Source organism: Panthera leo, chromosome A1 (genome assembly GCF_018350215.1).
Source record: "Panthera leo isolate Ple1 chromosome A1, P.leo_Ple1_pat1.1, whole genome shotgun sequence".
Classification (NCBI taxonomy): Eukaryota; Metazoa; Chordata; class Mammalia; order Carnivora; family Felidae; genus Panthera; species Panthera leo.
Window position 1 is genome coordinate 73,318,688 of NC_056679.1, and position 144,179 is coordinate 73,462,866.

A 144,179-nucleotide genomic window follows, 5' to 3' on the forward strand; every position below is an offset into this window, starting at 1 on the left:
AGGGAGGCCTCACCCAGTTCTTCTGAGGTGGCTTTGGGCTCCTAATGTCACCTCCAGGATTATAGGCTGGGAAGAAGACAGGCAGGCAGCATGACATAATGAAAAGTTCATGGTTTGGGCTTTAGAAAGGACAGGTTTTAAGACTGGACTCGTGTTTGAGTCTGAGCTCCACTGCTTACCCAAGACATGACCTTGCTAAATTCCTTGAACTCTCTTGCCTCCATTCTTTTCTTTGGTGAAATATGAATATAGAAGCTTAGGTCTCAATGGATTCATCTGTCAGATAAAAGCATTATACTAGATGACCTGTAAACTATCCCTAGTTCTAATGTCCTGAGTTAGAGTTTATAGATCTGTGTCTATATACATATGCATATGTGCACATGTGTGTCTATAGTACATAGATAAGAATACATGACTTAACCAATTTTTTTAGTAATGAAGAAATGATAATGTAATTTCTTTGCTCTGATGAATATAACATTTTCTTCTGCTTATATCTCGGATATATTTTGAATGACTATGATAAAAACACAGACTCTGAGAAAGAAAGGTTACTTTATAAATTCGAGGTAACATCCATTAACACGATTTAATGAAGCAGGAAACTTTTAGGATTTAAATATCTAAATTTTAAGTTTATTCTTTGAAGAACTCATGTGTAGCCCAACGATGACATTCTGAGTTATGATTCCTAAAGTTTCCTGATCAAAAATGCTTAATTTGTAAAGGTTAGTTGCTCTGCTGACCATGAATACTTATTCATAATGGTTGTGTGTCTCAGCATACTAATTTTTATGTTTGTGTGATACTATTTTTGCAGGGCTCCCATTATTCACATATGCTGTCTCACTCATTTACAAATAAACTTATGAGCTTGAGAAGGGACTGTTTGGCTATTCCTATTTTGCTAGATGTGGAAGCAGGGCCATGTAGCAGCAACTTTCTCGGAAACTTTGAAGTTAGAGATAGCACTTGGAATTAAGCCAAACTGAGCATAGTTCTTCCAGCTTCCTAATCTTTGGCCAGCCCATAAGTAAAGACTTAGTGCTCAGTATTAATAATGAAGAAGACAATGATTATCATAATAATGCTCAAGGTTCTTATTTTGAACAATCCAAACTGCTCACTCCAAGCCTCTTATCCATTAAAAAAATATATGAAGACAAGAGCTAAATTTAGGATTCAAGCTGACTCTCCCTCCCTTTATTCCCTGTCACTGGATACTTTTGTGCTTGTCTTAGAAATCACCCATTGGATTCGCTCTCTTCCTCTCAGTGCTAAGTTTAAGATCATTGTTTTTATCACATTATATATGGATTGTAGAAACAGCTTCTCAGCTTGCCTCTCTGCTCTCAGCCTTAATTCCTTTCTATTCCACTCTGCACATGATTACCAAGGTAACAGTCCAAAGACACCGCTTTCATTTTGCCACTCCCCTCAGGAAACTACAGCCAAATCCCTCTGTCTGATTTTTGAGGCTTTCCCTCTTTGGAGCTTGTTTTCATCAGCATGGATTGCCAAAAAAAAATATGATAAACTTGTAAACTCAGCTTAAACAGCAGAGCTTCAGAGTTCTGGCATCCTGAAGTCCAAGATGAAGGTACCAGCAAGGTAGGTTTTATTCTGAGGCTTAGAGGTGGTGCCGTCTCTCTGAGTGCTCACATGAACTCTTTGGGCTCACATGGTGTCTCTTCTTATAAAGGCACTAATCCTTTGAGACCAAGGTCCCACCCTCTTGATCTCATTTGACCGTAACTGCCTCCCAAAGACTCCATCTCCAAATATGATCACATTGGGAGTTAGGGCTTCAATGTATGAATTTTGGGAGGATGCCAACATTCAGCCCTTGGCAGGGCTCCTTCAGCCTCCTCAGCCTTACTTCCATATCTCCTGAGATGTAGCCTTACCTCCAGTTTCCTCCCAGCACCCCTCTTCCAGTCCCAGTGCTTTTACCTGTATGCTCCTGCATCTTGCTGCCCACTAGCCCCCTCTCCCCCAACTCCTTCCTACCTCTCTTCTCCAGAAGACTTTCTTCTTCCCTTGTACTTTCTCAAACTGGACATATCCTTCAAGGTCTACCTCAAATTGCACCTGCTCTAAGAACACTTTCTAATCTTCTATAATCCATACAATATCCTTTTTCTATGAACTCTTATAGCCACACTATAATTTAGCCCTTAATCATTCTTTAATTCTTTTATGATAGTAGTGAAGTATCCTGTTGGGATTTATACTCTACAGAGTACTTTCATATCTATAGTCTTCTGTGATTCCCTCAAAAACCCAGTAAGGTAGAAATTATTATAATTTCCATTTTACATGTATGAAGATTGAAGCTCAGTGAGGTTAAATGGTTTACCATGGGTGAGAAAGCCAGTAAGTCAGGAACGCAATGCTGTTTTGTGACTCTTGAAGCTCGTGGTCTATCAACCCATTCCTTACTCCATCTTATGTATCTTTACATGACTTTTCTTCTCTCTCACCCATTCTAATTTAGGTTATATTGTTGTGTTTTATGTATCTCTATAGGCCAAATTTTATTCTTTTTGGGGGGAAAAAGAAATACAATTAATTTTCATGAAGAATTTCAGAGTGAATTCCAGTTGAGTTTCTTTCCACTAAATTATAAGCTAAGTGATTCTGTGATAAATAGTAGCCTCCCCATTTAATAAATGAAGAAATGGACAGAAACAAGGACTTAATCTCTGCATACCATCTACTGCATTAGGCAATTCCTCATTATTTTTTCCAAGTAAAAAGTGTTAATGAGAAGCTTTTGGCTAAGATAACACATGTATTCAACAGCACAACATATCATTTTTGTTTTGCTGTAATTGCAATGTGTAGATATAACTTCTGCAGTGCGTGATCTCAGAATATTTTGGCCTCCCACGCAGAAGATGAACTCTGAGGTTACAGCCATTAGGTGGGGGTGAGGGAGTGTGAAATAATTTAATAGTGGAAGCTCACCAATCACACCTGACCCCAATCCGTCCAGACATTAGTGCAAAGAAACCACTTACAAATTCCTTTAGAGTGATACCAAATCAGAAACATTTAATGTGCACTGAAAAAGCCAAGTTAAGAATCAAGTTCAGACATGCAGAGGTGTGATATCTACAACCAGAGCCAAGTTAGAAAGGGGTTAGTCCTTCCAATGGCCAAATTAAACAAGACACAATTGAGGGTAACTCATCCCTCTGGGTACTTATAAAACCTGCACGTGGGAACTTTTGAAAATGAAGTTAGCGCTGATTGTGTCTTATTTTGTTTGGCCATTGCATGGGCTAACCCTTTAGGAATTTGGCTCTGACTGGAGATATCACACTTTTATGTGTCTGACCTCCCCCCACCCCAACTCCCTTTTTGTGTGTGCGTGTGTATATATAGAATTAAAAAAATCAGATATGGTGTTAGATTATTAAGTTTAATAAGAGTGAAAGATAAAAGCAAAGCATGGAAAAGAACTGAATGTGCTGAAATAGAAATTAATTAGACTACCAAGGACATACTGCTTTTTTTTTTTTTCCTAGTCTCCTTTATATTTAAGGGCTGAGTAGCGTAGTACTGGTTAAGGCCAACAGTGAAGTTACTTGGGGGAATTTCTGAACCCAACCTCATTGATTCACTGCCACTATTCAGCGAAGCAGACATGCTTAAAGGGGACAGCTGAGGGGCGCCTGGGTGGTTCAGTCGGTTGAGTGACTACTTCGGCTCAGGTCATGATCTCATGGTTTGTGAGTTCAAGCCCCGCGTTGGGCTCTGTGCTGACAGCTCAGAACTTGGAGCCTGCTTCGGATTCTGTGTCTCCCTCTCTCTCTGCCCCTCCCCCACTCATGCTCTGTCTCTCTCTGTCTCAGAAATAAATAAACATTAAAAAAAAAAAGGGGAGAGCTGAGTAAGGGGACACAAGAAGGCACGTGTGGAGAGTCACACAGTAGACAGATAATGCAGTATCTGGACAGTAGAGTCCAAAGATGGCTCTGGTTCAGCCTCTTCAGTGTTTGAAGCTAACAGATTGCACATCATTGCTGAAGAGCTGGAAGTTCCTGGGGCTGTGGGCATAGGTGGGAATGAGGATACTGATAACATGATGAAAAAAAAAATGCTTTCAAGGCTGTTTTTCTACCAAGATGTTCTGTGTCATACCTGTCAGCAAATTCCCCTGCTTTGAAGTTGTAAATTTAAATAGCTACTTGACAATGCAGTGTGAGCTGTGTAGATAATCAAGGAAAAATTTTGTGGCATTTGATTAACTTGTATATTTTTATTGCGATGCAATAAAGGAGGCATCTTTAACTGAAATTCCTTAAGCACCCAATTATGACCCACTATCCCAAGTGACCTCATACTGAGATACATTTTTCTAGAAAACTGTATCTTTGGGCCAATAACCAAGTCATTATACTTTGCCATTGTTTTCACAAGACATCCAGCTGAAAGGAACATAATGTCTCCTAAGTGAAGATATATATTTACCCTTTTGTTTTCTGGAGTTAGGTCTTACCGATTTGTCTTTTCCCTTTTAATATTTGTTTCTCATCATCACTGGACCTATGTGAGAAAAAGTCTCAACTTTTCACGGTCTGATTGAAGGTCTTACCGTGGGGTTGATTATGACACGAAACTGATGAAGTGATATTTTTTTACTCTCAGACATTAGGCAAGATCCAATGCTCAGGAGAGGGCGCTATAAATATGTGCATTTGACTCTGTGCTCAGTCTTCTGACCATTGTGTATTTAAGGGTACTTGTCTTAAAAATTTGTTGGCACTTTTTACTTGGCAGTTTCATGCTGAGGTAAATGTTGGCAAATGAACAAACAGCTTCTGTTCCTGCTTCCCTATGGTTCTGTTCCAGGTCAATCCCAGGATTCTGGCATAATTTGAGAAGTTTCTGCTGGCCTCCACCATTCTTGACCAAGGAGACCTCTGGGAGGCCAGTTAAGAACGGTAACTGCTCTGCTGATCCATGCCTATTGGGTGACTAACTTGGAAAGCTGTATTTCTCTGCACAAATTTCCTGGATCTATCTGTCTACCACTGAAATTCCTAGACAAAAGACACCAATTTATGACTTGACCAGTCATTGTTTTGTATGCATGTGTGAGTGTGTGTGTGTGTGTGTGTTCCATAGGGAAGTTGGGTCTAGTTTTGTCAAGCATCTGTTATATTAGTCTCAGTCTACATTCTCCAGGACTAACTTCTAAAAATCTAAGACCCCTTTGAAGTGGCTCCCACTGTCAAATGACTCAACCTTTACTTTCTCTTTCCACAAAGTTCGCACAATTTTTCTACTGCTAATGGTCTTTATAACTTTGTACAATTGGTTTCTCTCCATAGCAAAGCTGTTGGTGTGCCAAAATGTACACTAATAGAGAATGATAGTGTACTGGAAAGATCTTCATGTAGAGAGATGAAAAATTAAAGGAATTTTTATGCATTCATCAGATATTAATTATACAGCTGCTCTGTGTAAGGTGCGTAGTGAATGCATATTTACATTTATATTTTAGAATCATCTAGCTACTGTTTGAGATTGATTGGAATGTCCTTTATTCAAGTGAACATCATGACGGAAACTATGTATAAAAGGATTTCACAGGAGAAATGAATCTGTTGCTTGAATTTGAGAAAAGCGGTCTCAGTTTGGCAGAGACAGAGTAGAAAGAATGTTTTCTAAGAGTGGGGAGGATGGGAAAACATAGTGAAATAAAAGTTAAAAGGGCAAAACAAAGGGTGCCTTTCTGGTATAGAGGGTATGACTAACTGAGATAAGCTAAGATAATATAGGTGATGTCTTGAATGATGGGAGAGGATTAGAGAATGATGTTGGAGAGGCGCTTTTATAGGACACCTTCAAATACCATGTACAGGAAGTTCATTTGACCGTATCGCATTGTTGTGAGATTGAATATAAACTCTTTTCGTTAAGTTCAGATTGATTTTTGAGAGTGCATTGTGTTCCTCTTTGATTTGTCAATCAGATCATCTTAAGTAAGAATTGCAAATGACAATTTAGAGGACAAGAATTGCAAATGACAATTAAAAGACAATATAGAGGATCCTGAAGCAAAGCAATCGAGGTGCTCCCAATGTCTAGCACACCGCCTGGGATATAGCGTTTGCTCAATAACTAAGTAATGTTTAGATGAATGACAGGTCCGGGCTGAACTCACCTCCTGGGCATGAGCATTTGTCACACACACTGAATAATTACTACGCCTTATATTCTGTAATCCCACTCTTAATCAATTCATAGAGACTCAGAAAGTTTTCTAAATAGAAACACTCCATCTGAGCAGTGGTAAACAAGATGTTAAAGTCTGTATAATGGAAAACAAATTATGCATAGGAACTGTGAGCAATGACTTAGAAAGAGAAAAAAATTTCTCACAATTTTTAGCCCACTCCTTCTTTAATTGTTTTGGCATGTGAGAATCAGAGTCACTCAGGCATGCAAATATTAGCATCCCCGAGGACTGCCACTTGTCTGCCCACATCCCTTTTGGGTATACCTTTATGCTGAAGAAAGACTCCAAAAGCACAAAGCAAGCAATGTTAGGTTTGAAATGACTGAACATGGTTTTGAACCTTTTCACTGAAGTGAGGGTCATGGGTTAAAGACTTTGACCAAGACTGCAGTGAACCATAAAATCATCTCCAGAAGCCGGCATATTGTTCATAACTGAGGTTGGATGCCCATCAATGATTACAAGGTGATATTTGACAGTAAAGACTTTTCCGTATCATTTGTTTGGGTTTTAAAGAATGAACATGTATATTATAAATGTTTCCTTCCTTTTGTTATTATTGCCTTCCCATACTTTCCTTTTGTGAGTTTGGAAGAAAAACTTCAGAAAAATGCAGTGAGGAGACTCTGTGAATTTCTACATAGGGTTTAATGGGACAGCTAAGATTTCTTAAATAAAGAATTGTCTCTCACCACCAACATGCCCGTCCTCTGGTTATGGCTGAAAGGGGGCTGCTGGCGATACCACAACCCTAACAATAGTAAAAACAACACTGAAAATAGCTGCTGACACTGTATGCTACATTTGCGGCAGCTGGGGCCAGTAGAGGGCAAACAAAAGAGCCAAGGTCACACTGCTGCTGCTGGTAAGTAACAAAGTCATAATTTGATTCCAGATCTTTGAACTCTAGACCACTACATTGCCTTTATTAAACAGATGTCTAGAGAGTGGCCCACTATTTCTTGGCATATGTATGATACTGCTCATACTGGTGGTTGAGTCATATAATATAAGGACCTAGCCTTCCTCTTAAGAAGCTTGTTGTATCGTCAGGGGCATGAGAAATGTCTAAGCACAAATTATAACCAAAATGAAAGGCTCTCAACAAGACATGAAGAGTTAACAGGAGGAGGAAAGTGGAGGAGAGACATAAAGGAATAGGTAGGCATTTCTTGAGGAGAGAAGACAGCATTTCCATGAATGCTACAGCTCTGCAGCATTTCTGCAGACTCTAATATGATGGGGGTGGGGACTCCACAGAAGAGGTGGGGCTTGAGTGCGACCCTGAAGGAAGGGTGAAATCTGCATAAGTAGTGAGGCCAGAGGAAGACATTGGAGGTGACAGAAATGGTTCATATTGAAGTGGGGAGTCAAGTACCTATGAGGATCCATTATGAAATATTGAGTGGATTGACCTTTCTGGAGAATAAGTTTTCCCCTGGGAAAGTGGTGGAAGCCAAGAGTAGAAATTTGTAATGACCCACAATGAGCATCTGGCAGGAAGAGGGCAGCAGAATGCCCAGGAAGGAGAAGATATACAATTCATCTCACAGGATGACCTGGGGGTGGCTCTGCTCACATATTAGTATTTTTGTTGGGATCCTTCCTCAAAAATTCTTATTTTATGATTGAGCACCAAAGCCCAATGAATGCTGAAATAATTATCTGAAAAAACAGGGGATAAAGATTGGGAATTACTTCCACAAACAACAGAGTATTTCCTGAGGCCAAAAAAAATGTGAGTTATTTCCTTTATTATTTTTAATACTTTACTAAATGGCCGCTAGACTTTGGAGGGTCAAAAAATAAACTCCATTCTTCAGTCATTCTTCTTATCTTTGAAACTTATCTGATAAGAGCATTTTCAACTTTTGAGTTGTAGGAACAAGCATCCTTAATAAAATTATATGGTGCTTTCTTTGATACTTGATTTCTATCTGTGTTTGTTGTCTTTCTTTTGGCATTACTATTACTGGATGCTTTTAAGAAACAGGTTGCACAGATTTTTTGTTCTTAAGTACATAGAAAACCATTAAATTAAATAAACTTCTCTACATATGTATTATACAAGAACAGGAATAAGTTTATATATATATATATATATATATATATATATATATATATTCTCATTTTAAACTGATTACTCATAAATAGTAAGTCAGTTTTGGGTTTTCAGGAAGTAATAGCAGAAAGGGAAGGTATTCTGTTTCTAATTTTGATTTTTCTTACTTTTCCACTCTATTTCCTGTCTATCAGTGTAAGCATTTAGGAAGCTTTACTTATAAAGTTTCCCTTGGGTTTTATGCTTCATGTTAATCAATTGGTGTAGAACATACAGTGCTCTCTCTTTTCAGGAGCCTGTTATGTGTAGGTTTTGTTCTGCTTTAAAATTTGTTTCCTTTTTATTCTTCATAGGAAGCATATAAGGGCAAAATGAAGTATGTAGAGAGTTAAAGAAATACCTAGTCCTTTAAATCACTGTAGTCAGTCAAGCAAAAAGACCTTAAGACATAGTGTCCAGGATTATGTAAATCTAGCTGAAGGAAAAAGACATATGTGCAAGAAATAGTGCAGTGACAATGCACATTAGAATGCCCAAATTTATTACTATTGTGTAGGGAATGTTATAGGAATTCAGAGAAGATGGACGGCTAATGGGGGACACAAGTCATTCTAGACATCTATTCAGGAGGTAATAGGGCAAACTTTGCATGTGTGAAAAGAGGGAAGAGTGCTTTCAGAGCTAGAGAAGCTTGATTCTGGTGTGCTTAGGGTAAGCTACCGGGGACGGTGAGGAAGTTGGGACATAGTAGACAAAAGTTAGAGTCAGATTATGGACAGATTTGAAGCCTGAGTTGAGACGTATTAAGACAGGGGTGAGTGTTACGAACTAAATATCTAAAGCACATGTTATGATAGAGCACTTATCCATTACCCATCCATCCGTTCATTCATTGAACAAATAATGCTTGGCTCCTAATATTTGTGGACATGCTGTCAAGTGTTGGGTGTACAGGATTTTGAAGGGAAGAGAAGCTGGAGGAAGGAAAACCAAGAGGCTAATGTAGTTGTCTGGATATGAGAAAATGAGGGCAGAGTTGGAGTATGGTGGTGGAACTGAAGAGGAGGGGCTGGGTTTAGGATGCTAGTTGAATTAATATGGAGTTGGTCATTGCAATTAGTTGGCTATAGGGGATAAAGGAAAGGTAGATTTTCAAGCTGGACTGGCTTGGAGAATGCCATTGATGGAAAGAATGGGATTAGGTACATGGGTCAACTTTGGTAGGAAGAGCACAGACATCATTTTACAGTGGTCATTCCCTCCATGCAATTAGAGATACAGGACTAGAGCTCAAATTAGAGCTCAAGGTTGGAAATGTAGGCATTAGAATCGCTAACAGGGTAAAGTTAAAGTTGTTGCATTTAACTTAATGAGACATATTACTTATTTACTGTAGTTGATCATAGGGCCGAGAAACACATATGGAGATGGCTACAGCTGGTATGGGGTGCCACCAAAAGGTGAAGAGAAGACTCATAAGGAGCAGGGTAATTGGAGGAAATGGGAAAAGCAAAAAGTTTCAAGGTCAGTATTTTCAACAATAGATTTTCATAGACTTTTATTTAACAACATCATTGGGTACCTATTATGAGCCAGGCACAACTTTAGGTGTTAAGGTTACGTAGCATTGAGTATGAATGTCCCTGACTTCATGGAGGTTATGTATAGATAGGGGGAAATCAAGGGAAGTTGAATATTCTAGTTTCATGTGATACAACACAGACATTTTAAAGAACCGATATGCAATATGTTATGAGGATTCAAAATATGGGCGTAACCCCCATAGTATAAAAGATATTTTTAAATGGAACATTTTTTTCCCCTTTAGGTTTACGATTCAGTAATCCCAATGACAGTAAAATAGAGTCATAAAAAGGAGATAAGGTGGAGTGAGGAATGAGCAGAACTTTAGGATTATGACTGATGTACATCATCGTCATTAGATATAATACAATTTCTTTACAAGTCCATAAAATGCTCAAGTCCTTGAAAAAGGGAGTTGCAGAAGAGGTGGGGCAGGGAGTAGGTACATAAGGCATATTACCTTGGAAATGAAGCTGCTGACCAGATTTTAACTACCAGACATGGCCTTTTCTGAATTGTCAGAACAGAATGTAATTAACAACGGGAAGTGAGCTTCGGGAGATGACAACACGTACGAAAGTTATAATAAAAGATCTCTCCTTTGCAAATATGTAACTTGCTTTTGCAAAGGTAGTGTTGTTTCTCGTGGAAGACATCTTCCCCATAAATATCAGGATCCCATTTGTACTAATTAGACACATGAAGTGCATAATCATACAGTTTGCCCTTTGGTAACTACTGTCATTACTTGTAGGTCTTTCCAAGGATTTTGTAATTCAGTTAAGTAAGAGATACCAGCTGTAGATAAATGCTTGTTTGCTTAGCCAGGAAACACTGGGGATGAGCGAGAAGGTATAACTGTAAGTGGGCTGCAGATTCTTACGTGTGAAGCTAGTGTATAGTTTGTGAATTATGAAATAACATGCTGTAGGACTAATGGTTTTTGAAACACAGAAATAAGAAATCTTTGGCCAGGTGGTATGAAAAAGGAATAAAAATACTTTGAATTTTTAAAAAAGGTCTATGATACTTTAAAGTATCCATTATTCAATGAATATTCATCAAGCCCTAACTCTTCATGAGGCTTGGAGAAAGAGAGAGAAGACTAATCAAGCAAGTCTTTGGGAAGTGCCACGTGATAGAGCAGATCATAAAACACTGTGAGAGTACAGAGTAATAAGGAGATAACCAAGTCTGAAAATTAAATAATTTTCACCATCTTAGTTAATGTGGTGTGTGTTATGTAAGATAAAAGGATTCCTTTAGAGATGCTGGTTCATGGTGGACAAGTGCTTTTATTTTCACCTCCTCAAGCTCTACATAGATGGAGGATTCTCCCAGAGGGAACCTGGATTTAAGAGCAGCTTCCAGCAGTGGACTTTGCCCCGTGGGCTGTGGAAGGCATCAGTGTTTGGTTTGAGGAAAATTTCTCAGGTTCAACAGGAGAATCTCCAGGTGAAGAAGAAAGAGACCAAGTTTTTAGTGTCAGTGTTGAGGTGGGGGCTGGAAGTTTGGGAAGACAAGGTATGGGGCATTTAGAGACCAAAGGTAGCAAAGCTCTTTATAATACTGGTGAGTCATTCATGGCCCTTTTTATGTCATGAGAATTAACACCTGGGTTATAAAGTTAATCGTATTTTATCACTTCAGCATTTTGGAGAACATCATTTGACACAGAACATTAAAAATTCCCTGACATAATGAATACATGACTTTGGGATTCTAGTGAGGTCTAATGAATAAATGTAACACTTAGACACATTCCTAAGAATCTAGTCTAGATACACTTGATAAACCAGATAGACTCACTCTTAATGGGTTTATTCTGCTTGGAGTTAATAATGAGTGTTTAAAATAGTGCCTAATGTGTATTTACTCAATAGTCAAAGAATAGTCTGAATCATGACTCCATGTGCAGCTGGAAACCCAATCTAATAAATCTGTATCTGAAAGCTTTCAAAACTACTATGCACACAAGAATTATGTAATTTTAATTTTTGTTTTCTATCCTTCCAACCCCACCTGATGCTATATGGTAGGATTTTGTTTTTGTTACAGCAAATAGTGTAATTATCCCTTAAAAATTTGCACAAGCTGGGGAAAATTAATAAAAATTATAATCATGCTGGGTACACAGTGAAATATTACAACTCATAGCTTGGGAGTGACTACTTGGAAATAATTAAAAAAATTTTCCTATTCCCTATATCTGCAACTTCTGTTTATTACTTTCAGATTAAGTTTATGGGGAAGATTCTTTTGGATGAAAAATAAGCAATATTTTTCATAATCTGATTCAGGGCCAGTGTATTCAATTTCATAAGTATGTCTTGAGTTGCTTTTGTGGTAAGAGATATGGAAAATTGGATGTTATAGTCATTGCCTTTATGGAACTTGCCACCTTGTGCCCTGAGCAAAACTTAACATGATGAAACTTTTATCTTTTCAGTGCTCTACAACTATTAGCCTCCTCTTGTCCACCATACTGCTTCCTCAGATGTTTGCATGGGGACCTTTTACCCAAGGCATCTCCCATTATATTAATCACCAGGTGGGTAAGTTAGGAATGCTTATAGTTAATACATATGTTTGTGTTTGTGTTTGCATGTATTTTACCTGCAGAAAGGACAATCATTCCTTAGCTTCCCCTACCATCTTTATAACACTGACCAGACTTTTGTTTTTATTTAACACTTTTTAAATGTTTATTTTTGAGAGACAGAGAGAGAGAGAGAGAGAGAGAGACAGAGAGACAGAGAGAGAGGGAGACACAGAATCTGAAGCAGGCTCCAGGCCCTGAGCTGTCAGCACAGAACCCAATGTGGGGCTCGAACCCACGAACCATGAGATCATGACCTGATCGGACTGCAGTTCAGTTAAGCTGCAGTCGGACGCTTAACTGACTGGGCCACCCAGGCGTCCTTCATTTTAGCTATTTTATTGGGCAAGCAGTAGCACCTCATTGTGCTTTTCATTTATCCAACTATTAATGATGTTGAACATCTTCTCATATATTCATTGGCCATTGCCACGTGCTTATTTGCTTCATTGCCATTCTTTGCTCATTTGTTCAAATTCGTTTGTTCATTAAAAAAATTGACTTACTTTCCTTCTTATTACTGGGTTGTAAGAGTCCCTTGATATTATAGATCAATTATTTTTAAAATATGCTTTTTATCTTGTCATATGTTTTAAATATACTTTTGAAAACCTTGGAGCTGCAGAGTTAGCTCATCTAATTTATGAAAAATGCCCTTCGTATTTCGTAATTAGCAAAGCAGGGGCCCTTCACATGCCAATCTGCCAAATCAGACTTTCTGTCAGAAGGAAAAAACACCTGACTTCATTTTTCTTTTTTAAAGATGTTTATTTATTTATTTAGAGAGAGGGGGTGTGTGAGAGTCGGGAAGGGACGCAGAGAGAGACAGAAAGAGAGTCCCAAGCAGGCTCTAGCACTGTTAGTGCAGAGCCCAATGGGGGGCTCAATCTCATGACCTGAGATCATGACCTGAGCCAAAATCAAGAGGCGGATGCTCAACTGACTGAGCCACCCAGGTGCCCCTCATTTTTCAGTTCTGACAAATGCATAAGTATGGGTTTGGATCACCCTCCAGAGTGATGCTTTTTGGGGTAAAAAGTGGAGGATGGAAGTGCTAGCATGTTCACGGAAATTTGTCTCCGCTCCCACCCTATAGTGTTTCCATATTCGAAATATTCCAACACAGGGAAAAAATGTCGCTTCTAGATTCTTAAATAAATGCGTAATCCATTAAAAAGATAAGAAGCCTTTCACAGACACTAATATTCTGAATTGTTCCTTCAGCTGGTGTTGGAAAGTCTTTCCCCCAGGTCTGTCCACCACAGGTAGATTAGGGATTTCCTGTTCAAGGGGAAGAGCCCTGCCAGGGGATGCAGAACCCAGGGCCAGTGGAGCACTGAGGCATCCCAAGCATGGAAGTTTTGGGAAAGCACACATATGGAAAATGGAGAAATGGAAACGGATTCCCTATCCATGCCTTCACATTCCTTGGACAATTTCCTGAACTCCCAGGGACAATTTCCTGAACTCCCAGGAGTATTCATACCAGAATATGAAGACTCTTGTTCTAAATGAATGTGGTTTTTGAAGAAGGGAATGCTTGACAAGCAATGGGCTGTCAAAAATTCCAAGAAAGATAAATTGTTTCCTGCTGGAGGAGAGTAATAAGGGTTCCTGGAGGGACAACAGGGTGATGTCTTTGAGGCGTCAGATGAGGCTCATGTATGGAATTTCTTCAGTCCTGTTGGTGAAAGATTTTAGTGCACTAAGGCCATCACTGGAGTCTCTCCATGTCTCTCCAAATATATATGAATGTACATATATATTCATAGAGAATATATATATTACTCTGTATTTTTCCTAAAAAGTGATGGTGGTTTTATTTATAAGTACGTGTCATACTTTTATTATTATTTTAAAACAGCTATAATTGTCACACTGTTTTTAAGTCTTTGATTAATGTTTCCCCCTGTATTATTTGCTTGGGGACAAACCTCAGTCTATATCAGTGGGAGACCTAATTACTGGAGGATTCAATTAAGAGTTTCTTTCAGGGACTTTTCAGAGAACAATTTCATAGTAGAGAAACTCCACCTTATTTAGATGTCTCCAACTGAACAGTGAGGAAATTTTGACACTTGTCACAAGGACTCAACTAGACCAAACATTACAAAAATTATTTGCATTTATTCAAGCCTTTAAAATAAAATATTCATTTAATATGATACTCACAGAGGCAATAAAATACATAATTTAATAGGCTTTTCAAGCTCATTTAAAAATAGAGAGCTGTCATTTTACAAAGCTCAGCTATTTTTCTTCCCTCTAGCACAACTCACACAATACCACACCATGTAAGAAAGCCAAGTTTTGTCTCACATATTTGGATCTGCAGGGAGGAAAATCCTGCCTGCTGCAGCTGCTGGCTTCCGGACCCTTGTCTGGCCATGCTGAAGTGCTGATATGAATTCACAGTGGCCTTAACACACCTGCCTGTTTTCTGTTTGATGAGGAAAGCGTAGGAGGCACTGAACAGACAGACTCAAAGTTTTCCTTCTGCGCCATCAGAAGCATATTCTTTGACACTCCTTGATAGAAAATCTATACCACCTCTCCCCTACTGGCCTCTAATAAAAAGCTGTAGTCCCTTTTAATAAATCTAATGATGAAAAAAAATATAGGAACTTTATCCAGTCGTAAATGTGAACCTCATCTAAAAAGGCATACATATTACGGTGTTCAAAGCAGACTCCCTCACCCCCTATTGGAAGCTAAGGGTTGACGTTCATGTTCTTGTGATGCTGAAGAACACCAGCGGGATCTGAACTTGCTTCACCCAAATGCCAAAGGCCGTTTGGAGCCAAAACATTTGAAAGGAAATCTATGAGGCAGGGAGAATTTCCAAATGGAAAATGGAACAAAACCACCATGAACTGAATTAAGAATGTGCCCCCATGTTGCCGCAGAATGAAGGAAAAGAAATTAAATCAGACCCAACACGCGGCCAGTTATTTCCCCCTTGACATTAAACCCCTGGTGACATTGACCAAATTCTCCCTGCTTCCTCTTGTGACACTTACTTACAGCATCCAGAGAACCCATCTGGCAGCGCCCTTCCTACTTCTGGGCCCTGGGCATGTCGTCTTCTTCCTCAAACATTCATGTTTCTTTTTATCGATACTCACTTGTGCACATCTAACTGACTCATGTCCTGCATTTCAAGTGGGTCTTTATTATTTGTGCTTTTCCTTGCGTTCGCCATGATCTCCCATTGAACTAAAATCACCGACTGGAGTAGTGGTGTTTTTTCCCAATGCTTCTGCAACCTGCCTGCTCCATAGCTGTCACGCTAGCCAACGTTGACCTGCCCCCTGCAGGCAGACCTTGAGGAAGCCCCTCTCCAGGGCTTGAAGAGCTCTTTGCCAAATTCAAGCCATTGGAAAGAATTGTTTTTCCTAAAAAAAAGAAATCTAGTGGCATTGTTGGACTCCTGAGGCAGAGCAACCAATGTATAACATCGCTGATGCATTATGGACTCCTAATTTGATGATTGATTTCTGTTTAGTAACTCTTTTCTCTTATTTTTGCCCTTGGACTGTCACTGGAGAAGGCTAATTTTTTTTTTTTTTAAATGCAGGAAGTCAGCTACTTGTCCATGTTACATGATAAAGTTATATAAATAAATAGGTTGCAACATTTTCAAAATAATAATTAACATGTCAGTGGAAGATGTTCATTTCAATCTTCTTACAATCATAAATACTGAAGAAAATCTTGATCACTTTATAATAATAATAATTCGTTGCATCTATCTTAAGATACATAAAGTCAGGTGCTCATCTCTGCGTTTTGAGATTCTGAGTAAGAATCCGGTTTAGGAATTATGAGGTTCTCAGTGTTACCAGTGTCAGGTATAGTCTGTGGTCTGAGGACATTTCTCGGGCATATTTCAAAGACAGTACATATATACATATAAATATTTGTCACATTAAGGATTTGGGCCACCAGTCACTTGGTACCAAAACCAATATATGGATTCAATTGGAATTTAAATTTTCACCTTAACCCTTTCCTGCCAAGTATCCCAACAAAAACAAACAGATACTGTTATCGCAGAACGTGTACTTTAGAATTCTTCTTTTTTGTCCACTTGGTGTCTACTTGTTATCTGGCTGAAATCCTCCGTTCACCTTTGAGAACAATGACCCAGAGACTGTTTCGATGTCTTTGCTCTCTGGAAATTCCATGTCGTTCTTTCCATGACATTTCTTGTATGCCACATAAGCTAGAAGGCAATACACAGGAGGTTAATCAAGGTTCGTATCAATTAGCTGCAAACTTTCTTTGGGCAGTGATCATAATCTATGGCTCAGATATCAGCTTGCACTTCCTGTAGGCTGAGGGCTGCTTAGAGAGAGCAGAAGCCATTCTTAGGTTGCACAGCCAGTCATGGTACTTCTGGAAGACCTGGAGCACAGCCATGGGGAGCACTTGCTCATATGGCTTCTGCAGGCATCAGCCCTGCGGTGGGTGCTCGTCAAGAATGACAGCAGGCACGTATTCTGTGCCCACCACCTCCTAGTTATTACAGTCCTCAGTAAATAGGGTCCATGCTACGGTGCAGGGTCCAACACCTAGGTCTAGTGCTCTGTGTGGGAGGACTTGTGCTGGAATCACACTCTGTCTCTCCCTGACTTGACTCCTTTCTTCCCCCGAAGCGGGAGACTTGGCTGAGCTGGGATCAGCCTTCCTGTCTTCTGGGAAGCTGCTGGTCTCTGGTGGCAGTGCATCTATCAGCATAGTTTTGAGGCCAGCTCACCTGGGCACACTGCCCCGCAAGGGGAGCAGAGCAGTGTATGTGTGTAGACAAGTGCTATGGGCCCATGTATGGGGCAGGGGAGAGGGGTGGTCTTCATAGGCCCCGTTGGTTTTCAAGCCATATTTTCTAATTAAGTTTTATTTGAATGAGTGCTATTTTGTTATCTAAATATATGATTTTTTTTTCTTCTCCTTCTCATTGGTTACAAAGTCAACAGAGCAAGAAAAAGTATTATATCATTGGAACTTCACACTTAAAATCGGTACATAATAATGTCTATCTCATAATGCAGTTGTGAACATTAAGTGAAATAAAATAGTAAGGTACCTAGTATGACCCTGGGAGAATAGTCAGTGCTCAGGAGTGCTTCAAAGGTCTTAGTATGTCAAGATCCAAGTCTCCTTGTTGGTCCCTGCACTTCTATAATACATTAATTTTGAAGGCACTGAGCTATTGAATCTATTGAATTGAGCTTTTGGTTAATTAAAATAGCCCAACAGTTTTATTACAAACTATTTTCAGCCAGGACCCCTTCAACACACGTACACCACTAATTCTATTTAACCAAATTATTTATACTCTTTCTTCTTTCTTCTTTCTTCTTCCCTTCCCTTCCCTTCCCTTCCCTTCCCTTCCCTTCCCTTCCCTTCCCTTCCCTTCCCTTCCTTCCTTCCTTCCTTCCTTCCTTCCTTCCTTCCTTCCTTCCTCTTTCCTTCTTTCTGTCCTTCCTTTCTTTCTCCTTCTCTTTCTCCCTCATTCCCTTCTTTCCTTACTTTCTTTGTTCCAAAAAATTCTTTCACCAAAATATGTTTCCAGGCATTGTATGTATCAACAAATACGGCTTCCTCGTCTTTATTCTTACTTGTAAAAATGTGGGAAAGTATAAGACCAATACCAGTATCTGCCTTCCCATCATTCCTTCCACTTATCTACTAATCCCCTTTGAGTTAGTTATTCAACTAGTAAATTCACTTAATTGTTCCATCAGCCAGTCTGCTTTCTCTGGATTTCTAGTAGACATCACTAGCTAATTATGTGGAAAAACCTCAAGGTACCCAAATTGGCTATATGTCTTTATCATACAAGACAACAGAGTAATTAGGCCATGGACTCCTGTCTCCTGTGTCAGTGATAAATCAGTGGAAAGTTTCAAATGGATCCAGGGAATCTTTTATACTAGAAGGAAAACTCTGCTTTGAGGATAACACCCAAGACAGTAATACAGAGAACGATTAGTACCCACAGGCAAGTTGAATATGAGAGCTTGAGAACTTGAGAGCCAAGTGAAAAATTAAACCAAACCCAAACAACACTGGACAGCCAGGCAGTCTATAACATAACATTCCCATTATTTCTGTCATTCACCTTCACTATATAACCTCCCTTAAATTGCTACGAAGCATAAAATATCAGTCTCGTTTTAAAGAGAAGATAAAATTTAAAAATAGAGGCTAGACATCATGAATCCTTGGAGAACAAAATGTAAGGAAAGCTTCACCTAGGTGAAGGCCAGCAGGTGGCAGGGGCCAAGGATCAGAAGTGTATGCGACAGCAGAGTAAAATTAAACATCAGATTAGGGGCACCTGGGTGGCTCAGTCAGTTGAGTGTCTGACTTCAGTTCAGGTCATGATCTCACAGTTTGTGTTTGAGCCCCACATCAGTCTTTGTGCTGTCAGCACAGATCCCACTTCAGATCCTCTGTCCCCTCTCAATCTGTCCCTCCCCAGCTCGTTCTCTGTCTGTATATCTCTCTCTCAAAATAAATAAATAAACAAACAAATAAATAAATAAACTTCTAAAAAATCAGATTAGCTATCCCTAGTCCCTAAAATAAAGAACAAGTTTGCCTTAACTCTTCTAATTATATGGATGTTACATAATACATGTACACGTGCACATGCTCATGTATCTGTCTTCTAATATAACTTAGCCTGATAAATATCTCTTGAATACCACTTTTGTGAAAAATATCCTATATTTACAAAGCATATGAAGATGATGATTTGGAAAAAACAGCCAGTTTGGGGTTCTTAGAAGCATATAGAAAGACACACAATAAAATGGTCCTAACAGGTTAATATGCCTCCCTAATTACTGGAGAAAGAGAAAAGTTCGTGGAGATGAATGAACCTCTCTTACTTTTCACTTAACAATAATCTTTACGAAAATCTGATAAAATTGCCACCTTTTCATTAGCTGTTGGGAATTCGTGGTAACAGTAGAGATGACTTTTCCCACCCCTTTATTTCTCCACCCACGAAAAGGAACTTAATTTAACTTCTAAGATTCACCGCCAAAAAAAAAAAAGAAAGAAAGAAAAAGAAAAAGGTGATCGAACACAATGCCACATTATCCACTGGAGGGTCTCTCAAAGGGGAGTATCACCGGGGCCATGTGATCAGCATTATTCCTTACTGCCTAGGAAGATTCCCGCAAAGGCGAGCTGGAAAATGCTGTAGATGAGCGGGAAAGTGAACACGACGTTGAGCTCCTCCTGGGTGAAGGAGAGCTGCACGATAGTGGAGCACAGCTGAGTGTTCTGCATCCCCGTTTCCAAAGCAACTGTTCGGCACCTGCAAGACGCGTTGAGAGGATTTATGCTCTTACGGTCATTATTTTGTGCTTTGTTATTGCATGGCACTGAAAGCAGATACAATGAGAACAAGTGCTTATATGTGTATGTGTATGTAGCTCGCTATCTGCTTTTAAGGTATATATTTATTCAACATATTCTTTTACTTATACTACATGGATAGATAATTTCTTAATATATATGATTATATACAGTATGCACAAATATTCTCTCTCTATATACATAGATACAATCTTGGCTTAGTCACCTTTTATGATTGTTATGATCATGAGAAAAGTGATATAAAACATCACAAAAGTTAAAAAAGCATATGCAAACAAAAACCGCTGTTGCTGTTTTCTCCTTTTCACATTAAAGAAAATTTAGAGTTTTTGACATCATTTTGTCCAGAGAAACACAGAACACTGACTAGCTTATTTTGCCCATTGAGCAGTGGAATATATCTATATGTGTATGTGTGTATGATATATATATATATATATATATATATATATATATAATATGTATGTACACATCATATATATGTATATATGTGTATATGTATGTACATAACCTTATATATAAAGATAATATTTATTTATATTATGTTATATAATAATATTTATTAACAAATAATATATTTATTCAGTACAAATAAAATTACATGTTGAATAAATATATACATTTATCTTTTATTTATTTTTTAGGTGAACATATTTTTTAATTTAAATTTTAGTTAGTTAACGTACAGTGTAATATTGCTTAATATATATTCACTTAAAGCAGATATATATGTAAATAAAAACATACATATGAAAAGAGCAGGATCATTTATATTAGTGTTCCATGAATTCAAAGGGGGTTCCTTTCATTCTTTCCAATTATGCCCTTGGTACCAGTGCAGAGCACAGAGCAGGGGCTGAGAAGACACTCAAGATAGAGTATTTGTTATAGTTTCTTCATTGTTAAATTGGCTTTGTTTTTCTGATGAAAGCTGGATAAAAGTCTGCCAGGAAGGTGGTACTGCTCTGTTCTCCAGATGAGAAAAGTCAGAGGAAGAGTGAGTGCCTGCCCTGGGGTTCCCAAGGTCAGTTGGCGGTGGGTCAGAGTGCAAGCCCAGATCAGCCTGACGACGTGTAACACCCCCCACTGCCCAGCCCTGCTCGTCTCTTTCTCAATGTCTGGCATGCTGCAGCTGCGACACCTGCTTTTCTTTCTGCCTATTGGCTCAGATGGTCTGGCAGGGGAGGAAAAGTTTTTACTTGGTGCTAGACTCGTCCATGCTAAACCCAGCTCTGATGTTTGCACCTTGGGGTGATGAGCTCCTCCTGTTGCTGGATGGAGGGCCCCTTGTCACCAGGCCACCCTAAGTGCTTTTGTTGAAGTTATTCTTTCTGGAGAATAAGGACGTGAAACAATGGAAGGACTCAGTCTGCATTGTGTGGGGAATGGTCCCCAAGAATCTGAGCAAAAGAGTCGGTCAGTATTTTATTTCTGGGGGACCTGAGTCTATTTAGAATGATTGGGTGAATGTTATTACAGGTGAAAGATTTTGAAATTCTTATCAGTATTTATAGCTGTTATGGTTGAATTGTGTCTTCCCAAATGCATATGCTGCAGTCTTGACCCCCAGGACCTCAGAATGTGACCTGAGTTGGAAATTGAGTCACTGCAGATATACTTGGTTAAGATAACATGATTAGGGTGAGCCCTAATCCAATATGACTGGTGTCCTTATAGGAAGGGGAAGTTTGGGCACAGAGGCACTTCTAGAAGAAAGACAGTGTGAAGACAGCCATCTTCAAGCCAAGGAGAGAGGCCTGGGACAGATTCCCCCTCACATCCCTCCAAAGGAAGCATCTTGCTGACACGTTGCTTCTTGGACTTTTAACCTCAAAACCGTAAGACCTTAAATTTCTGTTTAAGCCACTCTGGCTGGGGTACTTCTCTATAGCAGCCCTAGCAAATGAATACAACAGCCATTACAGAAGCAGATTCCCAGTCTGATTGATCAAAACACCATACCTGTGCCAGGACTGACCGGCTATTCTAGCCAGTAAAAACCCTAGGGAGTAACCAGCCAAAGGAAATAACATCCCTATGATCCACAGTTTGGGAGCGATGATCCAGGCGCTCTGGTATAGAATTCCTCCAACGACAGCTATGAGCACGATAAGGATTGCACCTGTGATGGACCCGATCTGGAAGGAAGACACAAGCAGACCTGACAGCTGTGATCGAGAACAAAACCCATTCAGGAAGAACTGGAAGACCTGGCTTCCGGATTGAAATCTTCCTGCTCTCCTTCCTTTGGTAAGTCTTACAACGTCTCTTAGTCTTGCTTTCCTCATGTGTACTTGAGGATAAAGTCTTGCCCAAGACGCCTTTTGTGATGATGATAATGAGAAAAGGGATATAAAACTCTACAAGAGTTAAAAAATCATATATAAACAAAAGCCACTGTTGTTACTGTTTTCTTATTTTCACAGCAAGAAAATTTGGAGATTATAACTTTTTTTTTTTGTCCAGAAAAATAAAGAACACCAACTAGCTTATTTTGTCTTCCAATCAGTAGGATATATATATGTCTCCATCTATATCTATCTTTATCTGCATTTATTTCTGTATTTATATCATCTGTGTCTATATCTATACCACTTTATCCATATCCATACCAACTAGCTAGAATATAGTTCCTGATGGGGAATGAATGGTTACTAATGAGTGGTTACTAATTACTAATGGGTACTAATATCTACCAATTGCCAGATGCTGAACTGGCCATATGGATTCAGAGATAAGAAGCATCTCATCTATTTTTGAGAACAGCTGTCTAGATACATTTTATAGTACAAACCCACAGAACAGAGATCAGAGCAAGGTGCCCTGGGAGTAGAGGGTAGAGTAAAAGCAGGAAGTGGCATTTGAGTTGGATAGAATCCTGCCCTGTAGGTGGGACCAGGAAGGGCACTCTGGAAGAGCGCACTGCAATGTCTAACAACTTGAAGTCTCGCTAGATGGAGGTTTATGATATACTGAAAAAAACGGTTTTGTCGCTGGAAAGATCAATTATTGAAACTCACACTGTGGAGCATTTGCAACCTATGGCATGGGGCACTTACCTTAAGAATGATCTTGGCTTTGTGGGGCCATTTGTGGTTAACAAATATTCCAATGGAAACAGGAACAACAAGAGCGACCAAAGACGTACCTGAAAATGACAGGAGAGCAGTTTGATCAACAAAATATGTAGCTCAGGAAAAAGGAAGACAAAACAGTAAGCAGCCTGCAAAAGGCTTAGGTAGTATATCAGTCCCCCTTCTTGAATCCACAAAACAGACTCAAGCAAAACAGTAATAAAACTCTCCTTGATCCACCCCGGCAGAAGATTTAATCTTCCTGGTGAAGCATTGCTAACATGGATGGTACAAATCCCTCTTAGGGTTCTTTACACTGCCAATCTTTCACTTTCAGTTTGTCAAAATCTTGGCTTCTTTGGTCTCTGGATCTTGGTATCCTGGGAAAAATACCTTTCTAAACTTTGTGTGTGTCTTTATGTTCTTGGGGTGTACATGGGTATTTTATGTCTGCCTGTTACATCACGGCAGTGGAAACCAAACAAAAAGTTCAGAATTCTCCAGGCATTCTGTGGGCTGATGACTTCTGGTTAAGACTGAGTTCGGGTCTTCAAATCTACAGCAGAGAGGTGAGAGAGGAGGTTGAAAAAAGCATGCTTTAAATTTTCTGTGAGATAATATATTTGGCGACCTCTCAAGCAATTATAATTCTTTGCAGGAACGTGCTCACCCAGCCAAATAAAAGAGCCATGCTTCAATTTCTCTGTGTTAAATTTACTGCTGTTCCCATCGCATGATGGTTTGTTACCCCATGTTATTTAACTATTTTTTGTCCAATCACTGCTTTTACATAATTGTGTGCCAACAACCTCAACTTCTCATGGTCTGTTTCTTTGTCAAATATCCTTTTAAAGCAGGAGGGGAAAGTGCAATCGAATCATGAAGTTTCGAGGGTGGTTGTTGCTCTGCATTGGAGGAGATTCTATGAGGACCGGAAAATGGATTCTAGATCCCAGGGCTGCAAACATGAATTTAAAATGAACACAACAGTGATGAAAACATAATTTCTTTGCAGCCTTCTGGTCCTCCTTGCAGTATAAAGGTCAGCAGTTACTTTGTCCCAGAAATTACTCAAAGGGATTAAGTAATGGCTGGGAAAACCTAAAACAGGAAAAAAAAAAGATGGTAGGAGAAAATGGTGGAACACAGGATATGGACAAGAGAGGTTGATGGTCATACTGGTAAGAGCTTCCAGAAAAACCTCCTTTGGGTATCCTTACATCCTGCTGCTTTGGGAGGAGACTTCTTCCCTGGGGTGTCCAGACTATTCCCTAAATTGTGGCAAGTTTGTAGGCCTCCAGTTGAAACCGTCTTGATCCGAATTGATTGTATTCTGGTAGCTTACATCCAGGTGCAGATACTGTGCTTGGGATGCCAGTGTGGTTAGGCTATAGTATATTTTTAATGTGTCCCTTCTGTGAAAGGGGCTCCCTTCCCCTGCTGCCTCACCAGGCTGGGGCCCCTCCTGCTGAGAGTCTTTACCTCTCTGGGGAGGCCCAAGGCTACAGGATGAATGTACGGACCACCTGCCCAAATTGTGTTTCCTCTGCCAACCGGGTGAGGCCAGAGACAGTTTTTCTGGGACCAGAAGTTGGCCATTAAAGACACTCTTTGCCCTTCCTCAAATTCAGTGTGTGGTTCCCACCCAGAAAGGTGGGTTGGTGTGATTCTTGACTCCCCGTGGGGTAAAGTTTCTCTCTCCTTCTCCCCCTTCCTCGTGTGCCCGTATAGCACGTGTCTAACGCCCGTCCAGTTCGATGGGAAAGCAGTTGGGCCACTGGAACTGTAATGTGGCCTTTTTGTTTTGAGTTCCCAGAGCAGGTCTGGGAGGAAAGAAAGATGGATAAAAGCAAGAGGAGGACAGTCATGGACTGGAGCCAGAGGGACTGGGGTCCGAACCTGACCAACTGTGGGAAGGCTGCAAACTGTACAGCCTCTCTGTGCCCTGGTGTCCCCCTTTGTGAAGCGGGTAGAATTATAAGTAGCTCACGCAGCTGCCGTGGGAATTAGGTGATGAAGCAGGTATACGGTTCTTAGCGTTGGGCACTTTTAAACAGACAGCAGAGGGGAGCAGGGACAGCACCCCACAGCCGCTGGTCTCCGTGTTCTCAGTGGCACAGGCTGGGGAGACGCCCTCTTCCACCCCAACACCCTATGGGAAGGGCTCAGCTATGGTGCTGCACCTGCACAGTGGGGTGGGCATTGTGTGGAACTCGGGCTGGGCAGCGCTGACCACAGAGAGAATGTGAAGACCAGGGGGCATTTCCAGCTCAGCGCTCATTTGGGGCAAATTAAACCTTTACCCTGGGCCTTAGTTTCCTTGTCTAAAAAGTAACGAGCACAACTTGTGAAGTGATTGGGTTGTTGTCTTAATGGACTAGAAAAACCAATAGCAAGAAGGTTAGGTTGGAAAACAGGCCTGGGTAAAATGGTGAATAAGCAGAGTCAGTATCTTTGTTTTTGCTAACTCATTTAACAGTTTTAAAAATCTTGCCCTTTTCTCTTTTATTTTTGCCCTGACCTCTTTCCTGATGACCGTTACCTCCACGGAGGTGCTAATTACTCTGTCTCATTTTCTGTTCCTTTCAAAATTTATTCACATTAAAGGAAGTGCTGGGCACCTGGGTGGCTCAGTCGTTTAAGTATCCAACTCTTGATTTCAGCTCAGCTCATGATCTCTGGGGTTTGTGAGATTGAACCCCTTGTTACACTGTTCACTTGTGTTGTGAGGCCTGCTTTGGATTCTCTCTCCCTCTCTCTGCCCTCCTCTGCTTGCTGCTCTCTCTCTGTCTCAAAATAAATAAATAAACAAACAAATATTTTTTTTTTAAAAAGGACGTGTTATAAGTCATTCACACTACAGTTAGAATTATTCAATATAGCCATGAAGTATTTTCCAGAAGGGAATGAATATCACGAAGAGAATTTTCTTTTAATGTTTATTTTAGAAACAGAGTGAGAGACAGAGTGCAAGAGGGGGAGGGGGCAGACAGAGGGTGACACAGAATCCGAAGCAGGCTCTAGACTGAGCTGACAGCACAGAGCCTGACTTGGGGCTTGAACTCATGAACCACGAGATCATGACCTGAGCTGGTCAGACACTTAACCGACTGAGCCACTCAGGCGCCCCTCGACGAGAATATTTTGAAGCTTAAATTATTTTGTTAAACAATAAGTAATAATAGAATTAAAAGTCCTCACTCAAGAGACAGGTTCTTTGAGAGGCCTGCAATGCAGGAAGTCTACATTGTTTAACCTGAAGGAAGGTGCTTTCCAAGGGAGCAGACTGAGAGTTAAGGAGCATGAGGCATAGCAGGGGATTCTGTGGAGTCACCCTACAACCTATTTGCAAGAGAACTATCTCACCTATATCTCATCTTTTATGACTACAACTGTGTGGGAAATGCCTGGTTTGAGAAGGCCAGGAGCTGTCTTGTCTTACCCTTGACCCCGTGTTACACAAACGACTTAATTTCTCACCATTATCTGTTGAACCGGAAACTGGAAAAAAAAAGCCCCTTTGGGGTGGGGGTGAACATCTTGGAGCAAAATGAGTGGAAACAGAGTCATGACTGGTAGATTTGACTCCTGGGGCATCACGTACAGACTGTACCAGGCAACGAACTTCTGAGTCAAGATGTGGCTCACAGTCGAATGTTACCTATATTGCGTTTCGTTGGGTAGTTTCCCAGCACCACACCCACGATTGCTCACTAGGTGTCCTAATTTTAAATCATTAGTGGAATGTGTGTATAAATATTTATGTTATATTTCTTCTATCTGCGTGTCTGGGAGCAAACTCATGTTCCTGTGAACTATGGTACTGAGCGTTACGGGAAGGACATAGCCTCTTGCACATCAGCAATTTTGGCTTCCTCAGGTCCAGACGGCCGTGCCTTGAGTCAGCCCTCCCTCTGGTACCTGAAGTGGAGGAAAACCAGGTTCTCCCTTGGGGTCAAAGTTTGGGGTTTGGATTCTGCCAACCCTCATTCAGTCGCAGGCATGACCTGTAACGAAATCCTGATTGGGTAAAGACGGCCACTGGTTCGAGAGGTAGACACTAGCTGGGTCTGGGCCTGGCCCGAGGTTAACAGAGAACAGGAGGGTAATATTCAGAAAGCTTGCAGAGGAATGACTTACCTATGTTATCAAAGGGAATTATGATGGTCCCAGAGTCGACCCACATTTTGGTATAGATAAAGAGGCACAGCGGCATCATTCCCAGGGCAAGCAGCGTGGAGCATGTGGTCATACTGATGCTGGAAGGAAATGGGCAGGTTGATACGTCCGCCTGGGTTTTCTAGGGGGAGACTTAGTTTCATCTTGCAATTCGTGATTAGGAAATCCTGCGGAAGACTCAACCAGCAGCATCCTCTAGGCTGATGGACGGATGTGTGCATGCGCCCATCTTTGTACAGGTCCCAGCTTTGGGGAAAATGCGGAGATCTGGATTTGTTGTTTTTCTACTCTGTCTTGGGCCATTCCTCCCTCTCCACTGGTTCTCGAGGATCAGAGCAGACAGTTAATGACTGTTTAAATTCATTATTAGAAGAGGTACAGGGTTCTTGGACACACCACGCTTTGGACCTCCAATCAGAGAAAAGCAAACACATCTATACCAGCCGAAACTTTAGGGGCTTTGCTGTGTCTGTCCGTGTTGAGATGGGATGGGACTCCCTGGTCCCTCGGAGGAGAGCACATGTCCAAGGGAGGGAGCCTCAGTGTCTTTTTTAAGGCAGACAGATTACTGCCCTAATGCCTGTAGCTTAAAAAGAAAGAGGAAGCTGACTTGAAGAACTAAAGAAAATATGCAAGTGGGGGTGGAGGGATGGTGGGCCTGGATTCTATTTCCGCTGAGAAATTTACCCAGTGTGTGTTCAGAAGGACCAGGGTTTGATACTATTACTCCTGAGAGCATCTGTGTTTTAGTGAGCGGACTGGCTGGGTGAGCAGATTTTGGCTTTGGACCTGGAGGAGTTTACATGGAATGGTGCTATCTTCTGCAATGTGACAATGGATGGAAGACAGGTGTTTGGGTGGCGGGTCTTCCTGGTTCCCCTCAAGGGGCCATGTGCACAGAGGCACATTCTCTTCCTGGGGAACCGAGCTGTTAAATGTCTGAGCTAGACACTAAAGCCAGACACTGCCGGGGTTGGAAGCAGGCGTAGCCACTTACTGCATAAGTACTATGTTCTTTGGGTAATTTGCTTGACTTTTCTTGGCCAGCTTCCTTATCTGTGAAATGAAGATTATAACTATTGCCACCTCATAGGCCGTGAGGACTAATGACCCAGTGAGTCCAGTACTTAGAATAATGCAAGACTCTCATTAAAAGTCAACTACTGTATTAGCTCTCCAGCCATAGTGTGTGTGTGTGTGTGTGTGTGTGTGTGTGTGTGTGTGCGCGCGCGCGCGCGCACATGTGTCGTGTTCCAACAAAATACAGGATCCAGAAACGAGACATTTTTCTGAAAGACCTTTCTCCAAAAGCTGTAGCATTGAGACTATCAGAGTAGTAATTTCTTAAAGGTATTATATGTGGACTTGAAGGAAAATGCAGAATTATTTACATCACCTGTGACCCTGCCTTCTGCTGTGCTCCACAAACACCAAAACCACACTACATAGTGCTAAGGAAAACAGCTGGGGGTGAGGAATTTCATTTTAATGCATCCAACTAAGCACAGTCTTGGAAAAAAATAAATGGTGGTGGCAACGCTTAACAGGGGCTTAACTTGGCTAATAACCATTTTTTTTTTTAAAACTGGGAATGACCTCACTTAAAATGTGTTTAAAGAATTTAGGATAAAAGTATTTGTCTTCATGGAGCTAAAATAGTATAACACCAACAAGTGCTGGAGATGTGTGTAAAACATTTCTAAGAAGTTCCATCTGTTATGGGACAGATTAACTTAATTTAGATACAAAAAAAGGATGCTAAGGCAGCATCCTAAACCAGAATAATAATTTTCAGAAATGGTCTTGCTTATAATTAAAATATTGGAGTTTGTAAACTCTCTCCCTTCCTTTGACATTCTCCCTTTTATCTTTTATTTCAAAAATAAATTAGAATGGATTTAAAATTATCATCATGGGGTGCCAGGGTGGCTCAGTGGGTTGAGCAGTTTACTTAGGCTCAGGTCATGATCTCATAGCCTGTGAGTTCGAGCCCCGCGTCGGGCTCTGTGCTGACAGCTCAGAGCCTGGAACCTGCTTCAGATTCTGTGTCTCCCTCTCTCTGCTCCTCCTCTGCTCGCACTCTGTCTCTCTCTCTCTCAAAAATAAATAATAAAAACATTAAAAAAATTAAATTTATCACCATAATAAAATCATTTTATTCCAGTATGTCCAATGTGCTTTCCAGAGTAGAGGGGATGGGAGGGGTGCACGGAGGGGGCAGTGTTTTCTACCTAGATGATATAGTAAAGAGAAGGGTAAGGATTTTTTATTTTAAACTCTGAGAACAACTGTTTTTCTCTTTGTTTTTTCTTTCAAATTTCCTTGGGAAAGCTTCAATTTTAAATTATTGTTAAGACAGTTTATGAAATTGTGTTATGGTTTTGAGTTTGGCAAGAGTAGTTTCTTGAGGCCCTGAGGTAGGACATGGCAGCAGCTGGAGAAGGGAATGGTCTAGCTTTAGTGGGCCACCTTGACCATGAGGAACTGCAGAGGGGCAAGAGAACAGGTGGCCGGAAGTTGATGCCATTTGAACTAACATGAGAACAATATCAAACCGCTCAAAATGAGATGAAAAACAATTCACAGGTAATAATTTTAGGGAGCAGTGTAGGGGAATAGATCAGCAAAAGAAAAAAAAATCCTTTTATGAATAAAATCTGAAGTTTTATGAGAAGCATAGATGTCAACAATAGAAATACTACCATGAGTTTATGCTGGAATGAGGAAAAAGGTAACAAAAGAAAAAAATCTCTTGTCTTTAATTTTTGGCTTTAGCTCTATTAGCCACCAGGGAAATTTGTTTTCCTTTCTTTTCTTTTCTTTTGAGATAAAGACAATAAATGAGAATTCACTAAATGTTGAGGAATTGGGTGAAGTCACTGATGAGGAAAGTAAAAACTGTTACCATATTAGAAGTAAAACACCAAATTTGACAGATCAAATGAAGTGTATGTAGGTGGTGCTAGAAAGTGGGGACATGGTAAGTGATAGAAAAAATGTTGAACAAAGATTAAGAGTCTGGATAAGGATACCTGGCTAGGTCTGGATTCAAATCTGTCTCTGATATGTACTGCCTCTGTGACTGGGGTTAAGGTTATGAGCCTTAATTTTATCATCTGTCAAGTGCAGAAAATAATAGTACTGACCTCAAGAGGATTATCTCGAGGGTTAAATACACCAATGTATGTGGAATCCTTGTACTGTGTGTGGCTCATAATGGTGAGCTAATAAATACTAGCTAGTAAAATAAAAATAAATGCTACATAAGAGAAACAAAGCTTGGTGACTTTGAGGGGAAAAAGAGAAAAAGTCAAATACTATTGGGTTAGTTCTCAGAGTAGAGAGAAACTGGACATTTATGTGATTTAAATGGGAGAGGTTGCTTCAAATTTGTGATAAGCCAGAGGGTAGAGGATCTTGAACAACTAAAATAACAATAAACAATGAACAATGAACTGACCTGGAAGATGAAAAATGTAGCAATCTTAGACAGAGAACAAAGGATGTGGAAGGAAAATCTAGAAACAATTAACACTGGAAAATAGAATAAGGGAGTGTAGCTAGTAGATGGCAACTCCAGATGGAGTTGGGGAGAATGGGGGGAGTGGAAAATCTAGAAACGATTAACACTGGAAAATAGTATAAGGGAGTGTAGCTAGTAGATGGCAACTCCAGATGGAGTTGGGGGGAGTGGAGGAAAGGTACATAAGCAGGGATCGCTCCAAGAAGTCAAAGAAAGGAAAACGACAAGGAAAAGTCCTTGCATGGTGTGGCTGAAAGGAGATTCGAAAATGGGGGATCTCTGGGAATAGAGCCTCAAAGGAGGCAGGTGTCTTTGTGTCCTCTGGACTACGGGTCCTGCCACCGGCAGATTCGCCTGAAAATGTCACCTTCATTTCTCCCAGAAACATTTTGTGTATAGAATGCCCACAGCACAGCTAGAACAGGTGAAAATACCTGTACGCTACTCACATTCCTGCAACACTTTTCTAGGCTGGAGCAGTCTGAGAAGGAGCTCAAATATCACTTGCTGTATTTCAATGAGCAAGGTCTATAATTTCGTTAAGGATAACTGTCTGTTAAGTTTGTTGTTGTTGTTGTTGTTGTCTATTTTTTTTCACTGGAGATTGCAAAATGCAATGGCTTGCCAGGTTCAGAAGAAATGGTGGCAGGGGAATAGGGGGATGAGAGGGAGAGGGGGAGACAACAGTGTTAGGGGGACAATGGGGTGAAGGGGAGAGGGAGAGGGGGCTGGGTGGGCTGGGGGGGGGGTTGATTTGGTTTCTTCTCCCAGAAAGCACACCCAGGAAAGTCACTGTAGATGGAGTTGTTTTGCTTTCATGGTGTGGTATTTGTTCTAGCAACTGGTAAGCAATGCAGATACCTGTTGTGAAACAATCATATCTTGGCTGCGATTGCTACGGTTCCAGTGGAAATGGAGAACGTAAAGTTCTTAATTTTTTTTTAAGTTTGTTTGTTTGTTTATTTATTTAGAGGCAGAGAGAGAGCATGCACAAGTGGAGAAGGGGTAGAGAGAGAGGGAGTAAGAGAGAATTCCAAGCAGACTCTGCACTGTCAGCGTGGAGCCCCACATGTGGCTTGAACTCACAAAACTGCGAGATCAGGACCTGAGCCCAAGTCGGATGCTTAACCGACTGAGCCACCCAGGCACGCCGAAGGTAAAGTTCTTAAAGCACAGAACTGACTCCAGAAGAATAGAAAATGTTGGAAAACTGGTTCCCAAAAGCTGAGGTGATACTCTCTTAACTTTAAAGGAATATTTGACCAGTTCTTCCTTTAACATATGCAATGCATAATGTCATCATCGTACTGAGCAACATAATTTAACTGCTTTCAATGATTATGGGCCATTGTGATAAACACTATTATTTGCTCTGCTAAAATACAGCAATGTCTTCTGGGCATTTGTGTTTAGAGAGCTGTTTGTCCCTAGATTAAGGGACGCAGCGGCTGCTGTGACTTTGTGAGTTGCCTTCTTCGTTTTGTGGGCATTTTTGGTCCTCTCTCTTGAGGTCAGGCTTTTGGGGCCACTTGATGCTGTGGGACACAGAACCACCCCACTAGCACCTTGCTCCCCACCCCACTTCTTTTTTTTTTTTTTAATGTTTATTTATTTTTTGAGAGAGAGAGAGAGAGAGACAGAATATGAGCAGGGGAGGGGCAGAGAGAGAGGGAGACACAGAATCCGAAGCAGGCTCCAGGCTCCAAGCTGTCAGCATAGAGCCTGATGCCAGGCTCAAACTCACAAACGGTGAGATCATGACCTGAGCTGAAGTCGGACACCCAACCAACTGAGCCACCCAGGTGTCCCTACCTCCACCCCACTTATATCTCATCCTCTGTGCTGAGAAATAGCTCAACAGAGCTCTAGGATTAGGAGATTAAGAAGGTCCTGCGCAAGGAACATTTATGACATTAAGCAGGGTTGAATCTTTTCCTGGGTTTTGTTTGAGGTCTGGATAGGGGGCATGGCTAGCAAGGTGACTGCTGGACTGGAGAGCTGTTGGTGTTACTCACAAGACAAGGGGCATCCGTGGAGAACACACTTTCTAGAATGAAAACGAACAATTTCACTGCCATATGTCCCATTTAGGGATTATTCTGACTTGCTGAAGGATTCACATACACTGACTAAGCTGGCTGTTTTCCACCAAGGTTTCAAATTTTACTTTGGATCTTTCTCCTAAATATTTTATTTTTTTTTTACAGGAATTGTTATATGAGGTAGACAGGATTACATAATCATCTGTTTCAAGACAAATACGATTTCCTTGACACCACAGAAAAGTGTCAGTTGGAGCTTAGATTAGGTCCCTACAGTTTTTGCCCGCAGGAAGAAATCTGTTCCAACAGCCAAATAACCCAGCCTCGTGCATACTTTTCTGTTTTACAAACGGATTACACGTGGGGCATTCTCTTGAGGTAGAAGACTCTTCCATTTTATTGAAAAGTTACAAATACTCTGTAAAAGCTGTTTGGTGGAATTGAAAGTCCCATATTCAATTTGGGTCACTCCCCTTGGCTTAGTGGGTGAATTGTCACCTCTGTGTGCTTATGTCCAGATCAGCCCAAGTTGAGGTCTAGAAGGGCCTTATGGCTCTGTGGTGGTTCACAGATTAACTAAACCTGAACAGCGCTCACCATCCTTTGTTCTTTACAAGACTTCCTTAGGGGGAAAAATCTCTTGCAAGGAGAGATGGTATTTCCTTAAGTGAAAAGTATGTGAAGTGAAGCCATACAGGTTGTATGGCTTTTCTGAAGCTTCGGGGGGACCAACCCCAGCTGAGATGACACAGTGCTCAGTAGGCACTGTGTCAACGCGGAATACAGCTTTACATTTTCCAGTGGTTACATTTCTACGCCTTAAGCTACTCTCTTCTGAGCATAGTAGCTGGTGATTAACAGAGCCGACTGCCTACTGTATAGTATTTAATAAGCACGCGTTACATTACCACCTGGCTGCTTTGCAGAAATGCATACCTTTCCCAGGAAATGAGGAATTGTCAGGTAAGGAAAAAGACGTTTTTCTATTCAACGTAAGGCATTAAAATTCTCGGTCTCATCACGTTAATGCTTCGTCTTATTTCTATTAGTTTTTTTTTTTTTTTTTCCGGTGCTAGTTCAGACTGGCACAGGATGAATTGGGCAAACATTGCAATTTAGATTACTCTGTGGGAAGCAGAGAAGCCATTTTCTGTTTATTTTATAGTAAGGTAAGCATAATTTAAAAAAAGCTGCTGCAGGTTTTTTTTTTTTTCTCTTTTAATGCCAGTAGAAGCGAAGTGAATGTACAAATTCCTCCTGAGGCTTTATACCAAGAAAAAACTTGTTCAAAGAACTGACTGTATTTGGTGAGTTGACCAACTATTGATATTGTCTTAGAATAGATTCTAATGTGTAACGAGCAATTGGATCGCGTGATTCCACTCAGAGCTCCTCGTCACCACAAAGAAAGGTCGGTTTGTTTCTCGTTTTGTTTTTGCTGATACCAACAGGGCAAACTTTCTCAGGTGCACTCGTGGCTTGGACAAAACTTCTTTTTTGAAACACTTTGAGTCTTTCCCCAAAGATAAATGGCAACTATCCAGCTCCCTGTTCACTGAGTTGGATGAGAAACCACAAATATAAAGTATAACCCCCAAATTCCAATAGCTAAGCAGCTGTACAGGAAGTTGAGGGAATGCACTTATTGTCTTCTGTTTAGTTCCTCAGCTGTACCCTAGATCAGGCTGGTCAGATGGACATCATAGTGACGTGGGCTCGTGACAAGATTAATTCAATGTGATTACAGTAGGAGAGGCTTAGATAGCTTACCTCAAGTCCATGTCGCCATCGACCCAGTAGGCCAAGATATTGGAGGCGGTTCCTCCGGGACAACATCCCATGATGAGTACCACTACAGCTTGGACAGGAAGGATGTCAAAGGCCACTGACAGGATGAATCCCGTGAGGGGCATGATTCCAAACTGACAGAGGAAGCCAACGCATATGCCCCACGGCCGCTTTACGTGTCCTAGGAATTTCTTGATTTCCACATTGCATCCCATGGAGAACATCACCATGGCCAGGAGGATGGTCAAGACAGTGCTCAGGACCACGCTGAGGATGTTATTGAAATTGCTCTCAGTCAGCACACAGGACGACCCATTGCAAACTGTGGCACTGGCCGAACAGCCTGTTGAATTATTCATTGCTGGATTTGGTGCCCAAATGGTCACACGCGTCCACAGAAGTACCAATCTTCCACTCCTCACCAGACGAATAATGCCTCATCCAGCCGTGTCCAACTTTTAAACCCTTCTCAAACATGTGTCACTTGAGTCTCTTTCAAAAGCCACCTCAGAGAAGCAATAAAAAACAATAAATGCTAGTATGTCAGTTTCCAGAGGTAACATTACAACACAGCACAAATTATGAATCATAAAAGTCCTGCCAAATTGTTGGTCCGGCTAGAGAATTATAATTAATCATTTATTGGCATGATAATGAACCGTACCATATAAAAAGAGCCGTGTTAATGTTTAATGCTGAGGAGGTTTGTGAAATTTCAGTTAAGTGACACTTAAAAACAACTAAGAAAAACGAAAGAACGTTGGAGGGTGTAAGCCATAGGAAAGCACATTGTTCACTCATATAAGGGAGATTGGGTCCTGAAAAAGTCACGTCCTGTGCCGAGTTAAATTGCAAAATAGTGTCAGGCTCTGAACTGGGACCTAGACCTTGAATTTCCTCCCTCCAAGAGCCTTCCTACTGAATCAACTGGTCTGCTTGTATTGGTCTATAGTTTTCCTAAAGTACATGTAAGTTTCAGAAATGTGTAGGGTCTTGATGCAAACCTATGGGACAGTAACATGCAGGAGGGTGGAATGTTCTTTATGTGGTCTGGTGGGAAGGGAGCTGATGAGTAGAGCCACCCTCAATTACAGAAGCGATTATGTGTGTGTTGCCATGGTAACAAAGCACTTTTTTTTTTTTTTTTAGGTAGAGACAATACAATTATTTAGAGGAATAAGCCTCAGAGGATTAGGTCAAGGTAACAAGCTGGTGGATAGAGGTTCCAAGGGAGGCTGATTTTTATGAATGTCAAATAGTCAACCTCATTGCAGACAGAACACTGTATTTGGTGTGTAAGGAAGATAAAGGAGGGAGAGAGGGATTGTTCCTGTTCTCAGAAGTTTACAATCCAATGACTGCGTCAAGATGTATGTGTTGTCTAATTTAATCATGTTAAATTAAGGAAGATGAGCATCCCCATTTTACGGATGAAGACTTGAGGGTCAAGGAAATGAAGTGCTTTATTCAAAGCTACCCAGCCGATACCTCGACATCCTGAAACTCAGTCTGGCTTGGTGAAAATTAGCAGTACCTTAGAACAGAACTTCTCAACACTCAGTGTGCACATGAACCCTCAAGGGGTCTTGTTACAGCACAGATTCCGATTCCAGAAGTCTGGGGTGGGCCTCAGGATGTCTGCATTTCTGACAAGCTTAGCTTTGATGGCGATGATGCCGATCCAGAGGACCACACTGTGAGCATCAAGGCCACAGAATACCAATGTCAGGGTGACTACCATGGCACCCAAGGTGGTGGAAACTGAGCTTACCGGTCACAACTGAGAACAGCGTTTAGAGAGTGACTCTATACGGGGAATTACCTTTCGCATCGCTTGAGTACACATGAGCTGTGAGCACCCGGCAAAGGGATCCATTTGTGTCAGATGTCCCAGCTGCTGGGGGCCTAGGGGCACTGTCCCTTTAATCTGGAATTGAGCTGCTGGGAAAATGTCGAAGAGTGTCCTTAAGGGGTGACCATGATTCACACTCCATATGGTGCAGCTTCTGTCCCCAGAGTGCTCCTCTCTAGCTGTCATGCTTCACAGCCGCCCTTGCTGGCATGGGTGGGCTCCCATTAGCTCTGCCTGGCTGCATGCCAGTTCCCGGGAAATCGTCCTGACTCTCTCACTACCCTTCCTGCTCCCACAGCTAAATGATTAGCTAGGGAATCCCCACAAGGGCTCCCCTCTCACTCCTGTGTGTGGAATGACTTGGCCCTTGCCCTGCAAACATCTCCTGGCACTGACCTCTGACCCACTTCTTGGCTCAGGTGCCTGGCAGCCGAGGGCAGGAGCCGAACACTCCCCCTGCTGCTGCAGATCGGCACTTGCCAGCTCCGGCTCTGCCCCCCAGTGCCTGGGCTGGGCTGGGTTGGGCACATCCATGGGACTGGAGATCAGCTTCCAAAGCAGCTGTCCTGCTTTCACCTCCAACAGCCCTGGAGAGTGAAAAAGCTAGCCTAGGACCTACCCCCCAACAGCCTCTTCACTTCACCAGGTCTGGTCTGTGAGGGGAAACTCCAGGGTGGCTGGGATTTTTCCCAGGATGGGCTTCCTGTTTTGGGCTTGCTGCTGGGTCGCCTGGTGAACTCCCTACTTAGCCTTTCTGCTGGAAGCAGAGGAGACAAAGTGAAGAGAGTAGAAAGCAGGTTCAGAACAAAGCTGTTCTCAAATTTCAGACGGCTTGCTAAGGAGATTTGAGGCTCCCAGGGGCAGAATGCTTTGCATATAGACAACTTGCAAATGAGCAGTCTGTTTGACTAGACAGAACGCTACAGTTCTGGTTAAAAAAAATGTGCCAATGCATTTCTAATTTTCACATTGTTTTTACATAAATTTGCACATTAGGCTCGAGAGGCCTCATATTCAAGTATTGGAGGGATTCACAATTAATTAGTACCCTTAACTTCAGCTGCATTCAAATTCAGGCATCAGACTGGATAAATGGAAAATACCTAAATATGCAAAAATCATTCTTTTTAATTACAATGCAAGATCAGGGAACAGATGAACACCTGAGTGTCACTGTCAGGAGGCTAGGGCTTGATTTCCACTGTCACCTTCCTCAGTCTATCCTGCTCACTTTCTCCATGCACGGGGCCATTTTCAAGAAGCCAGCTGCCCATTCCTGCTTCAGCCCCCCAGGTAGAGACACAGGCAGGTTGTGGGTCAGTTCAACTGCTCAGGCTTCCATTTGGTTCCCCTGTATCGCACTGGAGTAGTGAACGTTTAATAGCTTTCTGAGCCTTTGCCGTGAAGATCACTGTGAAAGGCAAGCTTTCTGTTTCCTATTGTGTTTCATCAGGGATGGCTCTGTTGAGATCAACAGGCATTTGGGACTTGAGTGGTTGTGTTGAACAGCTCCCTCTGGCCGAGATGACCTCCCTCGCTCCTGTCTCCCATTCCTTCCTGCAGACTGGACTTTTATGGAGCCCGGAAGTCCCACAGTCAGGGTTATTGTTTGGAGTCTCCACTGGCCCTCAGAGAGTCGCCCACGATCGGACTGGCTGGCCATTCATCTGAGTGGGATCAAGGGCTTGGCCACCGCACACCAGTTGTATGTCTATCACGTCAGGAGGTTCGTGTTCAATGGCACTTTGTAAAGCAAAGTTCAGGGCGATAATCTCTTTAATAGAACCTATACCATCCCAAACCGCAACAGTGGGATTCTGGTAATAGATCTCTCCAAGCAGCAGGGCAGCTGATTAAACAGATGAAGCAACACAGGGATGTGCCCTTTGGTCACGTTTCACTTCTCAGATTTTAACCCTCTGGATAAACTGGATATCATAGCCTCATGGCCTCTTTGCTGTCTCCAGGTACTGGATCTCCTGTCCGGCTTCCAGCTCGAGGGGAAACTAAGAAAAGTGGATGCACGACCTGTCACACTTTCACACTTCTGACATGGGTTTGACTTTTCAAAGGGAACTTTATTAAATACTAAGAGAGCAGAAAACCAAATTAATGATAGGCAGGAAAGCCTAATGTCAGACAAGTTGTTTGGGCTTTTTAAGGATGCAAGCCTGGTGGGGGCGCCTGGGTGGCTCAGTCGGTTAAGTGTCTGACTCTGCTCAGGTCATGATCTTGCAGCTGTGAGATCGAGCCCTGAGTTGGGCTCCACTCTGGGTGTGGAGCCTGCTTGGGATTCTCTCTCTCCTTCTCTCTCTGACCCTCACCTGCTCTTTCTCTGTCTCAAAATAAATAAGTAAACATTAAAAAAAAAAAAAAAACCCACGAATGAAAGCCTGGTTTCTAGGCTGAGGAGAGATAGGGACTGAGGCAGCAAAGGTGGTCAAGGGCATCTTCTTAAGATATCTGAGTGATGTGTGAAGGAATTTGGACCTCCTCCTGCATAGGGTGTTTGATCACAGCAATGGAATCGAGGAGCAGAATGGAATTGGAGACAGTAATTAAAATTAAAAACAGAGAAGGCTTGATAACTAGATGCCTTGTTAAGATGGGAGTCAAAGATAAATTTAAATTTCAAGTTGCAATTTGCTAAGCATGCCTCATCCTTGATGATACACACAAGGAAAGAAGGATCTGGTAAAAAGGATAAGGCCAGTCCTTTTTTCTTTCCTTCTTTTTTTTTGGTACATGTTGAATATGAGCTACTTTTAGGACATTTGGGGTAGAAATAACTCATTAAGGAAGTAATTTATCTTTTAAATTTCACTTTAAAATTTTTTACAAGTGATACATATTTATTACAAAAATTTCAATGAGTGCGAAAGGGTTCGAAAAAGGAAGTAAAAACACGTCCAGGTTATTGCACATTTCGTTAATATTAAGTAAGCGTCAGTCCAAACGTGTCCCTAAGCAGATAAATGGAGGGAAGGGAAAGGTCTTTCCATCAGCATAAAAAGAAAGCTCACAATGGCACCGTGTCTGCACACTGTGGTAAAAATTAGATGTATTAAAATTATTTTACATAAGTTTAACAGCAAAATATCAAATAAAGGCCTGAAAGATCTTCAGAGAAATATTGAGAGGGAATTATGGAAAGCGTAAGGTGGTGAATGCGTTTATTTATTAAAAATAATTTTTTTTGGTAATGTTTATTTTTGAGAGAGACAGAGTGTGAGTGGGAGAGGGGCAGAGAGAGAGAGAAGGAGACACAGAATCCGAAGCAGGCTCCAGGTTCTGAGCTGTCAGCACAGAGCCTGACGCGGGGCTTGAATCCACAAACTGTGAGATCATGACCTGAGCTGAAGTCGGACGCTTAACCGACTCAGCCACCCAGGTGCCCTACACATTGAATGCATTTAAAAACATATATTGAATTTTATGCAATGTTAACTCTCTAACATAAAATATAGGAAAATGAACATTCTCACATTTCTTCTCTGCCTGCCCTCCAGCATCTAAATTGTATTTATTCATCTATGTTGAGCCCCTACTCTGCGCCAGAAACTGTTTTAGGTGTTTGGGTGAATAAAATGGACAGATTCTTGCCCTTGTGGAACTCATAGTATAGTCAGGGGGAGATAGGAAATAAATAATGAAGGCGAACATGATAATGATTTGGTAAATAAAAAATAAACAAATAGAAAAACAAAGGGTAGGAAGAAACATGTGTGCCAGGTGGAGTGAGAGAAGAAAGTTGGACTCCAGTCATTCATTATAAAGGAGGAGAAGAGGGTCAGGAGTCAATCAGGTGTCTGGGGTAACCATTCTCGGCACAGGAAAGCTGGACTGAATCCCTAAGGAAGGCCTGGCAGGTCCGGGGGCAGTGAGGAGGTCGGCCTGGTTGGAATGGGGTTGGTAAAGAGCAGAGTAATGGAAGAGGAGAGAAAGTGTATTGGATGGAAGGACTGATCGGTTAGAGCCTTAGAGGCCATTGTGAGGACGTGGGCTGATACTGGAAGTGAAATGGGAGCCATTGTTAGATAGTGTGTCGTTGTTGTTGTTGTTTTTTAAATATATATTTACAAAGTTTTTATTTATTTATTTTGAGAGAGATAGAGACAGTGCTTGTGGGGAGGGGCAGAGAGAACGAGAGAGAATCCCAAGCAGGTTCCGTGCTGCCAGCGCAGAGCCCGACATGGGGGCTCTCACTCACGAACTTTGAGATCATGACCTAAGCCCAAATCAACAGCTGGACGCTTAATGGACTGATACCATTCATGATAATATTCACATTATTCTCTATAACTCTAATCTTCACAGAATGTTTCATCTTTTAAAGTGAATTTAGCACTTATTATCAATCCTTCTATGTTAGTGTTTTAGTTTTCTAATGCTGTGTAACAAAATACCCCAAAGCTTAGTGATTTAAAACAACAACTGTGATATCACCTCCCATGATTCTGTGGGCTGACCAGAGCCTCTCAGATGGCTCCCTCACAAGATGGCAGCCCATGCTGGCAGGTGACTGGAAGCTCAGTGGGGGCTGTCCACTGAAACAGCTATGCGTTGCCTCTTTACATGGCCGAGGCGTCTCATAATGACCGAAAGTTGCCAGTTGTTGAAGGCTGAGCCTGGAACTGGCACAGCCAGCTCCATTTCCATGGAAGAGTCCACGTAGAAGGGGGAAAAAAATCCTACTTTGGAGAAGAAAAAAAAAAATTGTAGCCAGTTTTAATTCACCATAGATGACTTCTCTGTTTTTTGAGTTCTTTTATGTTTTTTTTAATTTAAATTGCAATTTTTGATTGTACGTATTCCACGGACTAGTTTTATCTAGAAAGACTCAAGGAGTTTTTATCCCCTGTGCTTTCCTATTTGTGAATATTTATCTTTTTGCTTTCTTCTTGGAAAGTAAAATATTCTTTTTTTCCCTTTTAACATTTATTTACTTTTGAGAGACAGAGACAGAGCATGAGTCGGGGAGAGAGACAAAGATGGAGACACAGAGTCCGAAACAGGCTCTATGCTCCCAGCTGTCAGTAAAGAACCCCACACTAGGCTCAAACCCATGATCTGAGATATCATGACGTAAGTCGGACCCTAAACTGACTGAGCCACCTAGGTGCCCCGGAAAGTAAAATATTATTTCACATTACTTCTTAGACCTTTATGGACATTACAGTATTGTCTACTGGCACTGAGCATTGATGTAGAGAAGGCTTGAGCTAGATTATTTTTTTTCCTCGATGGCTTTTTTTTTTCCTGCTGAATACTTGAAGTATTTATTCTTTGACTCTGAAGTTCAGGACTCCAGTCAGAACATGACTCTGGGTTGGTCATACTATATTGACATGTCTTAGAACACTATATCCTCTGTTTTGATTCAATATTCCTTTTGATTAGGAAAGTTTTCTTATATTTTATCTCTGGATACTTTCCCTGTTTCATATTTCAGCTTTCATATTTAAGAAAAAGTTAATTATTTATTTGGAATAAGTATGTTGGCCCTCTCTTTCTGTTATCTACTCTATTTTTTTTAAAAAGTATCTTTTGCCCCATTCTTTTAATTTGTGGTGATTATCTCCAGTCTTGTACATATTGGTTTGATTCCTTATCATTTCCAAATTATTTTTTACCATGGAAACGATATACATTTGTCCTTGAATTGTTTACTTTGTTCTGGAATGTCCATTATCATCAAAGTCTGTATTTTTAGCATTTAATCTGTTAAATTCCATTTCATTGAATTTATTTTTAGTTATTCTAAAATGTAGATTTTCTTTCAGATTACATTCTTAACCGACTGAGCCACCCAGGCGCCTTCAGATTACATTCTTTATCTATGTTTTGCATGCACTGTTCTTTTCCTTTCTCTTCTTTTCTTTTCCTTTTCTCCTCTACTTTCCTGTCTTTTCTTCCTGTCTTCAACCCTCTTACATTTTCATATATAATACATTCTGTTTACTTTTCAGATTTTGCTAAATATCTTTGCCAGAATTTATTCTACTTTTTGAGGAAGGTGTATTCTACCCTTGAATCATGGATTGTTCTCCAGCAAATTTAGAGTGTATACTCAAATGCACACACTGCCACAGCCCCAAGTGGTTCACATCCTCACATTCACTTCTTTCTCTTGATTCAAAATATCTCAAGATAAGGCACCAGGGTGGCCTAGTAGGTTGAGCATCTGACTCATGATTTCAGCTCAGGTCATGATCCCATCATCCTCGGTGAGTTCTGTGTCATGCTCTGTGCTGAGGGTGGAACTTGCTTGAGATTCTCTCTCTCTCCCTCTCCACCTCTCCCTCTGCCCCTCTCCCCTACTCATGCTGTCTTTCTCTCTCTAAAATAAAATTTAAAAAATCTGAAGATAAAAAAATATAAGGGTATTGCTTCAGCTTGCTTGGTTCCATATTTCAGAATATTAGTGACCAATTTTAGGATGTTGCCTCATTCTTACGGGAGAATGGATGGCATTTGGTTGGGAAGTAGGATTAGGAACTCTGCTACAACAGAATCTAGAGTCTTCTTTTCCTTACCCTGGATCCTACAGGTTGAGTTTCTTAGCTTTGGGTTATGTATCTCAACTTCTTTGTTTCCAGTTGATTTTTTGGGGGGTGGGTGCTGGATTTTACTATTTTTGAGGTAAAATGTGACATTTTGAGATCTGTTCCTAGGCATCATTACTTTTTTCTTGAGTATGGATCACGTTTTCTTGTTTCTCCCCATGTCTAGGTTCTGTTTTCTTAAGTGCGTGCTGGACATTGTACATTATATTGCAGATTCCCTAATTAAGGAATCTTCCTCTGGAGAGGTTAATGCGGTTGACCCAAGTGGCAGTTGCCCCAGTGGGCAGTTAAATTATTGGTTTATTACATTGAGCTTACATGGGCTTTTTAACTGTGCAAGGATAAGCCTTTTGGTTTTGCACTTAGTCTAGTCTTCGGGTTTTATTCTTGAGGCACGGCCCTTCTTCCACAAAAAGCCTGAGTTTTTGAGATTTACAAAACCCTCTCTAATTTTCAGGAATTCAAATCTAAAGCTGTGTCTTCTCTGGTGAGTAGGGGATGAAATGTATGATCGGCTCTTTCTCTCTGCTTTACTCTTTGGAGTCTTCCTTGCACCCGAGCTACTCAGGGGCCAGCCAATGATTTAGGGGAGATTACATGCAATTGGGGAATGTCTTTATATCTTCTTTCTTCCTGGGATTTCTCCCCCAAGTTGTAGCTTCTCTGACAATCGGACACATTTTGCTCCAACATCTCAAGTATGTGTGGATTTCTGCTTTAATTCCACCACCGCATGCTGCATGGACTGATGGCTACCTCGAGGGGAAGAGCTTTGCAATCACAGATCTCACTCAGAGTGGTTCTCTTTTATCAAGGATCAAATACCTTCCAGTTTCGTCCTGCCTTTGGTGGCTATTCATTACCCTCAAATAGTTCTTTTTAACATTTTTTTGCCAGAATTTATAACTGATATCTGTAAGAGGATGAATTCCCCATAAGCCACTTGCCATTACCAGAAACAGTATTCTGTGATTCCATTTATTTAAAAACAGAACAAAATAAACTGCCAACTTTGGGGTGGCATGCTTCGGTGGCAAAATATTAATGAAAAGCAAGGATGTGATTACCTTGCAAATCATAAGAGGTAGAGAGTAGTGGTTGGGAGAACCCACAAAAGGGCTCTTCTGTGCTGGTGATGTTGTATTTCTTAACCTGAACAGTAGTTTATGAATGTTCACCACTGAGTTGTGGTAGACTGGGCACTAATTCTGTCATGAGAGCCCACCCTCCACCTAGGACCTCATTTAAACTGAATTACCTCACGAAGGACCCCCTCCAAATATCATCACATTGGGGGTTAGGGCTTCAACATATGAGTGTAAGGGGGGGGGGGACAAAAACTTAAATTCCATAACCCAAAGGCATAGACTGGTGAAAGGAAAAGAATGGAAGATATATCAGACTACCTTGTGTAAGAAAGCTGGTGTGGCTCTATTAATATCATCTAAACTAAACTTAAGAAAAGGAGTCATATTATCAATAAAGGAAATATTGCATAACGGTGAAGATTTTATTTGTTCTGGAGATGTAACAATCCTGAATGTATATACATCTACTAACAGCAGTTCAAAACATATGAGATAAATATAAAATGAAAGGAAGAAATACAGAATCACACCTGGTAATTTTTAATATCTCTCTCAGTTATTAATTAATAGAACATGCAGCTAAAAATTAAGATTATAGAAGAATTGAGTAATATTATCAACCACATTCACCTAATTGGCACTTTAAAATACTGGACCTGATAACAGCGTAACACACATTTTTATTTCCTAGTGCATATGGAACAGTTACTAAGATCAGATAACAGGACAAAAGATGTGTCAGTAAATACGAAAGATGAAATCCTCTGTAGTATGTCATCTAACCACAGGATAATGCCCATAAGAGAGCTAGAAAATTTCAAATATTTAGCAATGAAAAAAAAATCTAAATTATCCATGGGCCAAAGAAGAAACCACAAGAAATATTTAAAGCATTGTGAAGTGTACGCAATTGAAAACACACAATATCAGAGATAGACTGTAGCAAAAACCGTGGGGTTACTAGCTTCGAATGCTCCCAATAAAGAGGAACAGTTTAAAACTAATGATCCAAGTTTTAACATTACAAAGATAAAAAAGAAAAATACTATAAGTTAAAGATATTTATGAAAGAGAATAAAACAATGGAGAAAACTAAATTGGTTTTTTGAAAAGATCAGTAAAACTGATAAATGGCTAGAATGTGTGATCAAGTTAGAAAGAAATTTGATGATAAACATCGGGAATAAAAGATACAATGCCACCACTAATCCGATAGACATTACAGGGATAATAATAAACAAATAGGAAAAATTTTAGGCCAATAAATTACACAACTTCGATGAAATGGACATGTTCCTTAAACAACACTGCTTATCAAACTAGTGCAAGAAAAAAAAATGAGAAAATATGATTAGCTTTATAGCTACTAAAGAAATTGAATTGGTAATCAAAATCTTCTCACAGAGAAAACTCCAGGCCCAAATGGTTCCACCGATGAATTATCTTCATTACTTAAAGAAATACTCTCCAAATATACTTTATGAAGCAAGAGTGAAAGTGGCAGTAATTTTCCTGTTTTGTAAAATTTTTTGTCAGGTTCTTCATTTTACTTCTCTGCTATCTTTTTCCTCATCTCTTGAGATGGATACAGAACCCTTCTCTTCTAATATACACATTTTCACATCTTTAGTTGCATTCTACAAGTTTTGATATGTTGCATTTTTAATATCAAGGAGTTAAACATTTTTCCAGTTTTAGTTTTAATTTCTTCTTTGATAACAGGATTTAATTAGAACTATTGATCATTAATTGCCAAATATATGAAGTTTCCTACTTATAATTTCTAGAAATTGGTAGCTTGAATTATGGTTAAAGAAAGTATTTGCGGGGGCCCCGGGTGGCTCAGTTGGTTAAGCATCTGACTTTGGCTCAGATCATGATCTCACAGTTCGTGATTTTGAGCCCTGCATTGGGCTTTGTGCTGACAGCTCAGAGCTTGGAGCCTGCTTTGGATTCTCCGTCTCCCTCTCTCTCTGCCCTTCCCATGCTCATTCTCATTCTCTCTCTCTCTCTCTCTCTGTCAAAAATAAACATTAAACAAATTAATTTAAAATAAAAATAAAAAGGAACATATTTGCTTTTATTTTAATTCTTTGAAATTTGTTGAGATTTATTTAATGAATTAGCATGCGTTTTATAAGAATGTATTTTCTGCATGTATAAGAATGTATTTTGAGCACAATGTTATTTGAATAACATTTGTTAATCATATTTTTCAGATCTGTATTTCCACTATTTTTTGTCTACTTGTTCTTCTGATTATACAGAGGTATATTAAAATATCCTACGATAATTGTGAATATACTTATATTCTTAAACTGTTAATTTTGGTTTTTATGTATTTTAAGCTATGTTATTAGATTATAGAAATTTTGAATTATATCTTCTTGATTATTTGAACCTTTCATTATTAAAATGGCCTGTAGTGCTTTTTGTTATAAATTTTATCACATTTAATATGACTACAATAGACTTCTTCTCAGTGCTTGCACAGCATAGCTTTTGGTATCCTTTTATTTGTAACCTTTCTATTTCCTTATATTTAAGATGTCTTTCTTGAAGGCACTTATTCATCTTAAGTTTTATTTATTTGAAAATTACTTTCTCTTACATTTAATGTAATTTGTTATATACTTGGGTTCAAATACTTAATTTTATTAAATGCTTTCTGTTTGAACACATACTCAATGTTCCCTTTTCTTTTTTTTCTTGCCTAATTATGGATTTATTATTTTCTCTATTACATTTTCCTTGTGCATTAGATTGGGAGTGCTAAACACTTACCATTATCATTTTGGTGGTCACAGTAGAAACTGACAACTGAGTTACCAAACACAATTTTCTTGTTACTTTTGTCCTATCCCCAGATAACGTAAGTAACCACCCTGACATACACCACTGATGTTGGGAATTTTATGTGTCTCTATCATAAATAAAGTATTATTTTCACCTGCATAGCCAGTATTCATTAGCCCTTAATATTTAATATATTTTATTGCTCTTTATTATTTTTTGCATTTCTAAGCATCCATCAGGCATGACTGTATTTCTGCCCCCAAATGGTACTTAACATTTTTCGTAGTGAGAGGCTTCTAGTAGAGAATCCTTTTAGTTTTGATCCGCTTCCCCATTCTTTTTTTTTTTTTTTTTTTTTTTTTTTTTATTTTTGGGACAGAGAGAGACAGAGCATGAACGGGGGAGGGGGAGGGGCAGAGAGAGAGGGAGACACAGAATCGGAAACAGGCTCCAGGCTCTGAGCCATCAGCCCAGAGCCTGACGCGGGGCTCGAACTCACGGATCGCGAGATCGTGACCTGGCTGAAGTCGGCCGCTTAACCGACTGCGCCACCCAGGCGCCCCCCGCTTCCCCATTCTTGAAGGCTACTTAAACTGGGTCTGAAATTCTATTTTGGCAGTTATTGCCTTTTAGCACCTGGAAGTTATAATTCCAATTGTTTTGAATTCCAATGCATTTGTTGAGAAATTAGCTTTGAGTCCTACTGCTGATCCTTTGAAAATAATTTTTCTTTTTCCCCCTCATCTGGCTGATTTTAATATTTTCTCTATCTTTGGTTGTCAGCATTTTATGATGTGCTTACATACACTTATATTTTTATTTATCTCGTTTGCTCTTCGTAGTCCTTTTGAATATGTTGTTCGATATCGTTCCTCAAGTTGGCAAACTATCAGCCATTGTTTTTGTGACCATTCCTTCTGTCTGATCTTTTTTTCCCAGACACAAATTACATATACTTTAGGGCTTCACATTGTGACTTCTGAGTTGCTTCCTGTCTTGTGTATTTTCTATAATATTCTGTTTATTTTTTATTTTGAATCTTTTCTTCTGGCCTATCCACAAGTTCACCAATACTCTCTTCATTTAATTGTCTTTATTCTGCTAAAGTCATTCATATCTTTTTAATTTCAGTCATTGTACCTTTTATTTCTGGAATTTTCTGATGATAAGTATCAATTTGGTTTGCATCTTATTGAAAACAGTAATAATACTTTTAAAAAATACAAATTCTACAATATCTGGAACCACCATGGATCTGATTCTATCACCTGTTTTTGTTTTTTTTTTCTCCTACTGGGTTTCATTTAGGTTGTCCTCTGTCCTTGAGTTCTTGGTTATTTTTTATTATGCGTTGGACCCCAGTCACTGTATTCCCTCCCTAAAAAGCTGTCACATGTGCAGCTAATCCTTTGAACTCTCCTCCAGAATTCTAAGGACCTTGGGAAAAATGTCCCTCCATGCTTGCTTAGCCTCCTTTTATCTATATTTCCTATCTTATTAGCTTTTATATTTTCAGTTTCAAAAAAAGGTATTCACACCTATTTTAATCTTTCTGGGATGTTGGCTGAAGTTGTTGACTCTGTGGTAACTTTGGTACTTTTATGTTGATAAATTACCAAGTGTTTATTTAGTCTTCTTTTTCGTTCTTTTCTCTCTCTCTCTCTTTTTTAAGTTTATTCATTTGAGAGAGCGAGCGAGCAGGGGAGGGGGCAAAGAGAGAGGGAGAGAGAATCCCAAGCAGGCTCTGCACTGTCAGCACAGAGCCCAATGTGGGGCTCAATCTCATGAACTGTGAGATCACGACCTGAGCCAAAATCAAGAGTCTGTCGCTTAACCAACTGAGCCGCCCAGGCACTCTTTGTTCTTCTCTTTTATTGGTTGACATTTATACGTGAATTTATTTCTGTGAATGAATTAGTCAATTTTGAATTGGTAATTCACGTGCAAACTTTATTGCAAAACTACTGTGGCAGCCTGTTGTACTAGAAAGTACCATCTCAGACCTGATGTTATAGTTAATTGCTGTCTGCTGCCTTTCAGTCTTATCACTGCATTTCGCTTCATGCTCATGCAGTCACTAAAAATTATAGACATGACTGGATTTAGATCTTATTTTATCCTATCCTATTTGTTGGACAGAATTGGAGGTGGTTATTGCATTTCTTGAGGAAGATTTATCTTTTCGAACTACTCTTCTCTCACCCTCAAAGATGAGCTCATACAGGATGCCTGATTTCAGTCTGGCAATGGACAGGAAAGAGGGGTTGGATATGGAAACTTCTCACTTTTATTATGAGTTGATCATCTGGTCTTCTTACTATGTCATCCACCAGTAAGCTTGTCTATAAAATGCATTCATATGAATGACCCACGGTAAGAAACCATCATTCTCAAGGTTCCTACAAAGAAACATGAGAGAAATAAAGAGGAATACGATATGTAACTCAAAGCTATGGAGAGCAAACATTTTAATTTTTATGCATTAACTGTACTAAACGTTGTCACTATTGCCAACCCCTCTGGCATTTGGGACATGCTAATTGAATCTAATTATAGAGCGACAGAAGCTGATGATACTGTGTGAGAAAGCCTTGTTAAAAAACATTGTTGAGTTCTGGTAAAATGTATACTTTTAAAAATCACTGGATGTCAATTCCCATAAAGAGATGTGAAGGCACCATGAAGGCACCACAGTTTACTCACACGTGGGCTTGATTTTCCTGTGGCGTATCTTGTTTCCACAGGCAGAAAACCTCATTGATTTGGAAGTCGTCCATCAGAATGCCCTTCCCTGTTCCTGAGGACCTAATAGAAAGAGCAGAACTTCTCCGATGTGGTAAGAACTCCAAAAAATCTGTGCCACATCTTGAAGAATATTACTCTGGAATTTTGGACTGTCTGGAAAGTTGCTTCAACATCAATAAATGTTTAAATATTTAACTATAATTTATTCCATCTGGCTCACTGAGGATTATCTTAACATTTGATAATTATTGAGGAGAGCATTTTGAATTTTTGTTGCACGTGTGGCAGGATGATTTCTGAGATACTAATTTTTTCTGTTTCTGCTGTAAGAATTCCAACTTTATTCCAAGCAGTTGGCCACTTTTTGGGTTTCTATACATCAGGAAGTGGTAGAGAACTTGTACTGCTAAGTAGGAACATAGGTGATAGCCATGGGAAGGAAGGTAAAATAAATGGCCTGGGCCCATTTTGGCTATGGATCTCGCCTTTTACCTTGTTTTCTCAAGGCAAGTCTTAGGATTGATGGTATTCCTTTCTTTCAGCATGCTTTCTCCTTGGGCTCAGCCTTCCCTGGCTTTTTGAAAAAACAGAAGGCAACAATTAGATTAGGTACATATCAGAACAGGGCTGAGGAGACGCATTGAGCTGTTTTAGATGAAAGCTTATGGAACAAAATGTTGAAGAGATACAATGTGATTAATGTAATTTTGTATATCTTTGTGTTTTGTGGTGTGACCCTCCCCCTCTGCCCCCACGCCATCAGGCCTTTTTGGAGTTGGTTGTAGATATTATTGATAAGTGATCAATGCTACAATTCAGAATCTTGGTCATTCCTATCTATGTTCATCTGAAGGAATGAATAACACCATCCTCCTCTGCCCCTCTCCATCAGTGACCGCCGAGATAATGGGCAAACCAAAAACTGCAAACTCATAAAAACTTAGAAAATGAAACAAAAGCTGAAGTCAGTGACAGATGACTGTTACAAAATCCAGCCAGAGAGGTCAGAACTATTTATGATCTGAGCTTCTGACTTGCCCGGGTTTTTGATTCTGAACTTTACCTAGCCATCCTTGGCCCAGCATACTTACTGATGACCTTATTTCCTTCCTTGACATTTGATCATTCTAACACCTCTACCGGTAGAGGTAGAGAAGAGTTCGTGGGATCCCATGAACTTAACTCACTGGGGTGTCTAATTGTAGAAGTTGAGGCTTAACATGTGAGAACTCTAGGAACTCACTGAGCAGAATTAAATTCATGGTGAGGTTGATTTTGTATTTATTCCTGAGAGTTGCCCCTAACAAAGGAGAGGAAGAGAGGTTCTCATCAAGGGCTAACGGGGAGGGATGGCAGGCAGGATTCTTTCCTGGCTGGAGAGGGCCAAAGGGTGTCAAAGTCATGTCTGTCCTGACTGGTGCTGTTCTCCTGTCTAGCCTTGCCTATCATGGCTTGGGACTGTTTAAGAGATTTCTTCATTAACACTTTTTTTTAATGTTTTATTTATTTTTGAGAGACAGAGAGACAGAGTATGAGCAGGGGAGGAGCAGAGAGAGAAGGAGACACAGAATCCAAAGCAGGCTCCAGGCTCTGAGCTGTCAGCACAGAGCCCAACACGGGGCTTGAACTCATGAACTGTAAGATCATGACCTGAGCCAAAGTCGGACGCTTAACCGGCTGAGCCACCCAGGCGCCACTGATTTCTTCATTTTTATTGGGAGTCCTGGGTTTAACTATTGCGCTCATTTTCCAACATAAGCTTTTATCCTGCACTGTTCTGGCTTCTGTCCTTTAGTCTCAGGTTGAAATAAATTTGATCTTTATAGCCTGGGGTAGATCTTACCACTTAGATGAATTCTTTACAGTGGTTGGGTAGGTAGATAGATAGACGGATAAATAGATATCCTTTGCCTCTATATGGAAGTTAGGAATTGAAGATAAACCTATGCTAGGATTCACCTGCTCATGGAGTATGCCTTCAGTGGAGAATTTTGATGAGGTCCCCTGCACGTGGTCTTGTCTTCTGGTTTGCTTGTGCTGGAGTTTATAAACCTTCCAAAGACTAACACTTTAAATCAACTCACAAGAGAATGATGTATGAACATAATGGCAAGCTGTTATTGACAATGGAGAAAATATATTTCCAGTGGCCTCAAGCCAATGCCTCCTTTACAGTATCGGGGTAACTCAGGGGTACTCAAAATTCTACTTTTCGATATTGTACAAAAAGAAAGAGATCACCTTGAGGACTGTTTTTTTTCCAGGCTCTGGAAAATCCAAGGCACTCTCACTGCCTTTCATATTTTCTGGCTCTAGAAAGAAGCAGAGTGTTTCTGCCTTGATTTCAGTATTGCTTTTTTTCTGAATCATTCTTGACAAACACTGGAAAATTTCTCTGCTTTGCACTTGTCTATCTTTGGTCCCTTGATGTTCACAGTTCTGCAGTATAAGAATTCCATCGATTACACAAAATTTTCTTGATGCCCAGTTGTGATGGTTAATTTTATGTGTCAGTTTGAGTGGACCACGGGTACCCAGATTAAATATTGTTTCTGGCTGTATCTGTGAAGGTGTTTCTGGATGGGATTTGCATTTGAATAGGTGGGCTCAGCAGGGTTGACTGCCCTCCCCTGTGTGGGTGGGCATCTTCCAAGTGTTTGAGAGCCTGAATAGAACAAAAGGCAGAGGAAGGAAGAATTCATCCTTTTTTTTTTTTTCCTGCCTCAAGTAATTAAACTGGGTCCATCTCATCTTAATTTCTCCTGCTCTCAAAATGGGATTCACAGGCTTTTGGACTGAGGCTTTTGGACTCAGACTCATTATCCCCCTGGCTTTCCTGGGTCTCCCACTTGCAGATGGCAGACCTTGGGACTTCTGAGCCAATTCCTTGTAACTTCTCTCTGTCCTGGTTCTCTTTCTGGGGGGGTGGGGGGGGGGAGAATGTGGTCCTGACTAATGTACAAGTCAAGTCTTTACTGGGCTAAATCCTGGTTCTTCAGAATTCTACCTAGAAACATTAAAACTTGCCTTTCCCCTGACGTGTTTATTCAGTAATATAATTCACAGGAGATACCTTAATTTTAGATTTTAGGTGAGCATTTCCTAATTCCATAAGTTGCATTTATAAATTACTGTACACATAAAAAACATATCAATACACATTTCATAACAAATATCCCCAAAGAATCTTTTTTTTTTTACCTAAAAATATCTAAGTTACTTTCTCCAAAGAAGAGGAGAAGGAGATCATTCCTTTGAAATAGAAATTCTGTTTGTGTCACTGACAGGCTTTCTTGCAATAAAGCTGGGATACACTTAATTATTGGAGGAACCAGCATATTTCCCATCCTAAGGTAGTAAGTAAAGAATAACCAGGGTTGGTTTTATCTTTGGAGGACTGTATAGAGCAACGCACACAGGCCTGCCCTGGTCTTAGCAGTGACACTAATGTGTGTAGGAGGAGTCAGAGGAAGGTTGTTGCCAGATGCCCCTGGATAGTGTTAAGAGCAAATTCCCAGGAGCCAGAGTTGGAAGCACTGGCAGTTGAAAAGAACACATAGGGATATAGTTAAAAAAAGGGGGAAGACTTGAGATTTCTCAAAAAATTAAAAATAGAACTACTGTGTAATTCAGCAATCCCACTCTGGGTGTGTATCCCAAAGAATTGAAAACAGGATCTCAAAAATATATTTGCACACCCATGTCATTGCAGCATTATTCACAATAGCTGAGAGGTAAAATCAAGCTAAATGTCCCTCGATGAATGAATAGATAGAGAAAAGATAGCATATACAGTAAAACCTTGGCTTGCAAGTAACGTATTCTGTGAGTGTTCCACAAGGACAGCAAACATTTCTAATAAATTTTAACTTGATAAAGAAGCGATGTCTTACAATATGAGCCAATGGTTCTTCTCTCTAACTCTCTCTCTCTAAGGGATTGTGGGTGATCGTCTCCCATGCTCGGATGCTTGGTTTTAGGCTACAGCGTTTGGCAGAAATCAGTGATTTTTCAGGACATTGGAAGGTGCCCACAACTGACACTAGTGTATTTTTTGTCACTTCAAAGCACCTATGGACAGTCTTTGCTTTTCCGTACAAGAGTGGGCTTAGGAATGCTTTGCTTCGTTCTAGGTCAGGCTGCCTGCAGATAGAGACCATTTCCTCTGCTGCCTTATTGCCACTTACATTCAATACAGTACATGACAAGAGTCTGTTAATACTGCACTGTAGTCAAGTCCATGTGCGTGTATACAATGGCGCCCATGCAGAAAAAGGTTGGAAAGAAAGGCAGTAATAAGATGATTACAGTAGAAGTTGAGAAGGAAATCATCGAAAAGTACGAATGAGGTATGAAGTGGCCGAAACTGCAAGATTTTATAAGAAGCCTACATCTGTATCTCGTCTGCAGAGGAGGAGAAAAAGGGGGAGGAATCCCTTCAAATCACTTCAGATGAGATTAGGGGGACATGTAAAATGTGGGAAACTGCAAAACTTTGTGGAAAAGCACTACCCGAGTAAAGCTTTAGCAGTGATAGTGATGAACCTGTTTAATGACAATGCAGTGTCACACTTCCGTGAAATCTCAAAAGGAGGCAATAGCAAGTGTCATTGGATAGGTTCCTTGTTAAAGTTGCAAGAAAAGAAAAAGATTGCATTGAGCCAAGAGATATCAGTGATTCCATTAGTGATAGTGAAAATCCTCCCACACGATAACCCTCCTCTCTCTTGTCTCCCTCACACCAACCACAAAGGTTTTCAAAGGGAAATGTAGGTTAATTTGTTTATTTTTCCTTATACTTTGTATTTTTCTTAGTATTTTGTATTATAGTACAGTATTGCAATCATTTTACATGAATATTTTTGGGTTGTGGAATGAATCATCTGAGTTTCCATTATTTCTTATGGGGACATTCGCTTTGATGTACAAGTGCTTTGGATTACAAGCATGTTTCCAGAAGGAATTATGCTTGCAAACCAAGGTTTTACTGTACATAGAATGGAATATCATTCATCTTCAAAAAAGAAAGAAATCCTGTCACAGGCTCCAACATGGATGAGCCTTTAAGATGTTATACTTAGTGAAATAAGCCAGTCATCAAAAGACAAATACTGCATGATTACAGTTACACGAGGTATCTGAAGTAGTCAACACTTATAAACGGAAAATAGAATGGGGGTTGCCAGGGGCTGGGGAAAGTGAAAATGGGGAGTTGATATTCAATGAGCGTAGGGCTTCATTTTTGCAAAAGACAAGTTTCTAGAGATGTGTTGCACAATAATGCGCCTGTAGTTAACCACTAATGTACTGTTCACTTAAAACTGGAAGAGATGGTAAATTTTTATGGTATGTGTTTTTTTACCACAACTGAAAAAAAGTCTCTGATCACATGGCTTTTTCTCAGCTCTAGATGTAGTGAAGACACTCCTTACCCTCCTTGGGAACTCTGCACTGTTCCCCTTGACCCACACCTGTTCTTGACCTTGCTCTCATTTTCATACCGATGTTCATGTCTGTGGTTCTCAGTTCACCCAGCTGGGCTTCCTCAAAGGTACAAGTTCTTTCCAAGGCTTCAAGGACCAAGTCAAAAGAGGTCAAAAGAAAGATGTCAAAAGAAAGATGGAAAGGGTTGTTTCTTATGGGACAGGTGGAAACAGGTCCCTTTCAAAGTCGCTTCCCAATCTTTGCCCCATTTTCTTGCTCTTTGTCAGTAAGTCAACTTCAGTGATGGCTTTTGAGTGGAAACGTAGATACAAACTTGGGGGTGATATGTACAGTCACCTATACTTGGAGCAGAGCTGTCTAGATGGGGGAGAAGATGCTGGAGAGCATATTAAAACTTGGGGTAGTAAACTCAGTAACCTTTAAAGTTTTTTCAACCTCTGAGATTCTATTATTCCCCCAAACCGATTTATCTCTTATTGTTATAAGCACAGGCTTTTGTGACCTGTTTACTCAAGATGTCTCTGTTGACATTTTATATTTTTCTAAATGTCACACTATTATCAATTATATATGAAGCTCCTATTAATTTATATGGTGGAAAATTTGTCCAAAGTAAGAGAATTCCATATATTTTTGAGATTTTGAAACTTTTGATTTATACGAAGTATTAAATTACCATAATTTGCTATGGTAACTTCCCATTTCTGCACTGTCTTCTGACTCAGAAAGTGAAAGAGGCCTTTGGCTATGTTTTAGTTCAACGACCTTAAAAAAATATTAGTGAAGTCTTAGCTTTGGTATCAGAATGCCGCCTAGGGACAAACAGCTCTTCTCAATAATTTTACTTGTTTTAACACTGTAATTTATTGGCAACAATTACACTGAGCCAAACTTCCCCTGATGTACTGCACCAAATTAAGTGGGACACAAACACTGAGACCAGATGACCACAGCTTCTGTTATTCATAGTGGAAGGTGATTTCTTGAAGATGGACATCTCTTTGTATCCCATGTAGTTGAAATTTAAATCATGACATATTTGCTAGAAGTCCCAGCCACCAGGAAGAGGGAACAGGCAGTATCCTTTTTAGAGAATGGGGGTTTGAGTGCCTCCAAATTAATCTCTTATGTTTTAAGTATTCTCATTTTATGCAAATAGAAAAATGGATATATTTTTATGTTTATTTTAGTTTTTGAGAGAGAGAGAGAGAGAGAGCGCGCGCACATGCACGCACGCCCACGAGTGAGGGAAGGTCAGAGAGAGGAGATAGGATCTGAAGCAGGCTCTGTGCTGTCAGTGCAAAGCCCCATGTGGGGCTTGATCCCATGAACTGTGAGATCACGACCTGAGCCGAAATCAAGACTCAGACACTTAACTGACTGAGCCACCCAGGTGCCCCATAAAATGGATATATTTAAAAAAAAAAAATTTTTTTTAACGTTTATTTATTTTTGAGACAGAGAGACACAGAGCATGAATGGGGGAGGGGCAGAGAGAGGGAGACACAGAATCGGAAGCAGGCTCCAGGCTCCGAGCCATCAGCCCAGAGCCTGATGCGGGGCTCGAACTCACGGACCACGAGATCGTGACCTGAGCTGAAGTCGGACACCCAACCGACTGAGCCACCCAAGCGCCCCAAAATGGATATTTTTAATATTCATCAAGTGGGCTTCTCCAGGTCACATTTTGGAGGTCATAAGATTTAGAGCATTCGGCACACTCGAGTTTGTAATTTTACAAGTCAGGTAATAAGGTTACAATCCTGCATCCTAAGTACGTCTCTTGGCACCATGTTTGGCTTTCTCTAAATTTCTTGCTGCAAGTTGAGGAATGATTTTACTTCTTCTAACTGCATGATAACTAACTTACAGTTAAACAGTTACTTGAAAAGGCTTTCATGACTTTGTTGTCTTAGATCGATCGGGTCTGCTTTGTCTAGTAGTAACCAGGGATGTGCACCGTGTTTGCACTTGAATCCAGGCTTAAACCACAGCACAGACCAGAAGGATTGGGGCAGATAATAATGAAGGGAAGGGTCATGAACTAACTTACGCTTTCAGTGTGTGAGATTGCATTGTGTTAGCCTCCTTAACATTTCTTCCCTTGAATTGTCTTTGGGCCTATGTGGTTCTTTTGTGGACCATTAGGAACATAAAAAGGATTGCTTGTTTTAAAAATAAAATGATAATAAAAGAACAAATAAAGTGTCCACAGAAAATTCCAGAAGCTTATATAATTTCCATTTTATTATTTTATATATTTTTTAATTTTATTTTTTATTTTTCAAAATTTACATCCAAATTAGTTAGCATATAGTGCACCAATGATTTCAGGAGTAGATTCCTTAGTGCCCCTTAAGCATTTAGTCCATCCCCGCTCCCACATCCCCTCCAGTAACCCTCAGTTTGTTCTTCATATTTATGAGTCTCTTCTGTTTTGTCCCCCTCCCTGTTTTTATATTATTTTTGTTTCCCTTCCCTTATGTCCATCTGTTTTGTCTTTCAAAGTCCTCATATGAGAGAAGTCATATGATTTTTGTCTTTCTCTGGCTAATTTCACTTAGCCATCCACTCCAGTTCCATCCACATAGTTGCAAATGGCTAGATTTCATTCTTTTTGATTGCCGAGTAATACTCCATTGTATATATACACCACATCTTCTTTATCCATTCATCCGTCGATGGACATTTGGGCTCTTTCCATACTTTGGCTATTGTCGGTACTGCTGCTATAAACATTGGCGTGCATATGTCCCTTTGAAACAGCACATCTGTATCCCTTGGATAAATACCTAGTAGTGCAATTGCTGGGTTGTAAGGCAGTTGTATTTTTAATTTTTTGAGGAACCTCCATACTGTTTTCCAGAGTGGCTCCACCAGCTTGCATTGCCACCAGCAGTGCAAGAGATCCTCTCTCTCCGCATCCTTGCCAACATGTTGTTGCCTGAGTTGTTAATGTTAGCCATTCTGACAGGTGTAAGGTGGTATCTCATTGTGGTTTTGATTTGTATTTCCCCATGGATGAGTGATGTGGAGCATTTTTTCATGCGTTGGCTGGGCATCTGGATGTCTTCTTTGGAGAAGTGTCTATTCATGTCTTTTGCCCATTTCTTCACTGGATTATTTGTTTTTTGGGTGTTGAGTTTGATAAGTTCTTTATAGATTTTGGGTACTAACCATTTATCTGATATGTCATTTGTAAATATCTTCTCCCATTCTGTCGATTGCTTTCTAGTTTTGTTGATTGTTTCCTTCACTGTGTAGAAGCTTTTTATTTTGATGAGGTCCCAGTAGTTCATTTTTGCTTTTGTTTCCCTTGCCTCGGGAGACGTGTTGAGTAAGAAGTTGCTGCGGCCAAGACCAAAGAGGTTTTTGCCTGCTTTCTCCTCGAGGATTTTGATGGCTTCCTGTCTCTTACATTGAGGTCTTTCATCCATTTTGAGTTTATTTTGATGTCTGGTGTAAGAAAGTGGTCCAGGTTCATTCTTCTGCATGTCGCTGTCCAGTTTTCCCAGCACCACTTGCTGAAGAGACTGTCTTTATTCCATTGGATATTCTTTCCTGCTTTGTCAAAGATTAGTTGGCCATATGTTTGTGGGCCCATTTCTGGGTTCTCTATTCTGTTTCATTGATCTGAGTGTCTGTTCTTGTGCCAGTATCATACTGCCTTGATGAGTACAACTTTGTAGTATAGCTTGAAGTCTGGGATTGTGATGCCTCCTGCTTTGGTTTTCTTTTTCAAGATTGCTTTGGCTATTCGGAGTCTTTTCTGATTTCATACAAATTTTAGGATTAATTTGTTCAAGTGCTGGGAAGAATGCTGGTGTTATTTTGATAGGGATTGCATTGAATATGTAGATTGCTTTGGGTAGTATCGACATTTTAATAATATTTGTTCTTCCTATTCAGGAGCATGGAATCTTTTTCCATTTTTTTGTGTCTTCTTCAATTTCTTTCCTAAGCTTTCTATAGTTTTCAGCGTATAGATTTTTCACCTCTTTGGTTAGATTTATTGCTAGGTATTTTATGGGTTTTGGTGCAACTGTAAATGGGATTGATTCCTTGATTTCTCTTTCTGTCGCTTAATTGTTGGTGTATAGAAATGCAACCGATTTCTGTGCATTGATTTCATATCCTACAACTTTGCTGAATTCATGGATCAAGTCTAATAGTTTTTTGGTGGAATCTTTTGGGTTTTCCATATAGAGTATCATGTCATTTGCGAAGAGTGAAAGTTTGACCTCCTCCTGGCCAGTTTGGATGCCTTTTATTTCTTTGTGTTGTCTGATGGCAGAGGCTAAGACTTCCAATACTATGTTGAATAACAGTGGCGAGAGTGGACATCCCTGTCTTGTTCCTGACCTTAGGGGGAAAGCTCTCAGTTTTTCCCCATTGAGGAGGATACTAGCGTTGGGTTGTTCATATATGGCTTTTATGATCTCAAGGTATGCTCCTTCCAGCCTTACTTTCTTGAGGGTTTTTATCAAGAAAAGATGCGTATTTTGTCAAATGCTTTCTCTGCATCTACTGAGAGGATCATATAGTTCTTGATCTTTCTTTTATTGATGTGACGAATCATGTTAACTGTTTTGTGGATATTGAACCAGCCCTGCAACCCAGGTAGAAATTGCACTTGGTCGTGGTGAATAATTTTTTTAATGTATTGTTGGATCCAGTTGGCTAATATCTTGTTGAGGATTTTTGCATCCATGTTCATCAGGGAAACTGGTCTATAGTTCTCCTTTTTAGTGGAGTCTCTGTCTCCTTTTTAGTGGGGTTTTGGAATCAAGGTAATGCTGGCTTCATAGAAAAAGTTTGGAAGTTTTCCTTCTTTTTCTATTTTTTGGAACAGCTTCAAGAGAATAGGTGTTAACTCTTCCTTAAATGTTTGGTAGAATTCCCCTGGAAAAACATCTGACCCTGGACTCTTGTTTTTTTGGCAGATTTTTGATTACTAATTCGATTTCCTTCCTGGTTATGGGTCTGTTCAAATTTTCTATTTCTTCCTGTTTCAGTTTTGGTAGTTTATATGTTTCTAGGAATTTGTCCACTTCTTCCAGATTGCCCATTTTATTGACATATAATTGCTTATAATATTCTCATATTACTGTTTTTATTTCTGCTGTGGTTGTGATCTCTCCTCTTTCATTCTTGATTTTATTTATTTGGGTCCTTTCCTTTTTCTTTTTGATCAAACTGGCTAGTGGCTTATCAATTTTGTTAATTCATTCAAAGAACCAGCTTCTGGTTTCATTGATCTATTCTACTGCTTTTTGGTTTTGATAGCATTAATTTCTGCTCTAATCTTTATTATTTCTTGTCTTTTGCGGTTTTGGGTTTTATTTGCTGTTCTTTTTCCAGCTCCTTAAGGCATAAAGTCAGGTTGTGAATCTGAGATCTTTCTCCCTTCTTTAGGAAGGCCTGGATTGCTATATACTTTCCTCTTATGACCACCTTTGCTGTATCCCAGAGGTTTTGGGTTGTGGTGTTATCATGTTCATTGACTTCCATATACTTTTTAATTTCCTCTTTAACTGTTTGGTTGGCCCTTTCATTCTTTAGTAGGATGTTCTTCAGTCTCCAAGTATTTGTTCCCTTTCCAATTTTTTTTCTTGTGGTTGATTTCGAGTTTCATAGCGCTGTGGTCTGAAAATATGTATGGTGTGATCTTGATCATCTTGTACTTACTTAGGGCTGATTTGTGTCTCAGTATATGGTCTATTCTGGAGAATGTTCCATGTGCACTGGAGAAGAATGTATATTCTGCTGCTTTAGGATGAAATGTGCGAATATATCTGTTAAGTCCATCTGGTCCAGTGTGTCATTCAAAGCCATTGTTTCCTTGTTGATTTTTTGATTAGATGACCTGTCCATTGCTGTGAGTGGGGTGTTGAAGTCTCCCACTATTATTATTAATTTCCATTTTTAAAATCACCTCTATCACAGAGTGGCAACACAGCATTCTGAAGCCAGGCTCCTGGGTTTGAATCTTAGTGAAGCCTTTATTATTGGTGTGATTTGGGGCAAGTCAATGAACCATTTTTGTATCTTTGTTTCCTCTTCCATGAAATGGGATATAAAGAGTACCTCGTTCGCTGAGTAAGTGTGAGGATTAAGTGACCATGTGAAGCACATGAAGTGACACCTGTCACATTTAGTACGTTGGAAAAGGCACCATTTCTCACCGTAAAGTGAAGCAAACAAAACTCAAGCTTGGGGTTATCTTTCTAAAAAATCCGAAGGAGAGTAAGTGAATGGGATCAAGAAAAGGGCTTCACTGCACAAAACAAACAGAAGTCCTACTGTAGGTGAAGTGTGACACCAGGAAGAGGCTGAGAAGTAGAAGATATGTCTCCAAATGTTAATATAACATAAAGTTAGATAGGACATACAGGGACAGTCAGGCTGCCATCCTATAAGGATGCTTATTTATGGATTTTCTGAGGTTCCCTGTGCATCTCTCGTGTGACTTTTTCTCCCCTGGGTCATTATCACCCACCTCCAAGGCCATCTTTACCTGTTAGCTATGGACTTGGTTTTGCTTTTTATCCCCAGTACCCAGCACAATTCCTGGGGGAAAATAGCTGCTCATTACATATTTGATTGGGGGGTAATGAATAAATGCATGAATCTTTTCAAAATAAGATGGGTATGGAAGCATTCACTGAAGAAATGGGATTTGATTGGGGCTCGAACGATGGGAGAATTTACCTAACAGCAGAGCTTCCAGATAAAATACAGCGGATTCAGTCTGAACATCAGAATAACCACAAATAAATTTTCACTGTAAGTATGTCCCATGCAATATTTGGGACATACTTATACCAAAAAAAAAAAAAATTCATTGTTTAAATTTGAATTTCAGGTGAATAATGAATCCTTTTTAGTACAAATTTCCCAATATTTCATGAAATATACTTATTACTAAAAAATGGTTATTTATCTGAAAATCAAATTTAACTGGATGCCCTGTATTTTTTATTTATAAAGTCTAACAACCCTAATAAGAGGAAAAAAGAATAGAAAGATTTTTAAAAATTTTTATTTGAGAGAGGGAGGGGGGTGGGTAAGGGCAGGGGGAGAGAGAGAGAGAGAGAGAGAGAGAGAGAGAGAATCCCAAACAAGCTCCATGCTCAGTGCAGAGCTGGATGCAGGGTTTTCCATCCTATGAATCTGGGATCATGACCTGAGCCGAAATCGAGAGTTGGAAGCTTAACTGACTGAGCCACCCAGGTGTCCTTAGAAGGAATTTTAAGTTATGGAAACGGCAAGAGGAAAAGATGGGGGCATATTGCTTTTAAGAAAATCTGAGTCTTCGAATAAGAATATCTGAATGGAGAATTATGATAGAGGACAATGCCTGAAATTGTCCCTTTTTCCTTGCTGATTTTCTTTAAAAATGTATATTCCAGTTTCTTTCTTTCTTTCTTTTTATTTTTTGAGAGAGACAGAGACAGAGAGAGAGGTAGAGAGGCAGAGACACAGGGAGAACCTTAAGCAGGAGCGTAGACCCCTACAAGGGGCTTGATGCCATGACTCTTGGATCATGACCTGAGCTGAAATCAGGAGACGGTCACTCAACTGACTGAGCCACCCAGCACCCCCATATTTCAGTTTGTAAAGACCTTTCTTTCACTCAATCTTGTTCTTTTCCCCCGCAGCACAGAAGTGCTGTATATGGTAAAGGACAAAGGGTTTTTAAGACACTTAGCTTTTTGGTCATTGAGTCTGGAAGGATACCTCAGATATCACCAACTCTACAACAGATAGGTACGTGGCTACGTGTTCAGGAAATGAATTACAATAAACATCCATTCAGAAATTTCAAACGGCTTTATTGGAGCTTTTTAATGTTAATAACTGACGGTATTGTTTTCTTTAGATACACTCAACCCTGGACTTGGACAAGTGCTGTGTAAGTTACTTGAAAGTCTTCCTTGCTTTTTCAATTTATTTACTAGAGGAGACAGCTTGAGCTAGCCTTCCCCAAATCAGTATTTCTCCCTCTCTCCCTCCTACGTTCTACCCCTTCCTGCCTTTTTTTCTTTGTTTCTTTCTTTCCAATTGGTTCAGCAATTCAATGTCTTTTAAAGAATCTGGAAACAAAAACATTGACAGTTTTTATCTTTATCACACTGTCTGTATTAAATATCATGGGTTTATTATAATATGCTGGGTTCTGGTGAGCCTTATAAGAATCCATTTAAACAAAAATAGTACATTCTTCCAGGTGTTCCTGTTGAGAAAAAAGATGACACATTTAAAATAGCTCTCCAACAAACATTCCCTTGCTTTGTACTTAACTTATTGATTACAGAGTCATAGTACCCAGCTGTCCTCATTAAAATCATTCTTCTCAACTTTTCCACCTTCCCACTTTTTGATCTTAAGGCATTTAAGAGGCACAGATCCAGAGAGAAGAAACCACAGAGACCAAGAAGCCAGGCTCAGGGAGGAAAAGAGATATGATTTATTTTCTACCAGCATCCAGAATTTCTTATGATGAAGCCTAATTTTTTTATTCTACATTTGTAAAGTGAATTGTTTACAATGGAAAAAAAAAAAAAAAAAAAGGAAGAGAACCCTGAATCATGGGGATAAAGGTCTAGAGATAAACCGAAGGATAATTGAGAAGTATGGTCTCAAAGAATAATAATACAACCTTGTGTTTAAAGTTTTATTTTATTCCAGTGGAGCCATAGCCTCGTGCATTATGCAGGTTATCTGAGAACCTGAGAAGCTTTTTCACTTTCACCTGAAATGTAAAACATGAAGATTAAATACAAGGCCTGGTTCTCCATTTTTTGTCACTCTTTCTGCTCCTTTAGCTTTCCACATGCACAGTGTGTTGAGAATGTTGTCCATTGCCAGTAACAGGAACAAAGCAGGGAAAAAGATATATTAAGTTGATATGGTCGGTTATATTTGCAAAATAAAACAAAATAAATTTAAACAAATATAAAGTAACTCAAAGGATATTTATCCACAGTATAATCTTTAATTCCACTTGAAAAATGTTTACTCAGTGTTTTCAGCATGCCAAGCCCTGTATTAGGCCTGGCAGGGGATACAACGATACTGTCTCTACCCTCAAGATGAATACGGCTTGATGGTGGCAAAGGACACAATTCAATATGTGAATGATTATAATGTATAACTGAGTGGAGTAAGGGCTCAAGGAGAGGTAGACTCAGTGCTGAGACAAGTTAGGTGCAGAGAGATTATATCTCATTGCAAGTGTGAGGGGACACAGTGACTGAGCTCAGGGAAGAAGCAAAACTAAATACGGAAAATAAGCAAGATGGGAGGAGAGACGAGGAAAGAACTTCCTGGTGGAGATAATATCACAAGTCATTGAGAAAGATCACTGGGACCATCAAATATGCCACCCTTGCCGGAGTGTATTATACATGTGTGGGCCATTAAAGGAGATCAGGCCAGAAAGGTAGGTTGAGGCTGATGTGGGAAGGTCTTCAAAGAAAGGAGGCTGGTGGCTGTGGCCATGGCCGTGGAGAGTGGAGAGTGTACGTGGTCATGAGGTAGGCTGCTGCTGCCTTTCTAGGAGGCCTGGCTAGATGCAACCAGTCAACTGATTGTTGCTTCTGGTTTAGGGGTGTCTCATTTCTCTTCCAAACGCTTCCTCCTCTGTTCTGGGTTTTCTGGGAAGCAAAAAGGGGAATAGGAGTAGAGCATGTGCCAAGGCTGCTATCTTGTTGGCGGCAAATTTTCTTTCTACTTGATGTAATGACAGCGACATTTAAAAAATATTACTTGTTTTTCTTTAAATTGCAAAGTGATGGCAGAGAGACAGAGTTCAAACAAAGTCCAAAGATGGGTCTGTGCTGCTTTGCTTCACCACTGCTCAGGATGTTCGCCCAGGATGCACTTGAGTAGGTACCCCTTGTGCACAGGGACCTGAGCATCTTCGTTTAGCTGTCTTTGGGAATGGTGTTATGAGGGGGGCACTGGAGGATGGGTATCGTGCGAAGTTACTCAAGACAGAAGAGGTTGGAGTCAAAGGACGAGCACAAAAGCGTGTCTATGGGGAGTCTGAGAAGTGGGATCACAGAAGTCAACCTTGTCAACATGCCTGGGTAGCAGAGAAGACAGAAAGCCTAAAAATTCAGGAGTCAGCTCATGGTAGGGATGTCACCAATGAAACATGATGTAATGACATAAGAATGTCTGGGGTTAGGACACCTGGAACGTGGTCCTACTGGGTCCTGGATCTTTAGCTAATCAGAATGACTAATATTGAGTGTTCACTTTATAATATTGAAATGTTATATTGTAACCTGAATTTTTTTCTCTCTCTGAGGTGACATTTGACATGGGTCCATGCCTGCCTCAGTTCTGAGTGCTTTTCAATTTAGCAACACTTAATTTCTTTCAGCTCCCCTATAAGGTTGGGTCTATTATATCCTCACTCCACAGATGAAGAGATTGACACAGAAGCAGGTGCAGTGACTCACTCAAGGTCACAGCCTGGAAGGGGCAAGGTTGGAATTCAGCTTACAAAGAAAAACTTTACAGGAAAGAAGGCGATTGCATAGGTAAGTAGTCTAGGAAGTAGAAAAATAATAAATCCAATGTTTCAATACTGAAGTTGTAGAAAGGCAGGTAAAAATTACACATGGATATCATGAAGGACCCATTTTATTAACATAAATGAATAGTTGCTTAGATTAAGAATTTGCAAGATTAAGATTCAGTTTTCAAAAGATTTTGTGTTTTTTTTGTTTTGTTTTTTTAATTTTAGAGAGAGTGTGCACCAGTGGGGAGAGAAGCAGAAGGAGACAGAGAGAGAGAGAGGGAGAGAGAGAGAGAGAGAGAGAGAGAGAGCGAATCCCAAGCAGACTTCACGCTCAGTGCAGAGTCTGATGCGGGGCTCGATCCCACAACCCTGGGATCATGACATGAGCTGAAATCAAAAGTCAGACACTCAACTAACTGAGACACGCATGTGCCCAACAGAATTTTTTTTTTAAATCAAACTACATGCATGCATGAACATGTTAAAATTGGCGTAAGGGGTCTTTGGTGTAAATTCGTGTGACCTTGTGACTGTTGGCTTTCTGACTTTGACTTCAGTCATGTTAGGTCTTAACAATACAAAGATATTTTTTCCCTCATGCTATTTCCAGACTACTATACTTTGCCTGCAGCTCTGTAACGAAACAAATGCATTTGTCTCTTCAATAAATGGGCTCTCAGCTACTGGGCATTTGTTTGGAAGGACATTCAAAATGTAAGACACATCAAGCGCGGGGCCCTTGCGCATCTGTCTGAGTCAGCTCTGTCAGGGCAAAGCACTCATTAAAGAAATGGGTGCCTGAGACAGCCTGGGGCAGAACTGTGCTTCAGGAGGTGCACTGAGCCAGGGGAGGGAAAGTGCTCCTCCGTGACTAGAAAGGGATCCCTGGTGTCCAAGAGAAGTGAACTGTGGAGTAGTTTCCTGGTTCTTTGAGAGAAAGAGTCGGACTCTCTCCCTGATAAGCTGGACTGGTACTTTGCGCTAACCTCCAAAGGGCCAGGAGTGTCAAGTTCTCTGCCAGAGTGTCATCTGGTAGAGATAATAATAATGATAACAATACATCTACAGAGTTCCTTCATAAACTAGGCACTGGATAAGCATGTTTGCTGAACACATGTTCATTTAGCATTGACCTTTTATGGAAAAGCTACTGCTTTGTACAAAGAAATGCCTTCCGGAGCTGACAGGTTGAGCCTAGCTCTAAGCCCACTGTAGAAGTCTGTTTGCCCTCAGCCCATGAGTAGATCCTTAAGACAAACTGGGTCCATCCTTAAGATAGTGAATTACCAGGCAAATTTCCAGAGACATCAAACTTGCATTATTCTTTTTGCCTTAAGAATTAAAATTCCCTTTCAAAGCTGTGACAATCTCTGACTGTTCCCGTGAAGCATGGCTGTCTTGTCTTCTCTGTGTCCTTCTCTTGCTTGGATTTTATGTATAACTTCTCTCATTGCTGCTGTCCTTCTCTGGTAGTGAGGGGGGAATCCAAAGGGCAGATGGATTAGTGGAGGTGGGGTGCAGGAAGTGAATGGTAAGTGGTAACCTGCATCCCAGAAATGGAAGGTATGGTTGGCCCAAAGGTGAGGCTCGTGTGAAGTGAGAATGTTGGATACAAAATGGTTTGAGCCATTTATTGTGAATAAGGCTGTTCTCAACAACCTAGACAGAGTAATATGTGCCACCACTCTCCTTCTATCCATGTCTTTGTTTCTGGAATCCTTTCCAGTACCATGCTTTAGCATCGTGAACTTTAGGTTACAGTGGGGCAGGAGTTGAAGATGATTGGCTTAGTGAACAAGAAACACTCTTTCTTGATCTAATAGCATATCACTTATCTTTACCACTATGGAAAGCTTCCCCCTTCTACGTTATCATAGGACATGCTGTTGATTCTTATTTATTTAGGGAATTAATATTCATTTTGGGGTACATTAATCTCTTTTCTTCTTCCAGCTGACATATTTTGACTCTTGTCTGTTTATTAGCATTTCATCTATAAACAGGGGTAGTAGAAATAGAAGGAGATCAAACTTAAGTTATTAAAGTGTGGCAGGTGTTGTAGCCAAGAGAAAATGAAAGGTTTTTGGAAAATAAGATGGAGTTATTCAATCATTCATTTCAATTATATTGTTACCTAGTATCACAAATAATTAAGTTGGCTGTACATAGGAACTTAATCGGAGACAGAAGCATTTTTAGTGAATGCCTACTCACAAGGTTTACCTTGCTTGCATGCAAAACATTCATTTTAAATAATAATAATATTAATAATACATCAAAAGTTCTTGTTGTGATCAGCAATTGAAATTTATTTTCAGTTATAAGGTTAATTCAACAGCTGAAGGCATATACCTTGAAGTATGAAATTTATGACATAAGCCACTATCTCATTGGATATGCAGGGTAACAACCTCATTAAAACTACAGTGTGAAAAAGAGATTCATGTTATGTTTCACCAAGGTTAAAAGCAAAGGGATAGACTAAGTATGAGAAGAAGACAGTTAAGCAGAAAAATGCTCAGCCTGACATGTTATTATTTTTGTATATTTTGTACCAATAAAATATCAGATGAAAGAGACAAGTTACTTACCACCAGATGGGGGCAGAGGGGAAAAATATCAGGTTATATGATCTAGAGCCTATGTGATCATAGCTATAGTGACTCAAACAACAATGTCAAGAGCTATTGGCTGATTAATGGTTTATATATATTTTTTTGTTTTGATCCAGAGAGAAACATTTATTGAACATCTACTGTGCCAGGCAGTACACTAACATGATTTTTCACCTGCTAAGTTATATGATTCTTCGAATAACCTTGTGATTGCTGACAAATGAAAACATTTATTTTTGTTGACACTCATTAATAGATGCAGTCAGTATTTACAGTAGATGCAATCAGTATTGATCAAATGTTGGGATATTGATTATAATATGCAGATATAGATCTGAGGAAACAAAGAAGTAATATACTAAGATTGTAACTGAACCAGCGTGAGTTCACTCCTCAGTGAGTTCAAAACTGTCCCAGGTTGAGTTGTCACACAGAATAACTTCATTTGCAGAAAATAAGGAGATCATGGGGAATAGCTTCCAAAGCCATGACTCCCTGAGTGAGAGTGAATGTGTTCCTTTGATTTAGGGTTAGGATGTATACTTTGATTGGGATGCCTTGTCATCTTATGTTGAGATGAGCATAAGGTTGTGCATGCGCCTTAAGGAAACATGCCTATACACACATTGTATGTTATGTAAATGACACTTGTGTTCCTCTTCGGGTGGAGATTTTAGTATTATAATGGGTAAAGGTGGTTGTCGGTCACTCTGGGGGTCACTCCATCACCCATTTGTGCAGGTGCAAATCAGGGGTTAAGCTCAAATTGGTCTGGGTGGTCTGGGCCAGCTGGAGGTCTTGTCAGGGAGGTCGCTACTGCTCGAGAGGTGGTTTCACTTTCCATTTGCCTGAGTTCAGAGATAAACTGGAAAGAAGAGCTTAAGGAAAAATGTGGGACCAAGGTCGGTGAGTACACGCAGGGAGGAAGTAAAGGTCAAGTATGGGGTCTAGCTGGTGACCCGATGACTTCAGGGCACTTTCCTTGACATTATACTCAAATCTAAAAACATGTGTGAACCATTTATGATAGTACAATACAAAAAGACAGCTGGTTGGTGATGATCATTAGTTTAATGGTTTTGAAGGATTATTAGCATCGCTCTATTTCATCTACAGACTCTATCCTTAGCAGTCTGTCCTTTAAATATTTATTTTTGGTAAATAAGGAACCAGGTGTGGTGATTTAAAAATCTTCCCACAAATTCTTTGACACTCTTTCCTTCAAAAAGTCAAGCAGAATTCTGCTTCCCTTGAGTGTGGGCCAGACTTTGTAAGTATGGTGAAAATGAAGGTGTATGACTTCAAAGATTAGGTCATAAAAGAGATTGCATCTTCCTCATTGCTCTCTCTTGGATTACTCACACTAGAGAAAGCCAGTGGTCACACTGTGAGGACATTTAAGCAGCCCTACGGAAAGATCCATTGTGGTGAAGGAATAAGACCTTCTAAGGCCAAGAGGCAATGAGAAATGAAGCTTCCTGCCAACAGCTATGTGAGAGCGCCATCTTCCAGCCCACGCCAAGCACATCCTTCAGCCCCCGTCAAGCCTTCAGATGACCGTAGCCCTGGATCATATCTTAACTGCAACCTCATGAGAGACCTTGAGCCAGAGCCACCAGATAAGCCACTTCTGAATTCCTTACCCACAGAAACCATGAGATAATACACATTTATTGTTTCAAGCCACAAAGTGTTGGATAATTTATTATACAACAAAAACTAATTAATATACCAAGAGAGAGGATATATGTGTCAACACCAATTAATCTGTATTATTGGAAGGAAACAAATTGTTTGGGCTTGAGAAAACAGAGCCTAAAGTCAAGATTGCATGCTTTTTTTTTTTTTTTTTTTTTATATTGGAGATACAATCTGAAGGAAGCAAGAGTGAGGGAAAAAGAAAAGTTAGGCAATGAAGACAGGAAAAAATTCAAAGTGGTGCTTAGCAAAGTTGGCTACAGTTACTCAGGATGACAGAGTTGATTGCTCAGTCACAGGAGGTGTCTCTAGAAGGGTGGAGAGGTGATATGATATCATTGTGCCTTAGAGCAATCAAGTGGGGAGGGAGGGAGAGGAATTTATCTGCTAGCTTCTTCCTGTCTGTCTTAGGTCAAAGTACTTCCTATGGGCATTAACTCTTCACACGCCTTAGTAATAGCATTCTGTCACTCTGGACAACTACTGGTAAAGCTAGACTCTCCAAGGCTAATGTCATGTGGGATCTGGGTGCTGGGACTCTTGTAGTTCTTGCAATGGTGAAGGTATAGAAGCCATGACAAAGCCTGACTCTTGTGCTCTGGAGAGGCTGAGAAATTTGTTGGTGTCTGGAGACAGGAAGAGACGACTGCAGAAATATATGTCTTGACTGGAGTCATTCTGGCAAGGAGGTGAAGAAAGTAGCTGAGACCCAGGGGCAGATGGAACTGGGTGGATCTGGGATGAGGCATGTGCTGGTCTGGTATCCAGTTAAAGACACACCATAGTTGTGTACGAAGAGTAGTGCTTTGACAGAGGACACAAGATTATCCTTGCAAAAGCAGCATCTGGTAGCAAGTAGGAGTTTAGGTTCTGGAGTTTGAACCGCTGCCCCCACATTTCCTACTTAGGTGACCTTGCATACACCGTATAACCTTTATGGATCTCAGTTTTCTCGTCTTTAAAATAGAGATAATAATAGTACCTACAAACTCAGGAAGTTTAAATGAGTTAATAGACCTACAATACTTGCAATAGTGTTTGACATAGAGTAAGTGCTACATAAGCATTGGCTATTTCTGATATTACTGCCTGCCAGGAGCTTACACATCTTAAGAATAGATAGACAACAGCATAAAACATGAAACTAATAAGTAAGGGGATGAAACACTTACAGTGAATGGAGATCAAAGCCAAATTAAAAATTTTGCATGTAAAAGGCAAGGTAGATATGTAATTAGAGTGGCAAATGAACCACGGAGTGCTTCTGTTAACTTGCATTTAGGGAATACAAATATGGTGGATTCTTATGATTATTTCTGACTCCATGCTGAGTGATTGGTTGAAAGTACAGAAATAACAATACATTTATTAGCTACCACCTGTGTGCCAGGGATTGCATAAGGTATTTCACAGGCTGATTTGTATAGACTGGCCAAGGGGGAAAGTCCACATCTTTTATGCTCTATTACTAATCTGGTTGGACTTGGGATATGATATAGTTAAAAATCCCCAAATCAAAAATCAAGTAAAGGAGATTGGCCTTAACTCACATAGGCTTCATGTGAAGAAAGCAGGGGCAGGAAACACGGAAAGTAAAAAAGAAACTTAAGTCAGCCTGCCAGTCACACCTGGAAGGCTGGCCGCCCTTGGTCAGGAGTGAAGAAGAAATTGTGTATCAATTCAACAAATATTTCATACTAATGCTCATTACATTCCAGGCATCTTGCTAGACTCAGGGTCTACAAATATGAAAGACAAAAATTCTCAACCCTAACATGGTCTAGTGGGGTGTCGAAGACTAATTCAAAAAATGGTTCTATTTCAATGACAAATGTATAATGATTGTGTATACAGGTGCACATAAAAGGGACATGGGACTCACCGTCCTCTGTAATCAACTATGATACTGGTCAAATGTAGGAAATACTGCTCTCAGGTATTTGGCAATAGTCAGCGCCGTCTGAAGAAGGAAAACTAACAATGTGAATCCTATAGTGGTCCCAGATTTCCTGAGAGGGAAAACAAACAAAACATACTAGGCGCACTGAGCTGAGAAGACAGGAGGAGGGAGCTGGAATTTGCAGAGCAGAGCGCTAAAGAAGGAAGCTGCTGGGAGGAAGAGGTCCAGAGATCTGCACGTAGGTTTGCCCTTGATCTTTGGCTGACCACTAAGCCGCACAAGCCAAGGATGAAACTCCACAAGGCTGGGTGAAGGGTAACTAGTATGGGACTGTGAATGAATAATTCCAAGAGCTGACACAGCATTAGGAGAAGTCTAATTTCTGACAAGTCAGAAGGAATACCTCGGGCGTTCAGTCAAGCCTTCAGAAGATCATGCCTTAGCAGAGACCCCAAGAGTTCATGCCTCAGCCCTGGAGCTAAGATGGCCCCAGAATTAAGGTTATTCTGAACCTACACTTATGGAGCCTAAAAAACAAATATCTGGAGGTTCAAACTGATGTTTAAGTACCTGCCAAAACAGACACAATACTCCTTAAGGAAAACAACAACATTCAGTAGTCACATAATATTCTCAAAATCCACCACCCAGTGAAAAATTATTAGATATGAAAAGAAGCAAAAAAATATGACCTATAATTAGGGGGGAGGTAGGTCAATGGAAATAGGTTTAGAAACTACAGAGATAGTGGAATGAACAGGCAGGAATTTTATTTTTTTGTTTTTTATTAAAAAAATTAATTTATTGTCAAATTGGCTTACACACAACACCCAGTGCTCATCCCAACAAGTGCCCTCCTCAATGCCCATCACCCATTTTCCCTCTCCCCTCAACCCTCCCTGTCCACCTTTAGTTTGTTCTCTGTATTTAAGAGTCTCTTGTGGTTTGCCTCCCTCCCTCTCTGTTTGTATCCATTTTTTTCTTCCCCCATGGTCTTCTGTTAATTTTCTCAAGATCCACATCTGAATGAAAACATATGATGTCAGATAAGAACTTGAAAACTACTAGCAGAAATATGCTAAAAGACTTAAAAGAAAACGTGAATACAGCAAGAACAGAAATTAAAGATCGAAGAAGAACCAAATGTAATTATAAAACTGAAAAATACAATATCTGAAATACAAAATGAATGAGATGGGCTTAGGAGCTGATTGGACACTGCAGAAATAAAGGTCAAAGACCTTGAAAATAGCAGTAAGAACTATTAAGACTAAAGCATAGAAGATGACGATTTCAGGAATTATCACAAAGCCATGAGATACACGTCAATATGATACCTATTTTACAGGTGAGGAAGCCAAGGCATGAGGCTGTTGAGGGGCTTTGGGAAAGGTCACACGGTTGTAAGTGTGGGGTTGGGGAGAATGCTCGGTTGCAGGGGTGAGAGGGAGGGAATAGCAGCGAGGAGGTGAGTGTTACCGGCCCTGAGTCTGGGAGGGCTATGTTGCCTCTCAGGGAAGAGAGGAGTGGAATTCAGGCACAGGAAGAAGAGAAGACAGAGAAGCATGAAGACCGAGGAGGACTTATTCTCATATTTTAGTTTCCCTAGTGAGTTAGATAGCCATGCCCATTTAGTAGAGAACCAGGCTGGTTTTATCCACCTCAGAAAATATCCCCTTCCTTCTTTTTCTTTCTCTTTGTGATGTGAACCTTAATATTCTCTCTGGCTCCTTCACCGAGCCCACCAGATGGCTAGGTGTGGATGGAGCTTGGTGCCCCGGGGGAGTCACCTTCTTGGGCCCATGCTTTCCGTGTACATGCTGGAGGGTTCCTTGTGCCCTGCATCTGGTTCCATAGCCCAAACCTCAACATGTAGAACGATTCTCAACATGTAGAACAGCGGGTCCAATGTTGAAGAATTTCCATGCTTGGCCTGGCTCTCCCTGAACCCAGAGGAGGATATATCTTTTATGTGTTTTTTTTTCTCAATATATTAAAAAGAAAATTTTTTAAATTTATTTTTGAGAGAGAGAGAGAACACGTGAACAGGGGAGGGGCAGAGAGAGAGGGAGACACAGAATCAGAAGCAGGCTCCAGGCTCTGAGCTGACACCACAGATCCCAACGTGGGGCTCAAACTCATGAACCGTGAGATCATGACCTGCACCGAAGTCAGATGCTCGACCGACTGAGCCACCCAGGCACCCCTCTCAATATTTTTTTTCTCAGCTCATAAGTTATAAAATTTTAAAATCCAAGATTAATATCATCTTTTTGAGATCTTTATTCCAAGTTTCTCAGAATACATAAAACCTATTTCCTCTTGCTATGGACAGAGTCCCACTCCAAATTCATATATTGAAGCCTTGACCCCCAGTGTGACTATATTTGGAGATGGGGCCTTTAGGAGGTAATTAAGGTTAAACGAGGTTGTGGTAGGGGCACGATCTAATAGGATTGGTGAGCTTATAAGAAGAGATACCACAGGGGGGCCTGGGTGATTCAGTTAAGTGGCCAACTTCAGCTCAGGTCATGATTTCTTGGTTTATGAGTTCAAGCCCCGTGTCGGGCTCTGTGCTGACAGCTCCGAGTCTGGAGACTGCTTCGGATTCTGTGTCTCCCTCTCTCTCTGCCCCTCCCTCACTCATGCTCTGTCTCTCTCTCTCTCAAAAATAAATAAACATTAAAAAAATTAAAAAAAAAAAAAAGAAGAGATACCACCAAGAGCTCTCCCCCTCCCTTTCTCTCTCTGTAACCCTGGAACATGGAGATCCTCTCCCCACCAATATCCCCATTTTCTACAAGGAGAAACTGAGCGTCAGGATGGATGAGGAACCAGTGGATAATCAAGCGGCACAGGAGGTCTGTTGTGAGTCTGAGGCCTGTGCTCTGAGCCACCATGTTACCTGGATCCCAAGCACAGAACCGAATTTTGGAAGCAATGGTTCAACATCTGCTTTTTGTTGGTGACTGCCAGCCCAGGACATCTCCTTTTCATCGTGTTCTGTGTCTGAACGTTTGGTGTAGCACTTGGAGGCCCATGAGCCTGATGCTGTTCATACATGTCAGTTGTATGACATGTTGGCCAGGCGTCCTCTGGCCTCTGACAGTCCCCTGTCGTGTGGTGAGGGGAGGCAGACTGCCGTTCGTCTGGACTCTGACCGCAGCGCCACAAATTCTTTGTCATCTGTCGAAAACCAGTGCCGTTTTGTTAATCAGACTGTCATTCATCTAAGGGCGGTGTGGTGAGACGCGCACGGCGACAGTTACCTATTAATTTTAGTGGTGACGTAGGTAAGGAGTGTTCATTCTCAGGGCAGCACTGAAGCTGGTGTAGACCAACGTGAAACACAGAGCCACCCACCTGGACACAAAAGGAAAAAAATACCAGGAGATGAGGCAAACTGCTTTTGCAAATATTTTCAAGAAGAGAGACTTTGAAGTCATGGTCCTCCAAAAATTGCATGCAAACTTCCGTGTGTATGTACCGATGTACTACCTTTTTTTAGAAGATTATTTTTTAAAGCTGTCTGTGACTTATAAGAGGTAAAAAAAAAAAAAAACAAAAAACACGAACACTTCTGCTTCAGCAAGAAGCGCTATGGATTCTTTGCTTATCACAGATGAATTCAGGTTTTACTTGCTGAACTAAAGCAGTTGCTTGTCCCGATGACAGACATTTAGAGAGACGCAGGCGCCATACCTGTTGGAGCCAGAAAGGCTAACATTTAATACTAGATGCAGAGACAAACACGAGCCTACATAGGTCCTGCCCTCTACTGGGTTACATCCTGGGGTGTCAGCCCCAAAGAACAAAATTTGAGACCTGTTTCAAGATTCTACCTTTTCCATCTTTATATAACTATATGCTATAGATATATAACTACCATATATATAGTCATACACTTTAAACATAAACACACATCTACACACGTACACACACATATACACACACATATACACATGTACACACATACATACAAATATACATACACACATATATATATATACACAGACACACTTATACACATACACACATTCAAACACATACACACATACACACATATACACATACATGTACACACGTACACATGCATACATATATACATACACATATACACACATATACATGCCTACACACATATACACAGATATATACACACATACACACATTCATACACATATACACATGTACACATACATACACATATACACATATACACACATAATATACATACACAGATACACATGTACACACATATACACATACACAGATACACACGTATATACACACGTACACATACACAGATACGTACACACACATACACCTACACACGTACATATGCATACACATATACACATACATATACACATACACGTATAACATGTACACACATTCATACACATATACATATACATATATACACACAGACACAAATATACACATGTACACACATACACACATATACATACACAGACACACACATACACATATACACATGACACACATATATATACATACACACATATACACATGTACACACACACATATACACACATATACATATACATACACATATATACACACATACAAACCTATAAACACGTACACACATACATACATATATACGTATATACACAAACACACACTCATGTACACACACATATACACACGGACACACATATACACACATTTCCTAAGTGTATGTATATTCCCGTGTGTGTGTGTGTGTGTGTGTGTGTGCAGTACTATAGTACGCATACTATATTTACAGTCTCTTTTCCCACTTCTATAGGTTTCAAAATGCAGAAACATCCCGGACACGCCACATGCCCCCTTGTGAAACGATGGCTGGGTAAGCTGACTGGAATGTCCTGGCAAAGGACAAAGATGTGAAATAACCGGTTCAAAGTCACCCTTCAGGTCTGGGAGAGAGCCTCAGCTGCCTCTGTCGCTGAAATTCTTCATTCCCGAGGCAGGGTCAGCCCTCTTGGAGCAGAGTGTGGCACGGGACCAAGGTAGAATGACACAAAACGAAGGGGCTTCTGCTCTGCCGGTTCATGAGCATGCGTTGTGCATCATATGAGAAGTTATTTCTCCTAAGGACCATCTTTAACTTCAGCAATATGTCCTAAAGATGTCTTACAAGGGCAATCAAGATTTAGCCAGGGGGCTAAGTGGGAGGAAGTTATAATGTACAAGGTGAGTCTTTTGAGACTCTGAAAAACCCATTAACGGAGAAGTTATTAATGTCTTTTTTTATGCAGCCATAGTGCAGAGGCAGACCCCAAAGAAACCAATCCACATTATGAAACGTTTTACAGAAATCCATTTTTAAAAATAGGAGAATGCTCTAAATGGAGTCTGGAGGTGGGAACGGAATACGTGTCTGGCCTCCTGGGCCAGCTGCAGATTTTCTAAAGAATAAAGGGAAATTCTCCTTAGCCTTCACTTTGAGACAAAGAAATAGAATGAAAACTCCTACTGTAAGATTTGGTTATCTCTTCTATTTTTCTTGTTCTCACATTTAGTTTTCTTCCTTCCTTTCGTGTACTTCCCCTACCCAAACCTAATATCTTCAGGCCTCTGTTAACTTGGATTTAACTTTAAAAATAGCAAATTATTAAACCTTCATTAGGCATGAATGTGATATACAGTTAAGTGGGTTCCTCTAAGAATGGTAGAATATAAGGGCAGGTTTTCCATCCATAAATATGGCGCCTCTGGACTATTATCAGAGGGAATGAATGCACTCAGATGTGTTTTCCCCCACAGAGGGGAGAGATTTGCTTTCATTTTCACTCAACTAAAATCTCTTCATAAACAGAAACTGTGACTTGTTCATTTTTACCTCCCTTCCTCATAGCACAGCCCTGGTACACAGCCGGTGATCAACAAACAGTTACTGGTCAGCTGAAGCAATTCTAAATTCATCAAATCTACAGTTCACCGTTACAGCCAGAGATTTCCTTCTAGAAGCCAGACTCTTTGCCAATTGCTGTGTCTTCAGAGACGAGTAGGATGTGGCTCTTAGTGTCAACGACCTTAGAGTTGGGTGGAGTCATGGTGAAGGGGGGCATTTCTGCCAGTGGTGGGGTCAGGGAGAGACAGGAAATACAGGCAGGTGGTTGCTAGGTAGACACAGGAGGAAGGGCATTGTGGAGAGAGGGTCATAGATAAGGCCAAAGCCAGGAAGGAGTCAGGCTGCTGTACACAGAGGGTATGTAGACACCTGACCGGCCAACATGCCTGGTGACCATGTAAGAGAGCTGGTGAAGGCTAACGTTGGAGACCGAACGTGCGGGGGTCACAGTGGAGGACCTGAGGATCTGTGAACCACGCCCTGACACCCCAGCACGTTCTGATCAGATCTTTTCATGCTCTTGAAAAGCATCTTTTTAAATGATAAGATGCGCACGGGCACAGAGAAGTGCATGAAACGACAGAATCAGCTGTTCAGTAAATGCAAAAATGTTTCTTGAATCCCGTTCTTTTAATTGCCAGGGTGTAGCGATAGGTGGAAAGAAAAGTATCAAGCCCAAAGAAACACCAACTAAAATTTAAAAAATCACTGGAATTTGCTCAGGGTTGGTCCAGTGGCCATGCGTGCTTTTGTGTACCCACAATATCTTCCAAGGCAAACCTTGAGGGAAATACGGTCTGCGAGGAGCCCGAGGAGCCCGTTCGTGACCCAGTAGGTGATCCTTTGATCACTCACCAGGGCTCGCTCGCTCACCCGGAACAGGTTTCTGGCTGCTGGTTTGGGGAGTGATCAGCAGAAGTTTAGCTGTGGGGTCTTTGATAAGTCACTAATTATTTTCACTCATTAAAAGAAAGTGTTGGAGGGGCGCCTGGGTGGCTCAGTCGGTTGAGCGTCTGACTTCAGCTCAGGTCATGATCTCGCAGTCTGTGAGTTGGAGCCCCGCGCCGGGCTCTGTGCTGACAGCTCAGAGCCTGGAGCCTGCCTCGGATTCTGTGTCTCCCTCTCTCTCTGCCCCTCCCCCGCTCATGCTCTGTCTCTCTCTCTGTCAAAAATAAATAAACATTAAAAAAAAATTAAAAAAAAAAAAGTAAGTGTTGGAATAAATGATCCCTTTAGCTCTCAAATTCTCAGCCAGTAGCAATTTCTTACTTGAGCCTCATTTTTCATGAGAGAATAAATAACCTTTATCTTTTCTCTTTATCTAGAAGTAAATTTGTCTTCTACTCCATGTTCTGCATTTTCCCTTCTCTTCTTGGCTTTTCCCATTCTTCCCCTTAAGTTTCTTTACTTGGACCCAGAAAAAAATAAAAGAAAAAAGAAAGAGAAACTTCCCTTTGGTGACAGCTAAAGTTAAAACACAGATATGAGAGATTACCTTTAATGGTTAGAGCTGTGCTGGAGAGTTTTAAGAGGATATTTCTGAATTCATTGAATTTTAAACTTACTGAAGTGGGTTTTACCTTTTATTGAGAATTTGATAAAAAAAAATTGGTTTCCATCTCCGCTCGCTCCCCCCAATTTTGCATCAAGTAACAGGAAACCGTCTTTCTCCATAAACCCACTCTGGGAGCTCAGGTTGGAAATGCTTTGCATCCACAGGCATCGAAGGTGGACTAGGGGTGGATGATTGTCCACGCACATGTTGAGTTCATTTAAAGCACACCCTGATTTTGTTTTCTCTCTTTTGCTTTTTTTCTAACTCCCCTCTGTAACCTGCAGCCCTCACATGGGGGCAAGTCACAGTTTTGCCAGGTGGCTGGTGGGAAAGAGCACGTGTGCTGTCCCGTGGCCCCCCCTCTAGGCCACTCAGCTGGGAAAGGCCTCTTGTGGATTTCAAGCTGCAGGGGAAATGCAAACCAGGTTTCTGGGCTCTGAAATAGTAATAAAATGTGGCCAGGAGCTCAGCTGTGGGTAGGTCTCCCCATGTAAACCTTTTTATTTTATGACGTATCCGAAATGGCCTGCTCTGAGTTTTATAGTATGATCAGTCAGAAACCTCAGATTGTACCTACTGTGTGGAAGAGGTGGAGGGTCAGGTACACGTTTCGTGGTTGTCTTTAGCACCGTAGGGATTCCTTGCGCGGTAGTGAGTGTTCCGGGTGGGTGAAGTTTGTAGCCTGTACATTTAGATAGTGGTTGCTGAACAGCAGCGTGTGTTGGGGGTGGGGGAGATGACTGATGGAAGTGCACGTGCATGTGTGCAAGTGCACGTGTGTGTCTTGTTCACCAGCCAGGCTCTACCTGCTGCGAAGGAAGCTCCGGGAGCCCTTTTGCTTCATCATTTTTAAATGTTCAAGTTAAAAAAAAAATGAGCACTTGAGACATTAAAATAGCATCCAACAGTAGTCAACCATCTGGTTCGTCAGGGTGACTTTTCGAGATAAAGATTTTTTTCTTAAGGACTAAATGGTCTCATTTGGCAACTTCAACATGCCAGCAATGATCAGCATTGTTTGCGTGGTATCTCCTAATGCTGGAAATAACGCAAACAGGAAAACAAAGTCATTTTTTGTTGAAAGAACATCCTTGTAAATACCACACAGCGTGAGGTTTGGTAGGTACTCCTCAAGTGTTCCACAATATTATGATTGAAAGAAGATTATCTTTCCATTTTTCATCAGTTGCATTAATTTTGCAACTTTTGCTTTTTTATTATGTCCATTTTTGTTTTGTTTTGTTTTTTGGGAGAGTGCAAGCAGGGGAAGGGCAGAGAGAGAGGGAGACAGAGGATCCCAAGAGGGCTCCGTGCTGACAGCAGAGTTCTCATATGCAGTTGTGTGTGAGAAGGGAAGATCCTAAGAGGTCAAGTGCACTCCCGTTGTCTGGACTGCCAAGGGGTCCTTATAGTGATCGTCGGGACTCTGGGCCACTGAGGAATTTAAGATGGTTCTTTGAGACTTCCTGCTATGCCACCTGCAAGTCTGGATGGAGGGATCATTGATCTGATTGATCAAAGATCCTCATCTGGGTGACCTCCTTTAAAATCTCAAATTGTCCCCACCTTTGCTCTGAGCACTGCCATACTAGCAATGCAGTGGGAAATACAGCAGAGTGGGAAATGATGTTATTTTCTCCCGTACCTGCTTTGTGCATTCTCTTAAGATGACTTTAGGTGGTAAGGTGCTGTTAGTTGAGCTAGGCATATGTGTTAGTTTCCTATTACTGCTGTAACAAATGACCGCACACTTAATGGGGTCAAATAAAAAACAAATGTGGACTTAGGTAAGGAGGCACTTTATTCAAAAGGATTATTGCAAGAGAGGTGGAGGGACTATTGCAACAGGGAGAACATTCTGTCCACAAGATCTGCAAGCATCTTCTAGGTCAGGCAGGAAAAGTATTCTGTCTTATAAAGAGGAGTGAATAAGGCTAGTAGAACTGGGTATGTGCAGCAGGATGATAGGACAGTAGAGCAGAGAATGTGTTACCCTGAGGCCAGCCTGTTCATAAGAGAGAAAGAGGGGCTCCGGTTGAGGGTGGGTCAAAGTTCAGGGACCTGGAGGAAAGAGAGAAACTTAACTGATGTTGGGTTAACATGGATTTTGCTCCAATTGTCATTGTGGACGAACAGTTCATTGAATCACGTATGAAGCAAAGAATGTGGATTTGGAGGGTCTGCGTCTGGCCTTGTCTTTGGGAAACAAGAGGGGCATCCTTGAGTCTTATCTAAGTCACTCGATGAAGAGAGGTTCTTTGCTGTTTCCCAGAGCATAAAATGGTGGTATTTTTTTTTTTTTTTTTTTTTTTTTTAACATCATCTGTTTTTCCGCACTACAGGGTTCAGGTCAAATTCGAAGTTGTCAGTGCCTGAAAACAATGCAAATTATTATCTTACATTCTGGGAGGTGGAAGTCTTATGTGGGTATCGCTGGACTAAAATCATTGTGTTGGCAGGGCTGTGCTCCCTTCTGGGGGCTCCAGGGGAGGATGGGGAGGATTTATTCCCTTGAATTTTTCAGCTTCTGGAGGCTGTGCCATTCCTTGGCTGTGTCTCCTTCCAGTCTCCAAAGCCAGCCATGGCTGGTACAATTCTCCTCAGGCTACGCCACATTGACACTGACCCTCCTGCTTTGCTCTTCCACTTGCATAATCCAGGATAATCTTTCAAAGTTAAAGTCAGTGGATTACCAACCTTAATTCCATCTTCAACCTTAATCCCTTTTTGTCACATAAAGTAACAGATTCTCAGGTTCCAGGAAAAAAGACTTGGACATCTTTGGGGGTTATTATTTGCCTAGCACTCTACATCTCTCAAATAATTCATGGAAGGTACAAAAAGATATATTTTACCAAACACTAATTTTTGGAGTACTTATAATTTTTTGACTCAAGGCAGCAGCTCTCAGACTTTTTCATCTTGGATCCTTTCTATGCTCTTAAAATTCTTAACGACCCCAAAGAGGTTTAGTTAATGTAGGATGTATCTATTGATGTTTAGTGCATTAGGAATTAAAACTGAGAGGGGCACCTGGGTAGCTCAGTCACGTGAGCAAAGGACTCTTGGTTTTGGCTCAGGTCATGATCTCATGGTTTGGTGGGTTGGAGCCCTGCATTGGGTTCCATGCTGACAGTTTGAAACCTGCTTGGGATTCTTTGTCTCCCTCTCTCTCCATCCCTCTCCCACCCACGCTATCTCTGTTTCTCTCAAAATAAACAAATTAATTGAAAAAAAAAAGGAATTAAGGCTGAGAAAATTTAAATACATTTATTGATTCATTTTAAGTGTCTGTAATAAATATTGTGTCTTAATGCAAATAACATTTTAATTTAAAATAAATATATTTTCTAAAAGAAAATTTTAGCAAGAAAAGGAGCATTGTTTCACATTTTTGCAAATCTCTTGGTCTGGTTTGATAGAAGACAGCCAAGTCTCATATTTGATTCTTTATTCAATCTTTCACAATATACTGTTTTGGTTGAAGTGTATGAATAACATCCAGACTCACACAGATGTGTAGTTGGAAAATGGGGGGATGGGTGTTGCAATTATAGATAATTGTGGATATACTCCTTTCATACTATGCCAGAATTTGACAAGTGAGACGGGTGGTAGTTTTTATTATTTATTGATTTATTTACCTATTTATTCATTTTTATTAAATTTTTTTTAAAATATTATTTTTGAGAGAGAGAGAGAGAGCGTGTGCACGCAGGAGTGGAGGAGGGGTAGAGAGAGAGGGAGACACAGAATCTGAAGCAGGTTCCAGGCTCTGAGCTGTCAGTATAGAGCCCAACTTGGGGCTTGAACTCACGAACCATGAGATCATGACATGAGCCGAAGTCGAACCCTTAACCGACCAAGCCACCCAGGTGCCTCTATTTATTTTTAATATTAGAATGTTTTTTCTTTTAAAGAGAGAGATCAGGCAAGCTTGGGAGAGGACAGAGGGAGAGAGAGAGAGAGAGAGAGAGAGAGAGAGAGAGAGAGAGAACATTAGACATTAGGCCGGCTCCATGATCAGTGTGGAGTCCAACATAGGGCTTGACATCACAACCGAGAGATCATGACCTGAGCCAAAATCAAGAGTCAGATGCTTAACTGATTAAGCTACCCAGGTGCCCCGCAGATGGTAGTTTTTAAAAGTTTAATTGCTAAGCACACTTGGGTGACTCAGTTAAGTGTCTGACTCGATTGCTCAGGTCATGATCTCACGGTTTGTGGGATCGAGCCCTGAGATGTGCTCTGTGCTGACAGTGCAGAACCTGCTTGGGATTCTTTCTCTCCATCTCTCTGCCATTCCCCCCCACCCTCCCCCCCCAATGCACACTCTCTGTCTCTCAAAATAAATAAAGATTAAAAAAATAAAAATTTAATTGCGATGTGGACTATGAAAACATGTCAACGAGCATTTTGTGATCTATTACTCTAACATCCAATGGTCTTGCATTTTGAATAAATCTTTCACTTATGCATGATTTTATAATACTGTTCATGATAATTTGGAAAATATTGATTCATAGAGTTAGAAACATCTTCCAATTGTCAAATTTTTAGCACAACATCAAAAAGTCACTTTCGTTAACATCACTACTAATTTTATCAGAAAAAAACTAAGCTTTGAAAAGCTCACACTGACAATATGAATTTTCTAAATTTCTGTTTTTCTCTTGAAAGGTCAGACTTTATTACTGGCAACAAATCTGCCTTTTCCCCTGTGTGGGCACTTGTACTAAAGGTGCAAAACCAGCAGTGAATGAAATGGTCGGTGCCTGCCCGTGAATCATGGCAGTGACAGCAAACTGAACAGTCATGGCACTCTTCCCCACCCCACGCAGTAAAAGCAAAGAAACAAAAATCATTTTCACTTAAATAGGTTCATGATGAAATGGCAAAAATTATTAATTTTATTAAATCTCAACCCTTCAGTGCATGTTTTTAAAACTATTCCTTAGTAATGAAATGACAAGTACATATACTGACTTCTGCCATGTACCAAAGTATGATGGTCAGCCCTGAGAACAGACCTTGTGCTGCTGTGAGATTTTTTTTTTTTTTTGGTAGACCTGAAAAAATGGCAGACAAACTGTAGTTCTTTAGACTTGGGTATTGGGCAGATATTTTCTTAAAAATGAGCAAAATAGGTCAATCACTTCAAGGAGAATAGTGAACAGTGAAAAAGGCACACAATATCTCAGCTTTATTATAAAAATATTCTGGCCATATGGAAAGTTCTTGGAGACTTCCAGCGTTGCTGTAAAATACTCTTGGAAAAGCTTTTTATTTTTTTCTACAGGAGAAGAGGAAGAGTCTTACCTTTGCTTACCTTAGGACCACTGCATTTATCCAATTATCTAGTCATCAGATTATCTTTGTCATGAGAGAACCAGGGAGGACAGAGGCAACTTATGGTTAGGAAATCGGAATCACAAAAGGCTTGGGGAATGAATGGGACCCAAGATAGCAAGGTAGAAGGACCCAAGTTATCTGCTACCATAAAGATACTCTAGCCAGGAGCCAGCCTAAAGGCAGCAGGTTCCATGTAAAGTTGAAAAGGATAAGGAAACTCATGACAAAGAAAGGTTCATCTTTGTTCGCTTTGCATGACCCAAGTGGCTGAGCTTTTGGGGACACGTGCTTCTTCACACAGGTGGAGAGAACGAGGTCTATCTGATAGCCTGATTGTCAGAGTTCAATGAGATAATGAATATAAATGGACTGACATGGAGTGGGTGTTCAGTAATGGAACCTGTTATCAGTATGACTTGACGAGCTTACACTATGCCTCTGTGCTCTCTAGATCTTCCTGCAGACAGTGCTCCTTGTTGTTTGGAGACCCATGGTGTTTAGGATCCACATGTGCCAGATAAACCATTTCTTCTTCTCCCTGGACCCTGACTCTGCATCACACTGTGGGTTTGTCCCATCCTAGCTCACTCCCTATCATGTCTACCCCACATGATTCCTTGCCTGGGGAAATACACTCATCAGTGCTCCTCTGAGGGGGGTTCACCCCCCGGGATCAGGAGCAGCCCCCACCTCCCCCTACCTGCTAGCACACCTTTGTCTTTACCAATTAGCTTGTGGCTTGGGGCAAGTCAGGATCTTCCCATGTCAGTGTGATTGGTACTTCTCAGATGTAGGGTCAGAACTTCCCCTTTTAATGGATTAAACTGTTGTTTCTGATAGAATGTAATCTTGAAGCTATATGCTCCTCATGAAGGAAGTGTCAGCCCCATTTTAGAGACTGTCAACAAGAACCATGCCACAATTTTTACTCACTGTAACTGCCAAAGTGCCAAGCACTTCACGGATGCCGTCTCGTTTAATTCGCCTGAGTCCCTGCCGGGCAGATGTGGTGATGCCCTTTCCACGTGGAGCCTGGGGTTCTGGGGTTTGGTGAATGGGTGAGAGCCAAACCCTGAGCTGGTGAGAGCTGGTTTTGAGGAAAGTTGGATTTCCAGCCAAAGCTGGTCTCATTTTTACAACACTCTGCCCCTCTTCCCAACGACAAGCAAGTTGCTATGCTTTTCTTCACTTACTTTAGTACAGTCACAATTAAAATTCACATTTCCTTCTGGAGTGCTGTTCATCTTTGCTGAAGTAGCAGCTTCCTGACATAATTTCTGACCAGAGACTCTCTGTCAAGTTTTTAGCAGTTTTGGGGAAAAAAAAAACCCTTCAAACCTTGTCTCACTCATGGTGTGATGTCCGCCTGTGCCTCTGTGCAAGGTGGCTTCATTCATCCACCGCGGGCGTCAGGGGTTGGCGGTGTCTTGGAGACACGGTCGGGGTTTGCTTGCCGCTGGGGTCCCAGCTTCCAGACACCACGGTTGCTCAGCTGGCCTGTCCTGAGTCAGCAGTGGTGAGGCAGCAAGCAGTCAGCTCTGGGGTCACACTTGGGCAAGCTGGTCCCTGCCCAGGGTTCACAATACCATTAATGTGTGAGGGGTCACGGTCATTGTCCCTGGACAACAAGGAGAAGGTTTGCATAAGCAAACTCCCTGGTGGGGAATGTGTTTTTCTTTTTTAATGTTTACTTATTTTTTAAAGAGAGAGAAAGAGAGAGACAGAGAGTGAGTGGGGGAGGGGCAGAGAGAGAGAGAGAGAAGGAGACACAGAATCTGAAGCAGGCTCCAGACTCCGAGCTGTCAGCAAAGAGCCTGATGTGGGGCTCGAACTCACGAACCGTGAGATCCTGACCCGAACCAAAATCGAATGCTCAACCGACTGAGCCACCCAGGCGCCCCTGGAATGCGTTTTGAAAGCATTGCTGGCAGCGTTTCTGCACTGAAGCTCCATTGAGGGTCTGGATTTTCCTAATAAAAATAACTCCTGGGCTAGGAGGCCTGTTCTGTTTTGCACTCTGACTCTTGCCCTGCTGATGTCACCAGGCTTAGCCACATCTCTGATGCGCTCCGGCCAGCCGACACTGAAGTCAAATGCTACCCACTTCACGCAATAAATACAATGCAGCCCCAAGGGAGTTTATTTATTCCACAGCCAGATGTTCAGGCCTCAGTACCTCTTCCTGAATCAGAAAAGTAGTGTTTTCCTGTTTGTCTCTCTTCAACTAATCTGACATTCTTCAGGCACTAGGTGTAACTGCTGAGTCGTAATGCTTCCTTTCAAACTTTAATCAGGTACACGAGGCAGATGTGCTGGTCTCCCGTGAGTTTCTCGTCATTTATAAGTGCCAGTTTGTAGTTTTAATATCATCTCAAATGTCAGGGTTCTGGCATGATTCTAATTTTAGTCCCTTTCTATCTTTCCTCCATTGTTTATGGAAATGGCATAAACACCCCCTGCTTGGCAAGGACGTGCTAAGCATTTGGTCACATGTGTCTTCATCTGCCTTCTTGAAGACTTTTACTTTATTTTTATTTTTATTTTTTAATTTTTAATCTCAAGGGAGATTACCTTCTAGACAAGAGATGTTTCGTTGGTTCCTGCGAGCAGATGTTGGGAGAGCAGGATACACTCTATTGTACAAGTTTTCATGCTTTGGATTCCTCGGCACCGTGGGGCAGTGAATGTTATTAAGCTGTAATTAACGAGCTGGTGCGCTTATTGGATGTGGTAGTTGGCTTGTCATTTGACTTCATCAAGTAGCGCTTTCTTTCCTCTTGTGGCTCCAGTCCAGGATGGTCTGGTGGTTCTGTGGTGTCCTCCTGTCATTGCCCTTTTATCCTTACCTTTCGGGTTTTGTCTTCCCTCTCGTGACCTCCTGGGTGCAAGACGGGCAGGACGGAGGCTTCAGCACCAGTTCCACATTCATGCTCCGGCCTGGAGGGAGAGGAAGAGTCAGCAGGCTGCCTCCTTCAGGGGCTCTATCTGTTCTTATGTGGGAGAGGATGGCGTCTCCACGGGTTCCTGCCTCCCTCACCTGGGGCCAGAACCATCTCGTGACTCTGTTCCCCACCCCTGCACCCCTGCTCATGCATGGGAGCTGTGAGACTATTTCCGGCAGCACTGAGTGCTGCCCTGAACAAAACCGGGATTCTTCAGGAAGCAATCGGAGGGATACGGCTGTACCATCTGCCTAAGATCTCCGTCTTAACTTAATCCTCTTCTGAGCCTCATGATCAATCTTCCTTTCATCTGGCCCTGCCTTTGGGTAGTCTTGGTGTTCCAGTTTCTGATATACGCTTCCCTGGACTCTCAGTGTTTTTCTCATTAACCTTATGCCATTTGTCACTCAGATTCCTTAACAGGCGGAACACGGTGCAAGAACGTCACGTATCTAGACTCCATCTTCAAGGCTATGGGCGCACTGCCCTGCTTATATCCACAGTTCTTCATTCTGGGAACAAGATACAGCCCAGGCTTGTCTCGTGTCCATGACACGAGCCTCCTCATTTTCCAGTCCATGTTTCCATATTGAGCCCCAGCATCTAAATTTTTATGGGATTTATCCCGTTAGAAAATCAGCACTTGTATCACTCGTCCTGAAGTTGGCTGTGTTCTTCGGACCATTGGAAAGCTATATATCCCATGACCTATAAATACCTCTTAGAAAGTCTCAAAAGCTTAAAGCAGTGGTCCCCCCTTGGGGCCACAGAAGGCGGAACTCATGCCAGGTGTTTTCTGTATTATGTGCGTAAACGCTGAGTACACTCAGACCACATGCCTTAATGTATTTGAATCGTCGGGAGGACCTGGGAGAGGGCTCAGATTGAGGATTTGCCCTGTAGTCAAGCTGCTATTCTGGTGTGACCTTGGTCAGGGAGGGCTGATGCAATGATCTGGACAGGAAATCCGAATTGGTAAATTTCTTTCCAAGTACGACAACTGCGGGGTAGAAACTTTGGATTCTAGAGGTAGAAGGGCATCGGGACACCACTGGTTAAATGCCTGTGTTTCACAGATGAGGACACTTAGCCTCAGGGAGAACAAATAGAAGTCAGAAGTTGTACTGGTAATCAGACAGGTCTACACTTGGATTGCAAGTGTTTTCAAGCCTGGTCGTAGGACTGTGTCCGACATTGTTTTTTAGGTGAAAGGTTTTGTCCTTCTGCCCTGTCCCCTTCCCTTAGTGATGCCAGAACAACCAGAAAGTCTGAGTAGCTGAAGAAGAAGCAGATACCTCCGAGGCAGCCAGCCACCTGGTACCAGTAGGTAGAATTAAAACAGTTGTGAAGGCATTGAAGGATCTCAACCCAATCTTACCTATTCTATCCTGTTGAGGGCCTTAGCCTCTCCTCCTTCTGCACTTGAAGAGTATTTTGTTGCTGTGTGTTATATTGTTGCAATTGCTTTATATAATTAACTTGGAAGGGGGGAGAAAAAAAGATGTTGGATTTCAAAAGAAAGTCAGAAGTGTGTTTAGTTCACCTTAGTGACTTCCTTTATTTAGTGCAAAATCTTCCATATACAGAGATCAATCACATCACAGGTTTTCTTAATTGCACTTGACTCTTGAGTGCAATTAAAAGCATCGGTGCTGGCCCGTTTCATGCTTATATTCTAAGACTTCATTAGCAGTTGCTGTGGATGGAGTCCTATGCTTCAGAAAGTGCTTTTAAAAGCTAGAGACCTGGATCTCACTTCCCTTTCCTACACCCTGCAGATTCTGGATTAATTGGTCTCAGGTGTGTGCTGGGCATTGGAATTATTAGAAGATAATGAAGCAAATAGTAACAACAACAAGACAAACTCCCCAGGTGATGCTCAAATGCAGTCAGGGAAGAGATACGAATTCTCATGCATTTATCAAAACATTACTTAGATTTAGGGAATCGATTCCATGAATCAATTTTCATGACCTTTAATATGTATTTTATTTATTTGTTTATTTAAAAATTTTTAATGTTTATTTTATTTTTTTGAGAGAGACAGAACACAAGTGGGGGAGGGAAAGAGAGTGAGGGAGACACAGAATCCGAGGCAGGCTCCAGGCTCTGAGCTGCCAGCACAGAGCCCGATGCGGGGTTCGAACCCATGAACCACGAGATCATGACCTGAGCCAAAGTCGGACACTTAACCGACTGAGCCACCCAGGCTCAGTATTTAATTTTCTTATGTGAAATGCTGTGTATAGACGATTTAGTCTGATTCTTCTGAATACAGACTTAGGTGATCCACAATAAATGTAGATAACGTGCTCAGTGTTATGTCTTCTACAATCATGGTTTGTTATTGCTGCTTTTTAGGGCAAATGAATCAGACTTTACAGAGGGAAAGCTGGACTGAGCTTAAGTAGAAAAGGTGGTCAGATTTCATGTGTCATTAAATTATTCAAATCATTATTTAACAAAAATAATTAGTTCTCGGCAGATCATGATGGTTTCCCCTCAATATTCATTCCCCCTTCTTCTTTAATCATAGAACTTCCACTTGCTAGCTGGGAACATAATTTCCCAGGACAAAAATGAAATTCCCTAATCTCTTTCACAGCTGGTATGGCCATATAATTAAATTCTAGCCAAAGTAATATGAGCAGAGTGGTATAGGCATCTTCCAGTAAGGATCCCTAAAGGGAGGGAGAATACACTTCTGCCCTTTCCTCTTCTACTTCCTTCCGGACACATTGCGAGAGCTGAGGCAGCCATCTTGATCAACAGGGTCTTCGCCATGTGGTGAGAATGGCGGAGATCCTACTGGTTGTGGAGCTCTCATACTTTGTCTACCTGAGAGAGAATAAATCATTTTTTGCTTCAGCCACTGTTATTTTGTGTTTTCTGTCCCATTGAGCTCAAATCAAAGTCGGTGCCCATTTGGAATTATAGTTGGATGTGTCACTATTGATTAGGAGAGAAGCATCCTGAACAGAGGGTCTAAGTCTATAAATGTATTCTGAAAATATTAGGGCCCTAAGGAAGCCATTTTTGTGCTGTTGGTGCTTTTTTTTTTGGAGTAAGGAGCCTTCATTCTCCAGTCTGTTTTCATTATATTTTGGCTTCTCTACTTTTCTTAATATTTCCTCTTTCCATTTTGATGAGTTCTGATCAAAGTCGGCCAAAACAAAAGGCAGAAGAGGTGATAAAGCCTGGTGTCTCAAGAAGGTGAAATTTTGCTTCTCATAGGCCTCAGATACCACATCCTCAAGGCCCACACCTGTCATATGGGTTCTAAGCACAGTGTGTCAAGAACAAAATGACCAATCAAATGCACTAGTACTGAAGATTAACAGAAATTATTTTTCAAATTAGGTCCAGCACATGCGTCCTAAATGGGAATAAACACAGAGTTTTGGGTTTGTGACATCAGTGATTGCATTTGATAAATTAGAATGATTGGGTATTGAAACCAAAAGCACACACATAGGGACCAATATAAAACTCAGCTGAAGGGTATTGAAATTACCTAGACAACTATGTCACTGGATTAGTCAAATAAGAGTACATCACTGGGTCAGAATCAGTCACTCCTCAGTGCACAGAAATCAGACGTCTGGGCATGGAGACACAAACAGTGAGAGACAAGCTGTTCACTGTTCACTCCCACGGGCCACCACAGGACTTGGCACATGTCATATGCTCAGTTTGTATAGAAACACTAGATGAATCAATGTATTAGAGAAAATGTCCATCTCAGAATTTAGAAAAAGGTTGAAATCCACAGAGTGTTAAACATGAGCAAAAAATGCATTAAGGGTTAAGAGGAACAAGTTGTAAAAGCAATGGAAAGATCTCACAGTTTGGAGAGAGGAAGTTTAAGACAGGATAATGGTTTCAAAGCATCTGTTGACATGAAGACCTGAACAAAATGGTTTGAATTAAGATGCATTGCAGACTTCCTGATTTACACAGAGTAAATAAGGTACATGGGAAGACTGAATATGATGGAAGAAAAAAAATCAGAAAAAGATTTCACTATGGATTGATTGAAATTTAAAGAGATTAATCAAATTATTTCAACAACAAATGATTCACAATATTTTGATTGACTCAAGCCTGTGGCTGAGGTAAACAGTTTATCATAGAGAATAGTTACAAGACAGCAGAAACTATTTCACTGAATTCGCTAGGTATGTCTAGCTCAAGTTTTACAAATACCTGGGAAACTGCAAAATTCTTCTAATTTTTAGGTACTGAAAGTCAGAGTAATGATTAATTAGATTGGGAATTTGTCTCTATAGTAAAAGATGATCTTGACAATAGAGGGAAATAATGGAGTTTCTATTCTAAGAAACATTCTCCCCCAAGCAATCTTGCCTTTACTGGGACTAGGTAAGCAAATTTTGAAGGTATTCCCTTTGGATTGCCAAAGAATAGTGAACTCGTGAAAATGAAGAAATCTCAGGTTTAAACTCTGAGATAAGGAGGAGATAAGGGTAATAGGCTTGATGAAATCCAAACCCATCCACTGGACCTTCAGTTTTATTTTACTGAGGAGAAGGGGAATATTTTCTTGACTGTGTCTACCCAGGCACAGAGAATGAAATTCATTGAGTCAATAACTTAAGTCATGTATTTTTGCAAGCCTGTTTGGGGGCCACAATTGAGGCAGACTGCCATTCAGATCCCCTGTACACTTTTCCTTTTAAAATTTTATTTCCCTGTATAGCTGAAGACTCTATATAACGACAACAAACTGATTTGTTTTCAAAAGGGGCAAAATCAATGATCATGTTCTGCAGAAATAGATGTGAACTGATGAGTATCTGCTTAAGCTTCTCCACCTGAACTTGAGTAGATGACAGCACTTAACTCTTCTCTCTCCTTTTAAAATCCACACAACAGAAGGCTTTCTCAGGTCTAAGCAAAGTCATGGACACTACCCTCTTCCCCTTTTTATAAAACTCAAATGATATGGATCTTTCTCAACTCATCATTATACATTCCCTGCATTGTCAGGCTGTATGCAGAAACTTTCTTTCCCAGCTTTTTCAAACTTGTATGTTAAAGCTCACTTATAAGACCTGCTTTTCCCACTGAACAGTCCAAATAATTAGTAGAATTTTCAGATATGTTCTGGGCAATTATTTACACGCTTTACATATTAATATAGTTTTAGAATGAAGTGGGCAACTTTCTTCACCGTCCACTTTACTGAAACAAGAAAGGTGAAAATATACCATCAAACTTGACTAAGGATATAGAGATTTAAAATTCACGGTAGACCATCAATAGCCTTAAAAATGGTTTAGGCATGGGGTGCCTGGGTGGCTCAATTGGTTAAGCATCTGACCTCAACTCACGGCATGATCTCATGATCAGTGGGTTCGAGCCCCGCATCAGGTTCTGCGCTGACAGCTCAGAGCCTAGAGCCTGCTTCAGGCTCTGTGTCTCCCTCTCTCTCTGTCCCTCCCCTGCTCATGCTGTCTCTCTCTCTCTGAAAAATAAAGAAACATTAAAAAAAAGTGGTTTAGGTACATTTAGACAATAATTGTGGGAACTTGAATGTTGACATTGTTATGGCAATAGAATCATTCATAACCGGAAGTCAGTTAGAGATGATCTCTTTCAAGCTTTCCATCTATTTTTGGATTAAAGTAATATTTATATTATTATATCACCTTATAAAACATTTGAGAAGCACAGAAAACACCAGAAAGAAAGAAGAAAACACCACAGAAATCTCACCTCCCTGAGATGCAACAAATATTTTCCACATTTTTTTCCTGTATCTCTCCCTTTCTCCCCTACTCCCTCCACATTTCCAGATCACAACCCGGAAAGTTACTACACTACCATTGGCAGTGACGTGTTTTATCACATCTCTACCAATGTTATGGTATCATATTTGCAAGTTTAATTGGTCCGAGTAGTATTTCATCATTGAGCAAACATTTCTTTAATTACTGGCCATGATGCATTTCTTTCCTCTCCAAATGTTTAGCCATTGCAACCTTCTCTTCCGTGAACTTTTGGTTCTGTCTGTTCTCCAGGTGCCTATCAGGATCTTAGTACTTTTGTAACTAAATTTGTAATTTGTCATATATGTTGCATGTACTCTGCGAAAATTGAAAACATTTTAGTTGGTAGTGTATTTTATTGTATTAGTAATTATGTCATCTTTCATTCTTTGCCTGTATACAATGCTTCTTAGCAATCCTCAATTTGTATTCTTTCAAATTTTTGTATCCTTAATAATTATTTTGTTAAATTCCAAGCTTAAGGTTTTAATTGAAATTATGTTTAACCTATATGTCAAGTTGCAAGACATTAACACATCCAGCAACATGGACACTTCTGATGACTTATTCAGATTTTTTTTTACATTGTTTAAAACATATGGCAGGGAAAGAGATATTTTCTCAATGAAGCACCTTGGAAAAAAGTCAACAGTTTAAAAATAAACACTCTTGTAAAATTTACAAATTTTAATGCAAGGTTATTATTGGTATATTGAAAACACTATTGATTTTGTGTATTTATCTTATGTGTATCCGCTTGGCTGAACATTATGAATTAGGAGAGTTTTTTCAGCTTATTTATGTAGATTTTATAGATATACAGCCACATTAGTCACTAATAATGACACTATTCTCTCTTCCTAATTATTGTCACCTGTTTTTAGATTTGTAGTAGCATCCAGAACAATGCTAAAAAAGAATGATGATTACAGCCTTCCTTTAATGAGGTTGACTCTCATTGACTTAATAATGGCAATGGCTTTTGGTATGAAATTGTTACCGTGTCTCATGTTTTTAATTCCTAGACTTTTTAAAGCTTATAAAACCAAGAATAATGATTAAACTTGATTAAATATTTTTTAACCCCACATTGAAGCAACTACAAGGTTTCCCTTATTTGAGTTAATAACATTTCAATTCTAAAACCTTTATTAAAGCATCCAGGCATTTGTACTTAATTTTAGTGGATTATAAATTTGCTAGTATTTCAGTTAGGACTTCTTTATATACCTACAGAAATATATGAGCTTGATTTCTCATAAATTTATTTTACAATGTATTTCTCTCTTTTTTTTAGTCTGTTATTAAATATTGGGACAGTTTTTTAATATTCAAGAATTTTTTTGTATTATATGAACAAATTAATTTATAATATAGTTTTATAATCAAATAATTTGGCTTCTATAATTTCTGCTTTTATAACTATGGAATTGAGATTTTTTGGCTAAGTTTAATATCAGTCTGCCAAATTTCTATTGATGATTTTTTTTTTTTTTTTTGTAGAATGCAGCTTGATTTAGACTGATTTTTTTGATTGCATTATTCTAATTATCTATGTCTTTTGATCTACCTGATTGGTATATTAAAATATTCTCTCTCTCGAGGAGTCTGGGTGGTTCAGTTGGTTAAGCATCCACTTTGGCTCAGGTCATGATCTCGAGGTTTGTGGGTTCAAGCCCCCCGTCGGGCTCTGTGCTGACCTCTCAGAGCCTGGAGCCTGCTTTGGATTCTGTGTCTCCCTCTCTCTCTGCCCCTCCCCTGCTTGTGCTCGCTCTCTCTGTCTCAAAAATAAACAAACATTAAAAAAAAAAAAGGTTCTGTCTCTGTATATGTATATATATGATCACTTAAAAATATAAAATATAGCGGGGGAGCCACGTGGAGCTCTTGGGCTTGGAAGCTGTCACCAAGGCCCTGTTCCTGTCGCTGAACACGCAGGAGGTGGCCAAGTTTCAGAAGGAGGTGGTGCAGGCTTGCAGGGTTGCAATCCAGTGACAGGAGAAAGCAAAACTTACTCCTGGAGTAATCTATGTGGGCCACTTACCTCCAGCACTTTATGAAACCCAGATCCCAGCGTATTTCTCCCAGTTTGGCACTGTTACAAGATTCAGACCATCCAGAAGGAAACGGACTGGAAATAGTAAAGCTATGCCTTTGTGGAGTTTGCATCTCAAAATGCTGCCAAGATAGTTGCTGAAACAATGAACAACTACCTTTTTGGTGAAAGGCTGTTAAGGTGTCATCTTATACCACCTGAAAAAGTGCATGAAGAACTTTTCAGACGGTGGCATATTCCATTTAAAAAGCCATCCTATCCAGCACTGAAGTGGTATAATCAGAATCGGACGCTTCTTCAAAAGCTACAGACAGAGGAGCGACTTAAGAAGAAAGAAAAATTACTCAGGAAAAGAATTGCTGAAAAAGGAATTGATTATGATTTTCCTCCACTAATTTTACGTAAAAAGAAAAAGAAAAAAGAAATGCTTCAGACACTGGTCTTCAGAAATCTACAAAAAGCCAGGTCAGGTCTTACCAAAGGAGAAGAAGAAAAAGAATTCATTCACTCCTAGCAGTTCTGAGCAGACTGTGGCTAGCCAGGGCCCCACACCAGTTTGCACACCAACAGTTTTGGAGAAACGAAAATCTGAAGCGGCTAAAATGAATGTTGATGACAAAGATAACGAAACAGTTTTCAAATAGCCTGTACCTGGTGTAAAAGAGGAAACACAAGCGACTCGAACACCTACACGCTCAAGGAAAAAAAAGATGAAGAAAAGGCAGTCAGTGATTCTAAATGTATGATATTTCCTCTGAAAAATGTGATTTTATTGTGAGGCCTAATTCTTTGTATTGAACTACAAGCGATGGAATGCAACCGTTGACAAAGTTCTTGGAGGAAAAACTGGCGGTTCGCGTCAGTAAGGAAAGCAGTCGGTAACTGGCTTGCCTGTCCTTGCTGGCGTAGACCAGCGTGCAACATCTGGGCTCACCCTGCCTCTTTGTCCTGGTCTCTAGTTTCCTTTGCAGATTTCATAGCTGTCTTTAGTTACTCTTCCTGGATAGAAAAGTCACCATTTACTGCAGCTTTTGTTGTTACCCTCGAATAAAGAAAAGAAACTCTTGCTTGACTATCTACCTGGTTCTCTGTTAGACTGTGCATGGCCAACCCGTAAGGACGCTTGAACATCATGTGGTGGAAACTGGAAGTTAAATTACACGGAGAGTCAGAAGACCCTTCAAGCATATGTACGTGGTCACTTTTACCAAGTTAAGTTTTTGGCGGGCTAGCAAGTTTCAATGACTGTCATTTTGTGTTCGTTTCATCGATGTGGAATTGAATTTCAAGAATCAGTGACCAGCAAACAAACTTTTTCTACATTTCATTTGTAAAATACATATATTTTGTAAAATTATATATACATATAATTTTATAGGGTTACGTATAATAGAGTTATCTATAATATGCCATATATTTATGATATATGGAGTGTGTATCTGTTGACTTTTTGTCTTAATTATAGATAAAACTTATACAAACAATACAGCAATACAGCATGATGATTCTCTTTTTGCTTTTCATACATTTAATACTGAGTATTTTTTTGGAATTAATTTCATCTCCTAAGCTTTCCTTTTGTTGCTGTTCATCTCATATCTTGTATATCTCTTTGGTTATTTATTTTTGCCTTTTTTCCCCATCATCTAGTTTTAGACCCAAAAGTAAAGCAAAAAAAAAAAAATAATAATAATAAAATTTAAAAAAATAAATAAAAAGTTAAATCCGTAAATCTTTGAGCTTCAATATAAATTTTAAGTTACTAGTACACTGATAAGGGTTAATAACGCTTTGTTTTCTGCTTCTCCTTTTTATATCCTTGCCTATCTCATAGAACTATTGAAATGTTAACTGAATTAGTGGCATGGTTCCTGGCACATCATAAGCTGTCAGTAGACGTATAGAGAGGACAACACGTGACAGTGGGTCCACATTATCTCTGAAGTCCACCTCTCTGAGTTAAAATACCAGCTCTTAACACTGTCTTTGAATGAATTACTGTATTTTTCTAATCTTCAATTTCATTCCCTAAAAAAAAAAAAAAAAAAAAGGGAAAATAAAACAAGTACTTTATACAATAGTTTAAGGAATAATGAGGGGGAAAAAAGCAAGTATGTATAGCACCTGGCATAGAGTGAATTAAATAAATATTAACTATTTTTATTCTTTGCGGATTCTTGAATTTTCCTTTTTTGTTATGTAATGATTTGGAAAACAGGTGTGCATCCTGTTTGTAATGTCAGTAATGATTATCTTTTAAGTTTTTCAAAAACACCATCTAATCTAAATTTTTTTAATTGTCGATGAACAGCAACATAATCACTTCTTTTTTTCTTTTTTTTAAAGTTTATTTGAAAGAGACAGAGACAGCACTAGTTGGGGAGGGGCAGAGAGAGGCAGAGAGAGAATCCCAAGCAGGCTCTGTGCTGCCAGTACAGAGCCTGATGCAGGGTTCAAACCCATGAAGCCGAATGATCGTGACCTGAGTGGGAATCAAGAGTTGGATGCTCAACAGACTGAGCCACCCAGGTGCCCCAACATAATCACTTCTTACTGTGACCTATGTAAAGCTAAACTTAGAACATCCTTTCAGCAGACTTTTACATTTTTTACCATGTTGTTAATAAATCTGAAATTTGTTGGTACATATTATTAATAGTAAGTGAGCAGGATTTTTTTTTTTTTACATTTTGCCTTATTTTGCAGAAGATAATTTAACAATGTTGTATTAATCTGATCTCATTTACTACTCAGTCTTTTTTTTGATGTTCAGTCTCAGATTTTTCTTTATGTTGTCCTGAATATTTTTTGGCCCTTTCATTTTGATTACATTCTTGGTCATCTGAAATACATGTTTTTTAGGCAATCTACATGAAAACTAGTTTTTTCACTTTCCTAGCAGGTCTGAAAAAAATCTTTCCTTCCACTTGTAAATAAATGAGCTAGTTTAATGTAGGAAATTCTTTGATTTCTTGTCCAATTCTACAGACCCAAGTCCATTTTCTTCTGGAATCTAGTCTGATGGAGGAGACATATGTGGCTAATATGACATCTCTTCTTTTGTTGAAAGCCAGAAATTTTGCTCTCGATCTTTGAAATTTTATGTCTTTGTCAAGTTTTATATTTTCTTCCTGGGATGACATGAATCCTTTTGATCTACGAGAGGGAGTTTATGTTTTACAGCTCAGGGAATTTCTTTTTAATTTCTAAAAAAATATGTATTTTAGTTTCTTTGCCTCCCTTTGCTACTTTTCCTTCCACTGTATCATTTTATCTTTTTCTTTGCATGCTGAGGTAACTTTAGTTTTCTATTAAGTAGGAGCTACATATACACAGATTCTTCTCTTTAAAGATACCCGCCTTTGGAGTTTAATTCTGCTTTTGTGGTTTTAGGGAGGGTATGGAACTTCTCTTATCTCAGATTTAATCTCAGCCTTTGTCTTCATGTCATATCTAGGTCTCTTTGTAGGGCAGCCTATTCTATATGATTATTTTTTCAATGGAGTCTATGATTTCTTGCCTATATCTGAATTTTCTAAAAATTCTTCCTTTTTAAAAATTATATTAGAGATATAGAGACAGAGAGACAGCAAGCAGGGGCAGAGGGGCAGAGAGTGAGAGAGAGTGAGAGAGAGATTGAGACAGAATCTTAAGCACGCTCCACTTCTGGTACAAAACCCGATGCGAGGCTTGATCGCATGACCGTGAGATCATAACCTGAGCAAAAATCAAGAGTTGGATGCTTTACTAAGAATCAGATGGCTAACCTACTGAGCCACTCAAGAACGCCCTAAAAATTCTTCCTTTAATTTAAGCAAATAGTTTTCAGAGATATGATTCCCTGAAGTCTTTAAGATAATTGATACTCCCTTTATTATGCCACAGAAAAATCACTCATTAGGAAAATGAGGACTTAGTCCGTCCTCGTCTAGATTTAGGAGGCATTGGTCTAGTTTTAGTGTTTGCCAACAGATGGAATACAAAGTCTCCCTTTGACTGTGCTCAGTGTCCATTTAGGTGCTTTGTTGAAAACCTGTCTCACACCAAAACCATCATCTGGTATCTTGAAAGCAGAAATTATCCAGTTACATTCTCCTAGACTTGGATGGGCTCCTCTCCTACCCTGCAGTTTAAGTACTTTGTCTGCAAGATCAAGAAACGCTACTCCCAGATCACCTGTGGCTGTGCACGGATCTTTTCTCATAGGAAACATTTGTGTGAAAAACTAGAATTTCTGTTGGACGCCAGACCTTCTCCTGTCTCTGCCTTTATGTGCACATGCCAAAATATAATAAAGCTGAGAGGTTGAATATAGAAATAGAAAATGACCAGGTGATATAAGGAGATCTATAGCAACCAGCCCAGGAAACCAGCACATTATCTAGAGTATCCAGCCCAGGAAGCCAGCATCCTCTCTGTAAGTCACACCTAACAGAAGTTTCTAGCAACTATACAATAAGCCTTAGAGCAATTGGCCCCAAATGGCCAGGACTTAATAACTGACAGCTTCCCTTTTTACCAAATGTGCCCGCTAACCAATCACATAGGTCACCCTGGTTCTAGCTGGCCCGCCTCCAGTTTCCCCAGGCCAGCAGCCTCCAGTCGCGGCATGCCTGGAGCCTTCCCCTTTTCCTCTATGAAGCTCTCCCATCCTGTGCTTGCCTTTCAGTCTCTGCCAGACCCAAATCGTGGTGGCTCCCTCTCTTGCTACTGAAGGCTCTGCATAAGTAGCCTTTCCTGTTCTATCTGATGGTCTTCCTTTGTTTCCCAAAATGATGCCGTCTTCTTGGTCATTAGGTTTTTGAACTTCTAGGTCTTTTAGAGTGTCTGTGAAGTGAGTATGCCAATATGTGTGTGTGTGTGTGTGTGGGGGGGGGGGTGGTGGGAATATAGTAGTATGATGGTAGCCACACGGGGGTTGGGCATAAATTTTGCAACTCATGAAAATAGGTTGCGCGCATGGTAGGGTGAGGCAAGGTGGGCGGGAATGGATGCACTTTTTTTTTATTAACTTTTTTTTTTTTTTTTTTTTTTTTTTTTTTGGCAGATCCTCAAACTCTAAGCTGGCGACAGGCAGTGGGATAACGGGTAGAGGTCTGGGATTTTCCTACCACTGTCTAAGCAGGACATATTGCTCTATTTTAGGGAACAACACCCATGTAGGCCAGCAGCTTTGTTGAGTAGTTCTTCCCAAATCCACCATGATTTGTTATTAGCCTTAATTTCCTGGAAGTATGGCATGTTAAAAATTTCCCCGTGTCTTTGTAGGTTTTTCAGTGAGGGAAATTTGGAGAAGACCAGGAATTGCTACACAAGTGCCACCTTAACCTGGAAATCAAGTTCAGTCTACCCATTTTAGAGATGTAGAAACTGGGGTTTATCTCGTGATTTGTTGTCTGCTATATCCTCTGCTCTAAGTTTTCACTTATTTTTCCATAGCTCATCAGAGTCCTTAGCCAACTCTTTGGAATGAATTTAGAAAAAGTCACTCCTCCACATAAATAGCTCTATAATCTTGGACTAGTTACTTAATCTTCTTAAGCCTCAATTTTGATAATAGGATTGTCAAGGCATTGAATATGTCAGAAACCATTTTAGGTCCTTCTAAAGGCATCGTTATGTAGTGTTGTTAATCTTCTCAAAAAGCCTTATGAGGGAGAAACTGTTAGCATCTGTAATTTACAGATGAAGAAACTTAGGTTCAGAAAGCTTCTATTTGCTGAAGATCATATATCTAGTGAATGGTAGGGCCAGGAAGTCTTAACCATGACTCACTCTTTAAACCACAACACAATTTCTAAATCTACAGTTTCTTCTGATGCTAAAACATGGCTACATTTATATTTAAATAGTGCTATGGAGGGGCGCCTGGGTGGCTCAGTTGGTTAAGCGTCCGACTTCAGCTCAGGTCACGATCTCACAGTCTGTGAGTTCGAGTCCCGCGTCGGGCTCTGGGCTGATGGCTCAGAGCCTGGAGCCTGCTTCCGATTCTGTGTCTCCCTCTCTCTCTGCCCCTCCCCCGTTCATGCTCTGTCTCTCTCTGTCTCAAAAATAAATAAAACGTTAAAAAAAAATTAAATAGTGCTATGGAATGAGGCCAGATAGGTACAAATAAAAGGGGCCACAATATACTGGACTTCCCAGAATTGAGGGTATTCAAGATTTCAGTAATCCCATAGGGCCAAGTGTCCATGATGGGGGGATGTAGGGCAGCAGTGTGGTCCCAAGGGACCATTTAGGGACAGTTTTGAATGGTGACACGACCTTGGGATATATTTTGTCCTGCAATTTCCTTAAGAATATTTCATTCCAAAACAACTCTATGGTTTGAGACGTTTCCAACCACTCTGGGGAAGAATCTGGTAAGTCTGGGAACTTGAGATTTCATCAAATCCAACATAGACAATCCAGGGGCAACATAGGTTTAGGAAGCAATTTTTACTTTCCATAGAAAGCCCCGGAATCTTGCAACTTTCTGGAGTTTTGGAATGTAGTGAAGAGAGCCTTCTGGGACCATCTGTGTAGTGTTTAGAGGCCATAGTAAAGTGGCATAAATTGAAACAATTCCGCAGTGGGCTTTATTATTCCTTTACAGTCCAGCATTTGATTTTCCTGGCTGTGCTTAGGAAACTCCCATCTTCTGAGTGTTTGTAGAGGAGAGTCAGTCTCCTGCTGCAGGAGGAAAAATGCCAGACACACACTTCCTTGTTTCCTTTTGCAGCTAAGAGGATTGACTCATGACTTCATTGTGGAGAGTTAGGACCATAGAGACTCCACTTTTGTGTGTGGTGATGGGGGCAAGATCAGGTATCCAAGAGGTGGCAGGTTGCACGTTCACATCACCGGCAGGAGCCACTTCTGGTGACTGAGTTGTGTGTCCATTGGGAACTGGTTAGTGATCAGTCACCTAAAAGACCCACCACCAAGTGCTGCCCATCAGACAGAGCCTACACCACACATGTGGTCTAGCTTGATTCGTTCTTTCGAGGCATCACTTTCAGTTCATGACTGTAATCCTTTGTCTGGAGCCCTTTCTATTGTCCCCTATTTTATAGCTACCCTTAGAACTTCTTCTCTTGGTTCTTGTTTTCAGCAGTGAATGTAGGCATCTGAGTATATAGGAATTGTCCAGCCAATCACTTTCCTTAGATTTCCTTCAGATACTTATCATTTCAGACCTTTCATTCATTGTTTACTTTCCAAGCCCAGATCTCCTAAGCACGGGTCTTTTTTGTCCATCTTGCAGGATACAGGCTGATATGGAGGAGGTTTACTTAAAATTCTGTGTGAATTTCAGAACTAGAAAACTTCAGTGACAGCACGGACCTGTTACCTCCATGGCTCGGTTTCCTGATCTCAACAATGCCCTCCGAGTGTGGCCATGAGGACTGGGCATAGTCCTCCACAAGAAATGCTCTGCCCAGTGTGGGACACACAAGCCTTTCTAGAATGCTTGCTCTTAGAACTCAGAGGTGCAAGCGTTATTCTCAGCTTGGAAGAGTCCCATTTACACTTCCCTCGCTGATTATCAGGCAGAGATCAGCTTCTACGTGGGCATGTCCTTCATTCATTCTGCTTACTTTTTGGAATGTGGAGACGCAGGGTTTTGAATCTGTTCCTCTCCCCACCAGCCTGTTTTAAGGCAGAAGCACTCTAGCTGAGCATTGTGGTCCATTCTTGTCGGTGTCCAACTATAAATGACAGTTCTAAAGTGCACCTAAGCCAGTACACTCAGAAGATAACGAACATACATAATGTTTAAATGGGAATAGATACACGCAAGTGAAAGTGGCAGGGCTTTGTGTAAGCTGATGTCCACACCAAGAAGAAGGGTCCTGGGACAGCAGGCTTGGAGGCACTGGAAATGCCTGTTTTCTACCCACATTCCTCTCTCCCTGGGAGATCAACTATCCTGTGTCAGGGCAAAGCCCCCACGCGGATCTAGTCACTTCCTCCACCTTCTCTCCCTCCTCTTCTACGGCGTGTTGTATGTTTCTCCAAACTTCCCTAACGCGGGCAGAGAGAACATTTTGGAGCCTAGAGCCTCTGGGAGTCATTTTAAGGAATAGGAGTCTGCACCCTGTTGTCCCCACCTCCCACCTTGTAAACTGAACGTGAGGGCCCAGGGGGTCAGGGGGCTGGAAGGAGACGGCAAGCATTTCTTGAGGTACCCAGGGCCAGCACTGGGCTAGGCATTCTACTCATATTCTCTGACTTAAGCATCACTATAATCCAATGAGAAAAGTATCATATCGCTATTTTAGAGACAAGGCAACTGAAGCTCAGAGAGACTACGTAACTTGCTTAATGTTAAATAGCTAACGAATGAAATAGTGGGATTTGAACTCAAATCAGTCTGATTCCGGCTCATTTCATCACCCCCTGTTCCATCTCTTGCAGTTTTAACTCTATTTAAGAGTCACTATAAACAGCCTCGAAGTCTCTACTTGTCCCCAGTTTAACAGGAAGAGGGATGGGAAGAGATTAAAATATCCCGGGCTAGGAAGGTTCTAGAATACAAATGGCTGCCCATCACTTTTTGTCAAGGGTGGGTGTTCAAGTCTTCCCCTGGGTGGTTGTGTTCACTACAGAAGTCTGGAAGGCCTTTTCTCCTTTGTCCAAGGTGGTGGAGGTTTTCCAGGGTTTTCCATTGTAGGAGCGAAATGATGAGATTAAACTATTATCAGGTGAAGCCACCTGCAGTCCCAATTTCAAAATATATTTTTGCCTTCAAATGACTTCTCTGGAGGAAAAGGGGCTATAAATCCCCTAAATAAATAATAATAAATGTTCTGGTCTGTGTATGTATCACAGGGAGATTACTTTGGCATGCTGGCACTTAGCAAATGAGAAATGTCAAAACAAATAAACTGCTTAATCCATATTGGATCATGACAAATTGATTTGGAAATCCTGTTTTCTCCTATCAGGTGCTGCTTCAGAGATGGATTGTTTCACATTTTTTATACTGGCTTTGGGGCCTTTGACTCATGTTATTGAGAATAGAAAGGCAATTTAGCAGTTCTAGGAGATACCTGACAAAATGCTTTAAAAAAAGTTTTTATCATCCTTTTCCTGAATTGATATTTTATGTCACCTCTGTACAGAGTCATGGTTACATCAACTTTTTATGCTGGGAAAAATACTCTATTTAAGTATCTATAGCCATTTCCGTCATCTTCCATTTTTTATTAATTCATTCTGAATATCTATAAAGAAAGTTATCTGCTTTCAAATTATGCAGAATCCTAATGACTTTGGTAGCTATCACCATTCAATTACTGCTAAAGAGGTTCTTAATAAATTATTGTATTTAAAACAAACTGGTAAGAAGCCATTTCTTTTCTTATCAAATTAAGACTCGCAAGTTATACTTATGGCCATACTTTTACTTATTTCCTTACATTATTCTTCCTCAGCCACTTTCTTAGAAGCTTAATAGAATTAATAGATAAAACATACTGCTTTTGTGTCATCAAATCCCCACCTGAAACTCACACCAACACTCAAAAATGGATGCTATTATCCCTTGCATATTGGAGAAGAGGAAGCTGATACACAGATTCAATAACTTGCCTAAAGGTCCTAGGTGACAAGTGACAGCTCCTGGATTTGAATGTAGGCACTTGTGCTGTTTTCCCTTAATAAGTGAAGGAAAGAAGTTCTAAATTGTCTCTTCAGGGGACAAAAACATTTTAGGCGGTCGTATTTCTTTTTACTTTATTTGCCAACTTAACATAAACTCAGAGCTTTACAAATACAGTAAAACCTTGGATTGAGAGTAACTTCTGCGAGTGTTCCACAAGACAAGCAAACATTTCTAACAAATTTTAATGATTAACGAGCGATGTCTTACAGTACATGTAGTACATGACACCGAACGTCACATGGTCACAGCTGAGCTAATGGTTCTTGAAATTCGCTTTTATATACAAGTGCTTTGGATTACGAGCATGTTTCTGGAATGAATTATGCTCACAAACCAAGGTTTTACTGTACTTGGAATCCCTATTTCTCAGGCATATACTGTTATTTCTTAGCAATGCTGTCACTGCAAGGGCCCCAAGGTGGGAGGGGGTCACTACAAAGCCACATGATTTTGTAGGCAGTGTCAGTCCATGGGACGAGACATTGCAGACCAAGGAGTTCGGGATCTACTCCAGTCCTCCTTCTCAATCGGTTATGAAACACCATCAATCACATCAGCTTGTTCCACATTCACTCTGACTTGTGCTAAGGCTCAGCTCAGTCTGCTGTGTTGCTATGGCAACAGTCCCAGGATGGGTACACAGAGTGACACCCCCACACCAACATCACGTGGGAAGACAGGACCACCAACGACAATGTGAAGGGTCATAAGAAGAATGCTCCATGCCAGAGGTTGTAAACAGGTGACTGCAGGCCAAGTATGGCACATAGATGTCTTGAGTTTGGCCAGTTAAGTATGTTGCTTTTTTTTTTTTTAATGTTTATTGATTTTTGAGAGAGACAGAGACAGAATGTGAGTGGGTTAGGGGTGGAGAGAGAGGGAGACACACAATCAGAAGCAGGCTCCAGGATCTGAGCTGTCAGCACAGAGCCCGACACGGGGCTCGAACTCATGAGCCATGAGATCATGACCTGAGCTGAAGTCAGACACTCAACCAACTGAGCCACCCAGGCACCCCTGAGTATTTTACTTTTAAAAAATTAGTGGCCAGTGTTTAACAACTGGAAGGTTTTGCATACATACAGATCTCCTTTTCCCCATGAAACATCAGAAGACCTGGCAAGCCTGGGTTCTCATCCACAAATGCCAGCTGATCTGGAGGCAACTGCCCTGGCCCTGTTTGGATGAACTGTTCATTTCCCAACTCACCACAGCCCCGCCATGCGCCATTTTCTTATTAACTCATTCATTTTGTGCATTAAGGGGCCAATCATTGGCTTTCAAGTTTGTGACCCCTGCCTATGCAATTTTTTTTATTTTCTGTTCTTGTGATGAATAAATCTCCCTGATGAAATTCAATTGTCTTATGGTTAGGTTTTATACCAAAAACATTGTGGAAAAAGACATGGGCTTTGCAGTCAGGCGGATCTGGGCTTGAATTTGGACCCTGGACGTGACTGGTCTTATTACCTTGAACAAGTTCCTTGCTCTCTTTGACCATCAGCTTCTTCCTATGTCAAATGGGAAATTTGCCACCTGACAGAGAACCTTGGGTACATACTTGGCTTTGATAAACGTCCGTTCCCTCTGCCTTTGCTACTACACGTGGTGTTACAGAATCTGGGGGAGCAAAGATAAATAAGACTAGAAACTTTTCCACAATTTCACAGCCTGGTGAGGGGGCCTGTGATCTGTGTTGTTAACTTTGATCGCTTGCTTAGCAGTGGCTTCTCCACTATGAAGTTACCATTTTCCCTTTTGTGATTAGTATAAGATTTGTTGGAAAGTGTTTGGGGATGTTATAAACATCTTATTTCTCACCAACCTTCACTCAGTCATTTTAGGATCCAGAAATAATTTTTACCTGAAGAGATTCTTATTACGATGGTGGTTAGGACAACATGTGAGCAAGGTGCTGGGACTTAGGGAGCACCATCAGGGTTTTCCCAGACAGGGTGTGGTCAGGCCTTTTCTGTTCCTACTGCATCGCAGAGTACTTTTGTTACTGCTTCTGCAGTGAAGACAATCCAGCCCATCCATCTCGGCTTCACTTACTCATTTGATGACTTGGGTGTAGGTCAAAAAGAGGTCCAGTTCCCTCACTGTGATGGGGTGGGAAGAGGAATCCTGGGCATTTTCATTTCCTTTCATTTTGGATGTGATAGATTGACTCCCACCAAGAAGACAGAGGCAAGGAGGCCTCATAAACGCTGCAGAGATGCATGGGGCGTGTCACAGCAGCACCCCTACAATGCTCTTTTTAAAACCTTTTCACATTAAATTTCCTATCAGTCTTGAGCATTAAGTCCTGTGTATTTCTCAATTTTGTAAGGGCCCTAAATAAGTCACTTTTACAAATTCCAAACATTATGGGGAACATTTTATGTCAATAATTTAATTATTCACTTGCTTTCCTATGAAATATAGAAAACTCAGTTATGCATGCGAACTAGTAGAAAAATAAATGCAGCAGAGTACAGAAACATTGGATTCTTTTTATTTGCTTTCTGCCATTCTCTAGGTAGAGAATGCTCACAGACCTATGTTCCTGTTATAAAAATGATATAATTTTGTCTACAGAGAAAAGAATATAAATATTTCCATGGTTTATCTTGCCTTCAGATCTGAATTGTTATTTCCTTCCTAATTCTTTTTTTTTTTTTACAACATATTCTTTTTTTACAACATGTAACTCTGTCCTACTTTTAATTATATGGGATATATAATTTTACCTTGCATTGTATCACAAACTAGTATCCTAAAGCTATTCCATAAACTATTCTGTAGCCTGTATAACCCTTACTTTTAAAATCTGCATGAAGTTTAATTGAGTGTATGTAACATAGTGTACTTAGCTACTCTTCTGTAAGATGTTTGATTATTACAAAAATTTCTATAGTGAACATTGCTTTGCATAGTGCTTTTAAAGCAAGGAAGAGGTATTTCACACTAAAAGACTTAAAAACTTTTAATGCATATGATTAAATCAATTTTCAATATACTTTGGCCGCTTTTCATTGCTAATGGTGATGTATTAGTCTGTCAATTTAGTAGTGTCACCGGTTTTTACTACATTACTCTGTTAAAAAATCCCTTTGATTGGAAATATTTATTGCCACTGATGTTGAACATATAAAAATGTTTCTTACCTTTTCTCCTTTATAAAATTTATCCTTTGTACATCTATCTAGTCTCTTCTCAGTGCTTCTCTTAGAAATGTGTTTGAACTGTTTATGCATGAAACTCAAAGATTTCTACTCTCATCAGCCTCTGGCTACAAAGTAAGCCATAATCCTGAATAATTCTAGCATGGATGGGGCCATTTTGGTTTGGCTGACAGAAATCAATAACTCTCCAGTGCCTCCCAGTAGAGTTCTTCAGAGGAGTACCTGGCATTGGCCATGCTCCAGGTTGCCAGCTACGGTACAGAGTAGATATGCAACTTTGGGGGTGCTCTCTGGCCCATGGCCATCAGACTCCTTAGAGAAACTTCACCTGTCTCTGGCTATCAGAAGAATGCCAAGGGCTGTGCCAGAGATGCTGCCTCCCAACTTCTGTTCTTCCAGGTGTAAGAGCATTGCTAGATTCAGAGGTTGGAGAGAATGTTCTTCTTCCCAGTTTATCACTTGCTTCTCCTAGACCTCAGGAGCCCAGGGTTTTTCAAATTCCATTTGGACTATCCCATTGGATTTTGATCCTTACTCCCCTCACTACAGGCTCAAAGCCTAATCTGGGAACATGGGTGGAAAAACCTTCTGTCCAGTTTTTTCTTCCTCTTTGAGGATCCTCTCCTCCAACCAAAATTCCTTTCTCACTCATGAAGCAAGAGGTGCTGAGCATATCAATAGATACAAGCATATGGCCCAGGGGTACTATAAATCCAAATCATATTAAAACATAACATCCACAATCCTTTGTCTTTCTCCACCATCTAAAGATGAAAGAATCTTGGCATGTTTAGCTACTTGGTCTCCTTTGTGCTGATCCTCATGAGTGGTACAAACAAGCATTAGAAAACTGGAGACAATGGTCAACAAAGCAAGGGGAGGGCATACACAGTTGAAAAAATATAATCTTGGAGTAGGGGGATTTAGCTGAGCTGATCCAAAGAGAGGACTGAAGAGTGAAAAGGAAATAAGATTGTGCTAGAATTTTAAGAGCTTAAGAAGAGCCCCTGTACATTTAGAATTGGGGACGGTTTTCTGCCCAGCATGCATTTCCTTTTCCGCTTCTGTGGACTCTTGTTGCTTATAGCAAATCTGTTTCATGTGGTTTGAATTAGGTAGATGCATCTCACCTCATCCTGGAGGTGGGGATGTGAACTCAAAAGGGCCAGTCACAGGGCTCTCTGGGACATTTGCTAGAACTATTAGAGAAAGGAATGGCTACGTAGTCCCACAGGAGCTGGTGGCCATCTTTGCCACCATGTTGTGAAAGCCTGAGACTAAAACCAATGCAGAGGTGAGATGGGCCCAGTGACAGAGGGAGACACAGAATCCTAATGGCATCACTGGGGACTCTGGAGTCAGCCAGGATAGGAGGAGGTCTACCCCTGGACTTTCCAGGCATTTGAGTAAAGAAATTCTGTATTTCCTCACGTTAATTTGATGGAGTCTCTAAACCCTCTGATCAACAGAGTCCTGACCACTCCAAGGTGAGAGATAATGGCTTGGATTTGAGGAGTTTTGCTCCGTACCCTTGTGTCACCTCACCTCACCTCACCTCACCTCACCTCACCTCACTTCACCTCACCTGGTATCTTCAACTTCAGTAAAAATACACGTTACTCTTCAAGGTTTTTGGATCCGGATTTGCATCTCTTCAGAATGATCTTTAAAGAGGAAGCCAAAAGCTCATTCAGGCTACAAAGTTAAGAAGTGTTGGAGCACCTGGGTGGCTCAGTCAGTTAAGTGTCTGACCTCGGCTCGGGTCATGATCTCATGGTTCGTGGGTTCGAGCCCTGCGTCGGGCTCTGCGCTGACAGCACAGAGCCTGGAGCCTGGTTCAGATTCTGTGTCTCCCTCTCTCTCTGTCCCTCCCCCACTCTGTCTCTGTCTCTCAAAAATAAGTAAACATTGAGAACAAATGTATAAAAAAAAATGTGTTCGTAAAAAAAAAAAAAAATAAAGAAAAAAAACCTTAAGAAGTGTTTTCTGTATTAGTGGTCTTTGGGCCCTAGTTCAACCAGCTGGAAATACCTAAGAAATTATTAACCCTGTGGCAAATATCTTTTCCTAGACTATTTGCCAATTTTCTTGCAAAGGGATTTGGAGGGACTTATAAGATGGAACATCATGGAAAGGACAGTTGGGTTAAAAAATACGATCAGAGGGAGTAGGTGCTTCCAGACAGCAGAAATGTGTTCTTATTTATAACTAATCATTGTATTTCGTTTTAAGTTTCCCGGCAGCTGTAGACAAAAAGAAAAGATTTGGGGTTATAGTTGTTTTTCCTGACCAAATAAGTCATAGAAATTCATTCAAGGCCAACTTTAATCTGGAGCTGGATGCCGATGGGAACGTAGTATAGAGGCCCATAGACTTGGCTCACTGGATTGGGGCACATAAAGGTGTTCTGTGTTGTGTTCCTCACGCGGTGGCCTCTGAGAAGAAACTTGGTGCACAGGAAGTTTGTCTAGGTATGTTCTTGGGATCGTCACCTACAGAAGGGAAGGGAAAGGAAAATAACAGGACTGGGCACAGAGAGAAATCAGGCCAGCGTGTAGTCTCCGTGACGCCTTAGGCAATTCCACAGTGGGCTTTCAGGCTGGAACGACCCTTCAGAGTTGTCCTGAATTGGAGAAAGGGGCTTGGGTGGCCCTGAGAAGGAGGCATGCCTTTGTCAAAACTGCCTTCTTTGGGTGCCGAGGTGGCTCAGTCGGCTAAGCATCCGACTTCGGCTCAGGTCATGATCTCACGGTTTGTGAGTTTGAGCCCCACATCGGGCTCTGTGCTGACAGCTCGGAGCCTGGAGTCTGCTTCAGATTCTGTGTCTCCTTCTCTCTCTGCCCCTCTTCAGTCACACTCTGTCTCCCTCTCAAAAAATAAATTAACATTAAAAAAACCCCAACACCCTGCTTTCTTCAGCCAAGACAATCCCCCGAGGGGGCGGACACTTGCAAACTCTCGGCTAGAGGGTGTCCGCAGACCTGCAAGACAAGTCCCATGCTCCTGAAGGGACCTTGGTTCCCGTCAGAGCCTCTGCGACAAGAGTATGGCCATCCTGAAGGTAGTTTTGCAAAACTGAACAAAACCGAAACCTACAAACTTCCTGAAATGAGCCGTTTGTATATCTAACAGGCTGTAAATTCTGGAGGTTCGTATCGTAGACACACGGACTGTGAGGCAGTTCTTTGCGGGAGCTTCCCGTGGCCCTTGGACAAGGCTCGGACCTCCAAAAGCAGGCACTCTTGTAATGCTGGCCTTTATTTCTGTATTAATAACCACTCCCTGTCCCATCCTCCACATAGTATAATTATTCAAATAGCTGTCATTCTTGCTTCCCAGCTGGAATGCTAATTCCATGGAACCTGGAATCCTTGTTTTAAATCATCATTTCATTGCTTAAAAACTTAACACCGGGCTGAACACAAAGTAGACGCTCAATGAGGCAAAGCGAATAAACGGATGGTCAGAGTACTGAGGATGAAGTAAAAATAATAACATAAATTAACATCAGGAAATAATTTTGTTTCCACCTTGGAAATATAAATAAGAGCTGAAGAACTCTCAGCAGCACTCCTGCTAGTACGGGGCCAAGCCACGTCATCTCTCAGGGCTGCTTCCCAAGCGTATCCCAGATTCTGTTAATATCGCTGGTCCCTTTCAGTGTGTTCTCAGTGGATCCATGAGAACTGTCTGTTGGACGGTAAGTCAGACAATGTCACTCTCCTGGTGAACACCAGCAATGGCTCCTGATTTCTTTCAGAGCAAAAGAAAGTGTCCCTCCGACAGCCTGTAAGGCCCCACACAGCCTGTGCCCTCTTTTCTCCCTGACCTTGACTCCATCACTCTCCCGCACCCCCATCTTGCCCGGCCACAACAACTTCCTTGCTGTTTCCACCCCCGGCCCTTTGCACTGGCTGCTTCATCTACCTGTGGTTTTTTTCCCCCACATACCCATGTGGCTCCCCCTTCAACTCCCTTAAAATCTTTCCCCACTTGAGAAAAGTTTACTTTGAAACTTAAGGTTTCAACTTTTAGAATTCCCCCAAACTTGCGGTTCTTATCCTACGCTATTTTCCCCCTCCACGGCTCTAACACGTTATATGTGCTTTCTACATTGTCTTGTTTGTTCTTAGTCCTCACTAGAATGTGAGTTCTACGAAGGCCACAGTGTTTTGCTGTTGTTCCATTTGGAACAGTTGTACTGCCTGGAACAGTGCTTGGGTCAACAAATAACACTGAACGATGAACAATGGACTTTCTGCTTAAAGTTTAACGGTGGGGCAGATTTCCACGTGGGTGTGAAACGGGAGATTCAACAGTCTGGGCGAGTGGGAATATTCTCTGGCAAGCTTGCCCACGGAGACGATTGGTGTGGGCCCTGAGCCCTGGGCACCTGCCTCATTCTTAACTTATCTGCAGGGCAGCTCTCTCTCTGGGCTTTCCCCGTCGGTGGGTGGCAAATGCTCCCCAGCCCTGCACTTAAAGTGCTTGGAACAAAGGCTCCCAGCTGTTTTTCTGCCCACATGCCTCATATCTTGGCCTTCAGAAATAATTAGAATTTCTCTTTTTTGTTTCCAGATTCCGTACCCGTGGGAGAATCTCTGGTTGCTCTCTTGGATCAGCAGTCCTATCCTCCCTTCAGCTAACCGAGAGGGGACATCAGGTAGGGGAGGGAGAAGGTTTTCAGACAGTCCCAGGCCACCCCAACGGCCATGTGCACGAGGCCAGTATAGGGAAGGAAAACCACCTTCTTCTTAGGAACCACATTGTCACCCAGGACATGTCTTCCTGATTCTTCCCTCCGTCTCCATCTCCTTTCCCTGCTTTCCTGACGCCTCCTACACTGTTTGGTTTTGGTTAGCATAATGAAGAAACTCAGGCAGCACTGGTCCATTGATTCTAAGGCACAGGAAATGCACTGGTGGGGGGCCGACCCGGAACTGCCTTTCTCTCTCCGACATGGTGTAGGTCTCCTCGTATTGTGTGGCCGAGGCCATAGCATCCACCTTGGTTGTCCCTGGACCATTTTCATTCTGTCTCTTACACGGCGTGTTGGTCCTGCAGACCGTTCCGTGCCTCAGCCTGGTCCTCAGCCTTCCCGATCAAAGTTGGCAGTGGGGGTGGGGGGCGGCAAGCAGCAGTCAAGTTCCCATAAGACCTGCCTTGCTAAGAAAAGGGTTGGTTCGTTCTGGTCCATGCCCTGCTGGCATGAAAGGAATCACAGGGACTGAAGTAATGATATTTGATTGCGCCTTGTCCAAGGCAGCCTGAAGAAATAATTTCCAAGGGCGTCCAGGGGGCTCAGGCGGTTAAGCATCCGATTCTGTGTTTTCCTCTCTCTCTGCCCCTCCCCCGCCTGTGCTCTGTCTGTCCTTCTGTCTCTGTCCCAAGAATAGATAAACATTAAAAAAAATTTTTGAAAAAGGAATCATTTACAACCACCTGATACTTCCCTCCTTTTAAAAATTAAGCTGGTGGATGAGGAGCATAGTTAGGCTTTACCGAAGCCTGGCTTCCTGCCACTTTTTTGTTTTCTTGTTTTTTTTCTTTTGCCCTCAGACTTGGAAACTCACACGATTATGTAAATGTGTTTGTTGTAAGTCTTGGGTGTCTCCTCTGGGGGGACCATGCAACCATGCAGGTTTGGATAAAGTTCCATCCAGGTCATTTTTTGAGCTCTTGTTCAGGTTGGGCATTATGTTCTCGCCAGAGGGCGTTTCAGCTGGATGTTCCGCTACATTCCTAAGAAATGGGCTCAGATGTGGAGATGCCCGTGGGTCAGAGAGGCAGTTCCATATGGGGGTGCTAGCAGTGCTGGTGATGAACTGAGAGGGGAACAAAAGGCATTCTGACACTCTTTTTGGATTATACAAGCCACCTACCAAGTTGACTCCTTGGGCTGACTTTTTGAACACTAGATGGCGCCTGAGCAAAAAGCACCATTAGGTGCCAAACAAGGTCCACCAGCAAAACTGAAGGATGAAACAAGAGCAAAGGTTAATTAATACACGGTGCCCCGGATGCGTGTGGAACTGAACTGTTTTATCTGGAGGCCCATGGAATCAGTGGATGGGGCCTCCCTCAAGAAGGGCTGTAGCCAAGGGGCTGGATGAGAGATTCCTGGGCCCAGAGCAACAGGCAGAAATAACAGAGCTTAGACCAGACCCAGGAGCCTCTGGCAGAGTTGAGTGGTCTGTGCCTGGGGAGGAGAGAAGAATCCCAGGACCAGGTTCAGCTTCCGGAAAACACCAGGAACCAGCTCTCTCTTCCTCTCCTTCTGGATGGAGGGGAAATGAAAAACAACAACAAATTGAATACCACCTCTGTGTTTCATAGTCAAGTTGTAGCTGTTAAAATACTGTTTTTGTTGGTTGCTTTCACTGGAAAGGGCCCGCACCAATCACATGCTCTGGGTGTTATCAAATAATCCTTCCTGCTACATCCCTAGGTGGGGCTCTGTGTTATGTATGTAATTTAGTTAAGGTGACATATGCAAGTTTTCTTTCTTCATATGCTTGAAGTTTGTGTTTAGTGATTTGAGTGTCTGTTCTGGTATAATATCAGCAATTTAAAACTTCGAGAACTAATTTATTTTGTAGGGCTCTAGGAGGAACCTAGATTTCATACTGGAGGAAAGTCACATACCCCTTCCCTCCTCTGATCTAGGACTTGATCTATAACTTATTTTGACCTGTAACTTATTTACCAAGCAACCTCCGCGAAATGCAATGGAGAAAAACAAGGCAACCTTCTGCAAGCCTATTACGCTCTCTGTCTGAGTGTCTGCAGGTTTGTCACTGCGGCCCCTGAGCTCTGGCTTCTGATGAGGTTTCCTGGGGATGTCTCACATGCCAAGCAGACAGTCGTCCCCATTGAAGCTCCACCAGTTCCGTTGTATCTTGGGATTTCCTGTTACATTTGTTTCAAAAACGTTTAAACATAAGTTTGCAAATTGTTTCTATGTCACACTCAGTCTTCACAATACTCCTGGGAGTTCACAATTATTTCCATTTCATAGACATGGGGTCGCAGACGTTGGCAAATGTTCCCCAGGCCCCAGGCAGTGTTTCTCCAAAGCTCTTGGAGAGCTCAGAATCACTGAACCACTCAGAAGTAAGGCAAGACGCCTCTGAGAAGTTATTTAAAAAGTTCACATGCTAACTTTTATGCAGACTCCTCATAAGGGACCCCCCCCCCCACCCCCCTGCCACTGTCACTGGTTTATTACTAGGGTGATGGCTATGATTACCAGATTTCTAGCCATCCACTCAGCAATGTTCAACAAACGTTTATTGAATCAGGAGTCAAATACAAGTCTGCTTCAACCCAGAGCGAGGCTGGGAGGGTGTAGGCAGAACAGGACAGAGTGTACCTGCCTTCATGGAGCTTCTAGCATAATGGGGAAGACAGAGTGTAAATGAAAGATTATAAATTTATTGTCGGTTTTGAGGCACACCAGGCCCCATGCAGATAAGTAGAATTGGGTCCAGTGGGAAGGACAGAGCTACTCAAAGCTGATCTGCTGGGCCATGTTGGCCCAACAGCAAAGACAGGAACAGAAGAATTACGGAACACAGACCCAGAGGCCATAGTTTTAGCTTTTTTGTGTGATGATAGCAACAGCTCTGTGAAGTCCCTACTATGCCCTTATTATTATTTACTGCTTCCAGCCAGCCGAAGAGAAAATAGTAACCACTAACGCGTGTTGGCAGATGAGAAAGCTGAGTTCCATTGGTCAAGCAACACCTCCCTGAGGTTCAAGGCCAACGAGCGGGCAGTGTGCCCTGAGGGTGTTGCCATGACTCCCCACAGCACTTAATGCTGACGGAGCAGTGTGGAGAAATCACAGTCCTTTTTACTGCAGATCTGGTTTCTACTGCTGTTAGGCCCCAGTTGAATCCCTACGCTCCCTTTCCTTTCCTGCTGGAGGCCTGAGTGATTCTTACCAGTTCCTTTCCTCTGTGAAGCTCATAGCCTCCCCGTTAGCCTTGTCAGCACCCCAGCTGGCCCTCAGCAACTCGCTCCCTTAAGATGAGGGTAGGGCACTTGTGTTCTAATCTAGAGTGCTGAGCACCGTGGGGATACAGGGAGGGAGGGACTCACACACCCTGGGCAGGACCGAGCTTAGGAAGCCTTTAGTGGTTGGGATACTGACTAATGGTCATGGCCACGCAGTGAAGACAGTTTCCATTGGAGGCTACATCTCACTGTCTTTTATTCTTTTATGTCTCAGTTTGTGGGCCGGTGTTATAACGGGGTCGTAACAGGAGAGGCCAACGGATAGCCACTTGATGCTTACTTCTCTCTTGCGAACACTTGCAAGTTTTAAAACTTTTCAAGGTCTTTGCTTCATAACTGGTGTAGGTTACATCGGGTGGTTTCAACCGTTTGTTTTCCTAATTTAAAAATGGGACTAGACCATTTTAAACATTTTTATTGCACCCATTACTATCAAAGAATAATCAGCAATGCTTAGAATTCTAAAAAAAATATTTAATCTCACTGGGAGAGGTCATACATAAATGTGTTGACATGGCCTTGTATGGACTCCATGTCAAAATAAATTCCTCAGGCTTCATGCCCATCTTTATAATTTTAAATAAGATTTTCAAATACCTTCGCCAGGGCATGAAGTTTTTAACATTTAAGGGAGAAAACTGTTATCTCCATAAATGTTATTTTGATTTACCAGGCATCTCAGAAGCAAATCCAGGCAGGATTTATCCCAGGTTTATCATTAGTTTATTATTTATTGAATGCCTCATATATGCTGGCACTGGGGAGATCCAGAAGTGACTCAAATAGGCAAGACTCCTGGTTTCATTAAATCCATATTCTAGTGGAAGGAGATAGATAACAATATAAAAAAGAAATAAATGATTAATTTCTGAGAGTGAAAAGTGAACTGAAGACAATAAGGTAATGTGATAGAGACCCAACTTAAGGCTGGCGGTGGTGGGGGGTGGGTGGGGAGAGTCTAGACTAGAGAAGGTTGTTAACAGTGGTGGGCTTTCAGCAGACACCTGAAGGAAGAGAAGCCAGCCAGGGAGAGGGCTTCCAGGGAGAGGGGCTATAAATGCAAAGTCTTTAAGGCTGGGACTGGCTTTGTGATTTCAAGGAACACAAGGACTCATGTGTCTCAGGTGATGCACAGTGAGTAGAGAAAATTCTGGAAAATATGAAATAAAGGAGGAGGCAGGGCCCAGAGACAAGGTCCTGATAGGAGCTTACTCTATGTGAATTGGGAAGCCATTGGGGAGTTTTATTCGGGAACTGACATAATTTGACAAAGGTTAAGAAGATCACTCTTTTTACAGGGAAGTCAAAATGCAAGCAGAGATGTTGTCAGGTGGTTAGGAAAGTTTAGGCAGGGTAGGAGGGTTGTTGGGCTAGGGAGGAGGCAGTGGAGGTGGGGAGAAGTGGGTGAAGTCCAGGTGCATTTCAGAAGTTAGAGCTAATGATATTTGCTGGTGGGTTGCATGTAAGGAGTGAAGGGAGGAGGGGGAAGCATCGAGGAAGATTTCCTGGGTTTTGACTCAAATAACTGTGTGTGAGGCTGGCTGGAGGTGGTGTTTACTGAAATGGGAAACCGCAAGAGAGGATTTGGGGTACAGATCACACTCTATTTTGCAGTGCAGAGTATGGGATTCATCAACACATTTGGTGGAGATCATGGGAGGAGGAGGAAAGGAAAGATGAACAAAGGAAAGCTGGGAGGGCCAGGTGGTCAGGTGAGTGGGGAACTAGTGTAATAAAAACCAACAGAAGAAAGTGCTCCAAGAAGGGACAGGGTGACCCACCTTATCATAGAAAAGGTGGAGTACACGATGGTTGAAGACAGACCACTGGATCTCCCAACACGGAGTTCGCTGGTGATCTTCATTTGGTCAGATTATGGACAGAACAGAAATCCAACTGGAGCTCTTTTACAGCATTGGAAATCTGATTGGAATTCTAATGCAAAGTTGGAACTTGGCATACAGCATCAGTTGTGGAGCAAATGGGAGTAAGAGAGCAGAGACGGTCCTCACTCAATTGAAGTTATTCTGCGGGGGAAGCATAGACCTTGGCTGGTCAAGCTATTTGTGCATTAGCTGTAAAGTGGGAAATGTATAGTATATCTGTATTTTAAAAAGAAAGTTCTAGCAGTGAGGGAGAATTAAGGATGCAGAAGAAAGGGAAGATGAGATAATTTGTCATAAGAGCCAGACAAAGTCTTTGCGAGGTGAATAAGTGAGGATAGGATGCAGCGCATTGAAGGTGGGGTAGATTTTGATACAGTCTGAGACACTTGATCCAGGCCATAAAGAGAGAGAAGGCAAAGAATAGGCAGAGATAAGAAAAGGCTAGTAAACTTGGTGGTGGTAAGATAAGGGAAGCCCCTTCATGGCTTTTATTTTCTCACTAAAAGATGATAAAAGACAGATCTTAAGATAGAAATACTTGTAGACAAGTTTTAGGGGAAAACTCCATTAAAAAAATGTAAAGGGGTACGGGCAGCAGGTTGGTTGCTTAAAGTGGTAAACCGTCAAGTTATCTAGGATGATCCACATCCCTGGGGTTCTACATGACTGAGGTCCAAAGCAGAGGTGTCTTGTTAGACATCAGCACCTACTGGTGAGTCTGGACACTGCAGTTCAGAACTTCCTCCTTCAAACTCCATCTCAATGCCCCCTATTGGGATCCAGCCATCTTTCTTGCCTTAACTTTTCTGGAAAGTTCTGGAAATTTTTAGTATCAAGAAGGTAGCTAGGTGGAAACTCTGAGTATGAGAAAGACGTCAAAGGAAAAGTGATGAAAGAAACTCACTTTTTAGCCGATTTCTTAGAAAAATGTATTCTCTGAGAATAAGGTTCTTATTTTACAATTAAAGTCTGTAAGGTAGATCTTTTCAGAACTGTGGGTAAATTCAAGAAGGCTTGACCCATTAATTGTCCTTCCTATGTTTTCAATTTCTGCTCAGCTGGCCTTTATTCTTCCACATACAAATATTTTCAGTCCTTCCACCTTACACAGGAAATCTCTTACTACTTGCTGAAGTTTGACTTGCAGTCTTGTTTTCCTTAGGTAGCCTGCAGATACTTATGTTCTCGAGTGCTTGTTGTTTGGCATTTTTCTTTCCACACGGTGTGTTCTTTCTGGACAATTTGCTTCACACCAAGCACTTCAGCAATTACTTACACCCTCTGATGACCCAGCTAACTGCGGTTAGATGCCTCTTCCCACCTGGAGATGGGGCACTAGTGGCTCATGGGCATCTCCTGTGAGTACCCCATCTTCAATTTAATCCAAAGAAAACTGGATTTGTCATCCTCCTCACTTTCAAAACCTGTGCTACTTGTGGCCTGAAGGTTGCTGAGTGCAATATTCTTTACAATTGCCCAAGCAGGAAACAAAGGAATTATGATCTCTGTCCCTTACCTGTGACATATATTTGGTCCTCGGTATCTCTCAACTACACCCCCACCTTTCCTTCTCTTCTTTGGCTTTTGTTGGTTCTTCTATATCCAGAGACCCTGCTTACATCCCTTTCTCCATTACTTACTTCTCTAATCCCATTTCTTGTTTTTCCTCTACAAGGCCAAGCTGTAGCTTAACCGAACCACTTAGCTGTCTCTGAATAGGTTAAACTCTCATATGTTAGTCTATGTCTAATTAATTCATCGAACAGTGACTCCATCCATTAGTTAACTCATCCACCTTTTCCATTTATGTTATTTTACATTTTATTCATTTATTTTTTTTTTTTAGCACCCAGGCTCTGTTCTAAGGCACAGGAGAGAGGGACCCAGGAGAACTCTCACTTTACATGAAGGTACAACTCAGGATAGTATTCTCGGTGATGCCTCTGAGGCTGAGTTGGGTGTCCCTCTTCTGTTCATTCACTTCACTATTACAGATTATTGTCACACTACTCAGCACAGTAGCTTATTGTTGATTTGCTTGTGTGAGAAATGTATGAGTTGAGATTCAGAGGCCTGGTCTTCATCTCTCTGTCCCAGCCAGACACATGGTTGTGGCTCAGTAATAGATACTGAATTTGTGAGGACAAGAATGAAAGAAAGGATATTTGAACAATCTCCGTACCCCCCCCCCCCTTTAGTGGTTCAAAAAGTACAGAGTTTTTAATGACCCATTTATATAGGTTTCCAGATAGCTTGCTATAAAAGCACTGCTATTTGCTCAAGGGCTCAGGGGGGGGCAGATTAGACGGTCTGTTAAAAGTTCCCCTCATTCCCTCCTGGTAATATATCCATGGATATGGAGGGTTATCCAAGGTGATGAGGCTGACAAAAGATCTAATGCAATCTTAGGCTGCATTAATAGAGAGAAGAATGGTATCCAGTTCACAGAGGATAATAAGCTCCCTGCACTCAGCACTACCAGACCCACACCGGGCGAATTGCTATTAATTCTGGGTGTCTTATTGAAGACAGAGAGCATCTCTCTGACATCTATGTGGAGAGGTCAGCGGGTAATGAACCCTATCCTACATAAGCAATGGTTGAAGGAGCTCTGGTTGTTCAGTGGGAAAAAGAGACATCAGCACAGAAACAAGCCTTCGTGTATTTGAGGTCTGTTATATTGAAGAGGAATTAAACTTATTCCATTAAGCTTTCAGAGCTAAGCTTTTGGGGAAGAAATTACACACAGAGTAGATTTCAGCTAATTATTTGAAAGAACGTTTTAACAGTTGGAAGGGTTACCTTTTATATAACTGAATTTCTCAATGCTAGTGGCATGCAGGAAGAATGATTACTATTTGGTCGATAACCTCTTCAGGTTCTTTCGGATCCAAGAGTCTACTATTTCAAGATGGCGACCGTATTTTCCTCATCTCCAAAGAGGATTCAAGAAGAAATGGGATTTAAGTAATTCAGACAATTAGGATTTTTTTTAAATTTTCTTTTTAACGTTTATTTATTTTTGAGACAGAGAGAGACAGAGCATGAATGGGGGAGGGTCACAGAGAGAGGGAGACACAGAATCTGAAACAGGCTCCGGGCTCTGAGCTGTCGGCACAGAGCCCGACACGGGGCTGGAACTCACGGACCGCGAGATCATGACCTGAGCCGAAGTGGGACGCTTAACCGACCAAGCCACCCAGGCGCCCCAAGAAGAAATGGGATTTCAGTAATTCAGACAATTAAGGTAGCAAGGAAAAGGAAATTCCTGAAAAACAATGATATTCATGAGTTGGTCCATCAGAAGCTTTAGGAATTCTCAGTTGCGGATTAACTTGAAAAATAGTTTGGATAGTTGCTTATTACAATAATTCTGCTACTTCTGTTCAAAATCAAGAGGAAGTAAATAGTCGGGCTCATACTACCTCCAACTCATGGCTTAATCTGATCTATATCATGTCTTTCCCCATAGCAAGGCAGTTAGTTTTAAGCACAGGGACATTTTAAATAAGACAATAACAATAAGAATAAATGGAAAAGAAGTGGCAGAGGGGAGATCAGTGGTTTATCAATTCATAAACTGTATTGCCAATTAATATGTTAAGGAACGTCATTGTAGCATTTCACAGAATCCCAGAGTGCTTTGTTTTTAAATAATTATGCTTGTTTTTAAAAATTCAGGTATTTATTCAGGTTGTATCTTAACTCTTTATTGTCAAACATTTAAGTATTTTTAAATGCCTGAAGATTTTTTCTTTCAACTAATTTCTGTCTTGTGTGTGGCATTTATGCAGACAATTTTACCTTAACAGATCAGCCCATTTATCATTTATTTCGGTCTTGAGATGTGAAATTCTAATCGCTACAATTTTTACAATTTATACTACCTATGCTTACTGCACACATGTAAATTCCATTATCATTAATAAGAGTTACATGATGAAAGTATTTACTCATTAGTAGCTAATACACTTCTCAAGGTTATCCTAAGGTGCAGGAGTTTAATGAGTACCTAATGAGAACTCTAGTATCACTGATTAAGAATATCTATCATATTTGTGATAAGTATATCACAATCTAACACTGGGAAGCTAGTAAAAAAATTAAGTCCCAAATACCTTCTGTTGTTATTAATCAACTATGTGAAAGGCACTTTGTGTTGACAAAGCTATGACCTTTATTTTAGTCCGTTAGTAACTTGAAATCTGCTAATCTCCTAAGTAACTCTTATTACTTATGAGTAAGTCTAACAATTTCCATTTTTCTGCAGTATATGACACTTTTGTGATAACTCATATACCACTGGAGACAATTGTGGCTTTGTTTTAAAATGGAACTTTCACATACTAAAAAACTGCGTGGTTAAAATTGAGTTGAAGTGTTTGCTCTTGCCTTGAGTCACAATCTGAAATGAAAAATCAATAATCAGTGAATATGGTGTGAGTGAAGTCAGTCTGGAGAACTCAACAACCTCATCATCTCTCGTAGGTTCTTAGCTGTACATCGTAAGGGCAAAGCATTTCTAGTTGTGGAAGAGATTCTGAAAACCCCAACTAATGGTTTGATTTGAACCTTTTAATATGCTTTATTTGCTAGGTTTTAGAAAAACCGGATAAAATATAAAGCAAAATTGTTTAAGCAGGCTTCTCAGCAACTTTATACATTTTTAGTTAAATAAAATTTTTGACATTTCCATTCTTCTTGACTTTGTACTACAAGCAATGCTTCCTGTGGTGACTGTGGGTTGTTTTTTTTTTGTTGTTGTTGTTGTTGTTTTCTTTTCTTTCTTTCTTTCTTTTTTTAAAAGCACTTACTGGAAAATTTCTTGGCCATAGAATTGATAGGCTAGTGACTGTCCTCCTACATTATGAAATGGTGGTTGTAATGATCAGATGAGGTGATGAAATAAAAGTGCTTTATAGCCATAAAAGGCTTTGTAAGTATATAATTTGTTTTTGTTGGCTATCAGTGAAAATAATTTATAAAATCTGGAGCTTTTGAATAAAAGTAGGTTGTGACAGATGTATAGAATGATCAGTTTCCAGGAAAAAGCCTTCTCGTTCTGGCTTTCTGTCTCTCCGTGTTTCTGCTTCTCTCCCCATCTCTGTCTCTTTCTCTCTCTCTCTCTGACATATATAACACATATACATATTATCATTGGTTGTACTTTTTATGTATACTTCTTGTAGGAAGACCTAAATCCCACGTGGGCTGAACTCTTGGTTAGAAAAAAATATATACTGTCATTCAGATTGATACATAGATTTCTTAACCCATAGTGATTAAGAGAAGCATGTGGAATATTATAACAGGTGCCCCAGGAGATGGAATCTGGGAAATCAAACTAAAAGTGAATACCATTTTTATCATTTTAAAAATGAATACCAATATTGTAAGAATTAATTAGCTTTGCCATATCCTTTCTAGAGTCAAAGCAGAAGAATGAATCAAGGGGAGACTTTTTTTGGTACGACATTCAGAGTGGGAAAAAAGGGAAAATCCAGAATAAGTGACAACATCCAAGTAAAAAGCAATTATCAAGAGGTTCTGGGCACATGTCGTAATTTTATTTATGAAGATTTCTCAAATGTCATGCAAATGAGTGAGCGCTAGGCTGAATCATGGAATCCCAGTGATAATCACTAAATTTGTAATCACCATTTCTTCCTGGGAAGTACATTTTACTTCCTTCATAATGAAAGACTTTTGGTACATCCATTACAGAGGCAAAGCATGAGGGTACTTTGACCCCATTTTTTCCCTTGTCTTGTATACTAGATCATTACCGCCTGTAATGAATTTGATATGTATTTCAAAACGTACAGGATTCAGTACATGTCTCAGGTTGACATGCATATAAAACATTCATATCTCTAACCTATTTTAATAACTCTTCAATTTAATGGATGAATAAACCTTGTCTTGGTAAAGCTAAATGTGTTGGAAAAATAAAGTTACTGCTTAGCCTCCTATCAATATCACTTAAGAACCACTTAAAAATACTGTTATGTGTATAATTTACATATCAAAAGCATTCAAAGCATAATTATATGGCCCTATAAATGTTCACAAAGCATACCCACTACCTAAATGGGGAAATGGCAGCCCTCATGGGAATACATAGAGGTGGTGATGCCTTAACTGTGACTTTACATCAAGGGTAGTTCCAATTTTCCCTCCATTCACCGTGATTCCTTTTTAGATCAAAGGATAATCAGATTTATTGAAAAATCTGATCCAGAAAAGTCCATAGCTGAAGAAATGCAAGAGTTAACAGTGAAACTTTTCCAGTCAATGACTTCTATAGCTGATAACGTTTTCTGTACGTCTGCTTGGTCATTTGCACTATCTTTAATAGTTCTGAACATTTGGCATGTTGCCTTCAAAATGTTACGGAAATCATATCCAGATTTTTGAAAGCAAATCTGTTAGGATCAGCATTTTTCTGAAAAAAGCCTCAAAGAAATGATTCAGTCACAACTTTAAAAGTTAATGTGTTTTTTGGGGGGTGGGGGCTTTCAAAACATTAATTTGTAGACCAGGTGCAATGGATATCTTGTGCTAAGTAAGAGGCGTAGGTCAACATTTCAACCTCTGTGACTTGGGGGATAGTCCCATGTGTACAAAATTGTATGGTTCAAGCTGTTAAGAGCATTTATAAAGTGATAGGGCTAACCTAAAAATCTCAGCTTTTCCAGAAATTTTTGGTTTCCTGTTGAACTCAGTAAAATGAGAAAATCATGACATTCATGGGGGATGAGTGGCACAAAAAAGACCTAGTGAAAATCACTATATCCTTTTCTTAATTCTTTGCAGCAATTTCTCTCCATCCCATAGCAACACTCTTGTAGGATCGTATTTAATTTAATGCATGAAAATCTTTGCTTTCATAAGCCACTGCCAGAGCTGCACCTTTTCTGTCTAAAGACGCAACAATCGACTGAAAAGTGGAAGACATGGTCACTTGGCTTTTTTGCTTTTGACTTCTTTTCTTCTCTTGCTTATGGACTTAAAAAACAATAACCGAACTAAGTAATCCTTTAGGAAATCCGTCAGCGTCCAACACTTAGCCGATTTATCTTGGTCACGTATTTCGAAAGTCTCTTAAAAGCTCTGCAGCTGCACAAACACATACAATATAATAAAACAAAACATAAATAGAAACGGTAGACTGAAAACAAAAGGAGACAAATAAGATGAATTTGGAAGGAAAGTTAGTCCACGTAGCACAGCTTGTTTACTAATAAAGCTGCGTTAAGAGCTCTGCATTTCCTTAAAAATAAAAATTACACAAGAAAATATTCTCTTTTACAAAGTTTTTCCTGTCTCTAATCCCATCTGGCTAATGGCAGAGTTTACCTGCTAGTGAGGCCAGTTTACCTGCTAGTGAGGGCTCTAGTATCTGTGGACAGCTTCTTGAACCTCTGTCTTAGCCAGGTGTTTTAAATGTATTTCTTCCATATTCAAAATAATTTTCCAAAAGAGATATTATCATTTCCTTTATGTAGATGAGAAAATGGAGCCTTAGAGAACTTTTGTAATGGACACAATGTCATAGAAGCAGTAAGCTGAGCGCTGGAGAATTGAATCCACGTTTCTCTGAGGTCAAAGTACAGGTTTTGCCCTCGACAGAATTCCGCTTTTCAATCCACAACATTAAAAAACAACAACATTTTAAGCTGAACTACAGTACAATGCGCTGGTATTAAATGTGTTCCTAATGTTGTGTAACCATCCCCACCATTCATCTCCATAAGTCTTTTCATCTTGTAAAACTGAAACTCTGTAGCCATTAAACACTAACCTCCCACTGCACAACCCTACCCCAGCCCCTGACAGCTGCCACTCTCCTTTCTGGGTCTATGATTCTGACTTCTCTAAGTATCTCATGTAAGTGTTTCACACTTGCTGCTTTCAAGATCCCCCCCCCCCAGCACCTCCCCCCCTTTTTTCTAATCTTTGGCTTTTGAAAGTTTCATTATAATGTGTCTTAATGTGGATCTCTTTGAGTTCATCTTCCTTGGAATTTGTCAAGGTTTTTGCGTGTAAATATTTATGTTTTTCATCACATTTGGTAAGTTTTCAGGAATTACTTCTTCAAATATTTTCTATGCCCCTTTCCGTCTCTCCTCTGTCTGGGACTCCCAAAATGTGTAAGTACATCTGTGCCCCACGGGCCCCTTATGGTCTGCATACTTTTCTTCCGTCCCTTTTTGCTGCTCAGACTTGACAATTTTCCTCTTCACGTTTGCTGATTCTTTTTCTACTGGTGCAAATCTGCCTTTGAATCTGACTAGTGAATTTTTCATTTTAGTTATTGGGCTTTTCGGGTCTAGAATGTCTTTTTTGGTTTCTTTTTAGGTTTGCTATCTTTATCGATATCTCTGTTTTGTTCATGTATTAGTTTCTTAACTTTTTGTACATCTTCCTTTAGCTCTTTGAGCATTTTCTAAGACAGTCGTTTTAAAAAATCTTTGTCTTGCAGCGCCTGGTGGCTCAGTTGGTTGAGTATCTGACTCTTGATTTCAGCTCAGGTCATGATCCCAGGGTGGTGGGATTGAGCCTAGTATCAGCCTCTGTGCTCAGTGTGGAGCCTGCTTGAGATTCGCTCTCTCTCTCTCTCTCTCTCTCAAAATAAATAAGTAAGTAAATAAATAAATAAATATCTTTGACTATTAGATTTGCTGTCAGGTCTTTTTCAATGACGGTTTCTGTTGATTAATTTATTTTCCTTTGAATGGTATGTACTTGAATCCAATATAAATACAACTCTGGGAATCAGATTCTCCTTCTCCCCCAGGGTTTTGTTGCTGTTTTTGCTTATTGTTTTTGTGATTCTGATTTTTGTAGGCTGTCTTTGTGTCAAGGATCAGCCCAAAGTGTAAAATTAAGGTAATCTCAGGTCTTTTCTGAGCCTGTGACTTTCTCTGGGCATATGTAGTCACTTTTTAATTTTCCCCATATTTGTAGTTGTTATTGAATGCCCTAGTCTTTAACGTCTGGCTCCCAAAAGAGGAAAAAGAGAAAAATAAAGGGAGGTGAAACAAAGGGCACTGACCTTTTAAATTCTCTGGAAGTCACTGCAGCCGGAAGGGGATGGTTTTACAGCAGTGGAGGGAGATACAAGAATAATGGCTGTCCTCTTTGCCCCTCTGTGATCAGAAGCAGCATTAGCAGTCAGAGGACAGATTTCTGATAGTTGGATATTTATCCCTTAAGAAATGGTAAGAGTCCTTTTTGCGACCCGCCCCTGGCTCCCACAAGCTGTATGGAAACAGCTGCAGGAACATAGCTGCCTGCCATAGGGGGAGGGTTAGCGAACGGGTAGAGCTGCTACTGTGCTAAGGCCTGGAATTGACCACAATTAATCCGTTTACCACCCACGTCCTCCTCTGGAAGTTGCAAGCCTTCAATAGGCTCCAGCGTTCCAAAATAGCACAACATATAGATGCTGCAAGTGTAAGTGTTGTCTAGGTGGGGAGACAGATTCCTGCTGCTTCCTATTCTGCCATCTTCCTGGAATCTTCCTCAATGCACAGCTTTTGTATCTTCAGTTGTGTGAAGATTGTGATCATTTTTATAAGTTGACATATTCAGGCTCGAGTGAATATTTCCTGTAAGACTTCATTGCTTTGGTGTCAATATCTATGCCTAATATTAGGCAGCTGTGGATTTTTCTCCAACAATTTATCTGAGATCAAAAATCTAATAAATATATTGTCAGGAGGGATGGCAATATTCCAAATATTGCCCTGAGTGCCTAGTTGTGAAGGAGGGATTATACAGATATTTAATTTTTAGTCTTTAATCTTATAAGGCTGAAAAAGCTGGTTGAATAAGTCCTAAGTATGGAAAAATGTAACAATGAAATATTAAAATAACACTTAAGTGCAAAAAATAAGAGAGCTATCAAGAACAGTATAAAATAAATGTTAAAAAAAAATTTTTTTTAACATTTATTTATTTTTGAGACAGAGACAGAGCATGAACAGGGGAGGGTCAGAGAAAGAGGGAGACACAGAATCCGAAACAGGCTCCAGGCTCTGAGCTGTCAGCACAGACCCCGACGCGGGGCTCAAACTCACGGACCGTGAGATCATGACCTGAACCGAAGTCAGATGCTTAACCGACTGAGCCACCCAGGCGCCCCAAGAACAGTATAAAATAAATTGACAAGTAAATAATACAGGCCATAATTGCTCGAGGATTCTGGAGGAGGGAGACGTTTCCTTTTATGTAGCTGATTGGGAAAGGCTTTATGAAGGTAATAGAATTTTAAAACTCCCATCTTCAAATAAGTGCTCAGATTCTTTCTTCCTTCCTTTATCTCTCTCTCTCCTTTTCTTTCTTTCTTTCTTTCTTTCTTTCTTTCTTTCTTTCTTCTTTCTTTCTTTCTTCTTTCTTTCTTTTTCCTTCTCTTTTTCATTTCTATAAGCTCAACATAAAACTCCATGATGGATCTCGGACCTGAGGAAATGGTGTTCAGGATATTGGGCCATGCACTCCAATGACCTTCTAGATTTCCAATAAATGAAACTAGGATGCATTGATTTTGTGTGTGTGTGTGTGTGTGTGTGCCTTGAAAATTGCAAGTAATTGTTTTGAGGTCGACAGACACACACTAGAGAAAACCATTATATTTAGCAGTTGGCAGGCATGAACAACTCTAAAAGATACCCCTTGGGAGGTAGAGAAATCATATTTTCCTCAAGGAATAGCTAAGGAAATTGAAGCACAGAAACAACCATCAGTTGCTTGTGTATTCCTTTTAAGGCTGAAGAAATCAGTTGGAAAATTTAGTTCCCAATTGAACGTGAGAGAGATTGGACTGCTTGTTAGGCATGTTGCCTTTATAAAACCCATTTCAGCCATTATTTGGTTGTCTTTTGGTATGATGTATTTCATATTTCTGTTATAATGAGAGTAGTACATTTTGATCCTTTTTTGCTTAATAAAATGAGCAGTTATTTCATAGATTAATTCCCATGCTGTTAACACCCCATAAATTAACGTATATTTAGGATGAGATCATCTTGCATGATTAGCTCTCGCCTTTTTTCCAAACCATGCTTGAACACCTTTATCAGACAGCAGTCTGAAAATTCACCTTTTTTCCATTTTTAAAGTTTCTGCTACTATAAGCTGGTAGCAGACTGAGGCCACCATGGATTTTTAAAAACACGTTAATTAGACATTTAAATGGTTTCTCAGACATTTTCCTTTCAAGTGGAGCTCTATGTGAGTAGTTTGATTATACTTTCTCATTTTTTTTTTTGAGAGAGTTCCAGAATAAAGTAATGGAAGTCAGAAAGCCATGAGCTGGCCAGATAAATTCTATGGGATCTGAGAGGATGCTCTGGTGGGAGAAAATCGCCAGGAATGGAAGATTCATCTTAAATAGAAGTCTGAGGAGCTTAGGTATTCCTTTTAATGTTCTCAGAAGTATCAGGAATATCTAAAACTCAGGCAGCTAACAGAACTAAGTATAAATCCAAATTTATTTCTTCCCCTTCAGGCTAGACAAATCTTATCTATCTTTCAAGATTGTGCAAAGGGGTCCTATGATGCCTTCTAATGACACGTCTTATGACACTTTCTAATATGATTCCAGACCACGTTTGCTTCAGACCAGCACCGTTGACTCTTGCTTCCTATATTCTGCTTACACATCTCTCTCTAACGTCATTTCCACCTCTCTCTTTCACACTTCACTCGTGCCACACTGGCCTCCTCAAATCTGCTAACATCATTGCTACCCCAGGGCCTTTGCACATTCTTTCCTCTTTGTTGGTGAGTTCTCTTTGACACATTTAGTGTTCTATTCAAATGTCAAAGCATCATAGAAGTATTTCCTGATCATTCTATACAACTAGTAACCAATCCCCACTTCCAGCATTGTTTATGTCTCTTGCACTCACAGCATATGCTGATAAACTAAATATTTATTGATTTACTTTCTGTTTCCTCCCAGTAGAATGTTAGCTGCATAAAAGAATAGCCTTGGATCTTTTATTGACTGCTGTATGCCCAGTGCTAACAATAGTTGCTAGGTACACAGTAGGTGTGCAATAATATTTGTTGTGAACGCACGATTGTTTATGGCCTGCCTTTTGAAATATTAGCGTTACTGTATCACACAATTTTACAATTGCTCTTAAGTAGACTTGGGAATCCATGCAAGTTCTGTTTAAACATATTTTCCTTCTTGCTTCCCTTCTGAAAGTCACTGAGCTGCTGTCTTATCTATCTCTGTGACCCAGGAGAGCTGCAGGGAATGCGTGCTATTTTGGGGCCCATAAAGCTCTCTTGATGTCTCTCTCAAGAAAATCAAGGATCTATACTGTAGTGAGGTGTCTGACTGTTATCATTCTTGTTGTTTTAAGTTTTAATACATAATTGAATTGTTAGTTCTGTGCGGACAGAGAACTTTTTGTGTGGGTGTGCTATATTGCCTTTAGCACAGATTGGCCCCAAACGGATATTTAAAGAATTATGTACGGATATAGGCCATTAGAGTATGTGAATTATTTTAGAACAACAGTGTGTTTTGAATTCTGCCAAGTAAGTAAATATTTGAGGAATTGTGAATGCCTGAAGTTTATACAAGTTTGATTTGAATTTTTCAGTGTCACATCTTAGCACAGTATTTCACACAGAGTAATGCAGAGAAAACACTCTACAATTTAAGGAATCTGTGAAAATATTAGGATTGAAATTCTGTAATATGCACTTGTTCTGCTGAACTTGTTGTGAAAACACAATAACAGGAAAACAAGAAAAAGGCGATTATCTTAATTTAAACTGTCTTTGGCTTCCTGACGTTCCCTCTGGCAAACCAAAGTTATGCACTTATTTCATGTCGAAACGTGGAAATTCTGGTAATAATACCAGACTTTAGCGAATTCATAGTCAAAAGCATTTTGAGTTTCTTCCCGATTTACCAAAAAAGTCATTTTCACATGGTGTGTTTGGGATTTCCTAAGTTGTACCTGTCACCGTTCATGCTATTTTTCTCTCTTATGGGAAACTATACTTTGCATGAAATCAATGACTTTACCAGATAGGGAGTGTTTTACATTTGTAGGCCTCCTCCTCTTCTGAACCTCTTATACGGGCATCTCAAATTGCATCACAAACTTTTACTCATTTGTTAAGTGTTTCTGTACATCTGTGGAAAGTGACATCTTGTTGCTCACGTTTTCTCGAGGCAAGTAAGTAGTTGAGTCAGGTGGGTGCCTGAGTCCCAAGAGCTGCCAAGCAGGTGGTATTGAGTGTGCTATGAGATGCCCCAGTAAAGCTCAGCTGCTCCAATGTAGCCCTAAATATTTGAGATCTTACCTTTGCGTTAAAGGAAAGAATTCTTACCATTACCATCTGTTAATGTGCAGCTATTTCTGGGGACAGTAGCCAACTAAACCACAACAGTTTATTGTGAATTGTTTGGGGGCAAGTTGAGATTCTTAGAATACAGGCACACGTCGTTTTATTATTGTACTTTGCTTTATTGTGCTTCTGACAGTGCACTTGAAAGAATTTTTTTTAATGGTCATTTATTTTTGAGAGGGAGAGAGACAGAGTGCAAGAAGGGGAGGGGCAGAGAGAAAGGGAAACACAGAGTCTGAAGCAGGTTCCGGGCTCCTAGCCGTCTATTGGCGGCTATTGCCAAATCTATTGGCACCATTTTTCCAACAGCCTTTGCTCAATCCATGTCTCTGTGTCACATTTTGGTAATTCTCACAATATTCCAAACTTTTTCATTATTATTATGTTTGCCATGGTGACCTGTGATCAGCGATCACAATGTATTGAAAGGTTAACTATTTTTTTTTAATTAAGGCATGTGCATTTTTTAGATGTAATGCTATTGCCCACTTAATAGACTATAGTGTAAACACAACTTTTATATGCAATAGAAAACCAGAAAGTTCATCTGACTCATTTTGTTGTGATGTTTGCTTTATTGCAGTGGTCTGAACCCAAACCTGCAATATCTTGGAGGTATGTCTGTCTTAAAGAGCCAAGAGGTGAAGTGTAGCATTGTACCTAGATCAATACTCCTTCATATGAACTTGGTTTGAGTGTCCTTGACAAGTTATATGGTTTGCATTTTCCAGGAATATGTTCAGTTTAACCCACAATAAAAAGATGAGTATAATGCAATGTTCCCTCAACAGCCATTTGTAGGAAAATGAAAGTGTTCTGTGGTCAAAATAATCTGATAAGTGATGAAGTAAATAAAATCAAATAGTGTGGTTTCCTATATGGAAAATTGTGGGATAGTCAAAACGGTATGACACTGGGGAGAACCTAGTTGTATTTATCACAAATTTAGCTGTCAGAAATTGGGAATGTTAAGGGAATGTGCTTAGATTGCTATGTGCAAGATACTATCCCATGTGGCTACTCGTGCAATGAAATGAGGTCATTGATACAAAGCACCAAGGAGAGAGTCTAAAACATGGTGGGTGCTTCCAGAATATTGGTTTTCTCCCTCTTTTACTTTTTCTCTTTTTGATCCTCGGAAAAAAATCAAGAATTTAAGACCAGTACTAAATAGAAATTTATATTAATGAATACAATTAATATTTTGAAATTTTGACTTTTATCCATTGGCCTGCCGATCTTTCCAAAGAAATTTTGTAGCATTACTTAAGTAGGAAATATTTTAATCCTTTCCTGTTACACACTTGATTAGTGTCATGATTCTGTACAGTTTCTGTGAGGTATTTTTATATGAACTCATTTGTGTGAAGATTCATATTTAAGTGATATGGTAAACTTATCATATGGTAAAAGCATATGGTAGACTTGAAGTGTTTTGGGATTATTACTATTTGTCCCAATGTCAATTACTTGGGTATATGCAAATTTATAAATAGAATATTAAATAGGCAATACTCAAATTTATTTAACATAGGCTATCGGTTGTCCTAAGTTGGATATAAGCTTCCTCTGCTCTAAAAGCAAACTTTTGAAGATTGCAGCAAACTTTAAAGTTTTCTCAGGTCTTCTCTGGTCATCCGAAGTGAAAACTGGGTTCCCAAGGCATGCTTATATGTGTTTCTTAGAACTCATTCTTAAAAGAAAATTGAGGTCAATGATTATAAGAAGTGACATTCATGAACATTTAATGAAAATGAAGGAATTCTCCAAAGTAAGCTGCAATTTTACAGTTATTGAAAAAGACTACCTGGAAAAAAGAATTGTAAATGAAAAAAATTTTGAAGCAGCAGTGTTTTCATTTTAGTGTAATTTTTTAGGGTATCTTTGGGTCGATATGGCATTTGCTGGCGGTTCAATCTAAATGAACACCCGGGCGAAGAGATTTGGAAAGATGATGGCAGTGTGCATGTGCCCTGGCCCTATGAAGTCCCTCCCCCCATTCATTTTTAATTCATTTATGGAGGTGTCATTTCCAATTGTATTTTTTAATCGTTCCAGCCATAGTAATGGAACAAAAAGTCTTTCAAATGCTCTTAAAGACAGCATTGCAAGAAAGATTGGCACAGATTCAGAATAGCTGGATGCGTATGTTCTTTTGATAAAGAAAGCAGCTTTCAGAAACATTTCTCAGCTCATTGTGCAAAATTGTTGACATTTTGCCATTGTAATCCTTTTAATGTTGTAGACCTTTGAAATTTGTGTAAAGGTTTTGCTTCACATCAAAGTAGATGAGAATATAAGGAGCAACCAAAAATAAAACCTCTGAAAGCGTGCCTGGTATTGTAGGGATTTATGATGGTATCACAACATCTATGGATCAGTGAACACCAATTTGTTAAAAAAAAAAAAATCATAGTTACTCAGAGAGTTCTAGAGAGACTGCTTAAAGCATGATAAAAACAAAATCCACTAGGGGAACACACTAGATTTGGACTAAGTACCACAATCTGTGGGATTTATTAAATTTGCTGTTGGCCTTGCCTCTAGAAGGACATGTCAGCACAAGGCGGAATGAATCCCAGGCCCTGGGAGTTGCTTCGGTCTGATGCGGTCAGTTGTCCTGCTCATAATTGTTAGGGTTTGTTTGAATTTTTCCCATCCCAGGGTCTCAGAGCTCTGGGAGAGGCCCTAAAGTGCTGTACTTAAAGTCAAGGATCTTGGAAGAAGCTCTTGATAGGATACTCATGGGCTACCGATGCTACCGCTTCTAGTTCTCTATTCTGTAGAACCAATATATTCAGGCTAAGTCCACTTTTTCAGAAACTATCTCGTTTTTGGTCTCCTTCTAAGGCAGAGGTTACTCCTCCAGCTGTATAAACAGGTTTGAGAACCTACAAACCCGCCATCTAAGGATCCCATACTTTGTCCCTCGCTGAGACTGTGAGCTCTTCCCTCTCTTCACCAGGCATCGACTCAGGTGCTTCCATCTGACTAGCCTCTCTCTGTGATGTGTGGGACTTAGGTCACCCCCCTCACTCTGCACTGTTTGCATACCTTACTTCATAAGGAATCTCAAACATCCAGTGCAACCTTGTCCAACTTCTATGCATTGTGTGTAAAGGATCTAGTATGACTTCTTTTTTTTTCTAAATGTTGACTTATTTGTTTTGAGAGAGAGGGAGAGAGAGAGAGAGAGAAGGCATGAGTGGGGGAGGGGTAAAAAGAGAGTGGGAGAGAATTCCCAAGTATTCTCATGCGGGGCTATATCCCATGAACCGTGAAGTCAGGACCTGAGCTGAAATCAAGAGTTGGATGCTCAACTGACTAAGCCACCCAGGTGCCCCAAGATCTTGTATGACTTCTTGTTCATCCTGATCCAATGCCTTTGTCTCTTTTCTCTCAGAACACACCTGCCACCCTAATATCCACATGCTATGATACTGATTTGGTTTGCCATTTCTCCATCATGCCCCCCAATTTAATACTCATTCTTAATACTGAATTCTCTTCACTCTTCAACAGTTTTTTTTTTTTTTTAATTACTTGGTGTGCACCATGGATTCTGGATCTCAGCCTTAGGGCTGGATAAATCTTCCTTGTTGGGGGGAACTGTGTTAGCAGTGTTCCTGGCCTCTAGTTGCCAAATTTCAGTGGCAGCCTCCCCCAGTGTGACGAAAGTATCTTCAGATATTGTCAAATTGTCCTTGGAAGATAAAAATCATGACTGCTGAGAACTACTGGTCCACAAACACCCTCTAGAACTCTCTGGCATGTCTGTTTCCTGCTTCATGGAGCTGTTCCTTTGTCCTCCGTACCCCTCCTACTGGCCATATGGCTTTCTGGGAACATCCCTCACCTGAGTCAGGAAAATGTTCAAAGCACCTGCAGTGAGGTCACCTTTTGCCCCTACTAACCATAGAACCCATGGGAAGTTTTCACTGCCTGGGGCCCACTGCCTTTAACTTGTAGCATCCTTGAGCCTTGTAGATGGTACGTTGAACAATTAGCATGCTTCATGTCCTTACTTGTATGGGTTTCTCTGAGCACAGGGGTGATCAGATATAACATTGGACAGAACATGGGGGGAAGACCGGAGAGAGTCATGATTGAATTTAATTCCTTGGGTAAAGAATGAATTTTATACATCTATTCATGTTACATCTTAAGCCTGCTGTTCTGCATGTGGAACTTTGATTCCAATTGGAATTTAATAGGAACAATAGGATGAGGGTCAAAATCTATGACGTATTTTCTCCCTTTCCTTGTGCTTCCTTCAATATGTGCCCTTGACGCATGTTCACTCCGTACCTTCCCTGTTAGTTGGTAGTTCTTTCTGAGTGCCCTTCTAATTGCATTCAGAAGTCTTTTACACTTTCTTATTTGTCTTGTTTCCTAGCCTGGTTACAGCTGAGAATATATTTTCCACCTGTATTTTACTGTGTTTGCTCTTGCCACTTAATAATATTTGTTGTACACGGATTATTTTTCAAGATCCCCCCTTCCCCCCCGCTGAGAGACAGGCGTGCTATCGTCTGTTGCGTTCAGACAACCGTGCCTTTAACTCTTCTGCTGTCTCTTTTGTCTCTTTGACAAATCTAGAGCAGCAGTTTGGAATATTTAGTGCTGTGTCTCTCTTTCTCAAGTTCAAAAGGAAATGTCTCTGTGAACCTCCCTTCTAAGGTTCACAGTGCATCAACGCTTCCTAAACAGCTTCTCTCCTGGGTAGAGGCAGTCGTGGGTGGAGCCCCACTTTCTCAGAGATAAAAATATCTTTGAAAGTCTTCTTAACTCTGTTCATTTTCCCCCAGATGCCATTTCTTCAGTGGACTGGAGAGATTTTAGCATCGTTCTTTACACACACACACACACACACACACACACGATATGACATCGGGATGGTATGCCCCCGAATGCACAAACAGGTGGCCTCATTTAACTGCTTGTCCCCAGCCAGCCCCTGAATACATGGCCCCTGGCTCCCCACCTCCATGGGAGGGTAGGAGCCTAACTTCTACAAGTGTCAGTTGGCAAATCCAGACAGTTTTATAGGGACCAACACCTCCCCCTGTGTTTTGTAATTGTTCACTTCTTGGCTCTTCTAGAACCTCTGCTGCTCCCCTCTACCTTCCTCCTGCCTTTAAAAACACTCACAAACTGAAGCTGAGCTCACACTGGACTCTTTCCCCTATTTCAATAGCATTTTCGCTGATTAAAATCTGTCCTTACCTGGCGCTGGGTGGCTCAGTTGTTTAAGTATCTGACTTCTCCCGAGGTCATGATCTCTTGGTTCATGAGTTCAAGTCCCGCATGGGGCTCTGCACTGGCAGCGCAGAGCCTGGTTGGGATTCTCTCTCTCTCCCTCTCTCTGCCCCTCCACTGCTGGCTGTCTCTCTCTCAGAATAAATAAGTAAACATAAAAAAATAAAATAAGATCTGTCCTTACCACTTCAACTGGTGCCTGGCTTTGCTACCTTTGACAATGGTTATATAGACCCCATTCTATTCTCTATTACTAGGAGTTCAGCTTTTCTAAAAAAGATATATTCCACATATACATGAGATCATGAAGTATTTATCTTTCTGCGTCTGGCTTATTTCACTTAACTTAATGTCCTCCAGGTTTCATCCTTATGATCACAAATGGCAGGATTTCCTTTTGCTTTGAGGCCGAAAGAGCTCCGTTGTCTTTCAAGTTTGAGTGTCTTAGGAGATCAAGAGCTATAATTCTGCAACACTCAGCTCCCCACATTTTTAGTCCATTGGTTAATTTAAAAAAATAACTGCTAATTGATTTGGCGATATCATCAAAATTCACCATACTCTCCACTTCTCTGTGCCATTGATTCTCAAAACCCGAGCATGCTTCAGAATCACCTCCGAAAGGTTGTTACAACACAGGCTGCTGGGACCCACCCTCAGAGCCCCTGATTCATAGGTCTGGGGTGAGGCCAGGATATGCATTTCTAGCAAGTTCCCAGGTGATCTGGATTTTGCTGGATCAGGGGCCACCCTTTGAGAATCATTACTCTACAGGGATTCTTTACAGTAAGAAGGCACCTGTGATATGAACACGTGGAACAAGAGAGGTAGTTGGGAAAGCTGGATCTCAAGACAAGAAGCTGTAAGACTTGAGCCTGGTTACGTTGGGTCTGGGGATATGAAGGACCAGTCAGGACACTCTGGCCCCATGGAGGTCATGAGTGGGGTGGGGGTGGGAGTGGGTCTTGGAGGCTCTTCCCCAAGCTGCTTTCAGCTGTGGACATAATTTGGGGGCCCCATGAGTTTCAGGCAGCAAAGCTGTCTCCTTAGAAGGGCTAGGCCAGCGTTTACAATCCTGACTGAACTCCAGAATTACCTAGAGAAATTTCAAAGCTACCTGCACCCAGACCCACCCCAGAGCAACCAAATCACTTTTGGAGGCTGCAGTGTGGCCAGTGGGAGTTTTCAAAAGCAAATCACTCTGAGGATGACCGGACCCTACTTCCAAGATTCTGGTTTAATTGGTCTGGGGAATATACTGAAAAATATCCACCATCTGTGGTTTTTGAAAGTGATGTAGGTGTCTTAAAAAATTTTTTTTTAATGTTTATTTATCTTTGGCGGGGGGAGAGTGCAAAGAGAGAGGGAGACACAGAATCTAAAGCAGGCTCTAAGTTCTGAGCTGGTAGCATAGAGACCGATGTGGGGCTCAAACTCATGAACAATGAGATCAGACACTTAACCGACTGAGCCACCCATTTGCCCCTAATGCTCACTTGGGTATAGGAGTGAACTCAGAGAGGCCAATGGGTTTTGTCTTTGCTGTCTATATTCTTAGTGTCTCACACTGTGCCTGGCTCAGAGCGATTCTTCAATAGACATGCATTGAATATGTCAATTAACGATTGTTTTGTGTAGCATTTGGCTCTTGTGAGGCTGGATACTGACAAAACAGTGTAAGGCCCGACTGTCTTTCTCTTGTTGTCAATATGAGTGCTGGGATAGCCCCTCCTCCCCCCCCCCCCCCCCCCCCCCGCTACAACTGGCTCATATCTGGATGTGAGGCAAGAAAATGAGATGCACTGGGAATACATGGAAATTTGCAAATCCTTTTTTGTTTACCCGAGGGTGGGTAATCTAACTTGCAGGCCAAATCTGGCCCATTGCCTGTTTTTGTATACTTGTAAGCTAAGGATGGATATTACATATTTAAATGATTGTTAAGACTCAAAAAAGGAAAAATATTGTTGCATATGAAGGTCAAATTCCAGTGTCCGCAAATTTTTTATTGGGACACAGGCATCGCCATTCATTGTCACATTATCTCTGGCTACTTTTGTGTCACAACAGAGTTGAGTAGTGGTGACAGAGACCAGGTGGCCTGCAAAGCCAAAAATGTTTACTCTCTGGCCCTTTACAGTAAAATTTGCTAACCTTTCATTGAGAGCATGGCCTGTCCAGAAATACACTGGTTATGATGTAACATTGCCCAGACTGGTATCTCTAGATCTTCTAGATGCATCCTAGTAGAGTTCTTTCCAAGCAGAAAAGGACAACATGATTGTTATATTCAATGAGATCCTGGTGGAACTCTTCGAAAGCCTTGTTTCATCACTTTAAAAAAAGTTGAGGAGCATTAAGATCTGTGGACAAAAGACAACATGTGTTTCACAAACCCATGGTCCCTGAGGGGGCTTGAGTTTATCAAGAGCTGCTGAAGATGTCTTCGAGTGAGTTCTGCCTTTCAGTTTGGAAAAATAACCACTCCAATTGTCATTAAGCTACAGACCTCTATATTTCCTTTCTTTCTCCCACCCATTCTTCCTGTCTCTTGTTCTGTCCTGGGGAAAAGTGATCATGGTTCACAAGCTATCAGTGGACATTCAGCCTCTCTGAACTTTAGACAGGTCTCTTCCTGACTACAAGATCCTGGCCTGCCTTTTCTTAGAGAGTTTACTTCAGAAATTTGAAACTGTAAATTCTTTTCCTGCCCTTTGAGAGGTAGATCTCCTACAGCCAGGGGATGTCTTTCTCAAGGACCTGGGAGCCATCCCTTTGAAATGTCCTCATCAAGAATGATGGTGCCCCATCTCCCAGTCTCTGTGGGAGGGTAGGAGCCTAACTTCCATAAGTTCCATCAGCAAACACAGGTGGCCTTATCACAGTGACCATCCTTACTTGATGTCTTACAGAACTTTTCCACCAGCTTAACCCAGTGCTTAAAAGCCTCCCATGTTTTGTTTCAGAGGAGTCAAGTTCAATGTCTTTCTTCTATTAGAATAGTCTTGCCTTCTATTGCAATAATCTCAAATAAAGTCTTCTTTACTTGTTTAACTTGTCTGGTACAATTTTTCTTTGACCCTGGTTACCATGGTATGGTGAGTTGAATTGGCCCCAGAAATGTATGGCACCTATGAATGAGACTTATTTGGAAAGAAGGTCTTTGTAGATGTCAGTAAGACATAAATTAAGATGAGGTCACACCGTAAAGGGTGGACTCTTAATCCAATATGAGTGGTGTCTTTGTAAGAAGAGGAGAAAACACACAGAGACAAACGGGAGGGGAGAAGGCCATGTGAAGACAGAGGCAGAGTGTAGCAATGCTGACACACGCCAAGGGACACCAAGGATTGACAGCAAACACCAGAAGGTGGGACATGCCATGGAGCAGTTTTCCCCTAGAACCTCCGTTGTGATTTCAGACTTCTAGTGTCCAGAACAGAGAGAGGACAAATGTCTGTTGTTTTGCCATCCAGTTTGGGATTGTCATGGCAGTCCCAGGAAACTTGTACACTTGGGACATAGGCTTTCACCTGCCAGTCCAGTCTCCTATTGCAATACCATCATCTGGCACTTTTTGTCAGTACTCGGTGCTCATATCTGGATTGCCACTCTGTGCCCTTGTCCATTTCCAGGCACTTCCCCACACAGATATTTCTGCCTGGTACACTTCAATCTCACCCCCACACACCCTTCACGGGTGCTTGGCAGAGTCCTTCCTGTCCTTCAAGGCCCAGCACCATCTCTTCTGGAGCCCTCTGGTTTCCCAGGCAGTTTGCTGCCTGCCCTCTGGGCTCCTGTGTGAGATGGTCACCCATGTACACATGTGCCCTCTCATTAGGATTTATTGGTGGTTGTGACTCTCTTTCCCCAGATTTGGGAGGGCAGGGGCCATGTCGCTCTCATTTGTCTTTGCCCAGTGGGCTCTGGGAAGACATTGGTGAGTGAGAGAAGCCGGAGCTGGAGAGGGCCACACAATCAGGTGCTTGCTTTTTCTCCTTTTGGCAGCAGGGAGGGACCACAGGGCCTATTGTATCATGTCAGACTTCCCTTGTCTTCTAGTGACAGGAGGGTATGGAAGGGCACACTGTCTATCAGATGCCACTTTTTAAATATACAACCAGCATTTCAACAATAAAAGGGTGTTTATCATTTAAGAAAAGGCCCAGAAATCAGCAAGGAGAGACATTGGTCATCAACTATTCCAATAAAAATATCCTATACTTTCCCACCTTGTTTGTTAAAGGGACGTGAGGTGATACATAGGCTCTTAGTATGTTATGAACCTTTATTAAAAGGCTAAAAGAACTAAAATATAATTAGGTTGGTTTGTGTTGGTGGCTGTGTTTTCAGTTGGTACCTAGAGGACAGAGGAAATGATTTTGAAGGATTGCGTGCTCGTTCTCCAGGTTTCCAGCATTACAAGATGCATTATTCCCCCTCCATGAGTTCTTTTGTTTTCTCTTCTGGGCCTGAAGGGGAAGAGACAACATAATGAGCAACTACTTTGGTTGACGACCATTATTCAAGGTCTCGTGACAGACTTTTGGTGCATCTGCTCAGGATCCTGTCTTCACCTCCCTGAATTCCCACACGAATCCACAGCCTTTGTCTGGAGGGGTGGCTTCAGGGCCTGTGGTGTTAGAATCCATGTTGACATTTCCTGATCTTGGAAACCTCCACTCAAGTATTCTTTCCTGCTTGTCTGTTGACAATAACTTTGCCTTCTTTCGAGGGGCTGCCTGCTCCCCACTTGGCAAGGTCCTGACAGGGCTGTTGGTCATAATGTGGCCCATCCTCTGCTCCACACTCCAGGCACCTAAACTCAGACAACCACACCCAGAGGTCATCCAGGCCTTTCCTTCTCATGCCTCAAGGACAAATGTCACTGCAATAAGCAAGAGTAAGACAAACATACAGGGAAAAAAGGAGGACTGATACACCATCTTAAAAGTGGGAGGGGAGCAATCTGACAGCATCATTTGAGTGTCTTCCATTCTTGAGGGTGGACTTCTCAGTGATGAGATCCGACCACTTCCCTTTTTGCTTCCTTGAGAACCAGTTGGTTGTATTCACTTGCCTCCAAAGGGTCCTGACTTCAGGTCCCAGGGAGGGCTGTCCTGGGCTTGGGTCTCTCATGTTCCATTGAAACTTGAGATCAAAGTCTAATGAGAACAGGCAGCCACAGAGATCCCCTGAAATATTTTTAGTTGTGGTTGTTACCTACATCATCCTGAGGTTTCATTTTGCATTTTCTTCCTAGTGGGTAACGTGTATAAATAAATCATGTCAATACCTCCTTTTATTTATATCTTAATATAACATCAGTAGTGTGATTAGATAATTTGAAATTTAATAGAACTTTCCAGTGTGAATCAGCTAAGATATATCACGGTGAAATCTCAGAGCCTGGAGACTGGGTAGGGAGGGAGTGGAGTGCTCACACACACTACTGAGTCAGCACATAATAGCAATTTTCTGTGTCCTCATAATAGATACTTGAGAATAATTACTGACAGCCTGTGGAGAATTCATCAACCTCGGGTACCAAATAATAACTTATACTCTCACGGTAACTGTGTGAATTAAGTTAGAAATTCAAAGAATACTGATGATGTCTCGTTACTTTTTCCCCCCAGAAAAGTCAATCTGCATAATTGATGCCATAGGTAGAAAAACATTTTTTTTATTATTACTTTCTAAATCAAATAGTCTTTAATGAATGAGAGGTGCATGAACATCAAAAACTAATGGTGGCCATGTGGGACAGCAATAATGGTATCCATAATTCTTTGGCACATAAGAAAAAAAAAACCGGCTTGTGTTTATTTTCTAAAACCTCAGCACACCATGTTCCAAAGAGAACTCTCCATTGACTAGATGGAGATAGATGGGGGGGGGGGGCAGAGAAGGGAGGGTGTTGTGTTTAGGGAGAGAGACTACTAATGAGTTAGTGCGGTGAACGCAGGCAGGCTGCCCAAAGAGTGGCAGGGCCCTGGAGCATGGCGGTCTGGCAGCTGAGAGCCTGACTTTTTAATTTGTGTAGGCTGAATGAGGTCTCTGTAACTCATGGTGGAAAAACATGGTAGGGCCTTTTGTGATTACTAATTAAGGCCTAGAATTTCTGCCTGGTAATGTTCTGTTGCTTTACTCAACAGATTCATTAGAATCAATTCTATTCTTGGTGTTAATATTCTTTACAATGGGTGCCAAAGCAAAATTATATATATGTATATGTTTTGATCAGTAGGTGATTGATAAAGGAAATAAGTTTTATATTCTTCCACGCAGAGCTTTGAAATATGCTTTGTCCCTCCATGGTCTCCTTTGCACAGAGATTTCATAGCTGCTGTCGGTACCAAGTTTAGACGCTGGGTCTGAGGCATTGATTCTTGCCCTCTTGGCTTCTACACTGTGCATCTTTCACCTGCACTTTTCCACCTTTCTCCTCTTGACTCTGTGGCTGGAGAGGCCGACTTGAAGAATGACACCAATGGCACCCTCGCTCTCTGGCTTCTGGTTGGATCTGGCCCATGGGAAGCCCCGGAAGAGATCTGAGAGGGAAAAGGCAGTGGGTTGGAGTCCTTAGTCCCCAGGAACCTGCCCTTCAGCTAACTCAAGCTGATTGTGCTTACTGAACAAAGGTCATGGCTCCACTCTGTAAGTCTCACCTTACAGGATCTGGTCTTTATTTTCTCTTCCCATCCCTTTAGCCCCCTCAGCCCCCAGAGTCCCAGGATTCTGCATTCTCTAATGTGGTTTCCCAATCAGTGCCCTGCCTCTGTATTGTGAGAGGTCTTTTATTAACCACCCTCTGAATTATCCCAGTGTGTGTCATCACTTCCCTGCTTGGATTCTGACTGATAGAAGTTTGAGGATCTTTGTCTTCTTGGTTTGGTTTTTTGGTCTTCATTGCTTTGTTTTATCCTGCTACCCTTTACTGACTATTTTCCTCCTTGCCCACGGATTTTAGTTTGAACTTGACTCTTATTTTTCTGACTTTGCCCTTTCTCTGTCATGTCAGTTACCATCGACATTTCAAGACTCTCATGATTACGTGTCTCCAGAAACCTTCTGGTTCTCCCCACTTCAGCTATAAATTGACCCCAGTGTTCCCATTTGCTGCTGCCAATACCACGTTCTCCTAGTTATGAAACTCATGTCCTGGCCAACACGAGTGCCCACATTTATAGAATTTTCTATTCACCACCAGCCTATGTCCTGTCTTCATATTCTGCCCTTTTTTTCCTTCAGTGTCTTAGATCTGACATTTCGTTTCCATTTCCTCTAATACAAAACAACAGCAACACCATCAACAACAAATATGCAGCCTGGCAGCACAAGGCACTTTCTGAGTTCGCAAATTATACTACCTTTGAGGTTAGTATGTATTGATTCTTCCCCTTCACACACATCCGTTATCACTGAACAAAGCCCCCCCTCCCGCCCCCATGTCAGCAATGCCCAGAGCAAGATGCTACGTTGTTGGTGGTTCAGTAGAAGGAATGGACAACCCCA

The 144,179-nt window shown here is 40.9% G+C and overlaps 1 protein-coding gene and 1 pseudogene across 1 annotated transcript; one reads left to right on the top strand and one right to left on the bottom strand.

The window, feature by feature from the left end:
• Positions 1-16,598: 16,598 nt before the first annotated feature.
• SLC10A2 (solute carrier family 10 member 2) lies at positions 16,599-34,895 on the bottom strand. The gene is made up of 6 exons (XM_042904629.1): positions 34,485-34,895; positions 27,111-27,229; positions 22,956-23,044; positions 21,859-22,034; positions 19,677-19,834; positions 16,599-16,726 (listed from the first exon to the last, which is right to left on the bottom strand). The coding sequence occupies exons 1-6, from the start codon at positions 34,859-34,861 to the stop codon at positions 16,599-16,601; spliced, it is 1,047 nt and encodes a 348-aa protein (XP_042760563.1). The 5' UTR covers positions 34,862-34,895.
• Positions 34,896-36,346: 1,451 nt separating this feature from the next.
• LOC122229460 lies at positions 36,347-96,044 on the top strand (annotated as a pseudogene).
• Positions 96,045-144,179: the final 48,135 nt, after the last annotated feature.

What these genes read in the sequence shown, in the direction of transcription:
- SLC10A2 (XM_042904629.1), bottom strand. Translation starts at nt 34,861, where the DNA reads ATGAATAATTCAACAGGCTGTTCGGCCAGTGCCACAGTTTGCAATGGG. An exon ending in AATTCCCTTTGATAACATAG is followed by an intron (nt 23,045 to 27,110) that starts GTAAGTCATTCC and finishes TGTCATTTTCAG; the next exon opens with GTACGTCTTTGGTCGCTCTT. An exon ending in GCCGGTCAGTCCTGGCACAG is followed by an intron (nt 19,835 to 21,858) that starts GTATGGTGTTTT and finishes CGCGTCTTGCAG; the next exon opens with GTGCCGAACAGTTGCTTTGG.